The sequence below is a fragment of the Acanthochromis polyacanthus genome, chromosome 3, assembly GCF_021347895.1.
Source record: "Acanthochromis polyacanthus isolate Apoly-LR-REF ecotype Palm Island chromosome 3, KAUST_Apoly_ChrSc, whole genome shotgun sequence".
In the NCBI taxonomy this organism is placed as follows: Eukaryota; Metazoa; Chordata; class Actinopteri; family Pomacentridae; genus Acanthochromis; species Acanthochromis polyacanthus.
The window spans coordinates 44,888,191-45,032,369 of record NC_067115.1 but is presented as its reverse complement, the minus strand read 5'-3'; the positions used below and the strand labels follow the sequence as shown (position 1 = coordinate 45,032,369).

The 144,179-nt window shown below is 41.4% G+C and overlaps 4 protein-coding genes across 7 annotated transcripts in view; 3 read left to right on the top strand and 1 right to left on the bottom strand.

Moving 5' to 3' along the window:
* Positions 1-6,284, bottom strand: part of slc22a7a (solute carrier family 22 member 7a) — a 19,829-nt gene extending 13,545 nt beyond the window's left edge. Inside the window, exon 1 of the mRNA XM_051946498.1 lies at positions 5,257-6,284. The gene's annotated coding sequence lies outside the window, so the exon portion shown is untranslated. The remainder of the gene's footprint in view (positions 1-5,256) is intronic.
* Positions 6,285-35,364: 29,080 nt separating this feature from the next.
* LOC110961296 (heterogeneous nuclear ribonucleoprotein L-like) lies at positions 35,365-69,837 on the top strand (the record flags this gene model as incomplete). The annotated part of the gene is made up of 13 exons (XM_022208854.2): positions 35,365-35,616; positions 53,978-54,096; positions 56,078-56,315; positions 57,626-57,711; positions 57,992-58,088; positions 58,256-58,328; positions 59,755-59,814; positions 60,751-61,010; positions 62,661-62,782; positions 65,164-65,362; positions 65,519-65,576; positions 65,696-65,794; positions 67,010-69,837. Coding segments are annotated over 13 exons (1,719 nt in total), but the record flags the coding sequence as incomplete, so codon positions are not given.
* Positions 69,838-73,596: 3,759 nt separating this feature from the next.
* On the top strand, positions 73,597-109,751 carry LOC110961295 (atlastin-2-like). 2 transcript variants are annotated; one of them, XM_022208852.2, is made up of 14 exons: positions 73,597-73,737; positions 87,015-87,292; positions 92,472-92,603; positions 95,012-95,116; positions 95,234-95,284; positions 96,421-96,477; positions 96,781-96,873; positions 97,061-97,199; positions 97,922-98,049; positions 100,847-100,903; positions 102,051-102,122; positions 102,203-102,634; positions 102,742-102,756; positions 106,356-109,751. In XM_022208852.2, the coding sequence occupies exons 1-14, from the start codon at positions 73,677-73,679 to the stop codon at positions 106,464-106,466; spliced, it is 1,731 nt and encodes a 576-aa protein (XP_022064544.2). In that variant the 5' UTR covers positions 73,597-73,676; the 3' UTR covers positions 106,467-109,751. The 2 variants fall into 2 exon arrangements, with proteins under 2 accessions (XP_022064544.2, XP_022064545.2); XM_022208853.2 differs by lacking the exon at positions 102,742-102,756.
* A 2,808-nt stretch (positions 109,752-112,559) lies between these two features.
* On the top strand, positions 112,560-143,226 carry LOC110961294 (serine/threonine-protein kinase MARK1-like). Of its 3 annotated transcripts, XM_022208849.2 has the most exons (18): positions 112,560-113,058; positions 123,181-123,387; positions 128,121-128,174; positions 129,356-129,404; positions 129,492-129,557; positions 129,655-129,725; positions 130,799-130,855; positions 132,553-132,687; positions 133,664-133,765; positions 134,540-134,659; positions 134,873-134,972; positions 136,236-136,348; positions 137,468-137,612; positions 137,727-137,860; positions 139,255-139,340; positions 139,418-139,567; positions 141,175-141,444; positions 142,641-143,226. In XM_022208849.2, the coding sequence occupies exons 1-18, from the start codon at positions 113,014-113,016 to the stop codon at positions 142,981-142,983; spliced, it is 2,247 nt and encodes a 748-aa protein (XP_022064541.1). In that variant the 5' UTR covers positions 112,560-113,013; the 3' UTR covers positions 142,984-143,226. The 3 variants fall into 3 exon arrangements, with proteins under 3 accessions (XP_022064541.1, XP_051802405.1, XP_022064542.1); XM_051946445.1 differs by lacking the exons at positions 112,560-113,058; positions 123,181-123,387 and adding an exon at positions 124,118-124,929 and having other exon boundaries at positions 129,497-129,557; XM_022208850.2 differs by lacking the exons at positions 112,560-113,058; positions 123,181-123,387 and adding an exon at positions 124,118-124,929.
* The last annotated feature ends 953 nt before the right edge of the window (positions 143,227-144,179 follow it).

Here is a 144,179-nt window from a genome sequence, read left to right as displayed (position 1 = left end):
AGTCCTCTGGATAAGGCTGTTTTTTCTGATTCTGTGAGGGTACGTTGAGAAAGGTTTTGTACCCATTTGTTATTGAATTTTGTATGTACCTGCTTGTTTCTGTTCTTTCTTTCTCTTGTTTAATTTTTGTATATGGCGATTTTTCGTTATGATGAATTCTGCTTCATGTGTATGTTGTAAATGGGAACTTATCTGTTTTTGTATGTCTGGCTCCAAAGCGAGGATTTCTTTGAGTTTGTTTAACTCTTCCTGTATTGATGAATTAATTTTTTCCAATTTGTCCGTAGTTGTCCTTATCCTCTCTTTGATGAGGGCCTTCTTTGCTGTTTATGATATTTTCCGCGTTCTTGGTGGGGATGGGGTTCCTGATGTTGAAGCTTGTAGGTGTTATGTCCTCGTCTCTGCACCAGAGATTAAATATGAGGTGGTTTCTGTGGCGTGCTCGCTTCTTTTCCAGATTTTCCAGGTGGCGGAATATTGTGACACAGTCTTTGTTTGATCTTCCTTGTAATAGTTGTATTAAGTTCATTTTCTCGATATATACTATATGAAACTGTTAACTTCTTTAAACCGACAATTCAGAAAAGTTTGTTACCTTGCTGACATGTTTCGACAGCTCCTGCTGTCTTCCTCAGAGCGTCATCTGACGTTTGGTGACGTGTCCTTTTTTATCACGTGGTCAGTTTGACAGATCTGTCAAAATCTGTCAAACTGCTTGCTTTGTTGGTTGGTTGGTTGGTTGGTTCGTTGCTTGGTTGGTTGCTTTCTTGCTTGATGGCTTGCTTGCTTGCTTTGTTGCTTGCTTTGTTGGTTGGTTGCTTGCTTTCTTGCTTGCTTGGCTGGTTGATTTCGTTGGTTGCTTGCTTGCTTTGTTGCTTGGTTGCTTGGCTGGTTGATTGGTTGCTTGCTTGCTTTGTTGCTTGGTTGGTTGGTTCGTTGCTTGGTTGGTTGCTTTCTTGCTTGATGGCTTGCTTGCTTGCTTTGTTGCTTGCTTTGTTGGTTGGTTGCTTTGTTGCTTGCTTGCTTGGCTGGTTGATTTCGTTGGTTGGTTGGTTGCTTGCTTGGCTGGTTGATTTCGTTGGTTGCTTGCTTGCTTGCTTTGTTGCTTGGTTGCTTGGTTGCTTGGCTGGTTGATTGGTTGCTTGCTTGCTTTGTTGCTTGGTTGGTTGGTTCGTTGCTTGGTTGGTTGCTTTCTTGCTTGATGGCTTGCTTGCTTGCTTTGTTGCTTGCTTTGTTGGTTGGTTGCTTTGTTGCTTGCTTGCTTGGCTGGTTGATTTCGTTGGTTGGTTGGTTGCTTGCTTGGCTGGTTGATTTCGTTGGTTGGTTGCTTGCTTGCTTTGTTGCTTGGTTGTTTTGTTGGTTGCTTTGTTGCTTGCTTGCTTTGTTGCTTGGTTGGTAGGTAGGAAGGTCTACTTTGTCTATTTGTCCACCTTGTGACAGTAGCCTGGTTGAGATCTATGGTTTCCTTTTTTTCCTCCCACCTGTCATGTAGCAGAAAAATCAGATTTTGCTCAGAAGGCAAACATCCATCCAGCATGTAAAAGATGTTCAGATCAAAGAGGAGTTTGTAGAAGATAACTATCCCGCTGAATATTTTCCAAGCCTGTTTGCAGTAAAGCATAGGAAAGAAGGAACATTCATTACACAGTAAGGAACTGCTGTTGGTCTCTGTGAGGTTTGGTGCTTTCAAACATTGTACAAACTGTGGAGTTTGTCATTGCATCCAGATTCCATGAAAAATAACATCTATAAAATAACATTTTATTGTTGTTCAATGTCTTACTGTGTTTTACTGTTTATGTTCCATGTCTTTGTGTTTTACGCCGCCTTGCTGCGAACAGAAGAGCCTCTCATTAGGTGATAAATGTCTGATTTGAACTAAACCAGAGAAAATTACCACTATCAAACTTGTTCTGTGGCTTCTCGTTGTAAAAGAGCTTCTTTGAGGCATGGTTGTGTGTGGAAACTGATTACCGTGGAGCAGATGAACAGCTGGAGCACACTAGCCTAGCCGCGCTAGACAACCCACGGCAACTAATTTAATTCTCTGCCAGGGTGGGTCTAGTTACCCTCCATAAGGCTCGAGGTTGGATGCTCCTAAAACTGGCCGGACCAATCACCATGAAGTGTAGAGTCAGAAGGAGAGCGTAACTAAGCGACGACAGAGGCGACGATTCTGACAGAAACAACCGGAAACAACTAGCCTAGCCGTGCTAGACAACCCACGGCAACGAATTTAATTCTCTGCCAGGGTTGACAACAAAAACGACAACAGTGGTTGAGCTCCATTAGTACCGACTCTGAATAATCTTTCTGTTAACATGTCTGTAATATACTTGAGCTTCACCCATTGACTGAAAAAATAAGGCTTCACCGAACTACCGCGTCCTCTGATTTCCGGCGCTCTAGGAGCCTATTCGTTGCATTGATTGGTTGTATACCTACCCAATTGCTGCAGAGTGATTTGATAGACAACCTTTTAGCCCGCCTCCCTCCCTGTCGAGCGTGCCTTGACCCTTGTGTCTTGAGAACATGGGTCTAGTGCGGCTAGGCTAGGAACACACACTTAGTGAAAACTATCCCATTGGTGGTTCACTAAAACCTCTGGATCTGTTTCAGGAAAACTTGGTGTCACAATTAGAGATAAATCACTTCCTTTACTCTGATCTCATCGTAGGAGTGGCTTTGGCTTTCAGAAACTGATTTATCTCTGCAAATGTTTTATGTACATTGGTGTTAAAAGAATTATGTTCAGAATGCTTATAGTACTCATGTTAGAAGAAATGTACTTAGGATACTTAGAATACTTGCTTTTAGATTGTCATTAATTTATCATTGAGTGACTGTGATGACTGTGAAAAGTATGTGCCTTTTAAACCATGATTCTACGTGAACTTCATAGCAGAAACATGTAGACACAGCACATACTGAGAGGCGACCAGAACTAGGCCTTCTAGATAACAAAGAAAGCAGATGCAAATACCACATGTCTGCCTCTGAAGGTCTTTCTGTTAATATCTTACTGCTTGTGAAGAAGGTTTTTCCATTGTCATCTCATGCTGAGTCATGGTACCACCCTCTATGTTACATTCCTGTCTGAAGCAAATAAAAAGATGCAGGGGAGACACAGGCTCTTTGGAGTTGGGCGGCTGTCGCAGTAGTGTGTATAGTCTGCCTGTCTCCCCTTGCGGCAAGTAAAATACGAGAGCTCGAGTACTGTCTCTTCTCCCTTGTGCTGTCTCTGTGTTTTACAGGTTTTAAACCCAACATAAATTGGTCCTTTGAGCCGGATGCCAAAAACACCTGGAACCCGAAGGAGCAGTTCGAGGGAGACCGAACTGCAGTGTATATAAAACTTATGAGACGGACACTAATTTATTTGAATGAGAAAGTGTCTCAAAACTTTTGACAGGGGGTGTATATCTCAATATAAAATATAAATTAAGTATTGGATAAAACAAACTAAAATGGGAAATGATCAAGAGGAAAAGCCTTTAGAGGGTGATACAAAATACATAGAACAAAACCATCCAGATTCCACAAAATTTGTTCCAAATTGGGAAAAGAAATATCAATTTAACGGCAAATTAATAGTAGGAGGCTGCACAGAGCTAGTTACAAAAATAACTGTAAAACAACAAACAAATAAAAAGAAACTAGAAGAAATGGAAAAACAGCTTCATTATGCAGTACATGTATCCGCTGATGTAGTATTATATCTGCCCTTCCAGTATTTTAAAAAAAGATACACAAAGGATTTATCATTTCTTCAGGGTCTTATGAAGAAATGCTCCTCTGTGTTGCAGAGATGAAATATCAGTAGAGGTTTGACCTCCTAGATCAACTGTAAAATTTATTACAGTTTATTTATTACAACATTGTCTTCCTTTGGTTAAATTAACTCAGCTTTTATACTGAATACGAGCTGCAATAACTTGATAATGTAACTCCTATTATGTGTGGGCAGCTTTAGATTTAAAACCTAGATATCAGGTTGTCTTCCAACACAATTGCACTTAATATAAAGTCTGGTTTTAGGCACTAAAAATGTTTTTGTGTTTTGTTTTTGTTTTGTTTTTTAAAAAAAGGGGAAAAATCTTTCTTACAAAAAGCAGTAGAAACATGAACTGAATTCACCATATCTGCACCACATGTGCTTCTCTTGTTTCTTACCTGTAATTTGAGTTCAGGATGTCAGATGCAAGCAGGATCACAGAAATGACTTTATGGTCCGGTATGCTTTGTAAGAATGATTATAGGAACCTGCAATGGACTCAGTAAACCGGAATCTAACCTTCAGTTGTTCATACGTTTAGAGATTTGGGATTTTTCAATGACAAGCTTTTATGAAGTGTGTCAGGAAATTATTTCAGTAAGACAAAGACTGTATTTTTGCTGTTAGTTTGTACCACAAAATTTCCCAGCACAAGATGAGAACTCAGTGTCTCTAATGGTTTGCTTGCATCTGCTTTTACTTCAAGGTTCTTTTTATCTCTGGAATGCAGCTCAGCTTGGTACATTTCAAACACTTCACTCTTTATGCAGTGTTAAGACCACAATAACAATTACCACACAGTTCAACAGATCAAGCTAAAATAAAAGCTCATGTTGATAAAGCACAGATGTAATAAGGTATAAATGTATTATTATATAAATATATTAATATATAAATGTGCCTGCATATTTCTTAACATGCTAATTTATGCAAACAAATAATACCAACACACGGTATTCCTAAAATCATCAGAAATGGCACTCATTTTGTAAATCAGGTGATAGGCCAAATGACTCAGAACTTAGACATTTGCTCAAAGAACCACTGTGCAAAGTGCAGGATTAGTAAGAGAGGAAAAAAACAGAACAATAAAAACAGACTTAAGAAAGGCATGGAAGAAACAGGGCACACATGGCTTGATTGTCTATTATATGTTTACATTAGTGCAGTTGTATATGTGCATCACACCAAACCAAACAGGTTTAACACCATTTCAAATAATATATGGCAGACAGTTTGTGTTACTGCAGTCCCTTAAAGTACGCCGGCCCGCGGGCGGGCCGTTTTTTTTATCGGTATACGCTTTTTTTTACAATAGAAGGACAATGCAAACACGATTATACAAACACTATACACACATAGAAAGCTGAGATTCTCATGAATCCGCCGGTATAAACCACTTTCAGATGTGATTACCACAGCGGGTAATATAAACACATTTATCCAACAAACAACAAGTCATGTAAACGTGCACAGCTCACCTGTCGACGCAGTTTGGACGCTCGTTTCTGGTCATAAAAGAAGATAATCCACAAAAACCGGCCAGAACCCAAGCTTAGCCATCCAGAGGAAACAATCCAGTATAATACTTTGGCCAAAACATGTCTCGAAATAGGTAAAAAATCCAGAAAACGATCGGTTCCGTGCGCGTGCACGCGGCGCGTGGTGGCGCTGTGCGTTTCATATTCACTGCATCTTTCTATTATAACTTTATCATACACGGTCCTATTCCCTTTGTTCACGATTCAAAATGGATACTGGAGGCTTCTTTTCCGCTTCAAACCGGACTTCAACCAATCAGGTGACTCGTTTCCGCCTACTTCGGCGATATAGCCAACCATGGCCGAGTCTGACAGATATCGATTACATCACTTGATTGACTTGTTTCTCAGCAAATCACGCCGGAGGAAACGTTAGATTGACAGGCCTGGTAGCCAATGAGCTTGCTGAATGGCTTGAATATAAATCCCGCCTCTGCCAGCGGCTTTATATGATATTTCATTCGTGAGCTCCGGGCTCCACCTGCTGTTTCTCTGTATTCCTCTCAATCTGTGTGTGTGATCGACACTGAAGCCTATCTGAAGTGATTTTTTGAGTTCTTTATGAGTTTTTGGAATGAAAATGAAGTGGAAAATGAAGTGAAAATGAATTTATACCATTCTGTAGAGAGTGTGCACAGTGTATAAAGAGTGTATCCAACATTGACAGGGGCGGAGCATATCAGTACAAATACATGTGTGAAACACTCATTTCTTGTAGTATTGCTCTGAAATTTTGACCTGAACTATGTAAGACCCCAGGCTTTTGCAATATTGTGTTTTCAAGCTCTTACAGTGCTGCCACACTGATTTTCAGGTGTTTTATTAGGGAAAAAATGTAGGCGAGAAAAAAAATTCATCCTAATTCAGTGTGTGCCAACATGAAATACTCTGTGCCAGTAGCACCTAGAGTAATTCTGACTGCACTGGGTGAAAATTCAGGTTGTCAGCTTTCAAATGAGACCCCAACCATGCATGTAGTCCAAACAGTTCAAGAACAGCATTCAATTTACTTTCTGTAAATCTCAGTAGAAATTTCGGGCGGAAATTGGCCAGACCACAACTTGAAATCAATAGAGATGAGAAGTGCACGTTAGCAGACTATATGAGGGAAACATTACAAGCAAGAGAAATAAAACATGCTAATGATATGCAATGCCAGATGCACCTGTCCCTCAACAGGAAGGTGTCCCACCAGTTCAAGTGGGAGACTGAGTGTTCGTGAAATCCATTAAGAGAACACACTGGTCCTCACCATGGGGGGAAGGGCCCTACCAGGGGCTGCTGAAGACGGCCACAGCCATAAAGATAGCAGAGTGAGCTTCATGGATCCACCTGTCACACTGCAAGAAACAGAGGTTCCTGTGGGAAAACAACAACAGTGAGGGGAAGTCTGACTACAAAGGGGGTTAAACCTTCTAGTGGTTAACCGTCTCAAAGTCAGTGAAGAAACCAACAGATCTTCACTGTTTTTAGGGAGCAGAGTACTCTGGGATCCTCCTACACACATCCACACACTCGCTGGACAAAGAACAGGACAAGCTCACTGTTAGTTGTCAAATAGGAGGTGAAGTGCTGGTAACCTCTCCCTCCAGAAGATAGATCATGACTCAACGTGTCAAGACTAAACACACCAAACACACCATCACTTCAAGGACCTGAAGGCAACCCTGGAGTTCACCCACCAGCAGATAGAGGACCTGCAGAGAGACAACTTGGAACTCCGGTCCACGCTGACAGCCGTCACTTCAGAGGTGACTACACTTAAAAAAGAGAACAAAACCCTGAAGGAAACCGTCCTGGACATTCAGCCCGGTCTCACGGGGATTCGTGAAACTGTCACGTCAGTTTTTGTGTCCGGCGGCCATTGCGGCCGCCAGACATCCGGCCGCCGGACATCCGCCGTGGCGGCGGCGCAAACGCCAATGGACAGCTTAGATCGTCATGAATCCGCCGAATTTGCATAGGAATTTAAAGAATGTCCGGCGGCCGCAGCGGCGGCCGCAAACGCCGATGGACAGCTTAGATCGTCATGAATCCGCCGGTATAAACCACTTTCAGATGTGATTACCACAGCGGGTTTCGCTCGTGGTGAGCGGCACGAAAAACATGACGACATCGTGTTGGTGCGCATGAAACCGAAACAAAAACTGACAGTTTCACGAATCCCTGTGAGACCGTGTTGGGACATTCAGTCGAGGAGTATGCACAAAAACCTGATCTTCTCTGGTATCCCTGAGTCCACACCGGATAACCCAGAGTCCCTGGTTAAAAACTTCATGGTGTCAGCGCTTAAAATCCCTGCAGATACAGTTAAAAACTTGCCTAGCCGCACTAGACAACCCACGGCAACGAATTTAATTCTCTGCCAGGGTAGGTCTAGTTACCCTCCATAAGGCTCGAGGTTGGATGCTCCTAAAACTGGCCGGACCAATCACCATGAAGTGTAGAGTCAGAAGGCGGGCGTAACTAAGTGACGACAGAGGCGCGACGATTCTGAGAGAAACAACCGGAAACAACTAGCCTAGCCGCGCTAGACAACCCACGGCAACGAATTTAATTCTCTGCCAGGGTCGACAACAAAAACGACAACAGTCGTTGAGCTCCATTAGCAGCGACTCTGAATAATCTTTCTGTTAACATGTCTGTAATATACTTGAGCTTCATCCATTGACTGTATAAATAAGGCTTCACCGAACTACCGCATCCTCTGATTTCCGGCGCTCTAGGAGCCTATTCGTTGCGCTGATTGGTTGTATACCTACCCAATTGCTGCAGAGTGATTTGAAAGACAACCTTTTAGCCCGTCTCCCTCCCTGTCGGGCGTGCCTAGACCCTTGTGTCTTCAGAACATGGGTCTAGCGTGGCTAGGCTAGCGAAAAAAACATCACTTTCCACCGCGTACAACGGCTCGGACCCCGAGGAGGAAACCGTCCCCGTCCTATCATCGCAAAGTTCGAGCACTTCCAACAGAAAGTGCTCGTAAGGAGCAAAGGACGGGAGCTGAAAGGTACATCTTACGGAATGAATGACCAGTTTCCCAGAGAAATAAACGACATGCGCAAAGTTTTATACCCCATCATGAAATACCACAGGCAGAAAGGTAAACGGACTGCACTAGTTGTGGACAAACTATACATAGATGGGCAGCTATTTCGGGAATCTTCCATTACCCCAAAAACAATACTAGAAAAGAACTCGGAGAGCGCATACCTCCGCCAGGCCATCTGTCTGTCTGTCTGTCTGTCTGTTTGTCTGTTAACAGCATAACTCAAAAAGTCATGGACGGATTTTCACCAAATTTTTACAGAATGTCCGGAAGAGCAAAAGTAACGATCGATTAGATTTTGGAGGTGATCTGGACAAACAGACAAACTCCGGTGATTACATAACCTCCTGGCGGAGGTAAAATCTTAAATACTTAGTATACCACTTAGTAATTTAGTTTAGAAAACGTAATAAAAAAAAAAAATCTAAATCACACAAATGTGCAGAGATCACCACCGGCCACTAAGGGTCTCTGGTTATTTCAAGGCCAGGTTAGGTTGTATTCAGAGAATAAGAACCCACTGTTGGCGGTATTATCGTTCATTCATTGTCATTCATGCTGGAGTGGACGTACTGAGCTGTTCTGCCCCGTTACATGTAAGTGCTTCTTTATTAACCCTGTTTTGAGGAAAGTGAAGGTTTCAGCTCATGTCGCTGCCTCTGTGTCGTTTTAGGGCTTCTTCATCTTTGTCATTAAAGCATCTGTCTGACATCGAGAAGCGTGTTTCTTCATGAAGAAGCCATGGTGGTGGTACAGTGCTCCGTCCCTGGCTGCACGTGTCCGCCGATGTGTCCGAAGCTCTCGCTATCGCCCTGCTGTCGAACCACGGGCTGGCTCATCAGCCTCTGCCCGTCCCGGCCCAGGCATCAGCTCCTCTCTTTATGTTCAAGTTAAATATTGTAGCCTGGAATGTTCATTGCATACGCTCACCAACAAAAAGAGTTAAAATTATGGATTATGTCTCCAAATTAAAAGCAGATATTTTGCTCCTCCAAGAAACGCATTTACTGCATTCAGAAGAAAAATCTCTATTAGATTCGAATTATAATATCTTTTCATCTAACCCTACAGCAGACAAAGAGGGGTCTCCATTCTAATCCATAAGAGAGTACCATTCTCTTTAAATAGCACAGTAACGGACTCAGAGGGCAGATATACTATTATCCAGGCAACAATCTTTAATAAATTATATTCAATTGCAAATCTGTACGCCCCGAATAATGATGACCCAGCCTTCTTTCACGTGGTTTTCTCCCACTTAGCAGACTTATCTGCTAACTCAACAACCATTATCGGTGGCAACTTCAACATAGTATTAAACCCGTCACTAGCTCGATCTAATAGTCCAATACATGCAAAACAACCACAATCAGCTAAAGTCATGCAGGATTATATGAAAGATTTTGGACTAGAAGATGTCTGAAGACTCAAAAACCCAATAAAGAGGGACTATACTTTTTTCTCTCAGGTGCACCAAACATTTTCAAGAATTGACTTTTTCCTCTCAAATAACTCTGTCGCACACAAAGCTACTACTAAAATTCACCCAATCATTATCAGCGACCACGCACCAATATCTCTCAGCCTGCAAACAGATTCCATCCCTAAACCTCCTCTGACTTGGCGCCTAAACATCTCTCTACTCAAAGACCAGGAATTTGATCGAATAATAAGAAGTGAGTGGGCAGACTTTCTAAAAAACAATGACTCTTATGATATATCTCCATCTTTACTTTGGGAAACTGGAAAAGCCGTAATCAGAGGCAAATTAATATCGTACAAGAAAAAAAAGGATCAACAACTACAGGAAGAAACTGAGGAAAAAATTAAAGAACTTACAGAGAACTATGCAATAAATCCAAGTGACCAGTTATGGTCTGAACTACAAAATGTTAAACTAAAACTCGATAATATCTTATCAAAGAAAACAGAGTTCTTATTACAACAGCTGAGATATAATGATTTTGAACACAACAATAAATCAGGAAAATTTCTTGCGAACCAACTCCAGCGCAATAAAGAAAAATCCTTCATAACAGCAATTCAGGATCCCTCAGGAAAATACACTCAGTCACCCCAGGAAATTAATCAGACTTTCTATAACTATTACCGAAGTTTATACTCATCAACAGTCAACCCAAACGAAGAAGATATTCATAACTTTCTTGACAATCTAAAGTTGCCCGAATTAATGTCAGATTACAGAGACACACTAGATCAGTGGTTGGCAACTGGCGGCCCGCGGGCCAAAACTGGCCCATCAGGAATAATATCTGGCCCGCCAGATGATTTTGAAAATTTGATTTGGCACAGAGCCAAGCCAGTCTGTCACCGCAACACAAAACTTGCGTGGTCGGCTGCTGCCGGGCATTTCCGCGTTTGCGCTACTGGTCGTACACGGTTGTACCAGCCAGATTTCACTGAGCAACAGTGTGTGCAAAACGTGTGTGTCTCGGGAGTCATTTTTAATACATCTGTGATCAGAATTGAGAGGTGTGTCCCAAGCAGTGACGATCAGCTGTAGAAGCTCCACTGCTCGCGGTATCGCCCCGCGCCCCCACCCCCCACCCCCACTCGCGGAATCAGAGCGTACCCCCCCCCTCCCCCCCCGCCCGCAGGTTGGCCCGCTGTTCGATTGTTTACAAACATTTTGGCCTGAAGCCACATCTACTTGCCGATCCCTGCACTAGATGCTCCATTGTCTATCAAAGAACTACAGTGTGCATTAGACAGTATGCCAGCAGGCAAGGCACCTGGTCCTGATGGCTTCCCTGCTGAATTTCTTAAACATTTCTGGTCAATGTTAGCACCCCTGTTTTTCAGGACAGTGACAGAGATTAAAAATAATGGTTATTTAAGTTCACATATGAATACAGCTGCAATTAAATTATTATTGAAACCAGACAAAGACCCTACACTTCCCTCCAGCTATCGACCTCTGTTACTAATCAACACTGACATCAAAATTATCTCAAAAGCACTCGCCTCGAGGTTGGAGAAAATTATCCTGTCAATAATCTACCATGATCAAACAGGTTTCATAAATGGCCGACACTCCACCAACAATATCAGAAGACTTCTTAATCTAATCTCTTTGACGCAACACCACAACAAAGAAGCTATCGTTATGTCACTGGATGCAGAAAAATCCTTTGACAAAGTCAATTGGTCTTTTCTCTTCGCTGTGCTCCACAAATTTGGCTTCGGAGAGTCGTTTATCCAGTGGATATCAGCCCTGTACTACTCACCCAAGGCTACAGTTACCACGAATGGAATCACTTCACAAAGTTTCAGTCTGCAAAGGGGAACGAGACAAGGATGCCCACTCTCTCCTTTATTGTTTGCGATCTTTATTGAACCATTAGCAACAGCTGTACGTCAGAGCACTGATATCAAAGGTATCTGTGCTTTGGAGACTGAACACAAAATTAACCTATACGCAGACGACATTTTACTTTACCTACAAGAACCGAAAACCTCATTTAACCTCATTACAACCTTCTCACGTCTTTCAGACTACTCCATCAACTGGTCAAAATCAATCATATTACTTTGAAATATAAAAATATAAAAATAAACAGAAAACTCATGGGATCCCACAGTCCAAACCTCAAATTATTCTATTCCTACTGGCAACATCAGATATCTGGGCATAAATATTTCCTCCAAACTCTCAGAGCTAGTTCACCTGAACTACACCCCACTTTTGGACAAAGTCTGTGAAGATCTAAGGCGATGGAATAACCTCCCCATCTCCCTCTTGGGACGAACAGCTACAGTCAAAATGAAAATATTACCTAAAATCAACTATCTCTTCTCTATGATTCCATTTAAACCTAAATGAAAGTGGTTTCAATCGTTAGACTCTGCCATTGGTAAATTCTATTCAAAGAACAAAAAGGCTAAAATCAGTCTGGCCACCCTCCAAAGGAATAAATCAGAAAGGGGGACTGGGAGCCCCCAACTTCATGTATTATTACTTAGCCAACCAACTACAGTATATCACCAAATGGATTCATCCACACGTAGAATATAACTCCTGGCTGGAACTAGAACAGTTAGATTGTAACCAGATCAAAATCTCTGACCTGCCCTTTATCACTTCTGCCCTTAAACATCACTCCTGCTTCAAGAACCCAATGATCGCCTCCACCTTGTCTGCTTGGTGGAAAACGTTGGAGGTCACAGGCTCCCAATTAAAACCCAGCATACTGTCCCCAATCTGGCACTACCCTGATTTTGCAAACAATAAAATAGCTCTTTATTTCAGGACATGGGCAGAGAGAGGAGTCACCCACCTCCACCACCTTTTTGATGATAACATATTTAGGACATATACAAACTTATTCCAAACATTTGAAAGAAGAAATGGAAACTTCCTCCACTACCTACAGGTAAAGAAGACACTTACAAGTAGAATTCCATCGCTTCAGTTTACTTCACAGCCAACTGATTTACAGCCACCTGAATTTGTCAAATACATTACGAAACTGTCTCCAAGAAACAAAAAGAACCTCTCAAAAATGTATAGTTTACTCTCAAAGACAGACTCTATTTACCTACCAACTCACAAATGGGAAGAAGACTTGTCCAAATCCTTTGACTCTGATTTTTGGACCCAGATCTGTGAAAACACATTTACACACGTGGACAAAATTGTTGGTACCCCTCAGTTAAAGAAGGAAAAACCCACAATTCTCACTGAAATCACTTGAAACTCACAAAAGTAACAATAAATAAAAAAAATTGAAAATTAAATAATCAAAATCAGCCATCACTTTTGAATTGTTGATTAACATAATTATTTAAAAAAACAAACTAATGAAATAGGGCTGGACAAAAATGATGGTACCCATAACTTAATATTTTGTTGCACAACCTTTTGAGGCAATCACTGCAATTAAACGATTTCTGTATTTGTCAATGAGCGTTCTGCAGCTGTCAACAGGTATTTTGGCCCACTCCTCATGAGCAAACAGCTCCAGTTGTCTCAGGTTTGATGGGTGTCTTCTCCAAATGGCATGTTTCAGCTCCTTCCACATATGTTCAATGGGATTCAGATCTGGGCTCATAGAAGGCCACTTTAGAATAGTCCAACGCTTTTCTCTCAGCCATTCTTGGGTGTTTTTGGCTGTGTGTTTTGGATGGTTGTCCTGTTGGAAGACCCATGACCTGCGACTGAGACCAAGCTTTCTGACACTAGGCAGCACATTTCTCTCCAGAATGCCTTGATAGTCTTCAGATTTCATCGTACCTTGCACACTTTCAAGACACCCTGTGCCAGATGCAGCAAAGCAGCCCCAAAACATTACTGAGCCTCCTCCATGTTTCACCGTAGGGACAGTGTTCTTTTCTTCGTATGCTTGGTTTTTGAGTCTATGAACATAGAGTTGATGTGCCTTACCAAAAAGCTCCAGTTTGGTCTCATCTGTCCAAAGGACATTCTCCCAGAAGCTTTGTGGCTTGTCAACATGCATTTTTGCAAATTCCAGTCTGGCTTTTTTATGAGTTTTTTTCAGCAGTGGTGTCCTCCTTGGTCGTCTCCCATGAAGTCCACTTTGGCTCAAACAACGACGAATGGTGCGATCTGACACTGATGTACCTTGGCCTTGGAGTTCACCTTTAATTTCTTTGGAGGTTGCTCTGGGCTCTTTGGATACAATTCCAACGATCCGTCTCTTCAATTTGTCATCAATTTTCCTCTTGCGGCCACGTCCAGGGTGGTTGGCTACTGTCCCGTGGGTCTTGAACTTCTGAATAATATGAGCCACTGTTGTCACAGGAACTTCAAGCTGTTTAGAGATGGTCTTATAGCCTTTACCTTTAAGATGTTTGTCTATCATTTTTTTTCGGATGTCCTGGGACAATTCTCTCCTTCGCTTTCTGTTGTCCATGTTCAGTGTGGTACACACCTTTTCACCAAACAGCAGGGTGACTACTTGTCTCCCTTTAAATAGGCAGACTGACTGATTATGAGTTTGGAAACACCTGTGATGTCAATTAAATGACACACCTGAGTTAATCATGTCACTCTGGTCAAATAGTTTTCAATCTTTTATAGAGGTACCATCATTTTTGTCCAGGCCTGTTTCATTAGTTTTTTTTTTAAATATTTATGTTAATCAACAATTCAAAAGTAATGGCTGTTTTTGATTATTTAATTTTCAATAAATTTTTATTTATTGTTACTTTTGTGAGTTTCAAGTGATTTCAGTGAGAATTGTGGGTTTTTCCTTCTTTAACTGAGGGGTACCAACAATTTTGTCCACGTGTGTAAAATGACAAAAAGCACCAACTTACAACTGATCCAATTCAAGGTTCTTCATAGAATGCATATAACCCAATATAAATTGTATAAAATGGGCTTCTCACACTCAGACACATGTACTCAATGCACCCAAAACATGGCTGACACATATTTTCATGCTCTTTGGCTATGTACACCCGTCTATCAATTCTGGGCACTAATCACACAGAAACTCTCCGATATTTTGGGCTGTGGGATTCCACATTCCCCGAACATTTGCCTAATTGGTGACCTAACGCTAACAGCCTTACCGGACATCCACATCCAACCCACACTTGCAGCTATTGCCATTGCCAAAAAAAACTATTTTAGTTAACTGGAAAGATAAGAAAGCCCTCAACATCTTCCATTGGCTGAACCTCCTCACAGAACACATTTCACTGGAGGGAACATCCGCTATCCAGAAAAAACAATTGGATTCATTTAAAGAAAAATGGTCTCCATTTATTAATTCTTTAAATATTAATCTATAGCTCCTGCTTGCATGTGGGCGTATGCCACTGCCCTCATAATAAAAGATTGTGATACCTGTTCTGTCTGTGCATATGGTTTAATTTTCCTCTGCTCTATTTCAGTTTATTAACCCTCTAACTCTAAAAGATTGATAGCACCATGGACTTCAAGGCCGTATGTGTGCACTGGTGGTGTCCTTTCCCTATGGTTCCCGGGGTTGCTCTCTGGCTCTGCGGAGTCGGGGTGGCTTGTGCCCCTCTCCCTGGGGGTGGGTGTCTCCGGTGTCTCCCCCTTTGAGCTCTGGGTCTGCTGGGTCTGCACGCTCTCCCGGGGCCTCGGGGGTGTCGGCGGCTGATCTCTTCTGGGGCGCCTGGCTAGTCCTGGGGCTTGGGGTGGGTCGACCCCTCCGTTGCTCCCCTGTCCCTTCCTGCTCCGCTTCCCTCCTCCTCCTTCCTCTCCTGCCTGCCCGCTCCTCCTCACCCTTCTCCCACCCCTGGGGGGGGGCCTGGGGCCCTCCGTGGCCGGGAGGTCTGGTGTGGGGGCTGAGTGGTCTCTCTGCAGGGGTGGCTCTGGGCACAGGCCTTGATCCTGGCCTGCGTGCCACCACTGGAGTCCAGTTTCTGGTCCTGGTGGGGGCTGGGGCAGGCGGGGTTGGGGCATGGGTGGCGGGTGGGTCCTCCTGCCCCGGGCTGCCTGGGTCGGTTCTGGCGTGCTGGGGGTGTCGGTAGCTGCTCCTTCTTGTCTTCGGGGTCCATGTGGTACATGGTGGCCCCGGTTGTTCTCTGGGGGTGCTGCCCCATGGCTCCTGCGGCCTGGAGGGGGGAGGCACCCTGTCAGCCTGGCCCTACCTTGCCTTGATAGCTGTTCTGGGCTTCGGGGTCTTTCACACTTGCATGTGCATGTTTGTTCAGGTCCCACCAGCTCCTGTCGAGTCCCGCTGTTGAGAAGTGATGGTACCTGCCAGAATGTGCTGAGACTCTCTCCAGAGTCTAAACTCACACTAAACCCACTCTCCTTTTCTCTAGTATCTTCTTCTGGCCTATTCCACTCTATAGTGACATGACACCCACAACTATGGTGTTCAGTACCGTTTGGTTATTTATTCATTTGTTTATATTTTTTGTTTGTTCGGTTTTTCTGTTTTTTTTGTGTGTGTTTGTTTGTTTGTCTTATTGATGGGTATTTAATAGTCGGGAATAACACAGCACCTGTTATTCTTTAGATGCAATAGCACCGCTTGTTAGTCCCTGTCCCTGTCCGTCCTGTTTCGTCCTGTCCACCCTTTGTTTCCCTGCACGTCACTACTGAGGTGTAGCACTGCCCTCCCTGGCTCTTAACAGGGAATTGAAATCAAGAATGTCAGCTTAGCTTTCAGGGAGGGCTGGTGATGGTCACACGCATGCACTAAATAATAAGATATTTGGCTGCAAGACTAAAATATGCATTAATCTCATAAAGTGTTGACACCCCTTCTGTGGAGTTTAACAGTGAGAATAAATGCAGACAAAACAAAAAAACAAAAAACAAACACACCATCACTGTGTTTCAGGAGGAGCTGTGCTGAGGGAGATGTGGACCTAGGCGTGGCAGACTGTACGACTTACTTTCCTGTGGAAGCTGTTTCGAGCCATCCCCTGTGCAGCGGTTGTCGGTGTGAGGAAGGTTGGGCAAAACCAATCAACTTCACTGCCATGGGAATCTGTGGCAATGTGGTGGGATGGGTGTCTGAACCTGTTATGAATACATTGCTTCTACATGTGGGAGGGTTCCCCTTCCCGACTGACCACGTTTGGGTTTGTGGCCATAAGGTATACTTGAGATGGGATGATGCGTGCTACTTGGATAAACTACAGCCTGCTGCTCTTGTGATTCCCAAATCAGATGTTACCACTATTCTTAGTGCAACAACACGACAAAGGAAACGTTCTGATCCTTCCACTACTAGATCTCCACCACTAGTCTCAGATGTTAGAGGTTTCTTTATGACACGTTTTCCCATGTACCGAACAGCATCTCTAGGACACAGGATGAACGATATGCACTTTGAACTTGCCTACCATTCTACTAAAAATTTGCACACTCATTCTCATAATAATGCTGTTACGCTTCATATTCACTTGTTGCATCATTCCATTTTTCAGAGCACTCATGAGCAGGACAATAAGCAGGACTGTGTCCAAGGTCATGTTGAGCGATGAATTCAGAGCACTCATTCATTTGATGAAGGCGATTTTGTGTGAATTACTGTTGATTAAAATCCACCTCTGAGTGTAAGTTGATGAAGATGTTATAAACATGACCATGATGCAGGAAACCTCACAAGGGGGATGTAATGATGTGATTACGAGACGTTGACATTCATCAATGATAAACAGAGGGGAATGTTAGAAGAATTATGTTCAGAATGCTTATAGTACTCATGTTAGAAGAAATATACTTCGGATACTTAGAATACTTGCTTTTAGATTGTCATTAATTTATCACTGAGTGACTGTGATGACTGTGAAAAGTATGTGCCTTTTAAACCATGATTCTACGTGAACTTTATAGCAGAAACATGTAGACACAGCACATACTGAGAGGCGACCAGAACTAGACCTTCTAGATAACAAAGAAAGCAGATGCAAATACCACATGAGTCATGGTACCACCCTCTATGTTACATTCCTGTCTGAAGCAAATAAAAAGATGCAGGGGAGACTCAGGCTCTTTGGAGTTGGGTGTCTGATGCTACGGTGTGTACAGCCGGTCTCTCTCCTCTTGCAGCAAGTAAAATACAAAAGCTCGAGTACTGTCTCTTCTTCCTTGTGCTGTCTCTGTGTTTTACAGGTTTTAAACCCAACAATTGGTCTATTGTGTAAATATTCAGTGTCAAACATGCGGTCTGTGGTCCAAAAGTGGTCCTCCAGAGGGTCCAATCCGGCCCTCAAAGTGTAAAAATTACAGAGAAGACATTAACTGCAGATTGTAAATTAGTAAAACTATAAATTTAAAATCATTTCTAGACCATGACAAGTTGTTTGGATCATAAAGTAAAATACTGCATTGTTCAGTGTTCTTTTGTCGTTTTGTGTCTCATTTTTGTCATTTTGTGTCTCATTTTTGTCATTTTGTCTCATTTTTGTCATTTTGTGTCTCATTTTTGTAATATTTTGTCTTGGTTTTGTTGTTTTTTTGTCTTTTTCTGGCTGACTTTAGTCATTTTAATGATAAAGTTAATGGTTCCATTAATGGTTCTGTGGTTCAGGTCCAGGTGACTAAATGTTGTGTTCCTTTGTAGACACTCTGTGATCTGGAAGTTGTAATGTGGAAACGATAAACTGAGGATGAATGTTGTTGAAATTAAATTTATTTTTCCTCAGAAATTTCAGGTTGTTCTTGATGTTTTGTAAAAAGATAATTCCTTAAATTATCTGAACATATTTCTGAACATTTTCAGAATGTGCTTTTTTTGCACTAAAACAAAGGAACCATTAGGAGTTGTGGTTATTTACAGGTTATTATGCTGTGAGTTTACTGGTCAGGTCCACTGAAGATGAAACTGGAGTGAATGTGGAACTTGGACTGGAATGAGTTTGACACCCCAGATCTACAACAACAGACATCTGCTAAAATGAAACTACTTTATACACATTAATGCAATGACATACTTTGTCTAAATGACTTAACTGAATAGTTTCTCAGTCACTGAGTTCATCTGAAGTCAGTGTAATCTGTGCAATATATCTTTGATGTCTTCAAAACTTATTTGGTTTTGGTTCAGAAAAATGTTTTAAGTTCATGAGACTTGACTTCATGAAATCTAAGAATGCAATGTTGCTTCATTTTTGAAAATCAGGGATATAGTTCAAATGTTCCAGACAAAAACATCCAACTTCACCTCGATGGTGGTGCAAAGAACTCTGGGTGAGAAGAACTAGAAACTGTCCTCAGTCTGTCTCATTTCAAAAAGCCTTGGACTCCAGTGGTAGGAGAATAAAGATGAAGAAGATGTACAGGAGAAGGAAGGAAGATGTTGGGTCCCTGTGAAGTTTTGAAGTTTTGTTTGATTCCCGTCACTGATGCAGTTGGACAGGATTGTAGATAGAAACCACGGTTCTTTTCTAATTTTAGAATGACCGCAGATAGAAAAGACGTCCAAAATCTGCTGGTCTTTGCAAACGATCGGATCAAGGCTGCTGGTGACCGGAATGACAAACTCAAATGTCAGATGGACAGTTTGCTTGGTGTGATGCCATCAAAGTGGGGATCGCCACAGCTGAGGTCTAAAAAAGTTGAGAGCAGCCAGGGGAAGGTGAAATTGCTCCTCTCCCCCGCCGAAACAAGAAGGATACTGATTACATTCTGGTGCCCGTGGAATGACAACAAACTCCTCTGGAAGTTTGTCATGGCCAAGAGATAGCTCTCTTAAAGCCTCCCCACTTTCCCAAGCACACCTGTTGACTTCTGGACTGGTCCATCCGAGGACGTCTCCATAGCAACCTGCTGTATTATTGCGCTTCCACCCTTGCGAACTGTAACACCGGGGTCTGGGACGGAAGGAGATTAGCTACATACATGCACACACACTTGGAGTCATGAACTGAGCACACATGCCCATCCTCCCCTCCAAGCTGCCTCCACAAGCTTCCCACTCGTGATGCACAGTGGGCAGGAATCCCGTGTGCAGCGCGCCACCGTATGGCACAGCAGCTGCATAGGACTGCTGTGCTGAGCTCCCTGTCACATTACCCCCCATCCTTATCCCAACTAACCTTGTCTTATGTCATGCTTTGCTTGTTGCAGGTTTGGTTTTTTTCAGGTTCCTTCTGAAATTAAATTTCCCAACATTGGAGGTTTCATTTGGTATAACGAACCTTTTTTGTTCATTTTACCCTCTGCTATCCCAAATGTCTTTGTTTTTCCTTTCCCTCAAGACAGGCGTGCTCCTAAAGGTGCTGCAGCCTGAGCTGCCATTGGCAGGGCAGCTCAAATGAAATTTCATAGTATATGAAAGTGTGCAATGACAATAAAGGTTTGATTGATTGATTGATTGATTGATTGATTGATTGATTGATTGATTGATTGATTGATTGATTGATTTTGACAGTCTTTTTGAGAATCAACTTGACTACAGTTGATTCTCAAAAAGACTGTCTAAAACTCCAACATTTATGTTTCTGTGCAAAGACTTAAAAAACACCCCATTTGTCATCTGCTTTGTAGAAATCCTAAGAAACTAATGTGACAGATCAGCGTCTGAGAAGAAGACCTGAGATGAGAAGAGTTGGATAAACTGATGGAGTCATGGGATGTTTCTAGAACTGATGGACTGATGTTTGTTGGACAGTCTTAATGATTATCTGTGTGGACAATCTTTTTCTCCAGGATTTTAGCTCAAAGCAAAAAGGGTATTTCTAAGAAACCCATTAGGCTTGGCGAGTCTGTTCAAACTACTTTGACCGTGGATTCCTCATAACCTGAACCAGCTCTTTCATCTGCTGCTTGGAGCTGGTTGGTCACATGTTTGGATGAAGTTTATCAAACATTCAGGACAGCATGACCTGAGGATGTATGATGGAGTAAGTGAGAAGAGCAAATCAGGTGAAAGTTCAAAACGAAACACTACAACATGAAACAGCTGGAACATCACGATGCCTGATGCGGTGTTACATTATCGAGCCTCCAAGCCTCTAAGGAAGAATGAAAGTGTTTGTTTGTTTCCTCCCTAACAGAGTGCACTGTGTTTCTCGTAGGACAGTATCTGTTACCTAAATGGAATCAAAGCCTGAATATATACGAATCATACAATAAAAAGAGGCTTACATGTTTAAACAGTGTCTGTGAGAATGATGTGGAGCTGGTTTTATCTTCTTAACCTCCTTGCCTTGTGTTCTTACTCCCGTAACCACAGAAAACACTACAAATAACTAGGACTCTGTTGGAATGCTTGGAATTATTTCTCGCCCAAAAGAATCACATTTTTGACACTTACAAACATACTCAAAAATTTGCATACTCATCAGAACTGGTAAAAAGTGTTATATTTTTGGGAATTGCACATGTGGCAAAATGGCTCCATAGCGCCCCCTAATTGTAATAATTTTTAACATCTACTACGAATAGGAGATTTCGCCTACATCTATCAGATTTGGTAGCTGTATGCAGCAGGGCAGGATAAACAAAAAACCTTATGCTAAACCTAACAGGAAGTTTGCTATTTTGAATTAACTGTGAGATTTTTGGACATTTTTTGATCCTTTTCAAGAGCAAACTCCTCATGGGGGTGACACCAAGAGAGCCCAAATTTGCCAGTATATGCAGCTGGATTAATAATGAAAAGTTATCAAAATCTTCCTGAACAGTCTAAGGGCGTGGACATGGCGGCCCTGCGGAAATGTAATGCTTTACCATGGAAATGAAGCGCTGTCTGATGAGCCTGAACATGCTCCAATCTGCCTCAAACCTTACATGTTTGATCAGAGTCCTGTTCTGATGGCGTCCATGTGTCAGCATCCATTCACAGTCATAGCGCTACCTGCTGGCAACATGAAAGGTTTTACACTTTGATGTACTGTTGGTAGCCGGTTGAACACATTGACCTCAAATGTGGTGAGATAAGCCTGAAGACGCTGATGATGATTCATGGATTAAACTGTGAGTCTTCATCAAATATTGTGTCTGCGGTGGTGCAGCGAATCATGATGTTTCACAATGACTGCTAAACTGTTTTTATCTCCGCTGCACATGATCTAATCTGGACCAAATTTAATGTGCTGGACAAGAGTCCAGGGGCCTCATTTATAAAGCTTGCATACGCACAAAATGACTACAAAGTGCTGTACGCCACTTTCTACACAAAGGTTGTGATTTCTAAAAACAAACTTGGCGTGAGAATGTGCACACCGGTTCGCCAACCTTGATTCTTGATGCTTGCCTACGCACAAAACAGGGCTAGAAAGTGGCTTAAATCACAACCTTTGCGTAGAAAGTGGCGTACGCTGTGTACGTTGTGATTTCTAAACACAAACTTGGCGTGAGAATGTGCGCACCGGTGCGCCAACTTTGATGCTTGCTTAAGCACATTTTGGAGACAGAGGGAACGGCAGAGCCGGAGGGTGAAGTGGTGAATTGAAACCAGGTTGATCTCAAACCTTTATTGTCATCACATGTTAGACTTGTAGAGCCGGATAATCATAAACCCTCATTGTTGTAGATGTTCATATAGTGCGTCATTCGGCCGACGACTGTATTTGCAGAACTATGTTCATATATCAAACTTCCATCTTCAAATGATATAGAGCGGTGAGTGACACTGATTGATTACTAATTTGGAAAAGGCCTGTGACAATCAGTCCAATCGCTGATCAAGCGGATAAATAGCGGGTGACAGCCATGCGTCATGTGGCACAATGGATGCGCTGGCATTGCTGGAAGATCACATTAAGAATGGAGAGAGTTTTTAGGGATCACGGGGATTTCCTGGGCCCATGACGACGACTGGCTAACAAGCCGATTTAGATTCTCTAGAGCAGTGCTCTTGGATCTATGTGCTGAACTGGGCCGTCTTAGACCGACCCACCCGCCGAAACTTCGTCATCCCGGTACAGACACAGGAGCTGATGACTCGGGGGTTTCTGGTGACACCGGCTCCTTCCAGTAGGAATTGGCCGACAGGTATGTGTTTTATATGAAGAATATATGAGGTTACATTTGTTGTCTAAATCCTATCTGGGTCTGATATACAGTTAAATGATGTCCTTTAGGTCTGGGATATCACAACCATCCCTCAGCGCAATAATGCCAGCTGTTTGAATGACATTATAAACATGACCAGTCAATACATCAGGTTTCCTTTCACTGTGGGTGAACAGGCCAATTTGCAGCGATGTCCGGTTTCCCAAATGTAATCGCCGTAACTGACTGCACTCATGTTGCTGTAAGGGCTCCGAGTGAAAATGAATTTGTCCATGTGAACCGAAAAAATGTACATTCAATCAGTGTACAAATTATTTGTACATCGGACATGATCATAACAAATTTAGTGGCAGGGTGGCCTGAGTCAACACGATTCATTCATCCTGACGCACAGCAGTGAACAGACTGCAGGGGGCGCTGCGTAAAATGCCGTGGATCAGCAGCTTATTTATATACAGATACATTCATGAGTTACTTTGCTTTGACCATTCATGGTAAAATGTGGGTGTGTTGTGGGCGGAATGTGAGGTGGATCCACCTGTGCAATCTTCCAGCTGGTGTGTGATTACAAAGGGGAAATTTTGTGCAGCCGTGCGTATGCACAGTTTTATAAATCAGGGGCGAAGGGCATACGCCCATTTCAGATTTTTGGCGTACGCAAACTTTTAGTATGGATCCTACGCAATGTTTTATAAATGAGGCCCCTGTTCTGAGGACATCCACTGTGACTGTGGAGGCTCAATCACAACTTAATCAAGTCCTTATGACGTGTTTCTTTATCTGTCGAACAGATGATGTCCACAGTGTTCTTCAAGACCTGCTCTATCCCTGCCAAATCATCTTTCAGTACTTTACTGAAAATGTGAGGACTATGTTTGAACCTTTGTGGCAATCTCTTCTGTTCATAGGACTGTCCTTTATATGTAAACCCAAATAAATCTCGACTTCTACGCTAAGTGGAACACTGAAAAATGCTCCACACAGATTTAATGCTGTAAAATATGTAGCATTTGGGGGAATTTGAGCTAACAAAAAAGGAGCTTTTCTACCAGCACCTACTCGGCTTGACTCTACAGGGTTTGTAAGGTTTCCCATCAGGACGTAGTTCCTGGTACCAGCTACTATTTTAGTTCCTACTGGGCCGGGGTTCCCAGAGAGCTGATTGGAGCCGATAATGTGACGTCTACAGAGTGCAGGCCTCTGATTGGACAGGGAGTGATGACACACCAGAGTGACTCCTTCACCAAAACCAAACCCAGCATTTTTTTAAAAAATGGCAACAACAACGGTGCTCATTGATCTTCATGGAACTTGGCAAAATAAAACAGCCACAGGCAGAGCAGCAGGTGTACCATCGCCTCCACGTCCTCCATTGTCGTGTTGCGTTTGTGTCGCACACAAATGACGTTAAAGGACTTCTGGGCCGCCGTGCTATGACGACTCCACCCACGATGAGGTGGTACTCAATGGAATGGAAAACAACCTAAACTTAATCGAGTCGAGTATTTGCTAGTGGAAAAGCATCAAAAGTATACAGATCCAGCACATCAGCTACCACTTCATTCACCGCTCTTAAATCATGTACCATGCCACAGGAATCATCTGGCTTCTTCAGTCAATAGAGGTGTGTTTGTCTGAGGATTCAGACTTATCCCTGATACATCTGCTCGAAACAGACCTTCAGTTTGAGGTCCAATCATTAATAATAATATAATAATCATTCCGGAACCTGCGGCTGTGAAAGTGGCTGCAAAGTTTGGTGTCTCTTAACTGTTTTCAGTTTTTGCTGTAGTTTTGCTATATTTTTTTAAATATTTTGTCGTGTTTTATCGACTGCTGTTGGAGGTTTCTGCTGGGAGAAGAATCTATTCAAGAGAGGAGCTTTTTCATTGAGACAGAACAAACCTGGACTGCAACATCCAGTTCCAGTGGACATCTTGAGGTGTTTTTGTGGTTGCCGTGCTGGTGCAAAGGTGAAGGCTAGGAAATGGAGATACAAGCCCTTTCTTCCATCAGTCATCATGGGAAACGTGAACTCTTTGCCAAACAAAAGTGACGAGCTGGAGACATTGGTGAAGACGGACAAAACACACCGTGAATGTGTCACCCGCCGAGTGGGTTTCTTTTGGGTTTAACAGGGAAAATGACCAGATTATTAATATTGTTAAGGTTTTGCACTAGGTTCTTAACGATCGGGTGGAGCACCTTGTCAGCAACAGTAATATACAGAGGGCGAGAAAACCAGATGCCGGTGGCAAACGATCATTTAATTACAAGATGAATTTCTTCTCATACAATACAGGTTAAACTCCTACGTTACACTCCTCGGGCCTGCAGCCAGCAGGGGAAACAATCCAACGTCACCTCAGTCCTTCGTTAAAATCCGCTTAAAAGGTAAAATCCCTCATTAAAATTCACCGTCTGAGTCGTCTCGGGGGCCGTGGGACGCGGGGCACTCAATTCGGCCGTCACGGGATCCATCCAACTTCCTCCTAAGCCTGGCTCGTGTCCGGGGGGAAACCACCTAGAAGACACAGATCCACTGCCAGTACGGAAGTCTCTTTCTCAAAGCCACAATCACGATAACGTGCAAACACCAAAACGCTACTACAGAGTCCCCGAGGGATACTGACCCGCCAGGCAGAGCTTAATTGCCCTGCCGCTGCGAGTATGTCACGTCGTAGCGCTATGGTTTCCTCTCCGGCTTTCTCTCTCGGAGTCACCGTCTGCCTCTGTCCTCCGCGTCGTCCCTCTCCGCTGGGCCACCCTTTGCAGTGCTTATCCCGAAAACGCTCTGTTGTTGTCCTCCATTGACTCCTAAATAGTTCTCTCCACCAGCCGCCGGCGCCTCCAGCCCCGCTACCATTGGCTCCTGTGGAAGGAAGGGAGAACCCAAACAGGTGCAGCCTATTGCCTCATCAGAGGCGTTTACGGGTAGTGGGAAACTCAAAACTAAATAGAAAATTCTTATAACAATAAAGAAAACATGCAATATAATCAAAACACCAACAATATAAATCCCAAACCATGCAATGAATACAGAAAAGAAAAATATCAAAACAGACAATAAACTCAGTCCCCACTACCCCCGTAACAAATGCAGTCTCCTGTGTTTTACTGAGACCTGGTTGAATCAGAACATCTCAGGGGCCGTTTATACGAGGACCATCCTAACAGAAAACGCAAAAGTGGCGTCTTGTCATTTCACGTTTGGACGAGCGGTTTTGAAGGAAATCTGCGTATATACGGTGACTCTATAGTGTGTGGAATTCGATTGGATATGCATGCCAGGCAGCTAGGTGGCGCTGTGATAAAACTCTGCCATGTCTACGCGCATGCGTACTATCTCCCTTTTCAGATCTCCGCCGTGGTAAATGTTCATGAATGGAATCTGTACAGATTCTGTACGTTTGTTGGTACGACTCCTGTAGTGTACATAGAGCTGCCGGAGTTGCTTGAAGGTAGGAAGGATGGAAATAATCACACATCTTTGTTTACGTCCTTGTACCGGCCGGCAAACCAAAGCACGTATGTGACGTAATCGCGTACGCGACGTGGTCAGATCTCGGCAAAGTTTTGCGTTTTGCTGTTTAGACGGAAACGTAACGGCGGAGCGTTTTCTACTTTTCCACTCTGGAGGCCGGTTTCAAATTTTTGCGTTTTCAAGCCCCCAAAACGCCGTCCTCGTATAAACGGTAGGGTGTTTTGTTGAAATATTTTGCCGTTTTCACCTGCAAGCGTCCTCGTGTAAACGGCCCCTCAGACTCAACTGTGGATCTACCTGGCTTCACCCTCATAAGGTCAGACAGAGATGCTAAAGCTAGTGGCAAAAAGAAAGGAGGAGGTCTGACTTTATTTGTTAACCAGAGATGGTGTAACTCCTCACACATAACGGTTAAGGAGAAGTTGTGTTGTCCAGATATTGAACTGTTGGCAGTTGGACTTCGGCCATATTATGTCCCAAGGGAGTTCAGTCACATCATAACAATACTTGTATACATTCCACCCAAAGCAACTGACTTTGTTCCATGTGATGTGTTGCATGATACTGTTGCTAGGATACAGACTCAACATCCTGAGGCACTTGTAATAATATCAGGAGATTTCAGTCATGTCAGCCTCTCCTCTCATCTGACTGGATTTACACAGTTTGTTAACTGCCCTACCAGAGAGAATAAAACCCTAGACCTGCTGTATGCCAATGTCAAAGAAGCTTACAGAGCTACTGCCTTACCACCACTGGGCAGGTCAGATCATAACCTGGTTTATCTGCAGACCTGTTACAAACCTTGGTTGCTGAGACAGCCTGCAACTAAAGTCCAAATCAGAAGATGGACTCCTCAAGCTAGTGAAGCTCTAAGGGACTGCTTTGAATCAACAGACTGGAATGTGCTCCTGGAAACGGATGAGGACAGCATGAACACTGACAGACAGGTTGATTGTTTTACTGAATACATCAACTTCTGTAGAGACACAGTCATACCTGCAAAGACTGTTCACTGTTTCCCCAAAAACAAACCATGGATCACAAGCGACATAAAGGCAATCCTCAACCAGAAAAAACAAGCTTTTAGAGATGGTGACAAAGAACGGCTCAAAGAAGTGCAACATGAGTTGAAGAGGAGACTGAAAGTGGCAAAGATGGAATACAAAAAGAAGATAGAGAGGAATTTTCAACACAGTAACATCCGTGATGTGTGGAGAGGAATCAATACCATCTCTGGACACAACAATAAAAAGAGGAGGGAGCCAATGGTGGGTGATGTAGAAAGAGCTGACGAACTCAACTTGTTCTTCAACAGATTTGACACTGTGGACACACCTACTTCCACTGCTGCTCCTCCTTCTTCTCTTCAACATGTAGAAATACCCACTATAGCTCCTCCTCCTTCTCCTCCGTCTCCTACACATGTCTCCACAGCTGCAGCCACTTCTGTTCCAGCACCTGTATCCGTCTCTGTCACAGAGACAGGGGTGATGCTGGAGCTTCAGAGACTTTGCTCTGGGAAGGCAGCTGGCCCAGATGGTGTATGTCCAAGACTGCTTAAAGACTGTGCTGCACAACTGTGTCAACCTCTCCACAGGATCTTCAACCTGAGTCTACAGCTGGGGCGGGTGCCTGCTCTGTGGAAAACATCCAGTATTGTACCGGTACCAAAAATCAATTGTCCGGCTGAACTAAATGACTACAGACCTATTGGCCTGACCCAGGGCTCCAGACTAACTTTTTTTCCTAGGAGCACAGTGGCCCCTAACTTAAATTTTTAGGAGCGCAGGCAGAAAATTTAGGGGCGCATACCAAAATCGACTTGCAATATAAATATTCACATTTCCTCTCATTTTCACTGTATTACTGATAAATACTTGCACAATAAATGCAGAAACTATGTTTTCAATTCACATTTTATGTCAGGGCCCTCTCCTCACCCCTTCCTACCTGGCATCCCAAATACCCCATCCTATCTGTCTCCCCCCTTTTTACTCTCCCCTTTTACTCTTCTCTCCCTCTCCCTCTTCCTCTCCCTCTCTTGCTCTCCTCTCCCTCGGCTCTCTCCTCAGCGCTGCACCTGAGTGGAGTGTGGCTTCACAGCTGCCTCCACTCAGGTAATTAGCCTCTCCCTGAGACCCGGATGGCTGCACCTCATCACCGTGATTACACAACTGCAATAAAGACCAGCTGAACCTTCCACACCCTGCCAGATTGTTGAACCCGACTTACCAGTCAGTGCTCTCTAGCCATTCCAGAGTACCTTGAAAATTTTGACATTTCTAACATTCTGTGTCTTCTGTCCTGCCTAGGATCCAAAAAATGCGACCATTTAGTCGCAGTCTGGAGCCCTGCCCTGACCTCACACATCATGAAAACTCTGGAGCGGCTGGTTTTACGTCTCCTGAGGCTTGAGGTCAAAGACAAACTCGATTCCTTGAAGTTTGCATACAAAGAACACAATGGAGTGGATGATGCCATCCTCTTCATGCTTCACCGTGCCCTGTCTCATCTGGAGGAACCTGGAGTTTATGTGAGAATCATGTTCTTTGATTTATCAATGGATTCAACTCCATCCAACCCACCATCCTCAAAGACAAGCTCACAGAGATGGGAGTGGATCCTTCCTGTGTTTCATGGATCACAGATTACCTGACAGGAAGGCCGCAGTTTGTCAGGCTGGGGAACTGTGTTTCTGGGACATTAATGAGTAGTACTGGAGCTCCACAAGGAACAGTCCTGGCTCCATTCCTGTTCACTCTGTATACATCTGACTTCAAATACAGCACTGAGTCCTGCCACATTCAGAAATACTCTGATGACACTGCTATCGTAGCATGTATCAGAAATGGACATGAAGCTGAATACAGAGATCTGATAAGTGCCGTCAGTGACTGGAGTCACAAAAACTGCTGCTACTCAACGCCTCAAAGACAAAGGAAATGATCATAGATTTCCGCAGATCCAAACCCCCTCTTCAGCCAGTGAACACTTGTGGACATCGAGATGGTGACATCATATAAATATTTAGGTGTCCACCTTGATAATAAGTTGGTCTACAAACGTAGACTTCATCTACAAAAAGGACCAGAGCCGACTTTATTGCCTCAGAAGACTTCGATCGCTAGACATGTGCAGTAAGATGCTGCAGATGTTTTATCAGTCTGTGGTAGCAAGTGTCCTGTTTTATGCTGCAGTCTGCTGGGGAGACAGCATAAAACAGAAGGATGCAAGACGTCTGAACAGACTGATTAAAAAGCTGCTCTGTGGATGGAATCAGATTGAACTCATTGGAGGATGAGGTGGAGAGACGGGCAGTGAGCAAGATGGAGGCCATTCTGACCAACATGGATCATCCACTTCATATCTGCCTCAATGAACAACATAAAATCAGTGGACGGCTCCTATCCCTGCGCTGCAAGACCGAAAGATTTAGGAAATCTTTCTTGCCATCAGCAATCAGACTGTTTAATTCAAAAGCAAAAAGATGAGACCAGACAACTGAATTTCTCTTCAGGGATCAATAAAGTAATTCTATTCTATTCTATTCTATTCTATTCTATTCTATTCTATTTTCTGATGATCTCCTGGGTGTTAAAGGAGAATTTCAGCTGACTGTCAAAGATGGTGTCCAGACATTTGTTCTTCTCAAAAGACATTCCATGGATTGGTGGTAACAGTTGGAGTCAGCACCATCTGCTGGTTGGAAAAGGTCACCACCATCTCCTTGGTTGTACATCAATGACTATAACATGGCAACGGGGCCATCCGAAGGTTGTCCTGGCCGATGCATACTCTTCCATTCCTTCTTTATATGTCACCACCACCAGTTTCACTATTTTGAGCACTATTTTATTTCATCATCATGCTTATTTATCAGTAGCTGCTTCTGCTGGAGGAGGACAAACACAAACAATGGTGATAACAAGAAGGAAAAGTTAATATATATGACCTTATATCAGTGTGTCTGCAATGAGAAAAGAGTGTTTGACTTTCAATTAGAGAGAAGCAGGAGGTAGGAGTGAAACCAAAGATTGTTTATTGACAGGATGCATAACTTTGGAAGAAAAAAACTTCATAGATGCAACTGTGATCCTGGTAAGATAAAATACTGTCTGATAGGTGAAGCTCACACTCAGTCGTACATCATTAATATCCAATTACTTTCATTATTTTAACTACAGTTTGTCGTATTAATTGGAAGGCATGGAAGCAGATGAAGTCAGTCCTGTGGCATAGAAAACCACATCAACAAACCCTGAAGTTATTAAATGTAAATAATGTTACTTATGTGTTGTTTAAATGCTTGAGGAATCAGTCGATTATCTATTCACTGAGATACAACCTTAAAAAACACCAATGGTAATGTGTTCTTAGCACTGGTGTGAAATTCAAACCAAGTCAGTGACAATATTTCCTGAGACATGATGAATTTAGGGCACCTTTCCAGACACTGTGGTGCAGTTTAGCAGGTGTGCAGTTTCCGTGGTAGATTGACCTCCATGCACAGGAAACAGCTGGGGAGACAACTGAGTGGAAAAAACAGTTACTGCTGCCACTCTTGTTTAAAAGATACTACAGATAAGGAATGTATCGCTGTTTATACTGGTTTTTAAAAGATATTCAATAGAGTTTATCGTGCTTTGCTGTAAAAGTGCTTCACAGAATTGGTTTAAATAAAAATGTTTGGTCTTTCTACCTTCACTCTGTGGTCCATCTCATCCCAAACCATCTGCATTGGGTTTTGGTCAGGTGACTGTGGAGGCCAGATCATCTCCATCATCTCCTTCTTGGTCAGATAGTCCTTCACAGCCTGGAGGTTTGTTTGGGCTCATTGTCCTGTTGGAGAAAAAATGATGGTCCAACTAAACCAAGGGCGTCAGTTTGTTTTTAAAAGTGGGGGGGATGGAGACCACAGCCAATGTCAGATGGAAATGCACACCCTGGGTTGGCCAGAGGCGTGCAGGGGCAAAATTTCGGCCCGGGAGAATTAGTACTATACCGGCCTACAGACCTCTTTACCTGTATGTACCGATAGCTCAACAGGATGAGCCTCTGCCTTTGGTCTGGTGGTTGTGAGTTTGAGCCCAGCTTGTGGCATTTTGCCGCCGTTCTTCGACATTTTCTCAAAGTGCTGTCTTACCAACGACATGGAAGCATATGAGAAAAGCAGGCGTCCCTCACCAATGCGGGGATATCCGCGGTGTTCCCGATTACCCAGCACGCCATTGAGCTTCCACTTGGCACGGGCGCAAATTTAGCATCTGCACATTTTTTTAACCTCACGAAGGTGTGCTAACTCTCGGCCGAGTGCGGATGGTGCGTTCAGGAGCGTCGGAATTTTCTATACTTCTGAAAATAACTGGGTTTACAACGGCTTACATGTGAAGAATTTGAATGTGTTGGAGACAAAATGACCCCTGACAAAAAGTGTGTGGAGGGGGGGGGACCCTAAACTGACGCCTATGAACTAAACCAAACCTAATGGGATGTCATGTGGCTGTAGGATGCTGTGGTAGCCATGCTGATTCAGGGTTCTTTCAGTTTGGAATAAATCCCCAACAGACACCATCACACCTCCTCCATGCTTCATGGTGGAACCATGCATGTAGAGACCATCATACCTCCTCCTCCATGCGTCATGGATGGAACTATGCATGTAGAGACCATCTGTTCACCTTTTCTGGTTTCACAAAGACACGGCGGGTGGAACCACAGATCTCAAATTTGGATTTACCAGACCAAAGTCCAGATTTCCACTGCTCTGATGTCTAAAATGTCTCAATATTTCTACAAAATGGCTCAAAATTTGTCCAAAATAACTAAAAATTTCTATAAAATGGCTCAATATTGGTCCAAAATGACTAAATAATGTCCAAAATTACTCAAAATTTCTATACAATGGTAAAAACTTTCACAAAATGTCCAAAAAATTTCCAACGCAGCTTAAAATTTCTATAAAATGATGTAAAAATTGTCTTGAATCGCTCAAAATGTGTCCAAAATGGCTCAAAATTTCCATGAATTTGAGCAAAATGACTCTAAATTTGTTCAAAATGACTCAAAATTCCCCAAAAAAAATTAGTCCAAGAGGAAACTCTTGGTCTTCCTTTCCTGGGGCAGTCCTCATGTGAGCCAGTTTGTTCCTAGATGGTTCCTTGAGGATTCATTCAAAGATCTTGAAATTTTCCTAATGGATTGACCTTCATGTTTTCAAGTAGTGATGGACTTCTTTGTAGGTCCCTCCTAGATGGTTCCTGGGCAGTTCCTAGCTGGTTCCTGGTAGGTTCCAGGGTAGTTCCTTGATGTTTCTTAGTAGGTTCCAGGGTAGTTCCCAGATGGTTCTTTGAGGATTAATTCAAAATTTTTACAGTTTTTCAGACTGACTGGTCTTCAGCTCTAAAAGCACTGATGGAATGACAAAAAATAAAAACATGTTTACAGTTATTTCACAATTGTCTGTTTGCAACATAATTCCATACGTCTTGCTTCATAGTTTTGATGCCTTCAGTCTGTATCTACAATGTCAAAAGTAGTAAAAAATAAAGAAATAACATTGAATGAGAAGGTGTGTCCAAACCTTTGACTGGTAGTGTACATCCTTATGCAGATAATACTGTTTTAGCTGCAGATCTTTGAATGTCCACTTGGGGTGCTCTTTCCTAACAGCAGAAATCAACATGTTTACAAGCCAGACACCAAACACTTTTTGGTTTCTTTAGCTAATTTGACAGCTGGAAGGAGGTGGATGTGTTGAAAAGCATGCAGCAGGATGTAGTACTTCTGCTACTGCAAGCTCTGCATCAGGGCGTACTGAATCTCTTCCTGCTAAGCCACAGGATACAACATGGTAATATGAGTCACTGAATGCACCATGAACCTCTGGGTGCCTGTTGATCTTCATAGCAGTACAAAGTATAAAAGCATGAACACTACTCTGATTCAGTCTGACTGCTGATCTGCAAATGGAGTAGAATCTGAAATATGTCTTCCTTATTGTCAAAGCTTAAAGCTGCTGTCCGGAGTTTCCGTTTGTTTTCAATTTATGTATCATTGTTTAACAAAGCTTAAATGTGTTAGTCTCGTTCGATACTATAATATAAAGTTAGTATAACGCGATATGAAAATTTATTCCTGAGCTCCGCCTTCCTCTCATAGACCCCCATGTTATTCCAAAAAGCGCCGGTCGCTGCCGACCAATCAAGTTCGAGCTTCAGCTTTGTCATGCTGTCAATCAACGGTTACGCGCACAGCAAGCAAGCCCATGCAGAGGTGGGCGAGCTACGCACTACGCAACCGCGCACACATTTGTTTTGCTTGTGGAGGAGAGAGCATCAGGGCTCAGCAACTTCCAGAAAAGTTACCAATCCCACGGCTTGTCAGGCCAAGAGACTGCAGGACGTTTTTTGGCTCGGGGTGCTCGCCTCGCTCCCCGACCACGGCCTCCATAGCCCGCCTGACGGCTTCGTTTAGATGCCCGACCTCTGGAGGAAGATGTTGGGGCGTCTGGGACATACTCTTCATCAGAGGAGTCATGCAATTCTGAACTCTAGATAGAAATAAATAAACAATCTAACACATATACACGCGTAAATGCACTAAGTTTGATAAACAACGTCATCCAGAGGGATACACGAGTGTAATCACATATTGAAACTTTACTCGTTCGTCCTAGCAGATTCATGTTATTTTGGTATTAGGACAAGTTAGACTCAATACAGCATTCTAACGTAATTCCTTTATTATTTACTAAATGTACTAAATGTAGAAGAGGGGAAAACAGCAAAACAGACGAGATGCTGCAGCACTCCGGGCACTTCTCTCATGTACTGCACATGCACAAATAAAGGGGCGAAATCAGAGGGAGGGACCAACAGTGTTTTGGGAGACGCTGCGATTCAAACTCCGGACAGCAGCTTTAATGTGTATTAAATGTTTCAGAGATCTCACACTTCTGATTATTTCCAGGTTTACACACAAGTCTGGCAGATTTGTTAAGTAGTCTTAATAATAGTTGGGTCAATCTATCACTGAGAGACTTTTGAAGTCCATAATATATCTGTCATACATTTTTATTAAAAGTAAAAAATAATAACAATAATGATAATAATGTTTTTATGTTCATTATGATCATGTCTTTACAAATTCCATAATTATTTATTATGGAAGCAATCACTTATTAATAAAAAAATGACTGGCTATCACTAAAATGTCAACTATGATACAAAAAGTCCCGCAATTCTATACTGACCCGACCAGAATGACTTGAAAATGATCCATAATTACAGAAAATTAGTCCAGAATTTTATGCAATTTGTCCTAAATGACTCTAAAATGATCCAAAAGACTCAAAAAAGATCCAAAATGATGAAAAAAGAGCCAAACTGACATACAACCTGTTGAAATTGACTCAAACAAATGTCCAAAATAACTCAAAAATTGTCCAGAATGACATGAAATTTGTCCTAAATAACTCGAAAATTATATGTTATATAAAATCATTATAGGGCTTCATAGTGCAGTAGTGGTTAGCACTGTCGCCTTCCAGCAAGAAGATCCCCGGTTCAAATCCCGTTGTGGGCCTGGGATCTTTCTGCATGGAGTTTGCATGTTCTCCCTGTGCATGCGTGGGTTTTCTCCGGGTACTCCGGCTTCCTCCCACAGTCCAAAAACATGCTGAGGTTAATTGGTTACTCTAAATTGTCCGTAGGTGTGAATGTGAGTGTGATTGTGTGTCTGTATATGTAGCCCTGTGACAGACTGGTGACCTGTCCAGGGTGTCCCCTGCCTTCACCTGAGTCAGCTGGGATAGACTCCAGCACCCCCCATGACCCTTGTGCGGATAAAGCAGTGTATAGAGAATGGATGGATAAAATTATTATATTAACCCGCAAAGAAAATGCGGTTTAGTCTGTCTTTAACACGTAATTGGAACTAAACTGGTCCTACTTGGAAATCGTAGCAGAGTGAGACCTCTCTGGTGATGGCCTTTCTTTGGAGAGAGAGAGAGAGAGAGAGAGAGAGAGAGAGAGAGAGAGAGAGAGAGAGAGGGAGGGAGGGAGAGAGAGAGAGAGAGAGAGAGAGGGAGGGAGGGAGGGTTCAGGTCTAGCAGGTGTCATCTTCTCTCCATCCTGTTTAGATCAGAGCTCAGTCTGTAATGGAGGAAACCGACAGAGGAAACCGAGCACCGGGAGGAAACCACCGGGCGGCCAAGCGGCTCCGCACCGAGCAGGAGACCGGCGTGAGGGAGCTGGAGGACGGGGGGAGGAGGAGGACCCGGCGGGGAACGGAGGAGACACAGAGAGCAGGAGACGGAGGAGTGGAGGAAAGGTGGGTTCATATCTGCTCAGAGATATTTAGAGTTCATGTGTGGATGAAGAGACGGCTGTAAATGTGGGTTTAGTTTTTCTCTCTTTAGTCAGATAAATGACTTCACTGAGGAGCAAATGGCTGTAAGGATGTTCTAGTGAGTCATGATCACACTGACAGCATGCATGAGGAACATGTGAGCAGTCAGGAAGCTTCTGCTGCTCTTTGCTTTGTTCTACTGAGAGATTTGACAGTTCAAAGTACAGTTTAATGTGAAATGGTTCAGAACTGGACTGACGTTTAAACCAGCAGTGTCCAACTCATTCTAGTTCAGTTTGATCTCCAGTGGACCAGTTTTACTATATGATCAAAACGACACAAGTCAGATAAAAAAAGACAACAAAAACAAAAGTATTACGAAAATGAGACACAAAGCGACAAAAAATGAGATGAACAACACGAAATTAAAAAAAGAGACAGAAATTAGACAAAGAAGTTATAAAGCAACAACAAAATGAACAAATAAAAAAAACAAGGCAAAAAAACACAAAAGGGCAGATAACTGTCTCTGTCGTTAGTTCATCTCAGAATGTACTGTGGGTGTGTGCGGCTGCTTAGGTTAGACGGTCACAGTTGTCTTGTCTGGAGTCTAGCTAGCATTGTTCTGGTACAGATGTTATAGTGTCACTTGTTAGCCAAGTGGAGTTCCTTCTGGTAGACACTGAGAACATTATCCAGACACAGACAATTACATTCATCCCTCCAATTGGTATAAAATCATATGGACAGCTGGCATCATCAGTTCATCATGTTTCAGTCTTTAGCCTTTGCTTGTTAGCACCTCTTCATTTTGTTGCTGTTGTGTAGGATCAGAAAAGTAACACAGTTTTGCATTCTTGATTGGGATGGCGTCTTCTCAAATCCATTTTTATGATCTTAATGAATCCGATGTTAGAGTGGACAGCAGGAACATCCGTGACCACAGAGACTACAGCAGGACACGTCCTTGTAATGACTATTATGCTCATCAGCAGTGGCAGAGCAGGGTGGTCATCGGCCCCGAGGCTACGCTATGTGGTGTGGAAACGTGTGCTTAAAATATCACACAACACGCGTATTAGAAACATGCTGGCAACGCACACACCGAGACACTTTTACTATAAATAACAATGTTATAAAAAATCAGGTAACAGCCGTTAGCTTTCTAAACCAACAGACACAATCATACATACGTATTCCTTCCTCTTTTTTTAGGTTTTTCTTCCTTTTGCTGACATAGAAGCTCCTAATAAGGCCAGGGAATTCCAATCTGCCTGAAATATTATTTCTAATATACAGAGACTCCTCACTAGTCTTACTTTTGAAAATAAATGATCCTTTGTAGTGTTAGTTACAGGAAAAAGAGGAGGAATGAAACATACTGTGTCAGAATCAATTACCTTTGGTGGATGTGAACTTTATTACACCATGTTGACCCCATTACATCAAATAATGAGTCAGATGTCATTCAAATCCCACCCTCCCCCACGTATCCCCGCATATATTGGATACTAGTTTATGTACTGTACCGTTCAAAAGTCTGGGGTCCCCCAGAAATGTCCTTATTTCAGGAAGAAAATCTTTTTTTTTTAAAGAAGGTAACAATAAATGAATGATAAATCCAGTATAGACATAGTTAATGTGGTAAATGACTATTGTAGCTGGAAACAGCTGACTTCTAATGGAATATCTCCATAGGGGTACAGAGGAACATTTCCAGCAACCATCACTCCTATGTTCTAATGCTACATTGTGTTAGCTAATGCTCTTGAATAACCTGGCAATAGCCAGATTAATAATTGTGTAGTACTTGATAGTACTCCACAATATCAATCTGGGACCGCTCCATGTAAATCCGTTCGGAGGAAAGAGGCACGGATTGGACAATGCAACAGTATGTCCCGCCTCTGACAGGTTTGTTTTTAGCCAATCGCGGGATCTTCACAACGAGTGGAGCCAATTGGTAGATTAAACTCTGACCAAAACCCGTAGGTAAAAAAGCACAAACATCTTTACCATCCAGAAATGCGCAAAGAGCCTCTCGTTGTTCTTCCTTCAAAGAAGCGATACGAGATTCAGCTAAAACTGACTTAATAGCAGCATCTACACGATCGTTGTCCTCCATTGCCGTGTTTGTTTTGATCTACTGGCGCTTGGTGTCGTCTTCACACCCGGATATCCCGCCCATTATCCCGCCCCACACATGAATACTGCTGCGTGATTGGCCCGAACCAACTTGGCTCTGTACGAACAGTGAAGGCGGGAGCGGGGCAAGATGGTTTCTTGAGAGATTTGTGAACTCACAAATATCGCGAGAAATCAACTTGCTGACAAGGTTAGGTGTTGAAAGGCTCATTGATGATTAGAAAACCCTTGTGCAGTTATGTTAGCACATGGATAAAAGTGGGAGTTTTCATGGAGAACATAAAATTGTTTTTCTCGCTTTGTGGCTTATTTTTTTCATTTTGTGCCTGATTTTTGTCTTTTCTTTGTCATTTTGTGGTTAATTTTTGTGATGTTTTGCTTTTTTTTGTCATTTTTTGACTCTTTTTTGTCATTTTTGGGGTCTTTTTTGTCATTTTATGATTCATTTTTAGCATTTTTTTTGTCATTTTGTGGCAGATTTTTGTTCTTTTTTGTCTGATTTTTGTCATTTTTTGGGTCTTTTTTTGTCATTTTATGATTCATTTTTAGCATTTTTTGTTATTTTGTGACAGATTTTTGTTCTTTTTTGTCAGATTTTTGTCATTTTTTTTCTTTTTTGTCATTTTGTGGCAGATTTAGATTTATTTCTTTTTTGTAAGTTTGTGGCTGATTTTTGTCATTATTTGTTGTTTTGTAGCGGATTTTTATAATTTTTGGTCCTTTTTTGTCATTTTATTGCAGATTTTTATCATTTTTGGTCCTTTTTTGTCATTTTATTGCAGATTTTTTATCATTTTTGGTTATTTATTGTCATTTTGAGGCAGATTTCTGACATTTTTATTTAATTTTTTAATGTAATTTTTTTAGCTTATTTCTGTTATTTTTATCATATTTTCTGTCATTTTGTGCTTCATTTTTGAGCTTTTTTGTCATTTTGTGTCTGTTTTTTGTCATTTCTTGTCAATTTGTGGCGGATTTTTGTCATTTTGTGTCCTTTATTGATGTATGCCTCATTTTTGTAATTTTTTGGCTTTTTTGTCATTTTGTGGCTGATTATTGTCATGTTTTGTCCATTTTCTGTTGTTTTGTGCATTTTTTGTAATTTTTCTTAGCTTTTTAAAAATTCTGTGGCAGATTTTTGTCATTTTTTGTCTTTTTGTTGCTTTGTGCTGATTTTTGTCATTTTTTGCTAATTTTTTTGTCCTTTTTCTGTCGTTTTGTGCGTTATTTTTGTCATTTTTCTTGGCTTTTTAAAAATTTTGTGGCTGATTTTTGTAACGTTTTTTTGTTGTGGGAGTTTTCATAGTAAACATGGAACTGTTTGGGTGACCCCAAAGCTTTGAATAGTAGTGTATATGTATATAAATTAGTAATTTAATAGAAATGCAGTTATTACAGCAAGCTAGTTAGACATATCTCCTGATTGTTTAAATTATCTGGTTCTAGCTCTAAGAAATGTCAAATTCTGGGACGATAATGAAGCCAAAATTCTCTGCTTTCAGTTCATATCGGCATGTCACATCAGGCACACAGCACTCAGAAAGTCGGACTGCTCTAAGTACTGATTATGGTTTTCAGGAGATCAGTTTAGAGAATGCTTAGTGAGGTTCACAGTGCGTTATCTGAGGTGTTTCACAGGGCAGATGGTTGCCCTTTCTGTAGGTTGTTGCAGGACTTTTGTCTTCCATGTTGGTGCTTGAAAGTTTAATTAGCGTGTGTGATTTCTGTGGAAATGCTCATCTCTGCGCTGAGCCTGTGCTCAGTAAGACAATATGGCATCTCAGTGAGGTTGTGTCAGTGACACTAAGTGCCTGGACTCAGCAGGAAGTCAGGCCATCTGTCTAGCTGGTGAACAGAGCAGCATCAGTCTGTGGGACTCTGATCTTTTTAGTGTCCAAGCTGGTTTACCATGAGTCTGAGAGGCTAAAAGTGATCAATGCAGACCTTATACATCAAACAGCATCATCCCAGAAACTAACTCAGAGGTAAATTAAAATCATATACTCATGGAGCAACATCAGCTTTACCTGGAAACGTTTTCCACCGTTTAATATGGACAAAAAACATTGCTGTGGACACTGCTTACAGTTCATTTTGTGTTTTTAGAGCCTGTGTGACTATGAATGGAAGTGTCAGTTTGATATTTAGTCCACCTCTTAGGGAGATATCTTCTTTGTTTTGTGCTTCTGACCTACATCATCTTCAGTTGAGCTCACAGCTTATAACCACAACAATAGATCACAGGAAAGACCGACTTATGTGAGGAACCAATTGTTTGCCATTTACACTGTTGGTGCTTCATTTCTGGAATGAGCTGCAACATAGTTTGAGGCTAAAGAAATTTATTCTTCTGAGAAACTTCAAAGCTTTAGTACTTGGAGCAGTTTCATTCATGTGATTCTCTGTGATGGTTGTGGCAGTACCTCGAGTTTGCCAATTTCAAAGAATGTGAACTCCCAGCAAGCCACGTGGGATTTATTTTTTGGTCAGTTCAGCTTTTCCTTGGCTCTAGGGACATCATGCCTGACACCCTGTCCTGGCAGTTCTCCGCAGAAGAGTCTCTTAAAGAGCCTGAGCTCATCCTACCGTCCACCCAATTTGTAGCTCTCACCTGGGAGATTGAATCCAAGGTCCAACAAGCCCAAGCACTTCAACTGGACCCTGGCAACGGCCCCACTAACACCTTGTTTGTGCCTGACTCCGTCTGATCCCTCTGCAGTGGGCTCGCTACAGCCGGCTAACCTGCCAAACTCAGTCTTCAGTCAGTCTTCTGCCAGTGGTTTTGGTGGCCGACCCTTGACAAAGACACCCATGAATTCATCTGTGCCCAAAACAAACCCTCCAACCAACCCAGTGCAGACCTCCTTCATCCGCTGCCCATCCCCAGACGACCGTGGTCCCACATACTGCACGACTTTGTTAAAGGTCTTCCCCCCCTCAAACGGTAACATCGTCATAGCCATGCCCAAAATTCCATCTGCCAAGGAGACAGCAGACTAGCAACTCATGTGTTCCGCCTGCATGGACTGACTGCTGATATCATGTCTAACTGAGGAGCATAGTTCACTTTGCAGGTGTGGAAAGTCTTCTGTTGAGCCCAGGGTGCCATGGTCAGTCTCTCATCTGGTTACCATCCCCAGTCCAACTGCCAGACGGAGCAGGCCAACCAAGAGCTGGAAACTATGTCCACTGCATCACGTCAGACATCCCATCCTCCAGGAGCTCCTAGATCCCCTGGGACAAAAATGCCCATTGTACCCCGCTAAACGCTCCCCTCGGCTAACCACCAGGCTAACCGACACCACACTGCTGCTCCAGCCTATGCCTTTGACTGAATAGTATGGCTCTAAGGATCTGCCCCTTAGAGTGGAGTCCAAGAAACTGACCCCTTGTTTCGTGGGACCCTTTGTGATTGAGGCGGTTGTCATCCCCTGTGCTGAATCCATGAAGATTCACCACCTTTCATGTCTCCCAGGTAAAACCCATCACAGTACCAACTCCTCCACTACTCTGGGTATTGGATGAGCAGGCCATCTACACGGTGCTCAGGCTGTTTGATGTGATGCATTAGGGTCCTCCAGTACCTCGTTGGCTGGGAGGGGGATGGACCAGAGGAGCGATGATGGATTACCTGCCAGCAGATCTTGGATCAAAGCCTCATCAGGGACAAGGGGGTACTGTTGGTACCCCCGACTGCTCTGGCTCGTCTCACTGGACCCCGATTCCCCTGAGCCTGCTTTCCCCTTTAGTTTAGTTTCCTGTTTTGTGAGTATCCCTGTTTTCCTTAACTTTTCTCTCTGTTGTTAATTAAGAGTTTTCCTTTGGTTTTTGTAGTTTCTCCCACTTTTTTAATTAAGTTTGGTTACTCCCAGTTCAGTTTTTGCTTGAGTCTAGTTCCCTCATTCAGAATTAGTTTGAATTTGTTCCTTTGTTTAATATCCTTTGCTTATTAACTTTATTGGTCTCTGCCTGCTCCTGTGTCCACACTTGGGTTCAAGCCTCCTCTGTGACAGGCTGTTTTAATGAATTTCTTTCCTGTAATCTTTTGTAGATATAATTTGCTCTCAGGAGATCTTGATCAAAGTAAAATTTCAAGCTAGCTTTAGTTTAAAATAGGGGTGCAACAAATAATCGATGTCGCCAGCAACAATCAGTGACAAAATTAGTTTCTAACAAATTGTTTAAGTTTTTTGTGATGACTCAGAATGCGCTTTCTTTTAAATGTTTCAGACATCTTTGATGATGTTTTTGTTGTTAAGTCACCATGGATGCTGTTTTGGTGTGAGAATTTTATAGGTCCTTCAGTAGGTTTGGGTTCTGACAACAGAACCCAAACCTACAAACAACATACCTACCCTATCTATCTATCTATCTATCTAGTCCTGGTACAAAAAATCCAGACTTATGAAGTCCCGACAGTAGTTAATTATTAAATCTCTTTTTTTTCCAGAATTCATTTAAAACATGCAGGTCCCTTTAGCAGCTTATAGTCTGCACTAGGTGTTACTTTCGTTACTTAAAATAGTCAGTGTATTTAGTCATTACTTTAAGCTGTTGCTTCACAATGGAAAAAAATCCCCAATAAGCAAAGAGATCACACATGCAGATGATACACCATACGGTAAAATTAAATGTATACAAGCAACAGTCTTCTGAAGAGGCTTCATCTAGCCAGAACATGCATTCTCACACTGGTATAGACTGAAATGTCAGATAGCATATGCAATGCTTTTCCTGTTGGTCTGACAGAGAGGTGGTCTGACATCACATTGAAGCTGTTTGTGAACAGACCACTTCCTGGCAACTCACACAGAACTCTCGTCCACATTTCAACTGTCTTGCAACTCCTCTTAAAAAAAAATCAGTCTGCTCTCTGATGATGCTAAGTGTTCTTAGAGAGAACAATCAGCACAAGATTGATTTAAATACTGTAAACACTTTCAAGTCCAGTTCCATAAACCAGACAGTCCATTTGAATCAAACTCAGGTCAGTGTTATTTTACCTCCTCCACATGATTTGTTCTATAAGCAGTGACTTTAGAGTGGCGGTGTAGTTCTCTCCACACTTCAGCTGACTTCAAAGCGCCTTTGATCTTATGGTTTTTATCATTATATCAGATACTGAAGATCAAACCGTCAAGGTGTAAAACCGGCTTGTGTATAGAGTCCTTCAGTAAATGCAATGACTGAGTTCCAAATGAATCATTGATATTGTCAGCAGCATAGAATGAAAAACCAGAAATCAGTTTATCTCATTTATTCAGGCTTGTTTCAACATAGCTCTGACAGATCCATCTATCTGTCCATTCAGTACCTTCATCCAGCTGTCATTCATGTATCATCCAAGACATTTATTCATCCATTCAGCCTTAAATCCATCAGTCCGTGCAGTCATTGATTTTCCTTTGAAATGTTCATGATACAACTGCAACTCAAAAAATTTAAATATTGTGGCAAAAGTAATGTACTTCATGAGGTAAACTTTCAAAAAGCTGAGGAAATTTGGCATTTTCAGTTGGATATCAACGTCCTAGAGTGTGGAGGTAGAATGGATCGACAGAATCCAAGGTGTTTGAAGTTTCTGCACTCTGTGATGATTTGTGGTGTTGGTCCACCGTGTTCTATCAAATCCAAAGGAGATTTTAGAGTAGTTCATGCTTCTGTCTGCTGAGAAGCTTCATAGAGATGCTGATTACCTTTTCAAGCAGGACGTAGCACCTGCCCACAGAGCCAAAAGTAGGACTAAATGGTTTATTGCTGTGTTTGATTGTCCAGGTGCATTTATGTATCTGTCAGTGTGCCATCTATCCAGTCCTGAATGGATCAGAGCGCCAAATAGATCTGTTTCTCCATGTTTTCTTCTATTTACACTCAAAATGTAGATGTCCTCCATTTAGCAACCATCATAATAGGCACCCATTTATCTTTATATCTGTTCATCCACTTTCTGTCTGTTCAGTAATTTATTGATAGGTGCACCTTCCAACCAGTAAGCCACGTGTTCATCCTTTACTATGAATACCTTAGATGTTCAACAGTTAAAACACATCTACAGGCATATGTTCAGAGGCTTTCATGCTGTTATGATCTGTTGTTCTATGCTGAATGTTTTCTACAGTGTGTATGTGATGTAGGAGGGAAGGTGTGGCCGATGCATCCGTCTGCTGGTGATTTGGAAACATCCAGTCATTCTAACTGCCATAAAAGTGATAACGCTGTGAAATATTCCATAACTACTGGCTTTTTATTGAGCTTGTAGTACCTGTTCCTGGGGTTTTTTAGTGATTTTGGTCACCTGCAGACCTTTCCTTCAGTGCTAATACGTGCCCAAAATGTTTACCTCGTATACAAGAAGAGTCAAAATTGAGCATATTGACTTACTGTTGGCAAACACCCCAATACAATTCCTGCTCCTAAGTAGAGGAACCCTTCCATCAGAGATATTTCTATTGATGGAAGCTCTACGGGGACGAACTGTCAAATCTATTAGTAGACTAACTGTAGACCTATTAGCCTGCTGCCATTGCTTAGCAAAGTAATGGAAAAAATTGCATTCGAACAAGTTCATAAATTTTTTTTCGAACAATTTAATCACAAAGTACCAGCATGCATATCGAGAAGGTCACTCCACAAGTACTGCTTTAACTCACATGACTGACAACTGGTTGGAGGAAATAAATGCAAGCAGATTAGTTGGTGCAGTGATGTTGGATTTTAGTGCAGCATTTGACCTGATTGATCACACAATATTACTTAAAAAACTAGAATGTTATGGTTTTTCTCCATCATCTCTGTCATGGATGAAAAGCTATCCGTCTGACAGAAAGCAGTGTGTGTTCTTTAATGGCAGATATTCCTGTATTAGAGCAGTACACTGTGGAGTGCCCCAGGGCAGCTGCCTTGGGCCTTTGCTCTACTCAATTTTTACAAACGATCTACCTTTAGTTGTGGAGAACTCAAATGTAGTCATGTACGCAGATGATTCTACGCTGTACTGTTCAGCAGAAACTCCTAACTCGGTGTCAGACATGTTAAATCATGATTTACAAAATATTAGCAAGTGGGTGAAAGATAACAAACTGGCTTTAAATGTAGGTAAATCCACATCCATAATCTTTGGTAGTAGATCAAAATTAACGAATGACACTCATTTGAACTTATCAGTTAATGGGCTTCAGTTAAAGCAGGTGAAGCAAACAAAGTTATTGGGCGTCACCTTAGATTGTTACTTGTCTTGGTCTGCTCATATCGACGACATAACATCAAAATAGTGCAAAGGCATTGCAATGTGCAGAAAATGTATGGCATTTATTCCTATGTCTATTGCTAAACAGGTTGTTCAGTCTCTTGTTCTGTGTCATTTAGAATACTGTCCAGTCATATGGTCATCTGCATCACAAACAGAAATACACAAACTTCAAGTGGCACAAAACAGAGCAGCAGGACTGTACTCCAGTGCTCCTACAGAACCAATGATGCAGTTCTGCATTCACGCCTTTCTTGGCTCACAGTTGAGAACAAAAATTAAAGTACGACTATCTTTATTGATTTGGAATGCAATTTTTAGAAATCATCCACAGTTTCTCTCTGAGCGACTAGTTTTTGTCAGAAGCATTCACAAATATCCCACAAGACAGGCACTAGGTGGAGATTTAAAACTCCCACACAAAGGTAAAAAATCTCTAAAGCATACAGTGTTTTACAGAGCTGTATTTAACTGGAATAGACTTTCATCTTCTTTGTGAAAAATTAAAAACAAAAATAAATTTAAGAAGGCATTAGTGCAAGAACTTCTGCAGATGACAATGTGAAAACTTAAGACCTTGGCATGTCTTAAATGTAATTTATAATATGTTTCATTGTATATATTAATGTGCGTGTAAAATGTTTTGTATAAATTGTAAATTATATATTTTTCTTTTTTCTTTTTTTTAAAGGACCCCAGGAAGACTAGCAGCCATTCAAAGGGCAGCTAATGGGGATCCTAATTAAACAATAAACAACAACAATAAAACTGTCAGATCACCTCTCTGTTTACACAAATAATCCTGTTTACAGGACTTCTGAGCACATTGCATTGACTTTCATTTATTTCCTGGCCTAAACCTGATAGTACCCTGTCCTCAAACCACATATTCACCTTAAAACATAATGAATTTTAATGGAGACTTGATTTTTGTCCTCACAAGGACGTCCCAACAGTGTGATTATATAAACAGGTTAATGTCCTCAAAGCATCAGTAATACGTGTACACACACACACACACACTTCAATCACACTATGCTAGGCTGGCTTTATAAATGATGTATCATCCTGCCTCGTTAAAAACGCCTTAGCTCAGTGACCCCGCTAATGTTTACAGTGAAATGTCTGGGAGAAGAAGACGAAGAGGAATGAGGAAGATGAAGGCAGCTGGGGCGATGAAGAGGAAGGAGGAGGAGGAAGAGAGGATTAGCTGAGGCCTCAGAACGTCAGACAGGATGGTAATGATAAAGATGCTCGACAGGAAGGAAGCGACATGCCACCGAACTCGCCCTCAGACACACACATGCGTTTACTCACACACTAAATACAGACACACATGCATTTACCAAAAAAGCTGGGGTGTGGTTGCCTTGGCAACACAGCCTTGTGTGTGTGCGCGTGTGTGTGCATGTTTAGTGAACGTCCTCTGTAATCCTACACAGCAGAAACTAGAGGAGGAGAACTTCTCAGCTTAATATTGTCAGAAAAGTGACTGTGAGGTAACCATGGTAACCACATACCATCACTCCTACAGCACATACTAAGACTTCCAAGAACTGTACGTTAGATCATTGTCATTCATGCTTCAGCCACCTGTCTCACACTTTCCGTTGCTATAGTTACTGGGCCATCGCCAAGCCAAGTCTTTAAAAATATTTCTGACATCACCTGAAGGCACAGGCAGCCGGGAAACAGTCACATAGGTAAAAACAACTTGGCTGGTGGAGCCGGTGGATCTTTATTAGCTTTGGCACTCTTACAGAAGGTCCTCGATTTCCGGTGGAGTTCCATTCCTAGGGATCTACACAGGCCGATTTTTAAGTTGGACCTCTGGCAAAAATGTAACCAAATCCGTTCCGTGCATCATATCGATCAGTTCGTCATAAAGTCATGAATACCAACAGCTTTCATCATGTATGAACCATTTTACTAGAAGATAACAGAATATTGTAACAGACTGATGTTGTTGTTCATGATGAGGTTTCAGTGTTTGTTAAGTTCCAGATTTACCTAATGTCAGTGAACGTGCCATATTTAGTTAGCTCACCTCTGATTGGCTGAGAGTCAGCAGTAGAGAGAGCTGGGAACAGCGGCTAATTCTGGAGCTAAGTTATGGGGGTTTTCTAGTTATTCCAGAGCTAAGTTATGGGGTTTTTCTAGTTATTCTGGAGCTATGTTATGGGGTTTTTCTAGTTATTCTGGCGTTGGCTACGGCCCACAGTATCCTGTGTGAAGGTTCCATAAACCAGCAGAGAACCAGTTAAAGTCTCACTCATTCATCACAGAGGGTCACTACAATATGTTGACCTGTTTCTACAACCTGACCCATGTTGGTCGGTGTTTCTGTTCCCAGCGTTTTATTCTGTCTAATTTCACTTCCATGGAGACGGCTTTCCTTTTCTTCCAAGCATCAGAAGAGTCTGGCTTACGCTGGGAGCCATGATGAAGGACAAAAAGTTAGTGAACGCAGCACAATCCAAGGTGGAGTAAAACTGGAGAATGAAAACAAAGCCATCTTATGGCGCCGCGTGACGACGTATTCATCCACTCTGCTCATCAACTAGTTCAATTCAATTCAATTTTATTTATATAGCGTCAATTACAGTCAACTCGTCTCAAGACGCTTTACAGAACCCAAATGCCTGACCCCCAGAGCAAGCCCAAAGGAGACAGTGGCAAGGAAAAACACCCTTTTAACAGGGAAGAAACCTCGAGCAGAACCCAGCTCTATATAGGGGGGACCCATCTGCCTGCTGGCCGGGCGGGTTGAGAAGGACAGAAGAGGGCAAAGGGGAGGGATGGGAGAAGAGGGAGGGGTGGGAAAGCAAGGAAGACAACACACATTTGGATACATGCATGACAGGATATGTGACACAGACAAAGTATAAGCTAACATTGAAAACTGACTCATAGTTTACTCTGATGATGTACGGCTCTGACATTAAACATACTCCATATATAGCTAGCAGTAAAATTCAAACAGTATGTAAGTTAGCATAACAGTATAGTGAAGGTGATGCAGAGTTGACTGGTGGAAAAAGGGAGTTGGAAGCAGAGGGCTGGAGGAAGGTCAGCAGCAGCATCCCACAGTGGACATGATGGAGACTGGACCAGCTGGTGGAACATCGACCACAGATCTGAAGCATCCAGCTCTGGGACCAGGGACACTCGGAGAAATAGCACAGGGGGAAACAGAGTGAATGTACTGCAATAACGGTATACATATTAAATGTAAAGGTAGATAGAGAAGGGCTCAGTGCGTCAAGAGAAGTCCCCCAGCAGCCTAGGCCTATAGCAGCATGACTAGAGGCAGAACGAAGGGACGTCCAAGAGGGAGTCAGCTGTGCAATGAAGACACAAGCCGAACCCCTGTGGGTCACCCAGTCAGCCCCAACTATAAGATTTGTCAAAAAGGAACGTTTTAAGCCTGGTCTTAAAAATAGAGAGGGTGTCTGCCTCCAGAACCCAAACTGGGAGCAGGTTCCACAGGAGAGGCGCCTGATAACTGAAGGCTCTGCCTCCCATTCTACTTTTAGAAATTCTAGGAACAACAAGTAAGCCTGCAGCTTGAGAGCGAAGAGTTCTACTAGGATAATAAGGTACTATCAGATCTTTAAGATATGATGGAGATTGGTTATTAAGAGCTTTATATGTCAGAAGAAGGATTTTAAATTCTATTCTGGATTTAACAGGAAGCCAGTTCAACGTAACCAGTTTGTCAAAAGACTGGGAGTGTGAACCCAAGCAGCAGGCGTAGACAGGAGGGTGAAGTTAAATATGATTTAATTAACGAAAACCAGAATATTAACTGAACAGAAACACTGAGTGAGGGAAGCCGGAGGGAAACAACGGAGAGGAAAAACTAAACTAATTAACAAAGGACGGACCAGTAGGCCGAGAAGAACTAAACCAAAAACTAAACTAAATAGTGGGGAAGATAACTCACAGCAGTCCAGGGTGTCCAGTGTCTGACGGGCAGAAAGGAGGGGCAGAGCAGACTGAGTTGCAGGAGGGGGTGAGAGGCAGGCAGGGAAACAGGCAGAGTAATCCGAAGGAGTAGCAGAGTCCAAGAAACTACGTGTGGGGGACGATGAACGGAGTGCAGGATTCCAACGGAGTGAGTTATGGCATGGACGGAGGAGCGTGGCTGAGTCTTGGCAGGTGGAGAATGGAGCATGGAACATTGAGCCGGCAGTGAACTCTGTAGAAAGGCTGGCTTATATACTGCAGTGATTGTTGATTCTTGCCAGCTGTGCTCTCTGCACAGTCGTTCCTCATTTGGCTGATTGAGCCAGAGCACCGGAGCAGGAGGATCATGACACAGTTACAATTTACACTGTACGTCGTAAACCGAGGACTCCCTGTATATATGTTTTCAAACGTCTGAATGAAGCGATGAAACACATTCAGTCAGAACTTCATGGAACCCCTCATGGCTGATCAGGTGGAAGTCAATCCAGAAAGAAAGGTTCAGCTGCTCAACAACAGCCTGTGAAATCCATCTAGTCCACCTTAACCCTTAAGGCCCAACGTTCACATCTCTGCACATCAGACTGCACATGTTGCATTTTTTGATTTTGCATCTTGAAGGACCGTCAATGCTCCTGGCCGTTCTCAGAGCTCAGTGTCTCACATGGTACCTGTAGTTTCCTCTAAAATACCCTGAAAATTGTGCAATTAAAATATAAAAATCTAAAGATTACCTTAGGATTAGCTAAGCCCCAATGATTCAAGGTTGTAGCAGCTGAGAGAAAGACTCTATTTAAAAAAAGAATTACTTCATGTCCCATGCATTTTTCTTACAAATTACATGAATCAGTTTTTATTAATAGAAAAGACAAGATATTAGGGTTTAACATCAGTCCCTGATAACAAAGTAAAAGCTGTTGTTCTTTGTAATCAGTTATTAAGTTTAAAGTCTATTGTTGAATTTTTAAATTAGAACTGAGATTTCTTTTGTTAGAAATGTTTAATACAACACTGGGACAACATGTGAAAAAATGTTTCATGTTTTAGGGTTAATAGCCTATCTACACGTATTTATGGTGTACCAACGTTACCATGGAAACCACGAGTCATGCACGGACACTAAACCTGCACCGTGGTTTCCGTTCATCTTCCACTAAATATTTCCTCCAAAAGACAAAAACTCCTGTCGGTAAAAACAGACTAGCTAAAAACCTTCACACTCAAATGAACATTAAGGCTACAAGCTATCCATAATGTTTTTAAGAAGAGAAATGTCCTGTCTTTGAATACATGTTGTATGACCACTTTCTGTCTAAACCCCCCCCCCAAAGAATCCACCAGTGATCTAAAAATGACTGTCTCCAGATGCCGTCACCCTGCTCGCTGACGGACACCTTTCAGCCGGTTAAATCGGAGCTGGCTTCCTGCGGTATGCTCGTGGAAAGCAACTAAACCTGCTGCAGAACAACAGCCAGGCTGCAGAAAATGTCATGCTTGCTCAACCTCTTCCTGAGAGTGACAGTAAACATGTTTTTTATTTGTCGTTTCTGTGACTGTGAGAAGATTTTCTGACAGCAACCGTTTTTTTTCTCACCCACACTCGACTCACTGATGTTCTCTAAATCTCAGCTCCCTGCACAAAGCAGCTCAAAGATGTTTCTTCTTTACCTTATCTGATAAGAGAACAGCCTTATAAGTGTTAGTGCAAATGTGTTCACGCTTCAGCAGCATTTGTTTCCTGTTTCTAAAGTTTTCTTTCTTCATCTTTTGATAATAATCATTGAAATTAAGCTACAACTGTTTAAACCGTCTAAATGGGAGTGTTTATGTTATTTGTTGTCCCTGAAACCGACATTACTTTGAACATCTCGGCTTAACGTTTTGCACATTTTCTATGTTTTGTCAGGCAGAAACATTTCACCTGTTGTGACTTAGGGTGTTTCTGTGGTAATTTTGGCTGTTTTTGCAGTTATTTTGCATGTTTTTTGCACCAAATGTAAGTGTTGTCTCAATTTCACCTGTTTTGTGGTGATTTTGAGTGTTTTTGCTGGCATGTTTGAACTTTTCAAGGTAGTTTTGTCTGCGCTGTGACAGACCTGACCTATGAAGAATGAGGTTTTGTTTCTTGCTGCTTCTTGGCTTGCTGCGTTTGTGGACTGTCAACAGCAACAAGATGGTTTGATGATAACTGCTGACACAGCGGAGGCAGCTCTTGGTCTGTCTTTTTCATGGCCTTTGATGACTATCTGGCTTCCTGTCCTGATGCCTTTGTGTGTGTGTGTGTGTGTGTGTGTGTGTGTGTGTGTGTGTGTGTGTGTGTGTGTGTGTGTGTGTGTGTGTGTGTGTGTGTGTTTATGCACTCTATCAGATAAATATGCTCTGATCAGCCACGTTATTTTTGCGAGTTTTCAAATTGGCATTCCTGAGAAATGTAAGACTGCTTTTGGGTGTGGTCTCCTAGTTCCTTCCTCCTGGATACGTCTCTACGCTGATGACACCATCATATATGTTACTGGTCCATCACTTCACTCTGCTGCATCTACCCTTCAACTCAGCCTTACTTCAATCCAAGAAAACAAAACGTCTGCTATTCAACAGGACAAACAGTGTTGCCAGCCCTCCAAAGATCACCTGTGCAGATGGCTCAGATCTGGAGTTCGTCAACTCTGGCTGGACTCTTCACTCTCTTTCATTCCTCACATCAACATCCTACAGACTAAAATCAAATCCAGAGTGGGGTTCCTTCACCGTGATAAGGCCTTCTTTACATACTCTCTTGTAACGATGACCATCCACCCCACGTTCGACTATGGTGGTGTCATCTATAAAATGGCCCCTAAGTGGCCCCTAACTGGGAGTGCTAGAGCCGGGGATCGGTGGCCGCCGCTGGTTCCGGGGAGGAAACAGAGTGTGCCGGCGGATGTTGGAGGGATCCCTGGCGGCCGGGGGAAAAGGAGGAGGACGAGGAACCAGAGAGGAGGAGGACGCTGGAGAGAGTGGAGAGCCAGACGCTGACGATCCGGGATGGCGTGGGCTACGAACCGGGCCGGGAGGGGGCAGGTGGATCCGGGGAGCACCAGGAGGGGGGAAGCAAGGAGGGGTTCCGGAGGGGACACGGTGTCAGATGGGTCCAGAGAGGGGGTCCGGTGAGGCACGGCAGACGGAGGTCCGGACAGCTGGTTCTGGCAAGGCAGAGAGGAGAGACAACGTTAGGTGCTGTACAGGCACAAAGAGAAACATACAGGGCTAGAGAGCGACTGACAGGGACATCGAGTACAACAATCTGGCGGAGAGTGGAGGGATGAACCGGTCTTTTTATTGCCGTGGGTGTAATCACTGGGATGAGTTCCAGCTGTCCAGACTCCGGGGAAGCGGCTGATTACCCGAGTGGAGGCAGTCGTGTGGCTGCACTCCACTCAGTGCATCACTGGAGAGAGAGAGAGAGAGAGAGGGAGAGAGACCACGAGAGGGAGAAAAAGGGGGGAGACAGATGGGGAACGGGTTTTGGGATGCCAGGTGGGGAGGACTGGGGTGAGGAGGGAGCAGTGGCGGTTTTTCACGGAGGCCAAGGGAAGCCTGGCTTCCCCAAAAAATATGCAAGAAAGAAAAAATAGAAATAATCTTCACCACTATGTATTTTATGTTTTATATTTTGGTCATTCCTTGTTGTCAAAACACTACATCAGGCATTTCTGCTTTGTGAGGAGCAAAACAGCACCCCTCCTGTCAAGCTCTTTTTGTGCATTACACTACGTCTGTCATGCCCTCTGCGCTGTCTGTCTGTTCAGAGGCCAGCTTCGCCTTGCCTCCCTTAGAGAAAAAAACAGCCCGTATTAGCCAATCAGACTGAAGCAAGGCTCATCGCTTAATGGTCAATGCATCATTAAAAAAACATAAGGGAGGCCAGATCAAATCTGGCTTCCAACCAATCACAAACTGTGATGAACAATACCCACACTAATGCAGCTGTCCCACCAGGCGCCAGCAAGCCCACACAGCAAGTATAGCCATCAAGCTAGCCAGAGAACGGATGGTGACAGGGACCTTGAGTTTCTTGTAAAAAATGACTTCACCAAACTTCCTTTTGAAGTTCAACTACAAGTCAAAAGTGACGGTAGGCCAACTCCAAAGCTCAATCTAACTAAGTGTAGAGCTAATGGAAAAGCTCGCTCTTTTTGTGAAGCTAACTATGCCAGAAACGAGTGGCTAACGGGAAGTACCAAGCTTAACCGGCTTTTCTGCTGGCCATGTCTCCTATTTGACCGGTCTACCGGCTCCCTGAACAACCCCTGGAGCACTTAACCTCTTCTTTTTTTTTTCACTGAAATGAATGAGAAGTCGGTAGAATAAAGGTACTGTAACAGTAGGCTGATTTGTTTACATGAAAATAACAGTTAAAACACCGAATCTAATTTGTTGTTCACACTGGCTTCCTCGGTAATTTTGGTCACGGGCCACTGGGAGGGAGCCCTGACAGGTCCTCCCTTTACACCAGGAGACTCCAGCTCTGGCTTCTCCTCATCTACCAGACCCTATCAGGAAAGCCCTCAGTACCTCTCCAACCTCCTCTACCCCTCCATAACAGCTACCACCTGAGGTCCAGTGATCTCATAACTCTGTCTATCTCCAAGGCTCACACTGTCTTTGGCAGTCGATTGGAATTCCCTCCAAAAATCTCTGAAACTGTCATCTCTTCCTTCTCTTTAGATGTTTAATGAGAAGCCGCAGCAGACCCTAGCCGACTGTTGGCATACTGACCATTTCCACTGAACCACTAGCGCTATTTTAGGCGGTTTTTAATCTCTGTTTAAACACTTGTGTGTCTATTCACATTCCTCTCATTGCTTGTTTTGTGTTGTATGTCTTATTTTTGTGTTCTTAGTTGGTAGACGTTGTTAATCGTAGTTAGTTGTTGTTATTGTGTTTGTTGGTAGTTAATAAATGTCTAGTCCTGTATCTGATTCCTTTGTTTTCTGTCTGTAGGATGACGTGGAGGACAGTCACCGCATCCCTCCGTCTCCGGTGGTCCACGTCCGAGGACTGTGTGACGCCGTGGTGGAGGCCGACCTGGTGGAAGCACTCGACAAGTTCGGCAACATCTGGTAGCATTTTAAATACGTCCACCTCCATTTTCGTCTTTAAATGTGTTCGTACGTTTTTCATTCACACACATGCTGCTGTACTTCAGAAACACCATCACTAAACGTTCTGTCTCACAACTGATGAAGAAGATGAAGAAGAAAACACAGCTGCATTGATTACTCATTTGCTGTGGTGCTAGGTTTAATACTTCATGCTTCTATTTATGTGCACCTCACACGGCATGGTCTGACGTGTTTCTGCCGTCCATCTCAACATGATTTAGACACATTTTAACACGTTTCACCACCACTTCCTATCCTGCACTGTCAGTTCTCACGGATATTTATAACCACTCTGTAGTTCAGAAGCTTTTTTTCTTTCAGTTCACTTGTAAGTTGACTAAATAAGCAAAGATTTTTTATTAATCAGCAGGTTATTTGTTAATCACTTAGTGGAGGAATTCTGTACCCCCAAACTGTGCAGTTCTTGGCTGCTTGCCTGCTTTATATCACCAACCAGTACTCAGGCTTACATGGATGCTTCTGAAAGTCTTTGAATTCACACCTTTTTTTTTACAGTTGCTGGTTTTTCCTGAAATGTACCAAGAACACTGAGTGGACATAGCATCAGATTTATAGCAAATTTAGAACTTCCCACTGTATCTGGGTTCAAAGCACCCCAAAGTCCGGCCGCAACTCTTTCAATTCCAACTCTTTCAGTGATGAATTCTAAAGACGTGGAGGACCAAAAGCCTTCTCCTACAGTCTGTCCTGATTACACGTGTTTCTTCTGAGCATCATTTGGTGTTCTGCTACTCTGTTCCTTGGCGATGTAGATAATAAACAGAAGAAAAGCCTGGTCTTCAGGCCGGTAAGGACCAGTGTTTTCTGTGGAAGACAATATCTCCAGTTGGTTTGGACTTTGGGTTTTCCAAGTTTTCCGACTCTCTTAAGCCCTGTTCGCACAATATTAATATTACATGGGGAGCTCTGGTCATTTGTAATAATTGCAGAGGAGGTCGGTGATCTTAATCCCGTGCGAATGCGACATGTCGTTAATTGGTAAAGTAATAATTCCCCTGCAAATTACCTACCATATTTCACCGAACACCAACGTGCAGAGAGTACTAGTCCCATGCAAATCTGCATCTCAGTGACTGGGGGTATTTTAGCTGTTGTTTTTTATTGCGCGTCTTTTTCTACATCTTTCTCGGTTGAATTATGGAGGCTGTGGTGGAAATTACTGACAATATTTTAGGAGCAAATGCAAGAGTAGGTCTATACACAACAGGCCTATGGAGCATTCACAGAAACGGCAAATTAGATCCACCAGAAGAGGGACATTTGGGAGGATACTGAGATGGATGACGTGTAGCAGCATGCTTTAAGCATATCTTTCAACAGGCGAAATACAAACACCCTGATGGCCCATTATCCCGACAACGCTGCCCGCTGTTCTCAAGTCACGTTGTTGCTTTGACATGTTTACTGTTGCCATGACGACAGCATACCACCGCACATACCACATACCACATACCACAAGCTTTCCATGAACCTAACCTAGTGGTTTTTGTGCCTAAACCTAACGAAACAATAACAATAGCGCTGTTACAACATAGGTTGTATATATACAGTATGTACTAAATATATATCTTTATATGCAGTCTATTCTTTACACATGCACGTGAAAACAGTGGATGTTGTGACCTGCACAGATTTGACATCATATCCGGGCTGTAATGTTAGTAAATTCGAGTAAAATACAGACTTCGCTTATCCTGTGCGAATGTGCTTAAAGAAACAGACGTCCTGAGGTAACTTACAAACTACCAGAGGTCCCCAGGTAGTACTAATCCCGTACAAATAGTACATTAGTTTTCTTCTGAAGTCATTATCGGTTTGCTAAAGAAACAGCAGCTTTGACCTGAAGCCTGATATCATAAAAGTCTCCTTCCAGCTGAGGTTCCTCTGGTTCCTCTAACACTCGTTCCTCTGCCCTCAGCTACGTGATGATGATGCCGTTTAAGCACCAGGCTCTGGTAGAGTTCGACAGCGTGCAGAGCGCTGAACGTTGCGTGGCGTGTGGAACCCGGGAAGCCGTCTACATCGCCGAACAACAGGCCTTCTTCAACTTCTCCACCAGCCAGAGGATCACCAGGCCAACCAATGCAGACGATCCCAGCAGCGGAAACAAGGTCCTGCTGCTGTCTGTCCAGAACCCGCTGTACCCCATCACCACCGTGAGTTCAGGAGACTCCTTCCATGTTTTAGCTTTGCCTTTTACATTTGTTGAAACCTAAGATAAACTTCCCAAACAAAATTGTCTTTATGATACATGAAGAATTCTTGAATGTAAATAGAGCCGTTCCGTGAATCACAATATGAATCAGTTTATATACTTGTACAACTACAGTAACGAAAACAGTCATTAGCTCACACTGAAACACAACTCAGTAGGAAAATACCAGCGAAAATGTAAACTGTAAGTCTGACTTATGCTTGGGGGTCTTAATGAAGTTAGCGAATGTAGCGGCAAATGTAATCAAAGCCGTGTTATTACACCGTGTGACCATGAATTCATGGCTCCATTCACCGACTAGTTCCACGGAAGCAGTTCCAACATAACGACGAAACAGAGGACGGCCCGTAATCAGTTCCGATGTAATGGCAAAAGACGTATGTCGAGGACGTTTTACACCGAAGACCTCCTGTATTGGCATTCTTATTTCCACCTAATCAAAATTGTAAATTAGGGAATCAAGCTCTTTTCAGAGTTGACATGCACAGATAACAGCTAGGGTGAGTTACATGTTGGTACAACTCCAGTAACAAAAACAGTCATCAGCTCACACTGAAACACAAGTCGATAGGAAACTACTGGTGAAAATGTAAGCTGTAAGTCTGACTTACGCTGGGAGCCATAATGAAGTTAGAATGTAGCGGCAAATGTAAACAAAGTCGTCTTATAGCATCACGTGACGATGAAGTCCTCCACTCCTCTCACCACATAGTTCAACTGAACCAGTTTCGACGTAGTGACAAAAAGTCGAGGATGCCGTAAACTGAGGACTTCCTGTATTTTGCCTTAACTTGGACCATAATTTACTAAATGAACATCATGCTGTATTAAAATTCTTTGGAACTAGCCACTGAGACATTAACTGATATTTACTGATGCAACAGATCAGAGGAGAAGCAGGATCGTTTTACTTTTACAACTAAAGCCGTCGCCTCTGCAGGTTCTTTGAAAGAATGACCCAGAGACAGTCTGTCTTTTCTGTGCAGTCCATGCTCTCTTCCAGATCACCTCATATAACCCGTCTGCTCTGTGTTTAGCTAACATCCCACCCAGCTAACCTGTCTCCATAGACCAACACACAACTGACATTCAGTCAAAGTAACTCGTTGTTTTACGTTCTGACAGTGAATTTCTTAATGGGGTATGTTTGATTTGATGGCACAGTTTCATATTAACGGCTATCAAAGTTATCGCTTATGCTACAGAATATAGAGTGGATTGCAGGTTTTGTCTGTCTCCTCTGTCTCTCAGGATGTGCTGTACACCGTCTGTAATCCCATCGGCAACGTCCTGCGCATCGTCATCTTCAAACGCAACGGCATCCAGGCCATGGTGGAATATCCTGACATATGTTTAAAGTATTTCATAGCTCAGAAGAGACACAATAACATTCAGTTCAGTTCCACTAACCTGCTCTTTGGAGCTTGATAGACTTTACCTTTTCCAGCTGTACGTAGAACATGAGGAAGGCTGATTTGACCCATCCTGTTGAATCCTGCACCCAGTCTGATTTACTGAAGCTGATAGTAGGGCCTCAGGGCCGTGCTGGTCGTGGTTGTCTTCTGATTGGCTGGTTGCTTGGTGTCCTGGTGAGTCATCCTTAACCAGCTGGTGAACGTTCGAGTCGGTGGAAGACGCTCAGAAGGCCAAACTGGCTCTGAATGGAGCCGACATCTACGCAGGCTGCTGCACGCTCAAGATCGAATACGCACGGGTAAGCACACACACACACACACACACACACACACACACACACACACACACACACACACACACACACACACTTACAGTGCTCTGGACAAACATACACTCAGGTGCACGCACACATACGCCCACGCACACACACCCACCAGAGGTGCTGTGCTCTGTCGCCCCCTGCAGCCCAACAGACTGAACGTCATCCGCAACGACAACACCAGCCGGGATTACAGCAAACCCTTCCTCCTGCACCGAGGTAGGACGCCTCACACACACACGCGCATGCACACGCACACGCACACGCACACGCACACACACACACACTCTGACTGTACTTTCCAGTAGAGCAAAATACTGTCATGGTAAGTGAACAGTGCATACTGGGAGGTATATGTAATAAAGTAAATAACTTCTCTTGATGAGTTAAATCAACAGACTTTTGACTGTTTGGTCAAATAAATTCTTTTTTTTTAGTTCTGAAGTTAACAGTCCACGAGGCTGACATGAAACAGGTAAACCAGTGACTGAATCTTCTAAACTGATCTCAGATCTTGCAGTTGTGTAGATGTGATGGACTCACGCTGAGATCTTTAGCAGAAACACAGCAGCGACAGATTTTATCAGATCCAGGCAGCTAAAATGAGCTTCCTGTGTTTGTTGTTTTCCTCATGACTGCTGCAGACCTTAAAAGGGAATGCATACTTAAAGAAGTTACACAGACGGTCACATTGCTCCTCATGTCAAACGCTGAAAACAAACGAAGCTTCTGTGGATTTTTCTCACAGTCTGGGACAGGAAAAAACAGGTGGTTCCAGATTTAACTGTAGCATCATGTTGACCCTGTAAAACCCATTGTTGCAGAAATACAGCATCAGTTCTATTTTTTAAATTTTATTTTCTATTATATATATATATATGTATAATTATTGCTATTTTTATATATTTGTTATATGTGGATAGATGGATAGATAGATAGATAGATAGATAGATAGATAGATAGATAGATAGATAGATAGATAGATAGATAGATAGATAGATATGGCCTGCACTCTGTAGACGTCACATTATCGGCTCCAATCAGCTCTCTGGGAACCCCGGCCCAGTTGGAACTAAAACAGTAGCTGGTACCAGGAACTACGTCCTGATGGAAAACCTCACAAACCCTGTAGAGTAGAGTAGATGTTGGTGGAAAAGCACCTTTTGACTCGTTGGATCTGACAAGGAAGTCCCTGGGTTCAAAGTGGCATAGGATGGAGCTCAGTGGACTCTAAGGCTTGATGGCAGCATTGAGGTGATGAAGGTGATGAAGCTGTGGTCGAGGCTGAAAGATTTTCTTGCTGAGGAAGATTAACAAAGAGACTACTCACTTCCACCTCCAATTGATCTGCCCTTATGTGGGTCAGACTCAACATAACGTTACACAAAAAGCAAAAACCAAGCGCTCATATTTGACATCATTACGTTTTGGGGTGAGGACCTGTTATAAGATCGGGTTAGGTAGGGTTTCTGTGCAGTCAAGCAGTGATCAGGGATCTGGTCGGGTCTTTTTATGTTAGCAGTCACTCCAAACATCCACACTGTGCAGGATTCTGTGTGGGTGAGAGACAAAAACAGCACCACTGGTTTCAACCATCCTGTCAGCTCATCATTATCTAATAATTCTGTGTAAATGTGTGTTGTAGAGCGGGGGAAGGGACGGCAACGTCAGGCCATCCTGGGAGAACATCCGTCCAACGGCTACGGTACCGTTTCCTCTCTGTTCCAGCTGTTTCTCTGTGTCCAACTTATTCTAGTCCAGGTTCCACATTCAGCCCAGTGTGATCTCCAGTGGACCAGTTTTACTATAAGATCAAAACGACAAGAGTCAGATAAAAAAAGACAAAAAAAACCCCAAGAAAAACAAAACAAAATAATGCAAAAATGAGACACAAAATGTCAAAAAGAGACAAACGACATGAAAAAAAACCAAAAAAGAGACAAAAAACAGACAAGTTGCATGCGACAAAAAAATAAACAACAAAAACAAGACAAAAAACATAAAACAGCACGCAAAACAATGAATAAAGCAAAACAAAAAAACGATAAAAGTCAGACAAAAACAACAGATCGAGACAAAATATTACAAAAATGAGACACAAAATGAGAAAAAATTGACAAACGACATGAAACAAAACAAAAAGAGACAAAAAAGTTACAGAGCACCAAAAAAGTAGACAAACAATGAAAACAGCGCGCAAAACAACGAATAAAGCAAAACACAAAATGACAAAAATAAGACAAAAAACTCAAGTGAGACAAAAAGGAAACACAAAACGAGAAAAACATGAGCCAAAAGTCAGATAAAAAAAGACAAAAAGCCACAAAAACAGACAAAATGTTACATAAATAAGTTTCAAAGCGACAAAAAAATGGACAAACGACAAAAATGAGACACAAAATTAGAAAAATGAGATAAATGGCAAAAATTTGGATCATAAGGATCAAAACAGCTTGTCATGGTCTATTTTAAATTTATAGTTTTACTAATTTACAACCTGCAGTTAATGTCTTCTCTCTACTTTTTACTCTTTGAGGGCCGGATTGGACCCTCTGGAGGATCACTTTTGGACCACGGGCCTCATGTTGGACACCCCTGGTTTAGTCCTATAGACTTTCAAACCTTCTCTGTGTCTCTGCAGGCCCACACTGCCCCCTGCTGCCTCTACCTGGGAACAGCAGGTACAGGAGGAGCTGTGAGGAGGTGAAGGACTTGATTTCTTACCCGCTGCTCCTCCATAAGACCTCCTCTTCCTCCTGCTCCTCCGCCTCTTCATCCTCCTCCTCCTTCCTGAGTCGCTCCGTCTCCAGCTCGGTCGCCATGGTGAGCGGCCTCCATCCCACCAAGATGAACTGCAGTCGCATATTCAACCTCTTCTGTCTCTACGGCAACGTGGAGAAGGTGTGTGTGGTGTCCTCTACCTGTCGGAGGAGATGGGGTCAGGCCATCATTTCTCATCAAGCTTGACTTTAGTATCTTAGTACACAATTGTGACATCAGTAAACAATGTAAGTCTGGACAGCACGACAACAGAAACTGTATATTCAGATTCTACCTTCAGCAGTTTACTCATGTTGGTGACTTTCCCTCAGAACTCAACTTTCAGATGCAGTTAACTCATCTTCACTGACTTGTCTTTTAACGGGAACATGTGCAAGATTTAGGGGCATCTTGCAGTTTTGAACCAGCTGCAATTCACTCTCATCCAAGTGTGTATTAGAACCTACCTTGACTCTTACTTCAGTGTGAAAGCTCCTCTCTGAGCCAGGGTTTGGTTTGTCTGCTCTGGGCTTCTGTAGAAACATGGCGGCACAACAAGCTGGACTCTAAGTAGACGTGAAGAATCCTTTCTGTGCTAACAAACATATGAATTGACGCTAATTAAACACTAATGAATCCTTTAACTCAGCAGTAGAGAGCACATTTAGGCTTACATGGTGTCAGATTCAGACTGGTGACCTGTCCAGGGTGTCCCCTGCCTTCACCCGAGTCAGCTGGGATAGACTCCATCACCCCCCATGACCCTAGTGAGGATAAAGCGGTAAATAGAGGATGGATGGATGGATGGATGGATGGATGGATGGATGGATGGACGGTGTCAGGTTGTGGTTTATAACAAGAACAAAAAATGCTCAAATGTAGCAACAATTAGGCAGTTAGCTGTATTTAAATCTAAAGAAAGAACACCAAAAAGCACCACCAAATTCAGTCACAAACACCTCAACAGCTATAAGAACAGAATGGAGGAGGAGGTCCTCCACTTATGTCAGAGCTCCGTTCCTATGGTGTGACGGAAGTCAATTTTAGCCTCAAATCGGAACCCCGGTGAAAATGCACAGAAAGTCGTTAGGTGCATCACGATATCGATCAGTTTACATATTAGTACAACTACAGTAACGACAAACAGTCATTAGCTCACACTGGAACACAACTCGGTAGGAAAATACTGATGAAAATGTAAACCGTAAGTCTGACTTATGCTTGGAGCCATAATGAAGGTGGAATGTAGCATAATCCCCTGTAAACAAAGCGTCTTATACGCCACGTGATGACTGATCATACAGTATTCATTCTAGTCGTCATGTAACGTAACAATGAAGCGCCATAAGTCGAGGACTTCGTACACCAAGAACCTCCTGTATTGGCATTCTTATTTCCACCTCATCAAAACTGTAAATTCAGGAATCATGGCCTTTACAGAGATGACTTGTACAGGAAACATCTAAGTTTAGTTTCGTGGCTCACTTCCAGTTCCCTCTATAAGCTCCACAGTTTAACATGCATCTCCATCCAGGATCTCCCTGTATTGTGAATTTTCCAGGACAAATCACCCTGCATATAAACAGTACAATCATCTGTTGCTACTTCTAGTCATTGCTGTCCAGTCATCCACAGTATTATATTCTGAATTTACTCAGTCATGAGGTGTTTGAGGTTTAGGTATCAGGCATACGGGTTCTGTGAAGCGTCTTCAGACAGTCTGACCTGTGATTGGCGCTATGTGAATAAAGTTGAACTGAACTGTGCTGTGGGTTGTCGGTTGTGTCGCAGGTGAAGTTCATGAAGAGCGTTCCTGGGACGGCATTGGTGGAGATGGGGGATGAATATGCTGTGGACCGAGCCGTGACTCACCTCAACAGCGTTAAGGTGTTCGGCAAGAAAGTCAACGTCTGGTGAGTGCTGACGTCCTCTGGCTTCAGGACGACGTTTAGAGGTTGAGGACGGGACTAGATGGAGTCTGGTACTTTGGTCTAAGACAAGATTTCCTGCTGTATTAAAACTTGAAACCCTCTTAGTGATGCTCAAACGATATGGGTCATCCCATTATGGAATAAATTTCCTATCATAATTCAAGAGCGTTTTAAATTGATTTGAGGGCAGCATTTATCGATTTCATTCTCAGATTTTGTGATATTGTCTCTCAGAACTCTGCTCTCGCGCTCAAATTTGCTCTGCGTGCTCAAACTGTGTCCTTTCACTCGGCTACGATGCTGCTCGCACAGATTTCCTGTGCTCAAACTCAAACTCTTCCTCTTGCTCTCACGGAGCTTCTGCTCACGGATCTCTGCTCTGCTCTCAGATTTTTTGTGTATCAACGCTGTCAACCAATAGAAGGCCGGCGAGCTTTGACCGATCACATTATCCCTGTTTGTATACGGGTGCGTTCGCTGTTTTTCTGAGGAGCGTCGCATACGGGCGGGCACTCTTTCAACAGGTTTTATCCACTCCCTACCTCCGGGGCTGTAATAAATGTGATTTCTTTTATTTTTTTGACCACTGTTGGAATAAAATATCATTCAATACATACAACAGCGTCCGAGCTTCTCATTAAAATGGCTATATTGTATAATAATAGCGGCAGAGAACACTGCTCTTTGAGGTGTGCTGGTGGATTTTTTTGATGATTTTTACTCATTTTTGTAAACATATACAAGATTTCTCTTGCCAAATTTGGGGATTTTTTTTAAATAATTTTTTAAGGGAAACTTTTAAGGAATTATTTGAATTTTCTTCTTGAAGGTTTTACAAATTTTCAGAAATTTGGGGAATTTTTTTGCAGAATTTTTGGATTTTTTTCAGACAAGGAAACTACATTTTCTTGTGTCTGTGAATGAGGACAACAGGAGGGTTAAATGCTGATGCTTCAGCCAGGATCAGGAAACCATTAAGTATCCTATTAAAATCTGAATTTGTGCAGTAAATAAAATACTCTCGGGGACTTTATCTATTTAAAGAATCAGTTGTTGGAGGAACAGATGACTGATTGTGTAGCTGCAGTGTACAGTGCACAGCTCTGACCTCCCTGTTTAAGCCATATGCTGTGACCATACACCCCACTGCTCCCACCACAGTCCTCCTCCTGAACTGTTTACTCCATCTGTCGCTGTAAGAATGAGGAACAAACAAACAATATATACTAAACAGAACCTTTTCAGTGGAATGGTATGTAAACATTAACAATATATAAATGTAGAAGTGACGTAAATGAGTAATATCTGTTCTGTATTCAGGAAATGGATGCAGCTAAAGTCAGTTCACCTTTCATCGTTGAGATATTTTTGGTTATTCAGTCTTTCGTGACATGGAGAACACCACATTTCTGCAGATTATTGTTTTCCAGCTGCTCTTTGCTGGAAGTTTTGTTACTCTAACTTTTCTTTAAAAATACCCCAAAGTTGTTCTTTTGGATTTAAGCCAGGTCATGGTTTCACTCTTTTCTTTGAATCATTTTCCCGCGGTTAACAGGGTTGTGGCCACCAGGGGGCATCAGTTAGACTCAGAATGTTCCCTTCTGCTCTTTATTTGGAACAGAGGTTACACACAAACATACAGTGAACAGTCTTAACTTTCTTCTGTAATTTAAATGAACATGGAAAGAGCAGCAGAGCATCGTGGCCTCTGATTGGTTGTAAATCTGAGCTGCCACCACTGTGATAAGTCTGAAGTAAGTCTGTCAGAGCTCGGTTCAGAAAGTAGCACACTCGTGGTCCATGGTGTTGGTTTAGACCAGGACTGTCCACCATGAGGCCCGTGGTCCAAAAGTGGTTCTCCAGAGGGTCCAATCCGGTCCTCAAAGTGTAAAAATTACAGAGAAGACATTAACTGCAGATTGTAAATTAGTAAAACTATAAATTTAGAATCATTTCTAGACCATGAAAAGTTGTTTGGATCAGAAAGTAAAATACTGGATTGTTCTTTGTTCTTTTGTGTCTCATTTTTGTAACATTTTCTCTTGATTTTGTTGTTTTTTTAAATCTTTCTCCTGTATTATATTTAATCTTTATGAACTGTCTTTGATATTTTTATATATACCTTTCAAGGTTAACTAATTTTTGTAATCGCCCAGAATAATTTGCTCACCTGTCGGCACAATCCCTGGATATTTCCTCTTGTTTACTAGATTATTCCTCAGCAGAGATGCTCCCTGAGTAATGCAGTTTATTTGTGGTCATTATGAACCACAGAGAATCAAAAAGTAGAATTTAGAAGTGCTGGTTTTGCCTGCTGTACAAACACGAGCATCACGTTTGTTTTCCTGCCATTCGTCCCTCAGTGTGTCCAAGCAGCAGGCGGTGATTCCCAGCCAGATGTTTGAGCTGGCCGACGGCAGCAGCAGCTACCAGGACTTCAGCCTGACCAGAAACAACCGCTTCAGCAGCGCCCAGAACAGCAGGAACATCATCCAGCCTCCTGCTGCCGTCCTGCACTTCTACAACGCCCCCCCCAGCCTCAGCCAGCAGCAGCTGCACACGGTGAGGTTCATTTATTAACGGACACATATTAGACTCCACGTGTGCTTTAGAGAGAGGTATAACTGGAGAAGGAGATGGGGCCAGGTGTAGAACCCTGTGGTACACCTGGACTGACTAGAACGTAGTTTAATTTTGTCTTCTCTTTCTCATCTACAGCTCTGTACCGAGCACAACGTTCCCGTCTTCACCAAGTTCAAGGTTTTCGATGCCAAACGTGAGTTCAGACAATCACACAGCAGACCAGAAGCTGGTTTTCATGGTTAGCATACATCTTCGAATTCAGTTCTTTTGTCTTCTTCTTCATCATATCCTTCCTTCTTCTGCTCATGTCAGCCAACTCAAAGACTCTGTCTGGTCTGCTGGAGTTTGACAGTAAAACTGAAGCTATAGAGGCTCTGACGGTCCTCAACCACCACCAGATCAGGATACCCAGTAAGTCCTCTCTGATCAAACAGAGCTTTTTACAGGCCAGAATCTTCACATCTTTACAAACAAACACATGAAAATCTAAAAAATAAGATAGAAAACATTCAATCATGCAATCAAAATCAACAGTTAATACAAGATTCCCGTTAAAATGAAGCAAAAAGATTAGAAACAACACGATAAGGTCGAGGTTTAGGCTGCTGTTCAGTTAGCATGAGCAAAAAAAATGTCAGAAATTGCTTCAAACTGAATCATCACACAATATCAGGCTGTTTCTAGACTGCTCAAGCTTTAAGAAATCATCAGAAGACTGAATGAAAATGGTTTAAACAAGCCTGATAACCAGAAGGATGATTCATCACCCAAAGTTAGCATACAGGAACTTGTTGAATTTCCTTGTTTTGACAGTGTTCTGTCTCAGGTGAGAGCAGCCAAAAGCAGACAGACAGCAGCTGTGATCACCTTTAGATGTCAGGTTTCACAAAGAATAAGGAAAAAGACAGAAAAAAAGAACATAAATAATAATAATTCCTTGCATTCCAAGACGTGGTGGTGTTCGGACCCTAATTAAAGCAGCTAGCAGCGTTGGTCGGGTCCTTGCATCCTCGCGGCTCGGCTGTCCCACGCATGTCCACCTGGTGGCGCTGCAACTGAGAGTGTATATTGACCTATGGATGTGATTAGGGCCAGACTCTGATCACAAATGTAAAGTTTGAGACAGATTGGAGCATGTACAGGATAGTTATACATCACTTCCTGTTTCCTGGTCTCCATTTCCACTCCCTTGGACTTTTGCGGAGCATTTTGATAATTATTGATCACCCATGCCTTGTGTACGTCCTGACCAAATATGAGCTCTCTCATATAGCCTGTTTGAGTTTATAGCTTTGAAAAAATGGCCAGAAATGACACAAAATTGTCCAAAATATGAATTAGAATTCAAAATGGCCGACTTCCTGTTGACTATTGGGTATTGGTGCAAGAGGCTTATTTGTGCGTCCTGATGAGTTACATATGCGTAGAAAGTATAATAATGATTCCTTGCATTCTAATAGGTTCTAAAGCAACAGAAACAGGAACTTTTCAAACTGAGAGGAAGCTCCAGATTGGAGTTAACGGACAAAGTTGTATGTTTGCTGTTTGACAGACCGTCTTCACTCTGCCTCTCAGGACTGTTTTATCTCAGTATGTGAAGGTAAAGCTCTTCTCTCTGACCTGCAGACATCTCCAACCCCTTCACTCTGAAACTCTGCTTCTCCACCTCCTCCCATCTGTGACACCAGCGGCTCCTCCAGGACAAGAGTTTGTTCATGACGGAAAGAGGACTAGATGCACAGAAGATTTCCGTTTTTCCTATGAGGAGAACGAATCTGAACGGATGATTTGTACATTCACACAATGAGGCAGTTTGAAGAAGAACAGCACAAACTACTGACCCTACACTAGATAAAATACAAACTAATCAGCCCTGGTGCTTCAATGTGGAGAACAGGAATAGTTACATACATGAATATTTAAAAATACTGAAAAAAGAAGATAACAACCATGGTTTTATTCTGTCATTTAAGAGGAAATGTGACATAATCTGTGGTCTTTGCCATCGACTACTTATGCTGATAAGTTGAAAGTTTTTAGTATGTTAGTTTTTTTTCTTCACAAACTCAGTGGACAGCAGTTCATCCATTCATTCATTCATTCATTCATTCATTCATCCATCCATCCATTCATCAATTAATTAATTAATTAATTAATTCATCCATCCATCCATCCATCCATCCATCCATCCATCCATTCATTCATTCATTCATTCATTCATTCATTCATTCATTCATCCATTCATTCATCCATTCATCCATTCATTCATTCAATCATTCATTCACTCCAGTAAAATCCACTCATGGCTGTAAGCTCTGAAGACGTCTGAATGAAACACATATTTACATTAGGATAATAGTCTGAATCCACAAATCAGCTGTGGGTTTGAAATCTTTAAAAAAAATCCCCATTTATCAGAGCAATAAACTGCAAAACAGAACAAATTCCTAGTTGTCATTAAATGAATTATGTATTATTTAACCCTCTTGTTGTCCTCATTCACTGGAACCAAAAAATATTGTTTCCTTGTCTGAAAAAAAATCCAAAAATTCAGCAAACATTTCCCCTTTTTTTGAAAATTTGCAAAACCTTCAGGAAGAAAATTTTTAAAAATCCTTAAAAGTTTCCCTTGGAAGTTTTTTTTTTTTTAAATCCCCCAAATTTGGCAAGAAAATTCTTGTAAATGTTTTCAATAAAAGGAATAAAAATCTTCCAAAAAAATCTAAAAATATCTGGAGTGATTACATAAATATCAGTAAAACTTCTGATATTTTCTTTAGGAACATTCTCATAAAAATCCGCCAAAATCCAGTGAATTTTGCTGGTTTTTGTGGATTTTTTGTGAATGTTCTTAAGAAATATTTTTTACGTTTCTTTTTTCCACCAAAAAATGTTCAGAGATCTTCAAACTTTAAAACGGGTCAGTTTTGACGTGCAGGACGACACGGGGGTTGAAGTTCACCCAGACACAGAGGGTTGACTAAGAGGCTGGTTTGTAACGTGGACTAGCAGTTCTACTAACTTCTTGTTTGATGTTTCACAGTGGACTGATGGCTTCTAGTGCCTGACAAACATGACTGGAACAAATGTACATAAATGTAGACCCATTTATTGCATTTTCCTCATTTCAAGTGATGACGTGAAGCCGGACGCCTCGTATTAAATCTCTGTGGTTTGGATGGATCTTTCTGCCATATTAGATTTTCTCCTTAGTGTTTGCTAATAGCTGAATATTCACCATGAAATTCTGAGGCTGTGTGTCTACTAGGTGTGTTTTTACCGCATGTAAACACGTCACGTCTGAAAATCGTCCGTATTGTGGTCGGTCGCTAACGGACCACTAGAGGTCACATGACCGCGCGTTCAGCTCCAGTCTGGCGGCAAACTTTCGCTTTTATTTCGAAAATAGTTCAGCGAAGTTTTTTTCTGAAAGCATCTGAGGTGAGAAATAATCAGCTGAATCTGTCCTGGTTTTAGTTCACCAACGGCTTGTTTACACAAAGGTTTCGCGATGCGTGGGATCTCAGCCATCGCATCGGATTAGCGTAAAGTAGAAGTCCAGTCTACTTTATGGCTGGGTCCAGTGGACATGTGCTTGTTTTCCTCTTTTGACCCTTTAATTACACAATATGAGCTCGGCTGTTAACACCATTTGTTTTCCTATAATTTCCTGTAAAATGTAGTCGTTACTCCTCTGTTTCCTGTTGGTCTTCTTCATGGAAGTAACCTTACAGTTAGCCTCTGTCTTCTCTACGCTGTCGACTAGTTTTATTCCAAAGAAACAGCTTCATTAAATCAAATAAATGGAGTAGCTCTGTCCTCCATCTTTCACAGCTGAAGATAAACAACAATAAGTCAACTGTGACTACAGAAATAGCCAGAATGAAACAGAGACTGAGGTGTATTTGCTGTAGAACAAAACTCAGGGAGGGAGAATTACAAACTAAAAGACAGGAAGAAACATTTCTATAATGCTTTAATCGATTTTTTAGTGTTTTATTTGTTTAGGTTCTTTTGGTTTTATTTAATGTATTTTTTTAAATGTACTACCCTGGATTCCTGTGATTTATTGATTTTAACTTCATTTTTTAATATTTTAAAGTCATTATTAAAAGACAAAGGGAAAGAAAAAGAAAAGAGACAAAAAACACGTTTATTCAGGTCAGTGTTTGTTGCTTGAAACTTCATTTTGGTGTCTTTTTTCTGAGTGTCTTTTAAAGAAAATGGGGTTAAATGCTGGATAATTGAGAAAACATCATTAAAGTTTCTATGGACATAAAGCACAGAATTATTAAAAGCCATATTTGCATTTTGAGGATAAATGTTTTTTCATCAGTGGTTGTTTGAGCTGTGACTTATTCAAACTACTGATATTTATTTGGTATTAGGAATGATTGTTTTGTACAGAAATGTTAGATTATTGATCATCATAAAGTTCTGCTGTATTACCGTCATGATTTTCTGTCATTCTTTGACCACTTTCACCACAACATGGACAATTAAACTTCACTGTGTTCTGCTGCAGGAGTCACATGTTTGACAGCTTTGAGGGCCGTGTAAATGCCAATAATAGTAAAAAAATAAAATTAAAAATTAAAACAAAAATTTTAAAAATTGTCATACTCTTACATCTTAAAAATAATAAAAAGCCCCACTCTCATCTTTTTTTTCCAAAATGAGGCAACTATGAGGCTTCTGATAAAAAACATTGAATACAAAATTGTTTATCAAGAGACAAATCATTTATATTTACCAGGTTAGGCTAAAAAAATTAGGCTAAAACTAATGCCGACAGAGCCGAACTTAGACAGACAAGTTACAAAACAGGAAAAAAGTGGATAAACAACAATACAAGACAAAAAAAAACACAAAATGGCATGCAACACAATAAATAAAGCCAAACAAAAAATGACAAAAATGAGACAAACATGACAAGTGAGATGAAAGGAAACACAAAACGACAAAAACATGAGAAGAAAGTCAGACAAAAAGACAAAAAACAATAAAAACAAGATAAAATATTCCAAAAATGAGACACAAAACTGCCAAAAAAATTAGACAAATGACACGAAACAAAACAAAGAGACAAAAAAATAGACAAAAAGGTACAAAGCAACAAAAACTGGACAAATGACAAAAATGAGACAAAAACCACAAGAGAGACGAAAAGGAAACACAAAACGACAAAAACATGAGACGAAGGTCAGACAAAAAAGAGCAAAATAAAAACCCAAAATATTACAAAATGAGACACAAAACAATCAAAAATTTGACAAATGACAGGAAACAGGAAAGAAAAAAATTGGGCAAAAAAGTTACAAAGCGACAAAAAAAATGGACAAACGACAAAAACGAGACAAAAAGAAAACACAAAACGACAAAACCAGAAACAAAATGACAAAACATGAGATGAAAGTCAGACAAAAATAACACAAAAAACAACAAAAACAAGACAAAATGTTGCGAGAACGAGACACAAAACGATAAAAAATGAGACAAATGAAATAAACAAAGAGACAAAAAGTTAGACAAATAAGTTACAAAGCGACAAAAAGATGGACAAGCGACAAAAATGAGACAAAAACGACAAAAGAACAAAGAACAATCCAGTATTTTACTTTCTGATCCAAACAACTTGTCATGGTCTAGAAATAATTTTAAATTTATAGTTTCACTAATTTACAATCTGCAGTTAATGTCTTCTCTGTAATTTTTACACTTTGAGGGCCGGATTGGACCCTCTGGAGGACCACTTTTGGACCACGGGCCTCATGTTGGACACCTCTGGTTTGGATACTTAAACCTTCATCTGTCCTAACGCTGTTGCCCGGCTGATTAGTTCATAAGTTGTCACCTTTTCTGATCTGTTAGAACTAAATGTAATGTGTGACCTCCAGCTGGTTCAGTTCCATCAATAATTCAGACTAAATGATTCCAGATCTGCTGATTGGCTGGTGAATGAGCTCATGTCGTCTGCTCTGTTCTACTAAAAGCAGGATGAAAACAGCGATGAGCCAGTCTGACCGCACCGTCTTCAGGTAACATCCAGACACTTCCAGGTGTGAAGACAGACTGTAATCAGAACAACCAGTGAAACAGTCTTCAGTCTCACCCACAGCCTTTCTGAGACAACAGTTTCTTCTTGTGGTTCAAGAAAACAGGATAAAATCTGAATGAGGACGGATTCATTCACAGAAACAGGACATTTATTCCTGATGTTTAGACAGAGTCAGGAGGCGATCAGCTGATGCTCGAATCCATTTTCTATGGAAGTCAGAAGGTTTCAAACACAACGTCGGATATTCAGATTGAATTAGTTCTGGTTTGGATTTTACAGCCTCAAGTCTGAAAGAACTGCAGAACTTTTAACAACACTTAATCCTCTGAACCAGGGGTGTCCACCATGAGGCCCGTGGTCCAAAAGTGGTCCTCCAGAGGGTCCAATCCGGCCCCCAAAGTGTAAAAATTACAGAGAAGACATTAACTGCAGATTGTAAATTAGTAAAACTATAAATTTAAAATCATTTCTAGACCATGACAGGTTGTTTGGATCAGAAAGTAAAATACTAGATTGTTCTTTGTTCTTTTGTTGTTTTGTGTCTCATTTTTGTAACGTTTTGTCTCGTTTTTGTTGCTTTTTGTCTAACTTTTGTCACTCATCTCATGTTTTTGTTGTTTTGTGTTTCCTTTTGTCTCACTTGGGGTTTTGTTTTATTTCTGTCATTTTGTGTTTCACTTTATTTGTTGTTTTGCGTGCCGTTTGTGTTTTTTTTGTCTCATTTTGTCATTTGTACATTTTTTGTTGCTCTGTAACTTTGTTCTCAAATTTTTTTGTTTTATTTCGTGTCGTCTGTCTCATTTTTTGTCATTTTTGTGTCCTATTTTGGAATATTTTGTCTTGCTTTGTCGTCTTTTGTCATTTTTTGTCAGATTTTTGTCGTTTTGTTCATAAAGGAAAACACTATATTGTTCAGTCACAAGAACCTGGAACTAAATGTTTTGTGTCGTTGTAGAAACACCGTGATCTGGAAGTTCTAATGTGGAAATGAAACTGAACTTATTTTTCTTCATCAGTTTCAGGTTGTTTGTGATGTTTTGTAAAGAGATAATTCCTTAACTGTGTTGCACTAAAACAAAGGAACCATTAGGAGCTGTGGTTATTTATAAGTTATCATGCTGTGGATTTACTGGTCCAGTCCTCCGGAGATCATACTGGACTGAATGTGGAACCTGGACTAAGCTTGAAGAAGATGAATATTGTGGCGTCACGATGATCCAAAGCACACACGTGTTTTTGAAGAAGTAAAACTATGACCTGGTTCAGTATGTTGCCTGACTTCAAACCAGGAGAAAACCTTCAGGCTAAAGAACACCTGACGAATGACGTTTAGTATCTACTGTACGGCGGGTTGTAAACGCTCACAGGATTTAACAATCAGATTAATTCCTGAGTAGATTTTCTGTGAGAAAGAATCTGGGGTGCCTATATGAGGGAAAACCTCCTTAAACAGTATTTAGTCGATATTTGTGCAACACTTCTGTCACTGGAACAGGATAAACCCTTTTAAGACACATCTTTATATTGAATTTTTGAGAAAAAGTTTATTTTTTAATGTTGAATGTAATCTTTTTAATTTTCCGTGTATGCTTTACTACTGCACTAATCAGTTGACTGTTAGCAGCACAGAGGCTAAACCAGGGGTTTCCATCTCATTCTAGTTCAGGTTCCACATTCAGCCCAGTTTGATCTCCAGTGGACCAGACCAGTTTTATTATATGATCAAAACAACAAAAGTCAGGTTAAATAATACAAAAAACAACAAAAACATGACAAAATATTACAAAAATGAAACATAAAACAACAAAAACTTGACAAACGACACAGAACAAAACAAAAATAAATAAATTTGACAAAAAACTTACAAAGCGGCAAAAGAATGGACAAACAAAAACAAGACAAAATTTTACAAAAATGAGACACAAAACGACAAAAGAACAATGAACAATGAACAATCCAGTATTTTACTTTATGATCCAAACAACTTGTCATGGTCTAGAAATGATTTTAAATTTCTAGTTTTACTAATTTACAATCTGCAGTTAATGTCTTCTCTGGAATTTTTGCACTTTGAGGACCTGGATTGGACCCTCTGGAGGACCACTTTTGGCCCTTTTTGGCCCAAGGGCCGCATGTTGGACACGCCAGTGGCTAGGCTAGTTTAGCCGGGGGGACGGGGTTACGCGGCCCCCAGAGCTCTGTGACGTCAGAGTCGCCATCAGCAGGTCGGGAAAGATGGCGGCGGAGGAGAGCAGGTTGAAGCAGCGGAATCACAACAGCAGCATCTTCACGGAAGGTAACTTTACGAGCTTCACGCGCTGCTACCGGGGCGGCGGATGACAGCGGGATGTTGTCGGTATTCGTGGCTTCCACCGTCGTGTGTTTGTGTGCGTCTTATGGGCTGTAAACGTTATGAAATGACACCACTTCGTCGAATACCCGCCGTCCGTCGTTTGGCATCTTGCTCCGACCCGCTGTGTCCGAGCGCTGAAATATCACCGAAAACACGGCACTTTAACCGCCCTGACACCCGGGCTGGGCTGGGTTTGAACCCACGTCGACTTCCACTCGTCCTGTGTGGTGTTATTGTCCTGAAACGGACCGTGTGGAGCGTTTTGTTGAGCCGCCCAGCTGTCCTGTGTGTTTGTTATTAGCCATCTGAATAGCCACTAGCCGCTTCCAGCTAATTCCCCACTGTAGCTCTGCTACAGTGTTTTAGCAGCTAAACGGCTCTGTCCGCTAACTAACCGGCTGTTATTTAGCAGCAAGATGACTCAAATAGGTGTTTATGCTAACATAGTGGATAACGGGATGCTTTACTAATGCAGATACCGGGGTTTAATATGACAAATGTCAGGCAGCAAGTACTCCAGGTTAGCACTAAATTCAATTTAAATAGCTGACTAGTCCCGCAGTAATACACTAGCCCGTTCACAATGACTTGAAAATATCCAGAATGACATGCAATTTGTCCTAAATGACTGAAAAATTATCCCAAAGACACAGAAATGATTGAAAAAGATTAGAAAAGACCCAAGCTGACATAAAACTTGGTGAAAATGACTAAAAATGGTCCAAAATGGCTCAAAAATTGTTCAGAATGACTCGAAAATTGACCAAAATGACTGAAAAATTGTCGTAAATGACTCAAATTATTTAAAATGACTAGAAAATGATCAACAATTACAGAAACTTAGCCCAGAATGACATGAAATTTGTCCTAAAAGACTCGAAAATTACCCTAAAGACAAAAAAATTATCCAAAATGATGAGGAAACGATCCAATCTGACATAAAACTTTTTGAAAATGACTCAAACTTGTCCAAAATGACTCAAAAATTGTTCAAAATGACATGAAATTTGTTCGAAATGACTGAAAAATTACCCCGAAGACACAAAAATGATCCAAAGTGACTCATAGATTGCACATAATGACTTGAAAATGATCCATAATTATGAAGAATTAGTCCAGAATGACATGAAATTTGACTAAAAATTGTCCAAAATGACTGAAAAATTATCCCAAAAACAGTAAAATTGTCCAAAACGACTCAAAAATTGTCCGGGTCAATCTATAACTGAGAGACTTTGAAGTCCATGCAATATATCTGCATAAATTTTTATTAAAAGTCATAAAAATGTTTTTGTTCATTATCATCATGTCTTTACAAATTCATAATTATTTATTATGGAAACAATAACTTATTAATAAAAAATGACTGTATATCGCTGAAATGTCACCTATGATACAGAAAGTCCCACATTTATATATTGACCATCCAGAATGACTTGAAAATGATCCATAATTTCGGAAAATTAGTCCAGAATGACAAGAAAACTGTCCAAAGAGACTCAAAATTGTTCAGAATGACATGGAATTTGTCCGAAGTGACTCAGAAATTACCCTAAAGACACAGAAATTATCCAAAATGACGAGAAAAGACCCAACGTGACATTAAACTTGGTGAAAATGACTCAAAATTTGTCCAAAATGATTCAAAAGTTGTTCAGAATGACTTGAAAATTGTCCTGAATGATTCAAAAATAATGGTTTGTGTTTTGTTTTGTAATATTTTCCGTGTACACAACCGTGTTTGGCACAGGTAGGTTGCTGCTAACAGTCCAGCGAACTCAACTTTATTTCAGTATTGTATTTCTCCACACTACCTGCAGCTGTCTGTTGATTGACTGAGGCTGGGTTATCGTTAACAGGTGGTCATTGATCCTCTGTGAGACGCCGGCTTTTATTCACAAACACCTTCAGCTTGTTGTTGTTTGATGATTGCTTCGTCAGCGCCTGGAAACATTGTCATCTCGCTCAGTTTGGGTGTAATTCCAGTCAGCGTTGGGCTGTCATTGACGAGGTTTGACCCAGTGCTGTTGATCCATCAAAGATGAGGTTTATTCCCAGCTGTTTGTAGAGTTTTTACTCGGTGTTTTTAAGTAAATGCGGTGTCGGACAGCATCATGATCTGTACGAGCATCTCCAAATTAAGAGAGTTGTGTGTATTTATGTGTGTCACACAATAGTTTTAACTTGTACAATTACTGAGTCCTTACCTTCATCACAGCTGTTGGGATATTTATTGTTTTCAGGGGTAAAGTAGTGGTTAGATTATCACCACATAGATGGGGACAAAGTTTTTTCTTTGGTGTTGAGGAAATCATAAATACACTCAGCAAATGTTAGTTATTTATACAGCTACTGTTAGTTTAGGGTTTGGCTTTTATGTACTGGTTCATTATTCAGTCCCTCCAGGATTTCATGGGCTTTTTTCCAGATTATTGCGTCCCTAAAATGCCTGAATTTGCAGCAACTTTTGTAAAAAATTGCGATGTAAGTTGCGATGTTTTAGGCGTATTTGTTGACAATGACAGTTGCTAAAAAGTTGCATTTCTTTCAGCTTTTAGAACATGTTTCAACATTATAATTGACAATATTCATTCCTAAACTAATTCTTTAATGCTCCAAACCATTTCCACAAACTGGCATACCACGGTGGGAAATTAGCAGCAGCCAGATACTGGTTTAACAGGAAGTGGTTGGTAGATTTAAGGCACTAAATGATCATTTACTATTGAATGAATCACATTTGGACAGATCTGTCAGTGGCTTAAAAAGTTTAATATCCTGATATTCACACACACACGTTCACGGCTCGTCACGTCCGTTAATGAATCCAACTTCCCTTCATTCTGTCAGAGCTCCAACAGATCTGGATCAACAGCTTCCATCTGTCTGGTCTGTAGTCCTGCTCCTTTCAGACGTTCTCCTGGAAAAGTGTTTGTCAGTCGATGGTTTTCGTTTGTATTCCACCACAATATTCTGCGGGTATAAAACAGTTTAGCTCCGCTTTGGTGAAGAACATCAGGGAATTGTTTTTCATGTCTTTAGCAGTAATTTTTGTTGGTAAATGAGAGACATTAGAATGGGACATGTCTGCATCTTCACACTTATAAACGAAGAGTGAATTCAGTGACGTATGTGCTTTACGTTTGGACTGCTATGATTGGTGGAACTCATGAGAGGCGGGACAGAATAGCAGGAATTCAAGGAGATTTGTTGAATTTGCGTTAATTGTTGAATTCCTGGAGGGACTGATTATTATTCATTTTATTACTTGATGCGGTGTCCAGTTTCACATGTTTGATGCTGTATGCTTCTCACCATGGTGGATATGTCTAGTTGATTCACAGCCACTCGTGCTTTTGCTTACTGTATTTGAAATAGCAAAGTTTGGCCAGAGCTGTTATTTATATATTTGTACTACGAAGCAAGATTAACGTGTTAGCAGGTACAGTGCTAAACAAATTTATTAGATCAGCTGTCATAAAAATGAGAAAACACAAATATTTTACAAATCTGTAAAAAGTATGTTTCAAACTTAAAGTTGTATTTTTATTTATTAGGCATATAACAAACAGGAACAACTAAACAGTCCGTACTCACTAGGGCTGCAGCTAACGAAGCCTTGAGTAATCGCCTGAGCACGATACGTCATCAAAAGTGGAAGTGATCGCGAAATGCAACAGAAATCACCGTCCGACCGGAGCGCGGAACATGGACGGACATCGGCGCTATATTATGTATGCACGATGCAGCGCGGATGTCAGCGTTTAGATACAGCTGTATAGTAAACGCTGACATCCGCGCTTAAGATAGATCGCGGATGTCCGCGCTGCATCGTGCATACATAATATATGCACGATGCAGCGCCGATGTCCGTCCGTGTTCCGCGCTCCGGTCGGACGGTGATTTCTGTTGCATTTCGCGCTCACTTCCACTTTTGATGACGTATCGTGCTGAGACGATTACTCGAGGCTTCGTTAGCTACAGCCCTAGTACTCACATGTATTAACCAACAATCCTAATATTTTCTATGACCTCCTTTGGTCCTTATAATAGCTGTATTCTTGCTGCCGTTGTTTTTATGGACTTTTCAACAGTCTCTTTTGTTATTTAATTCCAAATAGTTCCTAGCTCTTCCTAGAGATTTGCTTTGGATGAACCTTGATTGATCTGATTGATTCCAGTCTGGACTTTGACTTGGAAAGTCCATCAGTTCCAGAATTCCAGATTCCTTTTTCTTGGTCCATTAGTCTCTTCTCAACTTTGAAGTCTGCTTGGGGTCATTGTCTTCTTGGTGTATGAGCCCACAACCATCAGGTTCCATGATGCACCAAGATATTGTGGTCGACCTTCTAGTTCATGATACCATTGATTTTAACTAATTTGTCCATACTGTTTCCACAAATGGAACCTCATACTATAATGGAGTTTCCACCGTGTTTCACTGTGGATGTAATGCATCTAGTATCAAATCATTCTCCAGCTTTTCTGCAGACATAAACACAACGATGCTGACAGAAGAGTTCAAACTTGGACTCATCCGTCCAGAGAACCTTCTTTCAGTCATCTACAATCTAGTGTTTGTGCTTCATGGTAAATGTTAGGTGTTTTTGGATGTTTGCAGGCCTCAATAATGTCTTCTCAGCAGCTCTTCTTCCTTTAAAACCTCGTTCCTTCAGTCGTCTACTTCTGGTCATTCTGGAGACTTTCTCAAATTCTGATCTAGAAGCATTAATCTCTGCCTGAAAATCAGTAGTGGTCTGAATGTAATACATCGTGTCCCAAGAAATTTGTTCTCCCCAGAAAAACAAAGTCCAAAGAGTGAATATGCAATATAATCAATTTATTCAATCACCAGTATTCCTCCTTTCACTTTGATCACAGCTTTCAGTCTTTCAGGCATGGAATGTACGAGGTTCTTGAGGTGGATGGTTCTATCTTCCCCCACTCCTGCACAGTTTTGGGACACGTGTACTTCAAACCTTAAGGTTCCTGACATCTGCTTCAGTTAGCTTTAGGTTTTCGACTTCTTCCTCGGTGCATTTTGTAAGTACCAGAATTCCTGTCTTGCATCATTTCTGGTCATAGCTCTTTTTATTGTCATACGTTTTTATATTTATCCATTCTAACAACTTGTTGACTGAAGAAGATGCACACGATCGTTTAATTCTGTGTGGAAGAAGACTCACGTGACATGTTAAATGCCCCCTTTCAGTTAACAAAGAAAGTTGATAACCACCTTTTTAATACCCGTTAACTCTGACCGGGATTTTAGTTTTCGTCAAGTTGACTTCCACAAATAAAGCCTGGCTATGTGAAGCCGGCTTCATAGTTCACACCTCAGTGTCTGTGGTCCAAAACTGTGGCGTTGAAGACGGGACAAGCAGATCTGAGGACTACGAAGGAAGTTCATCATAGTCAGACATTATGGCGTTCAGCTGCTTCAGTCAACAAGTTATTTTAATGGAGAACAGTGAGGAACATGAAAATTCATCACAATAAAAAGCTGCACCTGGAAATGATGTACGACAGGAATGCTAGTAGAAAACTGTTAAACGTACGTTAATGTATTTATTTTACCGATCAATGCAGCTGATTGTTGATACCAGACAGCTGCACAATTCATATATTAAACATGGTTTTGTATTGAAGGTCATGTAGGTCTGACACTGTCTCAAAATGAAGGAAAACACTTAAATTTGAACCAAATCAAAGTGCAACTAAAATGACTGATTGAATATTCTCTGTAATCAATACTAATAAACTGATCAGTTTTCTTATTTGTGTTCTATCAGCTGCAGTAGCAGCAGTTTAAACTACAGACCGAACATAGAAAGAGATTTATTTTATTTGTACGTCACCACAAAATACACGTGGGGCTCCCATGGCTTTAGTTTTAGTAGAATAGCGCTGTACTACACTATATAGGTACTATACTCCTTTATTATACTATTTATGTACAATACCACCTATACGATACTATGTATGTGCTATACAGCTGTACTGTGCTGTATATGTACATCACAGATGTCTGCCCGTGTTCCACCAGGACAGTTATTCTGTTGCACAGCGCTCTTACTTCCTCTTTTGATGCTGCAATGCGCTAGCCTAGCCGCGCTAGACAACCCACAGCAACGAATTTAATTCTCTGCCAGGGTGGGTCTAGTTACCCTCCATAAGGCTCGAGGCTGGATTCTCCTAAAACTGGCCGGACCAATCACCATGAAGTGTAGAGTCAGAAGGCGGGCGTAACGAAGTGACGACAGAGGCGCGACGATTCTGACAGAAACAACCGGCGCACAATAAACAGTTATCTTTGGACTCGGCTTTGGCCACAGCCCTTAAAGATTTGAAGCTAAAATTCAACTTGAAAGATAAACAAAGGACGGCATTTAAGTGTTTCATTGAGAAGAAAGACGTATTTGGACTTATGCCGACGGGATATGGCAAATCTTTAATATACCAGTTTGCTCCGCGGCTCCGCTGGTTGGGAAGCTAATGGGACTTAGCCACAATCCGCCGGTGCTCTCGGAACTATGTCAGCCTATTCGTTGCGTTGATTGGTTGTATACCTACCCAATTGCTGCAGAGGGATTTGATAGACAACCTTTTAGCCCGCCTCCCTCCCTGTCGAGCTTCCCTAGACCCTTGTGCCGTCAGAAACATGGGTGTAGCATGGCTAGGCTAGCAATGCGCATACCAATCGTGGAATTCGATTAGTCAATTAATTGCCAGAATAATTGAAAGAACACTGGATTACTAAAACAATCGATAGCTGCAGCACTACTTCCACTTTCAGAATTTAAACTCGCACATTGAGGTCATTGATTGAACTGTACTTTGCTGCTCTGTCGTTGCTTAAGGATCTTTTACAGCTAACCAACTGAAAAAGGGAATTCTTCAGGACTGATCGCTGTTTTTAAATTTCTGATTAGGCAGGTGCTTTTTCACAGAACATCGACTACAAGACTATTGGATCGGTTTAGTTTCTGGGTCTTCTTCCATGTGGACAGGATGCTGTCAGATACAGTGTTTGTGGGCTTTTTCACAGTAAGAGCAGTCATAAATCATTCTGCAATTACTAGCAAACATGTCCCCAGGCTAGTAGGCTAGCAATGCTGGGAAAGTATGCTTCTCTGTTTTGAATGCAGCCAGACCAGACTGTTGAAGTGTCTGAGAACTAGAAAGGACTTTCAGCAGCATATACAAACATTGGAGAAGAACTGAGACTAGATCCATGGTCTCTGCCTATGAATGTGATGACACAGTGGCTAGTGGAAGAGGATGACTAGACCGCAGAGGATAGAGGAAGTCACGCAGTTTAAAATGAGCATGCAGGAATTCAGCGACCGTCTCAACTCCTTTGATAAGCATCAGAAAATGCCGATTCACAGCTCATGTACCGGTTAACTGATAAGGCAAGTAACTCAGAGGCATCGCTGCTGCAGGCAAGAAAACCAGAACACAAGCATGATCAGATAATCCACTCGTTTTTTTCCAGTTTATTTTCAGCTGCTGCTTAACGGGCAGGGGGCTTTTAGGCTTATCCTGGCTCAATATTTCCGTCCACACTGAATGCCTGAACACCAGGAGAATGGCTGAATTAGTCCCCCTTGTCCTTTTTCAGCTATCAGAGTTTTCTCCACTGTTGACCAGTGTTCTCTGCCGTCCTGGTCTTATTAATGAATGGAAAGGGTAAATTTCCAGTTTGTTTGTAGCTCTTCTAGGTCACCTGTGAACCAGGCAGAAAATGACATCATCACTTTTTTATGAAAAATCATTAGCTGCATTTCATTACCCTTAGATATGCGCAAAATGTAAATAGTGCCATAAAAAACTGGTAATGGAAACACCTGAATTTCGAAAAGGACTAAAATATTGCTAAAAAGTTTTTACGCTCTCATGAGGTGGTTTTTCAGACGTTTCGATATTGAAAAATATCGCAAAAGCGCAATGGAAACACTTTTTCCGCAATTATACGTCACTGGACGTGACGTACCTGGTCACATGACCAGTTCTCTCGGAGTAAACATGGCGCGGTGCGTGTGGACAGAAGAGGAGACCGAGACTTTTCTTGCCATAATTCTTGAGAAAAACATCACTGCCATACTAGACGGCAAACAGCAGAGGAATGCAGAGTGTTAGAAGGAGATAGAAACAGGTTTTGGGCGTCCATCTTCCTGCAGTGAAATATCGCGCGATGATATTTTATGAGAGTTACGATGCTTCTGCCCAGAACAACCTTCAATGGAAACACGTTCAAAGCGCAAATATACTTTGTCGAAAATTTAGAAATATCGCTTTTATTTTGTGAAAAACTGTAATGGAAACCCAGCTACTGACAACATAAAAAATACTGCTGTAGGATTGTCCGATCAATTGTGTTGTCATTGGAACTCTGAAAGTTATGGATTTCATTGTTGAAATGAGCATTTCTACTGAATTTCTCCTCAGGACAAATTTTGCCACTTTTACCATTTATTTATATGGGGCATCTCATTGCAGATCTGTACAATTCATGGGACATATCTGCAGTCTGAACGGTGGATATCTGTAGCTGATTTATAACTTGTATTAAGAGTTATACGTATATGTAGATCTGTTGTGTAGGACTACGTGTTGATATCCCTTCTTGCACACATGAGACACCTCAGACTCTGTTGATGGTCCAGTGGATGAGGACATCCTCTGGGTTATCAAGTGGGCGTCTTCCTTCATCAGTGTTTCACTGATTGACCCATGACACCTCCGGAGGGTTCAGCAGGTTCACCCCCTAGATGCCATTTACTCACCTGAAGGCCCAGGTGGAGTCCTTTCTCTTCATCCACAGCCACTGACTTCCCTGGAGAGGTTCTTGATCGCCTGCCGGTGGTCTTCCTGCATACTCCCATCTCCTGAAGAAACCTGGATGTCCAGGTGGCTATGAACCCTCTGCAGTCTACTTTGACTGGTTGGACCCTCACCTTCCAGCCTTGCTGTTTGGCATCGGCAAAAAGCTCCGTATACCTCAGCTTCTTGCACTTATAGGCCTCCTCTACTGAGCTCTCCCAGGGCACTGTGAACTCCATGATGTAGACATGACTAAGTGAAGCCGACCATAGCACCAGGTGTGGTCGCAGGTTAGCCTTTTACCTCTACCTTTTAGACTTAGTCGTTGATTTGGAAAAGAACCGTCTACATTAGGCCAATGTTTGTGGTGATGTTGAAAATATTTTTGTTCTAAATGGAAAGAAACACAACTTTTTGCCTCCTGCTATACAACAGTTCCCTATGTTGAAAAGAGACCCATAATTAGAGTTAAAGGATACATTGCCACAATATTTAAGTAGACACTGGCCAAAATAGCAGCCTTTCAAAAACTATTAAGATCATCCATTTTGCACCGTTTTCACTCTTCCGTTTCTCCAGATGAAATGAACTACACGTCTGTTCACCAAAGTTTGTTGTTCAAAGAAAAGCAACAAAAGAAATTTTTTATACGAATATGTTGTGAAATGAAAAAGCACAGGGATTTTCATCAGATTTGTAGATTAGGCCATTACTGCTCTCTGAATATTTTGCACTATGATTGTTGATACTGAAACGATAACCGTACTGACTAATAGTTTCAGCTGTACCCTGCATTACGGCTTTGCACTGGAGACATTTCGTTTCCTTGGGCTGTTCGTGTGCTTTCCAGAGAACATTGGGACACTGAATTAACCGGATCACTGGTCTTTTCTAAAGCCTTATCTGAAATACATATCATGGTCCTACAGGAATCCCAAAACAGTTTTTGTGTCGCTCTGTACATTTAGCATTTTGACCAGGGAGCTGTTTGCTGGACGTGGAGACAGGATGTCAGATTGTTGTGTTGCTGCCTGCAGAGCGCTCACATGGAACAGCCAGCTTCGACCTGAATGAAGACGCTGTGTTCCTTCCCATGAGGCCTCAGGCTGCTCAGGCTGCTCCGTTAGCTGAGTAATCACATGATGGCAGAGTCTGAATGGGCACTACCGCGTAACCACTAGTTTATAGGTTCAGTCGCTGAAACAGACACTTCAGTAATGTCATCGCTCTGAGAACCAAAATGTTAAAGGATTTGCACAAATCTTAACTAAACCCCACTCTGCCCACTCTGACTAAGCACTGAGTGACATTCTCTAAAGGTGGTATGATAGTTGTCTTATTTATCTCCTTGACTTATGCTCAGAATCATGCAGATGCTTGGTACTAAAAAAATACATTCTGAATATGAGCACATTCAATGAACTATCTTTTTAAAAAAATATTATGAACAACCTGAAATTTAAGAAAAATAAATTCCCTTTCAACAAACTTATGCCTCAGTTTATAATTTACACATGTGCATTACAGCTGACAGATCAGTTTATCTGCAAAGGCACAAAACATTCAGTCACAGCTGTCTGGAACTGAACAATCCAATATTTTACTTCATGATGAAACAACTCATCGATGTCTACAAATTATTTAAAATTTACAGTTTTATAAATTTACAATTTACAGTTAATGTCTTCTCTGTAATTTTTACACTTTGTGAAGTCATCTCGCAGGCCGAAATGGACCATCTGGAGGGCCGGTTTTGGCCCACAGGCCGTATGTTTGACACCCCTGGTAAAAATAATCAGAGTAGATGAGCTGAGGTGGTAACGTCATAAGTACCCTGGTTTTCCAACTGCACATTAACGATGCGTTCTCAGGAGTCCATATTTCCAAGTACGGACTTGCATCCATACTTGCCAAGTACGGCCTTGGAAAGTATTGACTTGGCAAGTACAGACATGCCAAGTACACAAGTCCGTACTTTCCGAGTTCGTACTTGGCAAGTATGGACTCGGAAAGTATGGACTTGTGTACGTGGTGAGTCCATACTTTTCAAGTATGGACGCAATTATGGACTCGGCAAGTACGGCCAGCGCCGTTTGGGTATTGTTATGCACCGCGAAAAACAGGCCGACGTTAAGACAGTAGTTCAGGTAATAAATTCCACGTAGACGGACCTTTTCCTCCCAGTCGCTCGCGCCCCCTCCGTCATGCCTCCGCACCCTCCCAGGAGACATGCCCCAAAGTTTGAGAAACACTGGATTAAACCAAGATTTTAAGTAATAACACAGGCCGGGAGCTGAGTGTCTGTCAGCAGAGAACAACTGTAGCTAACTTTGCTAACATCCAAATGCAGGGGGACTGTAATTACATGTTTCCATCAACATCCAAACTAAAATGACAAGATATCAAAGGGAATTCCTACAGAATTCCTGGACTGATAAACTTAATACAGTTTTTGCATTTGCAGCAGCTTTACTAACGTTAACTAGCGTGAACTCCATCATGTACATCAGCTATGAGGATTTTTTTTCTGTTTTCTGTATTTTTCAATGTTTCTCTCTTTCTGTAAAGTGATTAATAATGTGCAGTAATGCGGTTTTAAGCCTACGTAATTCAGTAGAAGCAGGTTCATTAGCATCTGAAAAACATCCACTGTAGTTCATCCTTTTCAACAATGAATTGATTGTTTATAAGGCCGAGGATGGGTTATGGAAAGTGTTTAATATCCCTATTTGTAATATTTGACCAAGATGGGCAGACTGACTGCATGTGGGAAAGAATTAATTTATAGAACAATGTCAGTTGATTATTTGCCTGTCCCTACTCTTATGATGAAGACAAAAACACCCAAAAAAGACTCGGTTAAGTCTGTCTGAAATATCTGGATGTAACCAGAGCTGTAGGTCAGTGAAGAAGAACCGCTGCCGTATAAGGACAGCTACAAGCTTCACTAGTCTACAAGTTAATACTGACTCCTGACTGACAGCTCTGTCTGTTTACTGTAAACATACAACCAGCTCTGCCATCCCATAATAGCAATGACTCCCCTTTGATTTCCTCTTGGCTGAGCTATGGTGAAACTTCACAGGAAACTTTTTTCTATCCAGCCCTTACCGTCACTTCTAACCATCAGAGTTTATTGATCCACGTGGATTAACTCGTCCATGGCCACACTGTGAAGGGAGCCTTTAAATATGAATTTGAAAATCCTGGTGTTGAATTTGTCTGAAAATGTTTTCATTGACATGATCGAATACTTTGGTGTGCTGCAAGACAGGATTCTTTCTTCTCTGACTGCCCGTTTTTTTAGTAGAGCTAATCACACAATCCAAGGATCAAAGACACATCATTAAGTTTCCACTGACATGACAAACTAAACAAACTAATTCAACATTGTTGGGCAGATGATGTGGGTCAGTCTAAAAACTACATAAAAATCATAGGTTTGTACCTCTCATTGTGTGGCAGCAGTATCCATGCAAGTATTAGGCTTTCACATGCAGCCGTGGCTTTAATTTTCTGTTCTTCAGTTATCACACTGTTCAGGTCATTTTTATCTGTCCACTAAAACTAGCTACAGTCTAGAGGGGCAAAAGAACTACGATACTGGCATCTTTTAGTCTGAGGGCTACCGAGCGTATGAGTGTAAAGTCGTCCTCCAGGAATATGAAGCGTAAAAATACTCTGCTTTGAATGATGATTTGTGTCCGATGGGTCGTCAACCCAGTGAGGGATCCAGTTATCTGTAAAAAGTGTTCTTATGAGGCCATGTTCCACTGCAGAACCTCATGGATAGTCTTAGGGTCTACCATACCTTACCACATGCCCCTGTAGGACTTGTTCAGGGCAAATAAACGAGAACTACCTCAGAGTAGGTACTTCTGAGGGGACATGAGAAACTGCTAGGTGGAGCTTGATGCTGATTGGTTAAACTTGGAGAAGACAATCACAGTAAAAAACAGCATCTATAGATGTCTTCTGAAACGTCCCCAACAAATTTATGATAAAATTTATTATAATTTTTTATAAATTTATTATAAAACAGATAATACCAGCCCATGATTGGCTGAAAGCTGTTGTAAATACTCTAGGACTAGTAAACAAACTATATGGTCCATACGCTGACCTCTGGAATGAAAACTTTATAGCACACTTGAAATTGATTGTTGTGGTTGAAGCTGTTTAGTGAGTGCCGTTGATCCTACACTGTGGTGAGAAACGAGAGGCTGAATTATTAGGCTTCTTCTGTAAATGTTCACAGCTGTCCATAGCTCCTGAAGTGGAAAACAATCCGTTAATGTCTGAATATAAACAGTCCATGTTCATTTGTTGCTTCTTTGTGTTCTGAACCTTCTGGGGAACCTAAAGTCTAATTCTAATCGTGTTTTTCTTCTAAGGTAGTTACGGTTTTAAATCAGAGAAATCCCAGATGAGGCGTGAAGAGGAGGATGACAACCTGCTGGAGGAGGAGGAGGAGGGCGTGGCCCGGCCGGTGCAGATTGTGGTGTCGGACGAGGAGGAACACTCGTTCTGGCTGCAGGAGGACGTGCTAGAGCGGCTGCTGCTGCAGGAGGAGGTGCAGGACCTCCATGTGGTGGTCGTCTCCGTGGCCGGAGCTTTCCGCAAGGGCAAGTCCTTCCTGCTGGACTTCATGCTGCGCTACATGTACAAACAGGTACAACTGATGGGCTGTTCGTTCAGCTCGTTGTCATTCATGAAACCAAAGAATATTGTCTGTACATAAACGTGGACATTCATTAGGCCAACACAAAAAAACTAATTAACTTTAATTTGCAAAAATCTGACAATATATTAATAAATCTCAATTAAAAATGGGGCACAAAGAATATAATTTTTTTTTGCCCCACAATAATAATCAGAAAATTCATTGCTTTCAGTGATGATTTGGACCAACCAGTGTAGCCTAAAGTAAAAAGGGATGGAGTCTATCCTAGCTGACTTAAGGCCTCTACACACTGTGATTTTTGGCCATTCCACACCAAAGATAACAATGGTGAGAATATGGTAGTGATATCTTTGATCTTGGCTCTAAATCGGTGGTCCTACGTCACACTGTGAGACAGGTTCAAAGACGGCCGTTGTCATGATGACCAAAGACAAGCTACCATAAAATTCTGGGTGATCATCTTACAGTGTGATGCTGCTGGGCCTACGACAACTAACTAACCAATAGGAATGCAGGATGAAATGACGTACTGATCAATAAACACTGAAGCTAAACCCAGATAGATGATTTGGCAAATTGCATCAAAACAAATATGTGTGATAAACAAAGAGGAAGTGTGTTTTGTTGGAAAAGGACAGACCATAACAGTAAATGCTCACGTAAAATGCTAGTAGCTGCTAACAAGTACTTTCTTCAAGCTCCCGTTGCAAAGTTGGCATCCCAAATTGGCCTCACTTTCCGAGCATATTCTCCATATTGTTCTCCTTTTCTTTTTTGGGGGGATTTCTCTCCAAACACAAATGCCAGCAGAGCGAAGGCTCCGTTCATGTTTGGCTAGTTTCCCTGTGATTGTAGGGTTCATGTTTGGATAGTTTCCCTGTAATTGTAGGGCTCATGTTTGCCTAGTTTTCCTCTGATTGTAGGGTTCATGTTTGGCTCGTTTCCCTGTGATTGTAGGGTTCATGTTTGGCTAGTTTCCCTGTGATTGTAGGGTTCATGTTTGGATAGTTTCCCTGTAATTGTAGGGCTCATGTTTGCCTAGTTTTCCTCTGATTGTAGGGTTCATGTTTGGCTCGTTTCCCTGTGATTGTAGGGTTCATGTTTGGCTAGTTTCCCTGTGATTGTAGGGCTCATGTTTGCCTAGTTTTCCTCTGATTGTAGGGTTCATGTTTGGCTCGTTTAATATGATTGTAGGGTTCATGTTTGCCTAGTTTCCCTGTGATTATAGGCTTCGTGTTTGGCTAGTTTTCCTCTGATTGTAGGGTTCATGTTTGGCTAGTTTCCCTGTGATTGTAGGCTTCCTGTTTGGCTAGTTTCCCTGTGATTGTAGGGCTCATGTTTTCCTAGTTTCCCTGTGATTGTAGGGTTCATGTTTGGCTAGTTTCCCTGTGATTGTAGGGTTCATGTTTGGCTAGTTTCCCTGTGATTGTAGGGTTCATGTTTGGCTAGTTTCCCTGTGATTGTAGGCTTCCTGTTTGGATAGTTTCCCTGTGATTGTAGGGTTCATGTTTGCCTAGTTTCCCTGTGATTGTAGGGTTCTTGTTTGGCTAGTTTCCCTGTGATTGTAGGGTTCTTGTTTGGCTAGTTTCCCTGTGATTGTAGGGTTCATGTTTGGCTAGTTTCCCTGTGATTGTAGGGCTCATGTTTGGCTAGTTTTCCTGTGATTGTAGGAGCTCCGTTTATGCTTCGGTTGTTTGTCATGGATGGATGGCACACACTAGAGCTGGGCGATATATCGAATTAATTCGATTAATTCGATTTTATTTTTCAATCGATGTGTAAAAAAAATTAAATCTCAACATCAAGTTTAATGTTAATGTCCCGCTATTTTTACCCGACGCGTGTAATACACACAGTCACCATACCAGGAGGACTGGTGCTGTAGCACAGTCTACAGATAACATTCTCTTACAATTGAGCAATAGACAAAGAACACCCAAACAGATACGACAGGGATACGCATGAGAGATGGAGGTGGAGAAAGGAGAAGAAAATGAGGACGATATTGTGCAAAAAAAAAAGGGTACCGTGACTTCAGTAGTATGGCCTTGGTTTGGATATGTGAGGTCGGACACAGAACAGACCGAGGTGTTGTGCAGAGTTTGTAAAAACTGTACATTTGTATCCGCCTCATATACTCCCTACCCTCACCGGTCATAGACATGTCACCGGCTAACCTGCTCAAGCCGGGACAAGCCGAGACAACAATGCTAATCAGCATGCATGCACTATCCGGGCCTTATAATTATTTTTGTTCCGAATGTACGGCCGGTTGTAGCCTAAAATATTTAGCATAATTGTGCGCAACCGGCTACCAACTTACCTAGCGCAGAAGCAGCCAGCAACAGCACAGAGGGGAGTGGCGATGACTGGCAGTGGAGCAAGGTCAAACCGACCCATAGGAACTCTTGTCTCTACCACCAGCGTTGGCCCCGCCCATTTGGTTCAGTCAGATTCGCAACCAAAACTTTTGCACTTGCAAGCAAAACTTTTGAACTTGCAAGCAAAAAATATTAGTTTTGATTGAGTCAAGTCAATATGGATGACTGGATAAGTCAATATGTTCTCAAATTATATTTTCATTTGCAACCTGTTCTGTTTTGATCTCAAAAATTTTTTGGGGGGGTTGCCACTTAAATTTTTTTGGTCTCAGATCTATTCTATTTGATTGATCTTTTATTTTTTGAGTGCAGCTTTATGTTTTTTGGTCTCAACTCTCTTTTTTGGTTGAAAAACCTTTTTTGATTGATTGAATAATAAAGAAACAAAATTCTCTCCATAAGCTTGGTGTTTGTTGTCAGCTTGGCCATAACAGTTTTCGGTTAGAAATCATGCTTTGTGTGAGTGAACTGTGAACCAACCTTTGACCGTGTTAATCTACGGTAAGCGCTGAGGGACATTCTAGAGGGTTTCATCGTCCTGTAAAGAGGATTTTAGGCCGGTACAATGCTGGCTGTGTGGCTGGGCCTCCCCACTGCTCACTGCTGCTTATTCCACACATAAAAGACACCTTTATGCATGGAATAAGCCCTGTCTCCACAGGTCAGCTCACGGTTAGGTAGGTCAGCTCCGACACAGGTTTGAGAAAACAAGTTGAGAAAATGACATTTGATTGTTTCAGCTCATTAAATATATCAAAGATTATACTTGAAAATTTCAACTCATATGCTATATTTTACCAGGGCTGGGTGTCATCCTGGAAACTATACATTTCACTTTTCTGGGTGTATTTAAGTCAGTCAGGAGTGATTTTATTATAATACTGGAGATTTTATTTTGAATCTGCTTCCATCTGATGAAATTCCTTTATTTTGGATACTGTACCTATTCCAGATATTCTTGCTACAGGAGGTCCTCGACCTACATAAGAGTTCCGTTCCGACAGTGTGACGTTAGTTGGAACTCCGGTGAAAATGTAAACAAAGCCGTGAACATGCATCACAATATCAATCAGTTTACATATTTATCCAACTACAGCAATGGAAAGCAGTCATCAGCTCACATTAAAACACAACTTAATAGGAAAGTACCAGCGAAAATGCAAGCTATAAGTCTGACTTATGCTTTTGAGCCATAATGAAGTTAGAATATAGCATAATCCAATATGGTAGCAAATGTAAACAAAGCCGTCTTATAGCACCGTGAGACTACTAGGGCTGGACCCGAATATCCGAATATTTGGTTTTTGTGGTGGTGTCCGAATATTAATTTTGAGTTTTGAATTCTCTGACCCCCACCCCCAATTTTTCTCCCAACTGTCTATTTTTTAGACTATACTCACACGCAAAAGAAACGCAAGTTTCTTTAACCCGATGAAAAATTAAATTTGGTTTCCCAAAACAAAAATGCATTTGGTACTTTGTGGTGCATGGTGTGTTCTTAACATTTTCTGTTGTGTTTTGTAAGGTTGGTGTGAAAATGGAGAACGAATCGTCGCAATACACCAATGCATTGATGATGTGGACGTGATTCACACTTTGCACGTGCAATTGAATATGCACGATTTATCGACACCTTCAGTGGGTATAAATTTCATTCAAGATCATAGGCATTTCACTTGCTTTTTAACTATGCCACGCTTACACCAAATTAAGAGGAACCAAGCCATCGGACGTCTGCAAGCTGGAGAGTCTGTCCGAGACATTGCCCGTCACTTTAATGTCAACATCACCACCATTTACCGTCTCCAGCGTCGATACAACACCACACAGAGCACCGATGACCTTCCCCGAAGCGGACAGACTCTCCAGCTTGCAGACGTCCGATGGCTTGGTTCCTCTCAATTTGGTTTAAGCGTGGCATAGTTAAACAGCAAGTGAAATGCCTATGATCTTGAATGAAATTTATACCCACTGAAGGTGTCGATAAATCGTGCATATTCAATTGCACGTGCAAAGTGTGAATCACGTCCACATCATCAATGCATTGGTGTATTGCGACGATTTGTTTTCCGTTCTCCGTTTTCACACCAACCTCACAAAATGCAACAGAAAATGTTAAGAACACACCATGCACCACAAAGTACCAAATGCATTTTTGTTTTGGGAAACCAAATTAAATTTTTCATCGGGTTAAAGAAACTTGCGTTTCTTTTGCGTGTGAGTATATAATAATGATGATAAAAACTACAGTGTCAGTAAAAGCAGAAAATACAGTTAAATGCCATAAAATAGCAAATGGTTTTGCTGACAGTGTTGCTTGAAAAATTAGCAAAAACAACAAATTGGTTTTGATTAATCAGATAACTGCTGTAGCTCCTTATCTCCCGCTCAATTTCATTGTAGCCTGCTGTTTGTAACGCCATTAGATCTTACGTGTTTATGTAATTTTAAAGAATCTTTTGAAGCATCCCATTGACCTCAGACCTCTTCAACCTTAACAGGATTAGTTCTACTTTTGTTTAATCTACCTGGGAATCCATTCATTCATCATCTGTCTACACAGTTTGGGTTTAACAAATAATCTGTGATATTTTCTTATTTGAAACCCCTAAATGTTTGACATATTGTCTTGAACAGTAAATAATTGATTAGTCAAACGGTGACAGAATTTGTATTACAGTTTCACTTGGAGAACCCTGCAGAAGTCCTGTTCCGTTCCTTCTGGAGTCATGATGTTATATTGAAACAGGAACAGTGTTGAAAGCTTTCATCTGGTCTTCTTCCAGTCTGATTCATGGATTGGCGGTGAGGAGGAACCTCTGACCGGCTTCACCTGGCGAGGCGGCTGTGAGAGGGAGACCACAGGCATCCTGGCCTGGAGCGAGGTGTTTGTGGTGAATAAACCCGACGGAAGCAAGGTCAGTTCTAAACTGAGACTGCAACATAACATCTTGTGAACCGTTTCACTTCTTTAACCTCCTTAACCCCACATACAGTTGCATGTAAAATGATCCAACCCCTCTGACATTCTGGCAAAATGAACAACATTCCAGTTGCAGGTGACTAAATCTGATCAAAGGGGAACAGTTAGTTAATTGAAATATAATACCAAAGCAAAAATCAAGATATAATTCAAAATCCATCCAAAATATCAAGTTTTTCCACAAAAATCAGGTTGCAAAATGATCCTCCCCCTATAAACATGTTGGTAAATCCAGATACCTGCAGTCCAACTCTAATCCATCCACCTGAATGTAGACATCTGGAGGAGAATCCAACGGTGAAACATTAATACTCGTGTATAAAATGAGGACACTTTGTCCTCTAGCAGCACCATGATTCAGACCAGAGAGATGTCCTGAAGTTTAGAGAGGAGTTGCTTTGCACCAGAAAGGAAATGGGTCCAAGAAGATCTCCAAGTTCTAGAATGTTCCCAGAGACTCTGTTGGAAGCATCGTTGGTAAATTCAAAGCCACCTGTACTGTGGCTACGCTACATGGTGGAAAAAAGAAGCTGTTGGTGAGAACATCAAGGTTCCTGGAAACAGATGGACCAGAACCCTCGGCTTACTGCCAAGGACATGCAGGGAGATCTGGCTGGAAGAGGAACTGATGTTTCTGTGGACACATTCCATGCTGAAAGAACAATGGTCTCCAGTCTGCTAGAACCAACCTATCAAAGCCACAGAAGTTGTGGGAGTCGATTCTATGGACTGATGAGACCAAACTAGAGCTCTTTGGTCCTATGGATCAGAGAAATGTCTGGGAGGAAGAACAAGGCCTATGAGGAGAAGAACACCCTGCCTGCTGTGAAGCATGGTGGTGGATCTGGGATGCTGTGGGGGTGTTCTGCTTCTAATGGAACCAGGAATCTCCAACGTATTGAAGGCTCCATGGATTCAGGAAGTACCAGGATATTCTGGACAAGAACGTCCCTCAGTCCATGAAGAAGTTGAAGCTTGGGCTTAATTGGACGTTCCAGGAAGACAACGACCGCAAACACGCATCAGAACCAACAAAGGCTGGTTAGAGAAGAAAGCCTGGAAGGTTCTAGAGTGGACATCACAGAATCCAGACTTAAACCCAATGGAGAAACTGTGGTGGATCTGAAGAAAGCTGCTGCAGTATGTAGACCTGAGAAAATTGCTGAGATGGAGACCATGGACCACGAGGAATGGACTAAAATTCCCTCGGAGCTGCAAGAAGCTTGTTGGAGACAATACTTCCCGTCTACAGCAGGTCATTGGAGCTAAATGCTGCTGAAGATACAGCCTGATAGGACCTGAAGATACGGCCTGATAGGACCTGAAGATACGGCCTGATAGGACCTGAAGATATGGCCTGATGGGACCTGAAGATATGGCCTGATAGGACCTGAAGATATAGCTTGATAGGACCTGAAGATATAGCTTGATAGGACCTGAAGATATAGCTTGATAGGACCTGAAGATATAGCTTGATAGGACCTGAAGATATAGCTTGATAGGACCTGAAGATATAGCTTGATAGGACCTGAAGATACGGTCTGATAGGACCTGAAGATACAAACTCGTAGGACCTGAAGATACGGCCTCATATTACCTGATGATACGGCCTGATAGGACCTGAAGATACAGCCTCATAGGACCTGAAGATACAAACTCGTAGGACCTGAAGATACAAACTCGTAGGACCTGAACATACAAACTCGTAGGACCTGAACATACAAACTCGTAGGACCTGATGACACGGCCTCGTAGGACCTGAAGATACAAACTTGTGGGACCTGAAGATACGGCCTCATATTACCTGATGATACGGCCTGATAGAACCTGAAGATACAGCCTCATAGGACCTGAAGACACAGCCACATAGGACCTGAAGATACAAACTCGTAGGACCTGAAGATACAAACTCGTAGGACCTGAAGATACAAACTCGTAGGACCTGAAGATACAAACTCGTAGGACCTGAAGATACAAACTCGTAGGACCTGAACATACAAACTCGTAGGACCTGAACATACAAACTCGTAGGACCTGATGACACGGCCTCATAGGACCTGAAGATACAAACTCGTGGGACCTGAAGATACGGCCTCATGGGACCTGAAGATACAGCGTCATACCACAAGTTTAAACAGTGGTATTTTGGCAGTTTTTTGTTTAAGACAACAGGCCTTTCAAATCTGCTGCTGGGTTTTAGGGGTCAGTGTATTAAATCATGTTTCAGTTCTTTTTATAGGCTGTGTAGCATGCGTTCAGCGTAATCCCACCTAATTACACAGAATAACCTAGTTTTAGTAAGAGCTTTTGGACAAAAATTAATGTTTGTTGTTTTTTTCTTAGGTTGCAGTTCTTCTAATCGACACACAGGGGGCGTTTGACAGCCAGTCCACCATCAAAGACTGTGCCACGCTGTTTGCCCTGAGCACCATGACCAGCTCTGTCCAGGTCAGCTAATTCTTGAATTGTTATTAATGAGGACGTATTTAAAAGTCAGTAACTCATTATTATTTGAATGGTAGGTGATTTACGGGTAGAGTGTGTGGTTTGTTGTGTGTGTTTCAGGTGTACAATCTGTCCCAGAACGTCCAGGAAGATGATCTCCAGCACCTCCAGGTTGGTATCACCCATGTTTCTCTCGTTTATGTATATTTCTGTTTGTATGTTCCACATTTCTTTATTGTTAACAGGTTTATTAAGACAAAATCTAATACCGGCATAGTCTTTGTGGTTATTAGGTGTCGAATGGTTAGTTTCATTTTGTAAATGTATAAAAACTGAACTACATTTGTCGAGTTTTGGTCACTTTGTTAAATTATTTATGTTCTTGATAATCAGAACCTTTGACTCCTGACTGCTTTTAATTTCTGACCTGGTGGGACAGTTTCATGTTGAGTTTTAATCAGATGGGTTACACCAGCGTTTGTTGAACATTATCTGTTGAAGATGTGAGTGAAGAGCTCCATATCTGGAATGTGCGGTGTTCAGGTTGGGATTAAACGCTGAGCTAAACCCAGCATGCAGCCATATGAGGCAGAAAGCAGTTTGGACTGAAAGCCTGACAGAAGTCTCTAAAAGTAGAATTTCATTTCCATCTTTGGTCCCGACTTGTCATTACCTGTTCTCAAACCGTGAAGGGGAGAGGCGGGATCCCTACTGATTTAACAGGAAGTTGTTTTATTCCGAGAGTGCGATAATGCCCACACATTTCTGCACATCAGAGTCGGTTGAGTAAAACCTAAAAGATTTTGGGATACTTAATGTAAAACAGGACAAAGTAACCGCTCAAACGTGGCAATAAAGACGCTTTTTTCTCCTATAGTGCAGCAGCTTCTAGACCAGAGGTGTCAAACTCATCTTACTTCAGGTTCCACATTTAGCTCAATTTGATCTGAAGAACAACAAAAACAAGAGAAAATATTACGAAAATGAGACACAATCGACAAAAACAACACAAGAAATGACAAAATCGAGAGACAAAACGACAAAAACATGAGACAAATGTCAAAAGTCAGAAAAAAGAATTTAAAAAAGGACAAAATATTACAAAAGTGAGACGAAAAATGAGACAAACAAAACAGGTCTAGACAGAACATCGAGCTGCTAATGGAAAAGCTTCCACAGGCCGGATAAGACTGTCTCACTAGGCTAACGATCAGATATGGACATACTGGTTCCTGTGTTGTTGGAGCTTCCAGAACTGTGTTGCAGCGTTTGATTACATTTTAAGCAGCGATTGTTTCCTCTCTCAGCTCTTCACTGAGTACGGACGCCTTGCCATGGAGGAAGTCTATGAGAAACCCTTCCAGGTCTGCTGTGTCATGTTTTCAACATTTTACCATAGATTTTTGAGATAACCTTCTGCATATGATTTGAAGTTTGAAGAACCTGAAAAGTCAGAATAAGGGCTAGGGTTACGCCATGTCCTTCTTGTGGGGTCATTCTATGTTAATTATTTAAAAGTTAGTGTAATTTTCTGTATTACAAACCAATCTGAAGCTGTTCAAAGTGGATGTTTTGCCTCCATGTCTGATCCTGGTGCAGCAACACTTTTTGTCAGAATTGTCAAAGTTGATTGTGGATCAGTAATGTGAATTTGTCCTTATTTTTAGACTCTGATGTTTCTGATCAGAGACTGGAGTTACCCCTATGAACATTCATACGGTCTGGAGGGGGGGCAGAGCTTCTTGGAAAAACGACTACAAGTGAGTTTCATCTGTCAAAGAAAGAAAATCCATCTCCCAAAAACTATTGACTATTCTGTTTAATGAAGTGTGTATTGCTTCATTGGCTGGACCTTTATGAGTTACACATCATGTATGTTGCCTATATGCTAACTTGTGCACCAGGTCTGACATGAACTAGTCTTAATTCATTCACGTCTGCATTCAGGTAAAGCAGAACCAGCATGAGGAGCTGCAGAACGTCAGGAAACACATTCACTCCTGCTTCTCCAACATCAGCTGCTTTCTGCTGCCGCACCCCGGTCTCAAGGTGGCCACAAACCCTCACTTTGACGGCCGGCTCAGAGGTACCACAGTAACGCTCATCTATTCAGCAGCGCTTCAATCATTAAAACAGCAACTCGTCACTGAAGCATTTTCACTTTACAACAGGCACAAATCTTTTAGCTTCATGGTTAAGGTCATTGTTTTTCAAGCCTTTTTTGCTGTTGATTCCTGTCATTTGTTGTGAAACATTACAAACCTTAAAGCTCGTAGAAACTACCCTCTCTGCTGCAACTTCTTGCTCGGTTGAAATACAGTCCTACAGGGAAACTAACCCTTCTGTCAGATCAGAAGTGAGCTGTAAATTTAGTTGGCTAAGTTCTAATAATCATTTTAGAGACTATATGTGATTATTCTGCCATTTAAGGCCTTGTTGTCCATACCAAGACATTTGAAAAGCAACAATGGGGCTGCTGGTTCTGTTATTGTTTTTGCCAATCGGAATAAATTTAAAACAGGCTGATCGTCTTAGTTTCAAACCCCAGAAAGTATTATTTGACTTGTGGTTTAGTTTTATGTGTTTTTGCTGTTGTCAGGTCTTTTTAGTCTGCCTCTTCCCAGTGTTTATCTGACATGCCTTTCCATCTTTGGTCACTTCATTTAATTATTTCTGTTTTCTACACAAACCATCCAATAGCAAAGCGTCAGACTACTTTCTCTTTCACTCGTGAACCCGGCGGAGCAGCTTTTTCACACCAGCATTTGAAACGGAGGAGTTTTATGAAGTGTGTTTGGTGTGTGTCAGATATCGATGAGGAGTTTAAGACGGAGCTGGTGAACCTCGTCCCGACACTGCTCTCTCCAGAAAACCTGGTGGAAAAAGAGATCGGAGGAGTGAAGATCACCTGCAGAGACCTGCTGCACTACTTCAAAGTGAGTTCACATTTTTAATGCACTTGGTCAGTGAGAATTATACCTTTTGACATGTAACAACTTGGCAATATTCATTCAAACTAAAATGCGAGCAAAAGAATCATTTAAATATGAAACCTGCAAGCAGCGTTGGTCGGGTCCTTGCATCATTGCAGCTCGGATATTCCACGCATCTCCACCAGGTGGCGCTACAAATGAGAGTGTATATTGGCCTATGGGTGTGATTTTGGCTGGACTCTGATCACACATGTAAAGTTTGAAGCAGATTGCAGCATGTACAGGCTAGTTAGACAGCACTTCCTGTTTGGTGACGAGACATCCAAAATGGCCGCATTCTGCTGGTTGCCATTTCCACGCCCTCAGAATTTCGCGGAGCGTTTTGCTAACTTTGAATCACCTATGTCTGGTGTACATCCTATGCTCTTTGTGGTTAGCCTGTTTGAGTTTATAGCTTTTAGAAAATGACACAAAACTGTCCAAAATATGAATTTTAATTAAAAATGGCCAACTTCCTTTTGGGTTATGGGTATTGGTGCTAGAGGCTTTTTTGTGCGCCCTGTAGAGTTACATATGCATACTGAATTTAGTAGCTGTAGGTGAAATGTGGTTCGGGGGATGAATTTTCTCCAAGGGGGCGCTGTTGAGGAAAAGTACATATTGAACACATTTTTCTCAGTAAATATATTTCTGATGGGCCTATTGACGGTCAGTCACAACCCAAGTAATCCACACATCCAAAGAAATCAAAACTCAGATGTCCATAAATTAGGTTATGTGTGATAAGTGGAATTAAACAGGGAAAAGTATTGAATGCACTGAAATTTATTTAACACTTAGAAAAGCCTTTGTTGGTAATGAAAGCTTCAAAAAACTAGTCGCATGCATTGCTCAGGTGTCATTTTTACCCATTCTTCCCCACAAATCTTGAGAGTTGAATTCTGATCTTCAGTTCTTTCCTTAGGTTTTCAATTGGTTTCAAGTTGGGTGATTGACTGGACCATTTAGCAGCCTTATTTTTTGGAGAGATTGCTTGTCTGTGTCTTTAGGGTCATCGTCTTGCTGAAATATCCACCCTGGTTTTATCTTCAGCATCCTGGTAGACAGCAGGAGACTCTTAGCAAGAATGTCTCGGTACATTTCTCCATTCATCCTTTTAATTATGGAGCTTTTCCACCAGCACCTACTCGGCTCGACTCCATTTAGGTGGTTTTCCATTACATTGAGTACAATCTCATCATGAGTGGAGTCGTCATAGCACGGCGGCCCAGAAGTCCTTTAATGTCGTTTGTGTGCGACAAACACAACACAACAATGGAAGACATGGAGACGATGGTACACCTGCTGCTCCGTCTGTGGCTTTTTGTCAGATTCAGTGTCAAAGAAGTTCCATGAAGAGCAGTGCGCACCGTCGCGTTTGCCATTTAAAAAAAAAAAAAAAAGATCCTGTGGAGGTGGTGGGAGACGGGAGGATGATGACAAAGCTGTTGTCTACGAAACTGTTACTTATTTAAATCGACAATTCAGAAAACCTTGCTGACATGTTTCGACAGCTTCTGCTGTCTTCCTCAGAGCGTCATCTGACGTTTGGTGACGTGTCCTTTTTATCACGTGGTCGGTTTGACAGATCTGTTAGAATCTGTCAAACCGACCACGCCTACCGCCGTCCGGTGGTCTCCGGAGGATGGTGTCCCAGGTGTGTGAGAGGATGTAGGCCCCCTTGTCCCGGTTCATGGTGTGGCCCGCCCGCTGTTGTCTATCGTGGAGGACACCTCCCACCCCCTGCAGGAAACAGTAAGATCAGTGGGCAGCTCCTTCAGTGACAGACTGCTTCACCCGCGGTGTCTAAAGCAGAGATACCGCAGCTCCTTCCTTCCTGCTGCAGTCACACTTTACAATCAAGCTCCCAGTAGTTTCTGTTCACCCACTTACAAACTGTGCAATAGGAAATGTATTTGTGTGTTTTTTTCTTCTCGAAGAAGGAAATATTTATACATATGCATGGTGTGCTGCTCTTTTTTATTTAAACTGTTCTATTTGCTGCTGTACACTGTAAATTTCCCCGCTGTGGGATCAATAAAGGTTTATCTATCAGTTAGGACTAAACCGACTGAATTGCTTCCTAAATACTGACAGATTTCAGCTGTTTTTGTCATTTCCCATGCCTTTTTGCACCTCCTTTTCTTTGTGTTCTATATGTATTCCCCATGTTACTTAATTTATGGACATATATGTCTTGATTTCTTTGGATGTGTGGATTTCTTGGGTTGTGACCGACATCTAGTGAAAGTTTCATGTCAATAACCCCATCAGAAATATATTTAATGAGAAAAATGTTGATATGTTCAATACTTGATTGCTCTGCTTAAGTGGAGATAATGGGGGAGGCAGTCTTAGGGGTGTTTTTTAGGCCAGGAAGCCCACCTTTTAAGGTCTCCACCAGTTTCCACCAAGCATTCATGGGGCAAGAAGCCCATGAGACCTCTGAGGAAGCTGTCTCTTCAGGAAGGAAACTCTCTCTGTCCGTGATCGACAGTTGGGAGGAGAATTACTTATGAGGAATGTCTTCATATCTGAAAACAACATTTATGTTACACCTCTGAGTTTATAACAACCAAAAACTCAGAAAAAATGGATTTTCACCATGTGGAACTTTGTTTTTCTGGTGGTTAAACTGGTCTCACGTTCAGATCTTTGCTTTTTGTCATGACTTTTCACGTCAGAAGCGCTGCTGTTGTCTTGTGAATTGCTGTTGTGTTGCAGTTTTCCTTCACCTTCAGTTGTCTGTCTGTGTGTTCAGGCCTACATGAAGATCTACCAGGGAGAGGAGCTTCCTCACCCCAAGTCCATGCTTCAGGTCAGTTCAGCTCGCTCTGGATCTCTTTGTTAAACAGCTCCACCTGCTGGCCAGTTCGCATCATAGCCTGACAGTCAGTCAAGAAACAAACATCTGTCGTGAAACACAGCTGAACAAGCAGCGTTTAACAATGAAAATGAATGTTCCACATCTTTGTTGCACTGGGGAAAAATGCCCCTCTCAAAACAAGAAAAAAAACTTATTTCAAGAAAGTTTTGCCTTGAAATAAGTGAAAAAATCTGCCAGTAGAACAAGTGAAAAATGTCTTGGTAAGATTTCTGGAAATAAGATTTGATATTTAGAATATTGAGATGTTAAAATTAGCTCGGAAAACTTATTTTAAGCTCTATTTTACCAGGATTGTCAAGCTTAGGTTTCTTTTAAAAAACTGTTTTTCACTTTCATGTAACCTCCTAATTTAAGATGTATTAATCCTCCTGTTGTCTTTATTGACGGGCACCAAAAAATGTTAAGTTCTTGTCTGAAAAAATCAGCAAAAAAATTCCCCAATTTTCTGAAAATTTGAAAAAATTCAGGAAGAAAATTCCAACAATTCCTTAAAAGTTTCCTTAAAAGCTTGACTTTTTTTTTTAAATCCCCCAGACTTGGCAAGAAAATTCTTGTAAATATTTTTGAAAAATGAGTAAAAATCTTTTAAAAATATTTAAAGTGATTAGATGTATATCAGTAAAACTTTTAATATTTTCTTTAAGAAGATTCACATAAAAATTTTTAACATTTCTTTTTGTCCAACAAAAAATGTTCATAGATTTCCCAAAATGTTGAAAATGTGGACATCAGAAGATTCGCTGTGAAAAAATATTATTTTTTCCACATTTTCAAACTTTACAAGGGGTCAGGTTGACCAGCAGGACCACACGAGAGTTAAACTTGTTTTGAGTTTTCTTGTAAAATTCAACTCAAAACAAGATCATTTCCAGATTGTTTGACTTAATTAGATATTTAAGATGCGTTGTCTTAAAACAAGGCCCTCCATCTGCTGAAATGTCTCTTGTTAAATGATTTTACCTTAAATCAAGTGGGATGAGACATTTAGACTAAAAATAAGACAAACAGACTTTGGTAAGATTTAGTGTTTTTGCAGTGTGAGAATAATCATCCGTCCTCATCTCGTTCTGTTACCTAGGCAACGGCTGAAGCAAACAACCTTGCAGCTGTAGCAGGAGCCAAAGAGGCGTACAACAAGAGCATGGAGCAGGTACGACACGGCTGGACGTCAGAGGTGATGAAGTGAATCTGTTTTACGTCGCGGTAACTCGTCCTGTGTGCTGGTCTCAGGTCTGCGGAGGAGACAAACCGTACATTTCCCCGGCGGAGCTGGAGCATCGCCACGCCGAGCTGCGGCAGGCGTCGGTGCGACACTTCCGCTCCGTCAAGAAGATGGGAGGCGAGGATTTCTGCCGGCGCTACCAGGAGCAGCTGGAGGCGGAGCTGGACGAGGCCTACGTCAACTTCAGCAAGCACAACGACGGCAAGAACATCTTCTACGCCGCGAGGACGCCCGCCACGCTCTTCGCCGTCATGTTCGTCATGTACGTGGTGTCGCTGGTCACCGGCTTCGTGGGCATCAGTTCCGTGGCCACGCTGTGTAACCTGGTGATGGGGGCGGCGCTGACGGCGCTCTGCGTCTGGGCTTACGTCAAATACTCCGGGGAGTTCCGTGAGGTGGGAGGCTTCATAGACCAGGTGGCCGAGACCCTCTGGGAACAGGTGAGCAGATGAGACTCTCCGGTTGTTTGTAGTTTCATCTTTCACGTTCCTCTTGTTCTCCTTTTCTTCTAAACCTTCCCTCTTACTGTGTCCCTTAATGCTTCCAGAGGACCCCACGAAAGGTGAGCGCCTTGCAGGACTGATGGCGTCATTTATGAACATTTCATTATGTTGACTGAAAGAAGTTTGCCTGGTTTGTTTCTTCACAGCACATGGTTTAAAGCAGCAAGTCATTTTAGTTCAGGTTCCACATTCAGACCAGTAGAACCACAGCGTAGTACCAGATAAATAACCACAACTCCTAATGGTTCCTTTGTTCTAGTGCAAAAAAGTCCATTCTGAAAATGTTCACAGTTAAGGAATTATCTGTTCACAGAACACTGTAAACAACCTGAAAAATAAGTTCAGTTTCGTCAACATTCATCCTCAGTTTATCATTTCCTCATCACAACTTCCAGATCAGAGTGTCTACAAAGGACTCAAACTTTATTTATTTGTATAGCACTTTTCATGTACACACGTGGACAAAATTGTTGGTACCCCTCAGTTAAAGAAGGAAAAACCCACAATTCTCACTGAAATCACTTGAAACTCACAAAAGTAACAATAAATAAAAAATTATTGAAAATTAAATAATCAAAAACAGCCATTACTTTTGAATTGTTGATTAACATAATTATTAAAAAAAAACAAACTAATGAAACAGGCCTGGACAAAAATGATGGTACCTCTATAAAAGATTGAAAACTATTTGACCAGAGTGACATGATTAACTCAGGTGTGTCATTTAATTGACATCACAGGTGTTTCCAAACTCATAATCAGTCAGTCTGCCTATTTAAAGGGAGACAAGTAGTCACCCTGCTGTTTGGTGAAAAGGTGTGTACCACACTGAACATGGACAACAGAAAGCGAAGGAGAGAATTGTCCCAGGACATCCGAAAAAAAATGATAGACAAACATCTTAAAGGTAAAGGCTATAAGACCATCTCTAAACAGCTTGAAGTTCCTGTGACAACAGTGGCTCATATTATTCAGAAGTTCAAGACCCATGGGACAGTAGCCAACCTCCCTGGACGTGGCCGCAAGAGGAAAATTGATGACAAATTGAAGAGACGGATCGTTGGAATTGTATCCAAAGAGCCCAGAGCAACCTCCAAAGAAATTAAAGGTGAACTCCAAGGCCAAGGTACATCAGTGTCAGATCGCACCATTCGTCGTTGTTTGAGCCAAAGTGGACTTCATGGGAGACGACCAAGGAGGACACCACTGCTGAAAAAAACTCATAAAAAAGCCAGACTGGAATTTGCAAAAATGCATGTTGACAAGCCACAAAGCTTCTGGGAGAATGTCCTTTGGACAGATGAGACCAAACTGGAGCTTTTTGGTAAGGCACATCAACTCTATGTTCATAGACTCAAAAACCAAGCATACGAAGAAAAGAACACTGTCCCTACGGTGAAACATGGAGGAGGCTCAGTAATGTTTTGGGGCTGCTTTGCTGCATCTGGCACAGGGTGTCTTGAAAGTGTGCAAGGTACGATGAAATCTGAAGACTATCAAGGCATTCTGGAGAGAAATGTGCTGCCTAGTGTCAGAAAGCTTGGTCTCAGTCGCAGGTCATGGGTCTTCCAACAGGACAACGATCCAAAACACACAGCCAAAAACACCCAAGAATGGCTGAGAGAAAAGCGTTGGACTATTCTAAAGTGGCCTTCTATGAGCCCAGATCTGAATCCCATTGAACATATGTGGAAGGAGCTGAAACATGCCATTTGGAGAAGACACCCATCAAACCTGAGACAACTGGAGCTGTTTGCTCATGAGGAGTGGGCCAAAATACCTGTTGACAGCTGCAGAACGCTCATTGACAAATACAGAAATCGTTTAATTGCAGTGATTGCCTCAAAAGGTTGTGCAACAAAATATTAAGTTATGGGTACCATCATTTTTGTCCAGCCCTATTTCATTAGTTTGTTTTTTTAAATAATTATGTTAATCAACAATTCAAAAGTGATGGCTGATTTTGATTATTTAATTTTCAATAAATTTTTATTTATTGTTACTTTTGTGAGTTTCAAGTGATTTCAGTGAGAATTGTGGGTTTTTCCTTCTTTAACTGAGGGGTACCAACAATTTTGTCCACGTGTGTAAGAACAACACAAAGTGCTAAGAAACACAACATTTAGTCCCAGCTATCTGGAAATGAACTATATAATGCTTTACTTGATGATCAAAACAACAAAATGAGACAAAAATCAACAAAAGCAACACAAAATATTACAAAAATGAGACAAACGATACAAAACAAAACAGACAAAAAATGAGCCCAAAAAAGTTAGGTGACAAAAAATGGACCAACAACAAAAAATGACAAAAGTGAGAAACAGAAGGACAAAAAATGAGACATGAGACAAAAATTAGACCAAAAAAATGTCAGTGACAAAAAGATGCAGACAAGACAAAAAATGACAAAAGCCATACACAAAACAATGAATACAGCAAAACGACAAAAAGAAGACAAAATATGAAACAAATGAGAAAAAATGACGAAAAATGAGGCAAATGACACAAAATAAAACGACAAAAAACTTGACCAAAAAATTACAACAAAAACACCAGAAAGGCAACAAAACTTTAGAAAAATGAGACACAAAACAACAAAAGAACAAAAGAACAATCCAGTATTTTACTTTCTGATCCAAACAACTTGTCATGATCTAGAAATGATTTTAAATTTATAGTTTTACTAATTTACAATCTGCAGTTAATGTCTTCTCTGTAATTTTTACACTTTGAGGACCGGATTGGACCCTCTGGAGGACCACTTTTGGACCACGGGCCTCATGGTGGACACCCCTGTTTTAAAGCCTCTATTCCACTAAATGAAAAAGAAGAATTTTGGAGCATGACTTGTATATAGAAATGGAAACAGACATGAATTAACTGGGAATGAAAACCCATCAGCATCATTTAAGGACTCGTTATGCTTTAAAATTCACCATAATTTCCCTGTTCATCAGAGTAAAAAACTGTAAAAACAGAAGGATTTGTTGGTTTTCCAAAGTTCCATGACATGCTATCCAGTCAGATAAATTAAACACATCTAAGCTCACAATTGTGGTATTTCCTTAAAATTCCTTTTATTTTAAATGTCTCATTTAAGAGGAGCAATTTTTCACTGTCGTGGGATTTTGCTCTATGTCTGTGTTTTATACATTAATTATTGTGACGAGCAGCGTGGAAGGAAGACGCTGGACAAAGGATATCTGCCTTTTATACACTCTGCAACTGGTAGATGCTTTTATTTTGACACACAGAGAGCAGCAGGAAGTCATGAAACACACTTCATGCTTACGGTCCTGACAACGTACCACTGAACCAAACTAGCTAGGCTGACTAAACCACAAACACTGGAGCTCTACCATAAACCACAATGATGACATTTAAACCCCCCAAACTCCCATGGTGCATTGCAGCACGACAGTTCATCACAGCTACTGGCTCTGCCATCGCTACATTATTTTAATTATTTTTACGGAAAAATACGCCTGAAACAATTGAAAACAATATAAAAAATAACAATTAAGCGTTTATATTTATAAAGCCTCAAAACATGTATAAATAATAAAATGAATATGGTGCTACTTCACAGAGCTGGAACATAACCCCTGTATGTATATTTTCTCATCTTTGCTGATCTCCTCTTCCTCCTCCTCAGGTTTTCTCCAAACTCTTCGAGGTGGCCCGGAGTCGAGTCCCTTTGGGAAGCCTCATCCCGGTACCACGGCCCCGACTCGCCTCCAACAACAACGTGAAGAAGAAAAACTAGCGGCACTCCCGTCACATTTCCTCCCCCTCACCTCCACCTTCTTTTCCAACAACAGTTTATGACGCATACATGAGTTTTTTCCGACTGTAGACGACGGTTCCTCGCCATGCCGGCTCTAGGTTTAAGGACTCGCTGTAGATCTGGATGAAGCAGTTATTTTAATAAGTGTCACTGGGTGGGGTTTTGGTATTTATTGGTGGGCGGGGCCATTGTTCACAACGTGTCATCCAGGTGTTTGTTTTCACTGGTCGGATGAGAACTCCACGCTAATGATTCCCGTTTATGTGAATGTATGAAGAGCATGACCACAGACCCTTCTCACCCTCCTCATGGTTCCCCTTCCTCTCCTTCTTCCTCTCGTCTTCATCAGGCTTGTTTCTGTCGCTGGGCGGCATCGTGAGGAGGAGGCGCAACCAAAGTTTACAGCTTTACACGTAGAGGCTCAAACAGCGTCAGGAAGGCTTTTTAGGACGCCACCGAAAGTTTGCAGTTCTTTCTGCTTACCCAGAGTCAGAAAAAGTGGATAAAAACTACTTAAATGTCCTTTTAATTGACCTGGAATCTGTCACAGATAGACTAACAGTCAACCACTGAGCTCCTCATGGAGCTTTGGACGGTTTCTTAGGACTTGGTCAGGAAAAGGACTTGGGTTAGTTGTCAGAACAGGACTTAGTTAATGTGGGAAACATTCAGAACTCTGGTAGGTGTTCCACTGATCTTGTGAGAATCAAACTTTACTGGAAAAAGGCTTCATAGCAAAGATCAGAGATCCCCAAGAGTCACTGTGTTACCTTCCAGTCTGCTTTAGTTCTATCTGATACAAACAGGTAAGATGCTTTTCCACCAGCGCAGACTCGACTCGGTTTAGGTGCTTTTCCATTCCACTGAGTTCCACCTCATGGTGGGTGGAGTCGTCATAGCACGGCGGCCCAGAAGTCCTTTAACATCGTTTGTGTGCGACACAAACGCAACACAACAATGGAGGACATGGAGGACATGGTACACCTGCTGCTCCGTCTGTGGCTTTCTGTCAGATTCAGGTGAAAGAAGATCAGTTCGCACCGTCACTGTTGCCAGTTTTTTTTTTTAAATGTCGGGTTTGGTTTTGGTGAAGGAGTCGCTCTGGTGTGTCATCACTCCCTGTCCAATCAGAGGCCTGCACTCTGTAGACGTCACATTATCGGCTCCAATCAGCTCTCTGGGAACCCCGGCCCAGTAGGAACTAAAACAGTAGCTGGTACCAGGAACTACGTCCTGATGGAAAACCTCACAAACCCTGTAGAGTCCAGTAGCTGCTGGTGGAAAAGCTCCATTAGTGAGTTGGTCCATTGCAGATACTACAGATTCTGAAGCTCATGGTTTCACATCAGGGCTGCAGCAAGTGATTATTTTCACTCTGTGGTGTTTATTTTTATTAATCTTTCCTGCAAAATGTCAAAAAAAATTGTAAGAAAACCTAGTAGTCTCCTGGCTAAAGGCACAGACCAAACTGATGCGTTTTTAGCACCAAATCATCTGATTTAAGAAGGTCAAAAGAGACTCTGCTTGGTCATTTTATGACAGAAATGATCCATTTATTATCAGAATCATGTGATCACTACAAGCCTCTATGAGTTCATGTGACTCTGGGAAAGTAGAAGAAGCTGAGCGTCCCTAAAGCCAGCTGACGGATGAAGAACGTCTGCTGTTGGTCGTTCTTTTAGAGCACTTTGATTGTTTTCTTGTTTTGAAATGATCATGATTCACTCTGAACACCAGATGTTCAGACGCACTCAGAAATCATGGTTTTCATACAGAGCTGTGATCAGAAGTCCTGATGAGCTAAAGTTTATCTCCAGCTCTGTTCTCGACTGACTGCTGATGTTTAGCAGAATGGTCGTGAAGTCTTACGGTTATTCGAAGCATTTCTGTAGACGTTGGTCCTCCTGAACCAACTTCCATTGTTTTTTTGAGAGCAAAGCTTTTTAACCCTCGTGTCGTCGAAAATTGACCCGTTTTAAAGTCTGAAAATGTGGAAAAAATAACTTCTGATGTCCACATTTTCAACACTTTTGGGAAATTTTTCAACGATTTTTGGTGGAAAAAAGAAACATGGAAGAAAAATGTTTCTTTAACCCTCCTGTTGTCCTCATTTACAGGCACCAAAAAGTATAGTTTCCTTGTCTGAAAAGAAATCCAAAAACACAGCAAAAAAATTCCCAAAATTTCTAAAAATTTGCAAAACCTTCAGGAAGAAAACTCCAATAATTCCTTAAATGTTTCCCTTATAAGTTTTATTTTGAAAAATCAACCAAATTTGGCAAGAAAACTCTTGTAAATATTCTCAAAAAATTAGTAAAAATCTTCCAAAAATCCTAAAAAATATCTAAAGTGATTCCATATATATTTATCAGTAAAACTTCTAATATTTTCTTTAAAAACATTCCCCCAAAAAATCAACCAAAATCCAGCAAAATTCAATTTTTGAGAATATATAAGAATTTTCTTGCCAAATTTGGAGGATTTTTTTTTTAAATAAAACTTTTAAGGAATTATTGTATTTTTCATCCTGAAGGTTTTGCAAATTCTCAGAAATTTGGGGAATTTTTTTTTGCAGAATTTTTGGATTTTTGTTTGGACACGGAAACCTTTTTTGGTGCCGGAAATAAGGACAACAGGAGGGTTAACTTTCCTCCTCCGGTTCAGTTGATCGTTTTAATTCCGTCTTTTAACTCCAGTTTCATTCCCTCTCTGTCGTTCCTCCCGTTTTTAAAGCACTACAAGCCGTTTAGTCGAACACTAAGAACACGTTTTCGGGGTCGGTGTTTCCGTTGTCGAATCGGACGACAGATGAGTTCATTCCAAACCTGAATCCGATCGAACAGCGTTTTCCTGAATCGTTTTAATCATCATTCCATCCACAGCATCACCAACGTGTGCTTTTCTGTTTTGTACAGTTCCGTTTTTTTACATCCACACATAGGGCATGTGTATGAAATCTATACATATATAAATATAAATTTTCTAGACCTTTTTGTAGCTGGAGGACAACAGTTTGGGCGGTAGACCAGATTCAGCTCACTGGATGTAAAGGAATGCTTTCGTGATTTGTGGATATGTCGAATAAATTCCTTTTTTATATATATATTTGTAAATTTAATCTTACATGAGCACTGCGATTCCACCCCCCTGCTGGCAAAGAATGTTTATAATCTGGATTTTTTTTGTCTTCTGTTGCATTTTAAACTTATTTTCGTTAATTTATTTTTCAATACAATATTAAACCAAACTCCTACAACACACAAAGATGGCTGTCGTCATTTTCTTCAGGGTTTTGGGGTGGAGGGGTTGTTTGCACGGAGTCTACACTGGGTTAGCGTCAGAAACAAGTGAGTGACGCCTATTTTGTGTCTTGCTTTTGTTGTTTTGTGTCTTGTTTTTGTCGTTGTGCGTCTCATTTCTATCGTTTTGAGTCTCATTTCTGTTGTTTTGTGTCTTGCTTTTGTTGTTTTGTCTCGTTTTTGTCATTTACAGGGATGAGAATTTTCCGCGGATCCGCGGAATTCCACGGATTTTATCATTGCCAGGGTCATTCTTGTGAATCGTCTAAATTCGAGGAGAAAATTTTTTTGGGGGGTGAGGTATGTTTATGGTCGGCGAGTCGTAATATCGAACGGCTGCTAATATCCACCGCGCTGAATGCTAGCCGCCACTCAGTGAGAGCAGTCATGTACAGTACTGTAATCGAATCACCGTGAAGTGTAGAGTGCAGGGATGAGAATTTTCCGCCGATTTAATTTCAAGTTTGACCACTTTATTGTCGCTGATACTCCTGCGAGATGGTAACGACGTTAACGATAGCCCCCCCCCCCCCCCCCCCCCCCCGGTCAACAACTTTCCGCTGGAATCAGAACTTGCTGATCCCATCCCTGCATTTAGTGTCTTGTTTTTGTCGTTTGAGTGTTGTTCTTTTTGTCTTGCTTTTGTTTTGTGTCTCGTTTTTGTCGTTTTGTGTGTTCTTTTTGCGTCTTGTTTTTGTTGTTTTGTTTCTGTCGTTTTGTATCTCACGTCTGTCATTTTGAGTTTCGTTTCTGTAGTTTGTCTTGTTTTTGTCGTTTTGTGTGTTCTTTTTGCGTCTTGTTTTTGTTGTTTTGTTTCTGTCGTTTTGTATCTCACGTTTGTCATTTTGAGTTTCGTTTCTGTAGTTTGTCTTGTTTTTGTCGTTTTGCATCTTGTTTTGGTCGTTTTGTGTCATTTTTGTAGATTTGTGTCTTGTTTTTGTCATTTTGTTTTTGTTTTGTGTCTTATTCCCTTGCTGCCTGATACATCCGACCCACTACCAGGAGCCATGATGAAGACATAACCAGTGGTCATGATGTTATCTCTGATGGGATTACGGAGTCATAATCGACTTAAAGTTGCAATAATAAAGGAAAGGGAATGTTAGGATGGCAGCAGGATGAAACCCAACAGACTGCAATGGAGCAAATATACCACAAGATGGCAGCAAAACTACAGGAAAGAAGTCATCTACTGAACAGGATGAGGATTGTTGAGTTGCAGAGGCAGAGAACAGTAACCCAGGAAGTGAAGTGTTCTTACTGGACCACAGAAGGATCTCTGAAGGAGGACAGGAAACCGTTGGGGCTGAGCTAGCATTCCTCATTGACCTGGACATGGTGACTGAGGGTCAACAGACATCTTGTTGGAAGGTCAAACAACAACTAAAACCAGCCAAACAAACAGAGAGGCACAAAAATGTAGATGAAGTAGTAAAATGAACCCCAAAGACGAAGACAGACGGTTCCAGAGGTCTCCTGGTCCCTCCATGGCTGAAGGTCCAGCTTCTAGAACAGTCTGAAAGGTTGGAACGCCTTCATTCATTCCAAAACAGGAGTTACCGGATGCTCTACAAGACTTTCATTCATTAGGAAAAGGGCATCAACACAGTTTTAAAAGCTTTTTGCTTCTTTTTTAGCTTGGTTTTATTACTTTGTACAGACGTGTTCTTATTTCTATAAGATAAATGTCCTAATGCTGCAGCCTGATGGTCACGTTGCTGATGAATGTCTTGGTTGTTGGGTTAGGAGATGTGATGGAACGTAACACCAACCCACAGCCCAGAAACACAGTCATTCTGGACTAATTGTAATTACGGATCATTGTCAAGTCATTCTGGACTGGCCAATATAGAGCTGTAGGACTTTTTGTATCATAGTTGACATTTAGTGATATGCAGTCATTTTTATTAATAAGTGATTGTTGAGTCATTTTCTGTAATTATAGATCATTTTCTGGTCATTTTGGACAATTTTCTTGTCAATTTCAACCAGTTTAATGTCAGCTTGAATCTTTTCTCATCGTTCTGGATCATTTTTGTGTCTGGGATAATTTTCGAGTTATTTAGGACAAATTTCATGTCATTCTGGACCAATTTTGCGTAATTTTGGATCATTTTCAAGTCATTTTGGACAATTTTCTTGTCTTTTACAACAAGTTTTATGTCAGTTTGGATTGTTTCTTGTCAATTGGATAATTTTCAAGTCATTCTGGACAATTTTGCGTTATGGATCATTTGCAAATGATTTTGGATAAGTTTTGAGTCACTTTGGACAACTTTCTTGTAATTTTCAGAATTTTTATGTCAGCTTGGATTATTTTCAAGTCATTTAGGACAACTTTCATGTCACTGTGGACCAATTTTCCATAATTATGGACAATTTTCAAGTCATTTTGGACATTTTTGAGTCATTTTCAACAAGTTTTATGTGAGCGTGGATCTTGTCATTTTGGATCATTTTTGTGTCTTTGGGATAATTTTCAAGTCATTTAGAACAAATTTCATGTCATTCTGGACTAATTTTCCATAATTATATATCATTTTCAAGTCATTCTGGACGGGTCAATATAGAATTGCGTGATTTTTTTTTTACCATAGTTGACATTTTAGTGAAATCCAGTCTTTTTTTTTATTAATAAGTGACTGCTTCCATAGTAAATAATTAAGGAATTTGCAAAGACATGATCATAACGACCACAAAAGCATTAGTTTTTTTATTTTTAATAAAAATATAGACTTCAACAGTTACAGATTGACTTCCTGGTGCTTCACCTTTAAATGAAACCTTCCAGAGAGGAGAAGTTTGTGAGGAGGAGCAGCTGAGGATGCTGGGATATTTTTAGGATGACGATGATGAAGATGAGGGTGACGGAGAGGCGGGGCTGTGACGTCATGCCCCCGTCAGCTCCGCAGTGCTGCTGTTTGACCTGATGGACGGTGGAAGCTGCTGGACGGCCTTCACTCCTCAGCGCTCCTCTTCCTCTTCCTCCTCCTCCTCCCTCTCCTCCGGGGCTCTCCGTGTCTTTGTCTCTCTCTTCCGCTCCGACATAAACACCGGGCCTTTCCGTAGCCGCCGCCCCGGCCTCCGGTCTCTCCGGCCGGCGGAGCCTCCCAGCTGAGCCCCGCCGAGGCGCGCGTGTTCCCGGGCAGAGATGCTGTAGAGCAGCCGGAAGAGGAGATGCTGGTCCCGGACTGAAGAGAGCAGAGAGCCGCGGAGGGAAGCAGGAAATGTCGGGCAGGATGCCGCTGACCCCGGTGAGCGAGTCCGAGCAGGTGAGTCAGCTCCAGCCCCGCCTCTGGGCCCCTTATTGGTTATTGATTAGGACTGGAATTATTGATTAATGCATTCTGTGCATTATTCATGGATTGTTTGTATATTGGTTTGTTAGTTCATTAAAGATGTCATAAAGTGATTTTACATTTTATAATTGTATTCATATGTCTTGAATCTTTAACATAGAAGCAGGTAAATTATGTTTTATGAAGTTTAGGTTTATTAAGGGGCTGTAATTATTTGTTTTATGGACTGCATTGTTTATTTAAGCTTAATTCAATAGAGTGCGTTTTGTGGTCATGTTGTGTCTTTGTGTGGTTGTTTTGTTTGTCTTTGTGCTCATTCTGTGTCTTTTTTGGTCATTTTCAGACTGTTTTATGGTTATTTTAGGCCTTTTTGTGGTCATGCTGTGTCCTTTTGTGGTCATTTTGTGCACTTCTGTGGATATTTTCAGCGTGTTTGTTGTAAGTTTACATGTTTTTGTTGACATTTTGTATCTTTTTGAGCTTTTTTTTTTTACTGAAAACAGAAATTGTCCAAAATGACTTGAAAATTGTCCAAAATGATCCATAATTACAGAAAATTTGTCCAGAATGAATCGATTTGTTTCTTTTACTGGTCATTTTGTACATTTTTGTGGACATTTTCAGCCTGTTTGTGGTAATTTTGCGTGTTTTTGTGGTCATTTTGTGTCTTTTTGAGGCTTTTTTTGTGAAAACAGAAATAGTCCAAAATGACTCCAAAAAGAGCGATAATTACACAGGATTTGTCCAGAATGACTCATTTGGTTTCCTTTTTGGTCATTTTCAGACTGTTTTGTGGCCATTTTAAATCTTTTTGTGGTAATTTTACGTGTTTTTGTGGTAATTTTGTGTCTTTTTGAGCAATTTTTGGGCTGAAAACAGAAATTGTCCAAAATGATTTCCATATTGTCCAAAGTGACTCAAAAATTGTCCAAAATTACCTGAAAATTGTCCAAAATGACTTGAAAGTTGTCCAAAATGACTCCAGAATCGTCCAGAATAACTCCAAAAATTGTCCAGAATTACTTGAAAATTTCCCAAAATGACTCAAAAATGATTCATAATTGCAGAATGACTTATTTTGTTCCTTTTCTGATCATTTTCAGTCTGTTTTGTGGTCATTTTAGGTCATTCTAAAGTTGTTTTATGATTACTATTGATGGAGCTGGAGATTAACATCCAACTTTATTTACCGCTGACATGTTAGATCTGAAACTGGAACCCAAAGGCCTCCAGACCTGGTGTTGCTTGGACCGTGTTGGGTTTTCGATGCTCCTGGCGTTACAGTTCTGGAACCATATCGTAGTCGTGACTCAGTTTTAATATAGAATCAGAATGTCACCCATCAGTGCAGCCACAGACTGTGTATCGTTGTTGCCTTTTCCTATTTGAGCGATAGGAGGACGGCTTTGACTTCCATCTTGCGCTACATTCCTGCTAATGTTCAAATCTGCATCGAGATAATCTTTACCTGAACTCAGAGCATCTCTGAGAAGCAAAATCTGAATAAAGCTGTACCCAAAAAGCCATTTTACAGATTGGCTAGTCTCCATTTATGGCACTTTTCCACTAAAACCTACTCGACTCGGTTTAGGTGGTTTTCCATTACATTGAGTACCACCTCATCGCGGGTGGAGTTGTCGTAGCACGGTGGCCCAGAAGTCCCTTAACGTCATTTGTGTGCGACGCAAACGCAACACAACAATGGAGGACGTGGAGGCTGAGGCTGTTTGACATCTGAGTGAAATAAATGGTAAATGGTTGTATTTATATAGCACTTTTATCCAAAGCGCTTTACATGATACGTCACATTCACCCATTCACACACTGATGGTGGAAGCTGCCATGCAAGACGCTAACCACGACCCATCAGGAGCAATTAGGGGTTAGGTGTCTTGCTCAGGGACACCTCGACATGAGCACAACGGGCCAAAGATCAAACCGGCAACCTTCCAGTTACAAGACGGCCACTCTACCCACTGAGCCATGCCGCCCCCAAATATGTAAAATATGTTAAAAAAAAAAAAAAAATTGGATATTTCCATTGAACGAAGACGCTTTTCTAGAGATTCTTGTTGTGTCTCTTCTTGTATTTGTGCCTGATAAATCCTGCTGTGAACAGGTTCTCTGGATGTTGTGGAGGCTGCTGGACCTGGAAGGAATGCTGGGTAAATGCAGCTTCCTCATTGTCATGATGCAGGAATGCTAGCAGCGTGCCGTTCTCAGGCTCCTCATCACTCATCTTCACTCTAGTCCCCGAAGATCTTTATAATCTGCTTCATGAAGTCGTGTCCTGATGCGACTTCTTCTAGAATGTTTCAGCTCTAAAGAGAAGATCTCCAGTAAAGCAGCGCTGAGGGTTCGATGTAAAGCATGGTGCTGTCCGGTCGTGTCCTTGTCTCCTGAGTCTTTCCTTCTGGACATCCAGCAGCTGCAGCTGGCTCCTGCTGTCTGTTTACTATTGATTTTTCCCAGAATACACTGCTGGATGTGACATTAGGAGCACAGTGATCTTTATTAATCTTCTGGAAGTCACATTCAGAATCCTCAGATATTATACATCATGACAGTTTCTAAAGACGACCACAGCAGTTGTTGTTCTTCTGTCCGTCCTTGGATCACTGAGCCAGAAGCTCCGTCTGAACTGTAACTGGAAAATTAATCTAATTTGGACATAAAGCAGAGTCATTCCATCTCATTTCAACAAATCTGAGGAAATTTTGTTGCATGACCTCCTCTGATCATCTCCAAACTTTTTTTTAACTATCCCAACATAAGAATAGATTACTTGCAAAGTTTTAACATCATATGATTGCTATTTGCTAAGTTATAAAATATTTAAATCCCTATTTTTCCACTCGGAAATTGATATGTTAGGTAGAAAGGCTTGATTTAGGAAGATAATACTGGGAACTGACTGATGATATAGACTTACAAGTGATCTGAAGGGTTCAAACACCTTAACAATAGAGCAGGAAAAAAAATTTGGAATGAATATACCCATTTCTCTGTGGTACAGGGCAATTTAAAAATTTGGCGAAAATGGCATTTTTCAAGAATTTAGGCATTTTTTTCACAAATTTTAATAAGTAACAAGGTTCATATGTTATAAAAATCTCAAAGTACCTTAAAAGTTCTCTCTAACCTAAAAATATCCAAGAGCTAGCTAGTCTCCTTAGACCTCAAAACGATGCCTATTTATGAAACAGACTGAAAAACACCATACATATATTGGCACAGAAACCAATGTGGGACATGGAGTAGAAACATGAAACTTTGTCTGTATAACAATAAACATCCGAATAATTGATATCTGAAGTATCAACATTGTTTCTTGAATCCTTCATGGCCAATTTAACCAAGAAATGCACTATGTTTTATAGGCGTTTTTTTAGGAATTCTAACTAATATATTGCAGTTAAAATGAGTTATATTGCCTTAGGTCCCATGTAAAACATGTAATTTGTCCCCAACTTATCACACCACTATTTCTGTCCTTTGAACTGCTTGAATTTCTCTGAAATCAGGCCATCATCTGCACCAGATATGTGGTACTGTCCACCACGGCGTGTTGAAGGAGCAGTGATTGGACAGAGGATGTGGGCTGTAGGCACCCACACTACGTCATCCTTTCTAGGCCATGTGAACTTCTTGCTGGGACCTTTTGGGTGCATGAATTTCACTTGCAAATCTTCAAATTCAGCTGATAAGTCAAATACGATACCGAGGCTGTCCTGAGAATGCAGTCTGGGAGTGATGCCATTTCTTCTTATTCAGTTACTGTATGAAAGAAAAAACAATGTCTATATAATAATTAACTTCAGATATGCCCTTTGTAACTTATACTACGATGCTGATGCTTCAGATTCATCTTTCATCTTTAGTTGGTCATGTAAATGGTTCCTAAAAACAAAAACGAGGATCAAAATGTATAGTAAATTGATTCAGCAGTTGCTCATCTTTGGCACAAGAAACAAATATGAAAGTAAGTTCACACATACTTCACACATACTAGTTCCTCCAAAAAAAATTTGAACCGCGTACCATGTATCCCACATGCACTTTTTAATGCCTAAAGTTAGGCTATTTTGGGTCTACACCTGAGTTCAACAGCCTATAAATCAATAAATAAGCTTTATTTTAATGTTTTAAAACTTTTACCTTATGCAACTTTCATTAGTAAAGAAGAAAATTCATTCTTTCAATGTCTTTTCACAAGAATAAGTCCTAAAATAGAGGCATGAAAAACCCAAAATAAAGTCGCCCATGAAATAATAAGGATATTTTGGGAAATTCCACAGTCCAGTATTTTTTTATTTTCATTCATTTCTATACTTTTCTCACCAGAAGGGTAAAAGTTTTGGAAGGGGAAAAAATTCTGACCATGTAAAAGGAGTATAAATTGCTTTTTTTAGTAGTTTAAAACCCTAAAATCATAGGCGAGGATTAAGTTTGGACTGACTATGGGTATTAGATTAGATCATTACTGCTTATACTGTATGTTTATAACCATAATACTTTGCATTTGTTCATAAAATTACCCAAATAAAGCCCCAAAAAAATTTTGGGAGGATCTGAGAAAGTGGTGCAACAAGCATTTGTTGAATTGACATGGAATGACTCAGCAGCAACCATAAACAGATGTTAGATGGTAACAAAGATGTACAGAATGACCACAAAGAAACACAAAATAACTAAAATGACTATAAAGAGACGCAATGTGACGACAAAGACTCACAAACTGACTCTATGTCCACCAGCACCTACTCGGCTCGGCTCGGCTCAGTTTCGTTTTTTTTCCATTACACTGAGTATCACTTCGTCGTGGGTGGAGTCGTCTTTCTTCTTCACCTGTAGTGCTGGAGATATTTTCCAAGTTTGGTTGAAGTCTGACAGCTGGACGGTCCTCAGATAACGTGAAAACAACCAGAAGTCTTTCTACTAGTCTTGTGGCTGGTCGTCCTCTCTGTGGGGCCACCAGGGGCCTCTATCTGTCCTCAGGGGCCCGTTGTCTCCTGATCACCGTCCATCACAGCCGGAGTCTGAAGCTCTGCTCCCTGCAGGCGCCGACACTCATTCTCCTCAGTGATGAATCAGCTGTTGGATGCTTTCTCTGTCACCATGGCAACATGTGGGTTTACTATGGGGTTGACCAACCGGGAGTAGACACCTCTCTGCCTCCTCCGCCCACTCGCTCCGGTAACAAGACATGAGACCCACCTCCCAACCAGACCCTGACCTCTGACCTCTGACCTCCTCACATCTTCAGGATGATCCAGACCAGCTTTAATCATGGAGAGTTTGATGTTCTTCTAAAACCTGCTGCAGTAGATGACAGAATCCATAGTCTCACAGCTAAAAATGAGGTTTTAGAGATACATGGTTGTCACAGGTCCTCATTAGTAGCCTGTTTCTTCTATTTTTTGTCTGAAAAGGTCAAACTTTATTTAAAGTCCATGTTTGTCTCGGACCTTCATACTAGAACCATTTATAGAATTGAACTTGCATCAGTTTGTTGTTCCATGTGAGGTACTGCAGTGCTAAAGCCCTCCATTCCTTTACCTAATTGCCCCTCAGGGGTAAATGAAGTTGTTTCTGATTCTGATTCTGCGTATTGTTGGTGTGACGGCTGCCTGCAGGCTCCCAGATCTTCTGACAGATGATGTCCTCACACAAATCACTTCCACTACTCAATGTTTCATGTTCTTATTGTAGGATAGAGTTCTTCTAATACAGACCGACTGAAACCGACCTTAAAATCTGTCACATGTAGCTCCTCCAGGCACAACTTTTATTGTCAAATTCAGACAGAATAGAAGTATTACTCAGTCTTTAAAAACACCTGCTGAATGTCTGTCTTTCAACCATCACCTTCAAACCACACACAGAAAGCAAAAGGCACTCTCTGTGGCAAGCTAGCGATTGTTTTATGGAAAACCATCCTTCCATGCAGTAGCTTCACCTGCTTCATCCTCTAGAAGCTCCCAGGGGGCTGGAGTTTGGCGAGAGGTCAGCCGTCACCATTTTAGAATCACCAGGTAACCGGTCCCTGCTGCAGACCAACAGCAGGTTTAAACCAGAATCTTCTAGCTGTGAGGTGATGGTCTTCTTCCATTTTCACTTCCAACCAGAACAGGAGGAGCTTTTTATTAAGATCAGCTCGATAGAAATTCACATCTCTCCACGTTCAGACGTCACTCTGCTGCCTTTCAATCCTTGCAGAGATCAGTGCAGCAGATTTTCAGTGCACATTTTAATCATCAACTTTTTTTATCTGCACGCTTGTAAAGATCCGGATGTTTCTGCAGCTTGAAGTAGAATGAGTGTAAGTTAGCTAACGGAACTGTTGGTGGTAGAGCAGGTGGTCTAATCATCACCAGGTCTGCTGGTTCAGTCCCTTTGTCCTCCATATGCCCTCGTCCAACTTTCTGGATCTCCTCCTCATTCGTCCTCTGATCTCAGGTTGTTGAGCTTTAAGGCAGGATGGTGTTTTTCCACATTCTGAATGAATAAAAGCTGCTGTTGTGGACCGAGAAGACAGAATAATCTGTCTGCACAAAATCTGAACAGGATTTTGTAACTTTAAGCAAAAAAATCTCACAAAGTTACACATTTTCTGAAAAATCTTCTGAATCTAAGATTTCAGAACTCAAGAAGAACTTGATGTCAGCTTCTGTAGCATCATATAAACAATAAAGGGTCAGAAATGAAAGTGAAAGATGCTTTAAACTCTATTCTTACACTCTGAGTAAGGTTCACCTTAAAACAAGCCTAATGAGGATTTCATCACTGTAAAATAAGATATAAGTTCAGATTTCCTTTTTTTGCGGCGTGGACAACAGAGAAGACTGCAGTGCTGACGTAAAACCACCTACTAACCTCTACAGACCTGATTATAACCTCAGGGAAGTGACCATGAATGTGAGATGGCTGTCAGTAATTTGTGCTGCTTATTAGTCCGTGTGATTTTGAATGAAGGTTTGTGACGACTGGAAGTTCTGGTTTTCACTTCAGCTCTCTGTGGTTCCCCTTTGTAGTCACAGCCAAGAAAGAAGAACCAACCAATGAAAGCCGGCTACATCTCCTGCAGCTCTGATCTGTAAACAGACTCATAAATTAAACCAAGTTCCTGTTTTAAACTGCTGCTCTGTTCTTCTCCAGCAGGAACTTATCGTATTTAGATGGCGGTTGGTTCATGAACAAAGACAAGACAAGACAAAACAGTCTGTGGTTAAAGTCTGCAGAGATGGAGCATTTCTAGTGGCACAATCAATATTTAGAATTATAAGTCTTATTTACAGAATTAGGTTGAACTAGTCTACAACAAGTGCTAATCCAGTCTGTTAATACGTAGAAGATGGCAGGCTTTTTTCCAGATTGTTACATCCCTAAGATAACTGAATTCGCAGCAGCTTTTCTAAAGAGTTGCGATTAAATTGTGGCAGAAAGTGACTATTGCTAAAAAGTTGCATTTCTTTCAGCTTTTTGAGCCTGTTTCAACATTTAAATCAACAGTATTTCTTCCTAAATTAATTCTTTAACGCTCCAACCCATTTCTTCACAAGCTGGAACACCACGGTGGGAAATTAGCAGCAGCCAGATACTGGTTTAACAGGAAGTGGTTGGTAGATTTAAGCCATTAAATGATCGTCATCTTCTTCATTTTTGTCTCCTTCTTCGTCTTCTTGATCTTTGTCTTCTGCTTTGTCTTCTTCACCTCCTCTTTTCTTCGTCTTTTTAATCTACTTCTTCATCTTTGTCTTCTTCTTCGTCTTCTTTTTCGTCTTCTTCTTTGTCTTCTTCATCTTTGTCTTCATTTTCATCTTCTTTGTCTTCTTCTTCCTCTTCTTGTTCTTCCACTTCTGCTCCTTCGTCTTCTTTTTTCTTCATCTCCTTTATCTTCTTCTTCATCATCTTCATCTTCTTTGTCTTCTTCCACTTCTTTGTCTTCTTCTTCCACTACTTCGTCTCCTTCTTTGTCTTCTTCTTCTTCTTTTACATCTTCTTCTTCATCGTCTTCTTCGTCTTCATCTTCTTCTTTGTCTTCTTCTTCTTCGCCTTCTTCTTCTTCCTCTTCGTCTTCTTCATCTTCCTCTTCTTCTTCGTCTCCTTCTTCATCATCTTCATCTTCTTCCACTTCTTCTTTTTTGTCTTCTTCTTCGTCTCCTTCTTTGTCTTCTTCTTCTTCTTCTTTACATCTTCTTCTTTGTCGTCTTCTTCGTCTTCTTCTTTGTCGTCTTCTTCTTCCTCTTCTTCTTCCTTTTCTTCGTCTTCTTTGTCTTCTTCTTCATCTTCTTCTTCGTCTTCTTCTTTGTCTTCTTCCACTTCTTTGTCTTCTTCTTCATCTTCTTCTTCGTCTTCTTCTTTGTCTTCTTCCACTTCTTTGTCTTCTTTCTTCTTCGTCCTTGACTTGTTTGTCGTCTTGTTCTTCTTTGTCTTCTTCTTGTTCTTCTCTCACAAAACAACCCAAACACACTGTTGTTGTTTTTTTAGCCTTCAGCACCAGATCTGTTTGTTCAAGATCTAAATCCTCTCGGTGAACGTGGCTGTAGCTGTCGGTGTTGGGTGTCGGTGCTGCTGTAGTGTAACAGTAGCGGTGTTTGTCTCCTCCAGCTGGTTTAGATGCTGTCAGACTGGTTTCCATCAGCTCCAGTTCCTCTGACAGCCCTCGGCAAGCAGCAGATAACGCTGTGTTATTATCCTGTAAGAGCCGGAACACTTCTGAGGGGACTTTCTGAACCTGGAGCTGTGGAGGAGACTAACTGTACAACACGTGAATCACTGTAGGAGGAGTTGGTTTTTTAATCTTGTCTTTTGTAGAAGTTTCTGTGAGTGTATGAGCACACAGCAAACTTTACTTTACCAACCAGTGCTGCCTGATTCAGGTTTTTATGTGCCCAATAATCAGTAAAACGACTTTATTTTGAAAAAGGCACCATGTGAGGACAGTGTGCATTAGAATAATACATTCCCAGATTTTAGAAGACGTGTAAAAGTCGAGTTTTGTTTGGCAGCGAACTGTGGAATCACAGGAGTGCCATAGCAAAAGATAAATCTGTTAAAAAATTAAGAAATGTGTTAATATAAAGAGGAATAAATAAAGACAAATATGGAAATTTAAAGATAAATTTTCATTTTGCTTTTCCCTTTTCCTTTTGTTTTTTCATTTTGTCATTGTTTTTTTTCCATTGTGATTTGTCAATACCTGATGACTGGATTCATGCTGGCAAAAAATTTACCTTATATTTTCATATTTTTTTTATTTATTCCTCTTTCTATTCAAACATTTATTTCCTTATTTTGAACAAATTTATTTATTTTATTTATTCCTCTTTATATTTATACATTTGTTTCCTTTTTAATATCTTTATTTTTTATGTTATTTATTCCTCTTTATATTTATACACTTATTTCCTTATTATTTTAACAGATTTATTTATTTTATTTTTTCCTCTTTATATTCACACATTTATTCTTTATGTTTTAGCAGATTTATTTATTTTATTTTTTCCTCTTTATTTTCACACAATTATTTCCTTTTTTTTTGACAGATTCAATTATTTATAATTTTATTTAATGGTCTTTATATTTACACATTTATTTCCTATTTTCAACAGATGTATTTTTTTATTTATTCCTCTTTATATTCACACGTTCCTTTCCTTATTTTTTAACAGATTTAATTTTTTTATTTTATTTATTCCTCTTTATATTTACACATTTCCTTATTTTTAAGATTTATTTATTTCATTTATTACTCTTTATATTTAGACATATATTTAGTTATTTTTTATTTATTCCTCTTTATATTAACACATTTACTTCCTTATTTTTAACAGATTTATTTATTTAATTTATTACTCTTTATTTACACATTTATTTCCTTATTTTTAACAGGTTTATTTATTATTTCTTTATTTTTTATTTATCTTTATATTCACACATTTATTTCCTTATTTTTTTTTAACATATTTATTATTAAAACAGCCCAGGCAGCTCTGAGCTGTTTTAAGTTCATCAGTTTTGAAGGTTCCAACAGGTTCGTATCGTATCGTTTACCACTTTCCAATAGATCTGTTTTACTTCTGCCTCTTTCAGAGTTCTAAATCTACAGATGGCCTCCCCGAGCCGCCGGCCCCGCCCACCAAATCCTCGAGTCGTCACAGCCTCCCGCCATGTCGCGGCTCGGTAGCGGCCATCACAGACGACCAGCCGCACGTCGGCAACTACCGCCTCCTGAAGACCATCGGCAAGGGCAACTTTGCCAAAGTGAAGCTGGCCAGACACACACTGACCGGCCGAGAGGTGAGAACACCCAGCAGAGGGCAGCTTCACCTGTAGATAACACGGTACAAACAGTACTCAGTGTTTCAGACTGGGAGGAACCTCCTCAGGTGAAGGAGGGTCAACAGAGGAGATGTTAGGGAAAGGGACAGGTCATACAGGTGTGTCTAAAACAAGAGGAAGTTCGCTATTACAGTTTGTGAGACAGAACTCTTGTACTTATTTTTAGATGTAATGCAGTGTACATGAAAACATCATGGATCTAAGGAGTGGGAGGGAAGTTGCATCTTTTTTCCTATGGACGATGTGGGCTGACTTCCGGTTGGAGCATTTGTGCTGCTTCAAGTAATTAACAACAACTGTATTACAAAATATTTGGCTCCTCCATAAAATGTCAGAGATACAAGTTTGTGTAGATGACATCTTCTGCTTCCAAGGTGCATATTGAAAAGAAACATTGAATTATTTCCAGTTCAGGTGAACTGATATCTGCAGGTGACAGTTAGAGATTCCACCTAAAACACAAATTATTTGTGCGTGATTAGTATTACCTGGAGATCTCTGGTAGTTTGTGAATTAGTCCCACGTCTGAAACACTTTGGGATAAGCAAAGTCTGTACAGACATTACAGCCCGGATATGATGTCCAATCTGTGCAGGTCGCAGCATCTGCTGATGTTAGGTTTATGATAGCTTGTGGTTTGGGGTAAAATGAGGACTTTTTGTAGTCGTCATGGCAACAGTAAATAATGGAGTTTTCCCACCAGCACCTACTCGGCTCGACTCTACTGGGTTTGTGAGGTTTTCCATCAGGACGTAGTTCCTGGTACCAGCTACTGTTTTAGTTCCTACTGGGCCGGGGTTCCCAGAGAGCTGATTGGAGCCGATAATGTGACGTCTACAGAGTGCAGGCCTCTGATTGGACAGGGAGTGATGACACACCAGAGCAACTCCTTCACCAAAACCAAACCGTCATTTAAAAAAAAACACTGGCAACAGCGACGGTGCTCATTGATCTTCACAGAACTTGGCAAAATAAGAAATCCACAGACGGAGCAGCAGGTGTACCATCATCTCCATGTCCTCCATTGTTGTGTTGCGTTTGTGTCGCACACAAACGATTAAGGGCCTTTTGGGCCGCCGTGCTGTGACGACTCCCCCCACGATGAGGAGGTACTCAGGTGTAATGGAAAACCACCTAAACCGAGTCGAGTAGGTGCTGGTGGAAAAGCAATTTTAGTATCTTGTGGAAGTTTGGTAGAAGAGGAATATTGCAGCAAAATAATGATCCAAAGGACACTGCCAAAATCATACCAGAGTGTCTAAAGAGGAGAAAAGTGAATACTATGACCTGACCAAGTGTGTCGCATGACTTAAAGAACACTTTTGGAGCATTTCAGAGAGAAGACCACAGCAGAGCAATGGAAACTCACCAACAAAGACCTGCTAGAAAGAAATTCTCTCCAGAAGTTTGTGCAACACGGGAATCCTTCAAGCCAAGGAGGATCGAGTCCGCAGTCAAATATAAAGGTGGACTTGCAAAAACAACCTTCAGCTCGTGGTGGTGAGCCATCGTTCGTTGAGGTTTCCGTCTCCATAATGACCTGAACAGAGTTGAGTAGAGCCGAGTAGGTGCTAGTGGAAAAGCAGCAGCATGACTTGAGAACAGTGGGCAGCGTGGTCGGGATAACGGGCTGTCAGGGCGTTTATATTAAACCTGTTGAAAGATATCCTTACCGCATGCTGCTATGCATGTCGTCCATCTCAATGTCCTCCCAAACTTCCCTCTTCTTGTTGATGTGATTTTGCCGTTTCAGCAGCCTGTTGTGTAACGGCCTACTCCTGCATTTTCACCTAGAATGTTGTCAGTAATTTCCGCCGCAGCCTCCAGAATTCAACCGGGAAAGAGGTAGAAAATAAAAAAAACAACACGGCAAATAAAATACCCCCCAGTCACTGAGATGCAGATTCACACGGGACTAGAGTTATCACTGGACATCAGCGTTTGGTGAAATATGGTCGATAATTTGTGGTGGAATTTTTACTTTACAAATTACAGACATGCCGCATTCACACAGGATTAAGATCAGACATTCTCCACAGTTATTACAAACCACCGTTGGTCCCGAGGTAACACTAATTCCGTACAAATAGGGTTTTGAGTTCAGCAGCTGTGTTTGCAACCACAACAACAAAGTGTTTTTAATTCACTTTCAGATGTTCACAGCGTTCAGGAAATAACTGGAAATCTGAGCCAATATTGGTTCAAAAGTTTTTCAATTAGCTGGTCGTAGAGCTCCTTCTCCATCTGTTCCAAACTGGACCTAAATAATGAGACTTTATCACAACTAAAGGAGCCATTTGTTGCTTCATTTCTTCATCTTCTCACCGAGTGTCAGCGGGGTTATATTGGTTTGTAGCTGTGATCAGCTGGATTCAGCAGCTTCAGCGTGAATTATTGATGCTACAGACGTCAGCAGCTCCAAGCCGGTTGGTCAGGAGATCATATGGAGAGCATGTGTGACGTTCTCAGTCCCTGCACTTATTTTAAGATCCTTTCTCCAAGAGCAGACATTGGAGGTGCCCAATCGGCCGCTGAGTTTATGTCTGGAGACGTGTTGTTGGTCTGAAACAGGAGAAGAAGAAGAAGAAGAAGGAAAGAGAGAAAGATAAAGAGGGAACAAATGAATATGAAGAGGAGGTGGGAAAAGGAAGAGAAGCTGAAGGAGGGAAGTAAAAGAGAAAGTAGAAGAAGTCAGTGTGGACTTCTTTTCGTCTTAAATGGTGGACATAATGGACGGACAGATGGATGTTTTTAGACAATCGTATCTTTGATCCTTGATCAACCAACATGAACAACTCAGCCTCTGAAGATGTTCATCCAGGACCCATCTGGAATCATAACATGATATCAGTGAAGCAAGAAAGAAGAAGAAGATAAAGAAGAAGAAGAATAACAAGAAGACGAAGAAGAAGAAGACAAAGGCAAAAAAGAAGACGAAGAAGAAGACTGTAGAAAGAGAGAGAAAGAACAATAACAGAAAGAAGATGAAGAAGAAAAGCAGGAACAACCAGCAGTGAAGAAGCTCAAAGCTGAGCCGAGGTTTCCTCTGGACTGATGGTTCCTTTGGACCAGCTGAGCTCCTGTACTTAACGTCTCTCTGCTGCAGTCCATTTTAATCTCATTGATCAGCTTTAAAGTGGTTTTGGGGCCTAAGCCTGAGTAAAACTTGAGTTTTCATCCTGCTTAAGCCTTCTGCTGACTCAGTTCTCTGTAAAACTGTCTTCCTTTGGTCTGCAGTCACTTATTGGTAGGAAGTGCTCTGCATGTTTCTCTCACTTTGGTTGTTTTCCCAGTCTGCTCAGTGTCCTGATACTTAATGCTTCAAGTAAAGATCAATATAAGAAGGCAACACACCTGGATATCAAGAGAAATGTGTCAGATAAAAGCAGTAAAATGTTTCCCAACAGCACTTTAATCTTTTTAAGGAAATGCAGCTTTCCACCTTTCTGTCCCCTGATGACTGAACATCTTGCAGTCATGAACCACATCAAAGAGCGCTTGAAGAGAAAGTGAAGTCAACTGCTCGAAAGTTCAGGTTGAAACTGAAGCAGACTGTTTAGCAGGACAATGATGACACCAACAGCAGAATCATAGGGTCCTGGAACGGGTTAGTCAAAGCCCACGTCTGAGTCCTCCTCAAACAACTTGTACCTGAAGGAACAGCAGGAGTAGAGGTCAAACATTTGGTGTACGATTATACAAAACACCCCCAAGAAGTTATCTCCGCTGAAACAGGCCATGCTAATTCCTCCTGACACCAGTGATGGATTTACTTTTCCACAGAGAAATATTTTACTTGAATAAATGATGGACAAAGCATATTTACTTTGTGATGTTGTATATTAACTTCATTTATAGGCGCTGTGTCAGAAAGGGTCGAGTATTTGCTTCTGTTTTCCATATTATTTGGCCCATTTCAGAATTGGAGCTGGGCTTCAAAATGTTTGAAAAATCAACCTTCTCTTTTACAGTTTTTAGCTACATATTTATCAATAATGGGTATTGATTGGCTCAGCTTCCACATCAATGGTAGCATTTTTATTCCATGTTTTCTGTGCTGTTTGCTTACCCTACTCTAATCATAGTAACAGGGTTGCTAATCCATGCTAATGTGATCTTTTTCTCAGCAGTAGAAGCTAGATATTTAGCTAGCTGTTACTGCTGACCAAGAGGACAAACTGACTGATGGAAAACAGTCCAAAGAATGAGTCTGATCCTGATCATATGAGGTAAAGAGAGACATTCAATCAAGAAAGATGAAAAATAGAAGAAAGGACATAGCTTTGCTCTACCCATTCTTTAGGACAACTGTTGGATGGAAACAACAAAAACAAGACACAAAACGACAAAAACAAGAAAGAAATGACAAAAATGAGAGGCAAAATGACAAGAATAAGACATAAAACAACAAAAACGTCATTAACAGGTTATGCTAACATATTGTGGGACACACGTTCCATGAATAAAAATAATTCTTTCAGATATTATGTTGATTAAAAAAACTCTTCCCACATTTACAAGAGACATCAGCGTGGTACGTAAAATGTCCTCCAGTGGAATGACCCATATATTTATTCTATTTTTGACCGTATTACAGTGAGAAGCAGGAGTTATGGTGAAGCTAAAGAAGCTAGCTAAGTGTTAGCTCCACAGATGAGCTCATAGATCTTCTGTTTTGTCTCTTCTTGTAGGTCGCCATCAAGATCATTGATAAAACTCAGCTGAACCCCACCAGCCTGCAGAAGGTAGGATCTCACCTCAGTCCAGTATCTGGTTAGAGATTTAGGGGCTGCATCGATGGGGGGGATCCTGTCCTTTGTTTGATGTTTCTCCATCCACCAATGCAATGTCTAGGATTAGAAGAAATCCTAAGCATTGGAGGCACCCTGTTGTGTTTGGCAGAGGCAGATGAGTTGGTGTATCATTTAAAATAGTTATCACATCACATCTTTGCTGTCTTCATCAGACGTCTGAGACAGATACTGGTGTTCAGATCGTACTTTGGGGACGACAAACTGCAGAGCATCCATAGACTGGAGATTATGACTTCCATGTTTCCTTGTTAAAAGACAAATAGGAATGAACAATACCCAGAATGATTCTGTAAATATACACCAATTACTGAGATGTCAGTACTTACAGATGTCCAGTTTACTTTAGAATAGAGCACAGTGGTGAGTAAGAGGATCACATTAGATAATGAATCTGAGCTCCCCATGGTACACACTATGCAGCATGCTAAGACGGTTAGCAGAAGCCTTCATATACAACACATCTCCATAGTCAATAACAGGAAAAAAAAGTTGTTTCTGTTTCACACAAAAAGAAAAGCAAGAATTGTTTCTTGAATAAAATCCTAATACGAGTTTCACCTTCATTTACCATCGACTGAATGTGCTCCTTAAAAGACAAATCAATTAAAAATCTGATATATTTTCTTCTTTTGAAGTAGTAAAGAACATAGATTTAGTTTAGTGTGCATTTAAAACAAGCTCCAGATGACAAGTTGCTCCTGGACTCTGTCAAACAGAAGCTGTAAATCCTGGAAGGTCTCAGCAGGACTGGGATCTGCTCAGTAGAGGACGGTGTCATCAGCGTAGAAACGGACAGTAGAGTTTGGATCCTGTTAGCTTGGTTCAGTCCAAACTCTGATCTGAGCTAAACTGTCATTCAACATGTTAAAGGTTCAGCTTCACTGACGATAGCATTGCTTATTTTAACCGACAATTCATTAAAGTTGTATTACCTTTGCTGACATGTTTCTACAGCTTCTGCTGTCTTCTTCAGAGCGTCATCTGACGTTTGGTGACGTGTCCTTTTATCACGTGGCCGGTTTGTCAGAGTCTGTCAAACCGGCCACGACAAATGAACGACAAAATGAACCTAATCCAACTATCAGCTTCACTGACTCCAGTTGTCTCCTCAGCTCTTCAGAGAAGTCAGTGTGATGAAGATCCTCAAACATCCAAACATCGGTGAGTCTCCTCCTCCTCATCTGGTCTCCTTCATCCATAACTTTCCTCAGAAACCGTCCCCTCAGTGTCTCTGCTGTGTGTTTTCAGTGAAGCTGTTTGAGGTGATTGAAACGGAGAAGACTCTCTACCTGGTGATGGAGTACGCCAGCGGAGGTAAGAGGGGGAGGAGCTTCTGAGTGACATCACACAGAGGTTTAGCTTTCCAGCCAGAGGTGTGTGAGATGAGCTCACCTGACTGTCTGTGTCTCAGGTGAAGTCTTCGACTACCTGGTGGCTCACGGACGAATGAAGGAGAAGGAGGCCCGAGCTAAGTTCCGCCAGGTGAGTCCAGTATGCAGTCCTCAGTCTCATCATCCACTCTTAAGGGCGGATTAAAGAAGTTTCTGTCATCTAATAAAGTCTGCCAATGACATTTGTGACCCAGAGTCTCCCATAAGAACATCTGTCCTCTGGCACCACCCTCAGGACACACTGGAACACTAGAAAAAGTGTCCCTCTCAAAACAAGGAAAAAAAATTATTTAAAGGAAATTTTACCTTGAAATAAGTGAAAAAATCTGCCAATAAAACAAGTGAAAATGGCTTGGTAAGATTTCTTGAAAAAGGATATGATATTTAGAATATTGAGATCTCAAAATTAGCTGGGAAAACTTATTTTAAGCTGTATTTTACCAGGATTGTCAAGCTTAGGTGTCTTAACCCTCCTGTTGTCCTCATTTATGGCACCAAAAACATTTTTGCCTTGTCTGGAAAAAATCCAAAAATTCAGCAAAAAAATTCCCCAAATTTATTTAAAAAAATATGCATAATCTTCATTAAGAAAATTCCGTAAAAATTTCCCTTAAAAGTTTTTTTTAAATTCCCAAATTTGGCAAGAAATAAAAATTTAACTAATAAAAAAATATATAAAAATTGTAACTATTTTCAAAAAATGAATACAAATTTTCCAAAAAAATATCTTAAAAATATCTAAAGTGATTACAAATATATCAGTAAAAGTTCTAATATTTTTTAGAGCGTTTTCACTGTGAATTTTTTTCCCACATTCTCAAACGTCAATTTGACCCGCAGAACGACAAGAGTGTTAAACTTATTTTGTTTTCTTGTAAAATTCAACTCAAAACAAGATAATTTCCAGATTGTTTGACTTAACAAGATATTTGTCTTAAAACAAGTCCCTCCATCTGCTGAAATGTCTCTTGCTAAGGGAATTTATCTTAAATCAAGTGGGATGAGACATTTTGACTGAAAATAAGACAAACAGACTTGGCAAGATTTAGAGTTTTTGCAGTGAAATGATCTTTTTCTGTATTTTAGAGCCTCAGATGGTGTGTTACCCTACAGCTGCTTTCTAACACTTCACCTCTTTCTTTTCTACATGTGTGTTTGTGTCAGATTGTATCAGCCGTGGAGTACTGTCACCAGAAGAGGATCGTTCACAGAGACCTCAAGGTAAAACACAAACGTCACCCTGTCTGCCTCTCTCTGTCTTTGTGTCTCACCTCAACACTGAGTGCACAGATGACAGATTATGACAGTGAGAACAGGGACTTGTGTCATTCCAGACACTACATTCAGTCCTTGGAGTCCAGAATGCTCACAGTGCTGTTGCTGTTGGTCCATCCATTCTGCTCATCCATCCTTAATCTTCATCCTCCTACATGTCTATAAACCGGCAGTAGACTCAGTAAATCAAAGTTTAAGGGGATTGACGACATTAAAATGTTCTCCTCTATGTTCCAGATTCTTAATAGTAGAAGAAAAACAGAGAATGTATTCCTGTTTTCTTACATCGTCTCTTTTTATTCTGTTTTGTGTTTCATTAGTGTGATTTGTGGGTCAGTCCCTCCAGGAGTTCGTGGCTTTTTTCCAGATTGTTGCGTCCCTAAAACGTCTGAATTCGCGACAGCTTTTTAAAAACATTGCGATGTAAGTTGCGATGTTTTAAGCGTATTTGTTGATGACATTGCGGCAGACAGTGACAGTTACTAAAAAGCTGCATTTTTTTCTGCTTTTAGAACACGTTTCAACATTTTAAATGACAACATTTATTCCTAAATTAATTCTTCAACCCATCTCCACCAGCTGGCACACAGCCAGGTCCTGGTTGGTAGATTAAAGGCACTAAATGATCATTTACTGCTGAATGAATCATATTTGGACATATCTGTCAGTGGCGTAAAAATGCAACAGTTTCCATCACAGTGATATTTATTATTCTATAATATTTCACTCACTTTTCAACATTGCTCGGGTATAAAACAGTTTAGCTCCGCTTTGGTGAAGAACATCAGGGAATTGTTTTTCACGTCTTTAGCAGTAATTTTTGTTGGTAAATGAGAGACATTAGAATGGGACATGTCTGCATCTTCAGACCATAAACAGGAAGTGAATTCAGTGACGTACGTGCTTTACGTTTGGACTGCTGTGATTGGTGGAACTGAAGGGAGGCGGGACAAAATTGCTGAAAAGTTGCAGTGATTGGACAAAACTGCAAGGTCACGCAGAATTCATGCAGATTGGTTGAATTTGCGTTAATTGTTGGGATCGCGAATTCCTGGAGGGACTGGTCAGTGTACGGAGGATTGGTTTTGTTGTTGTGAAGCATTTATTGGGCGTGTTTAGTTGTGTTATTGTCAGTGCGTCTTTTGGTTTTGTCCTCTAAAAAGTAATTCAGGATACCTGCTACCACAGCTTCAGTGATCGCAAGATAAAAAAATGAAAGGAACTGATTTATATAGACGTTTTGATGAGTTGTGTTCTCATAAAATGTTGGCAGTTATACCAACTTTATATTATGTGTCATTTAAAGCAAAAAAAATCGGGTTTGTTTGATTAAAACTGAATTCAAATTGTAGTAAATTGATAAAATCATGTTTTTTCTCCAATTTGACTTCTTTAAAAACTTAAACTGGTTGTTTTAAATATCATTGATGGTACAGAACAGACTAATTACCAAACTTTATGTAGTTTGTTAGTTGCAGATAATTTTATTTTCCTCTTTTGTGAATGCTATACACTTCTGTAGATATAAATCATCTATGAAGCACAATGAATTCACTGTACTTGGTTTGTTAGCTTCAGTGCTAAACATCCGGTGTTATTTTTATCGCTGCTCCTAAGGAGGTAGATTTGTGTTTGTCTCTCAGGCGGAGAACCTCCTGCTGGACGCCGACATGAACATTAAAATAGCAGACTTTGGTTTCAGCAACGAGTTCACGTTGGGCAAGAAGCTGGACACTTTCTGTGGGTCTCCACCGTACGCTGCTCCTGAACTCTTCCAGGTGAACGAAGCTCCTCCCACCACACCTGCACGACATCACCTGCTAAGGATGCATCACCTCAGTTCACATATTTAGTATCTTTAGGAAGAAGGGGGGTAGGAGAGAATAAATAATGGAAACTGTTTGTGAAAGACGCACGAGAAGAAAACTCTAAAATGAAGAAATTAGAGAAGGAAATATGTTTGATCTTATCATGAGCTAATTATTTGGTTTCTTAACCCTCGTGTCGTCCTGCAGGGCAGACTGACCCGTTTAAAGTTTGAAAATGTGGAAAAAATATAGATTTTCACAGTGAAACTTCTGATGTCTACATTGTCAACATTTTTGGGAAATCTTTGAATATTTTTGGTGGAAAAAAAAGAAATGTTAAAAATGTTTCTTAAAGAAGAGTCACAGAAATATCAATATCATAAATATACCAGCGAGTTTGGCTGGATTTTGGTTTATAATTTTTTTTTATTAAGATTTGTACTCATTTTTTGAAAATATTTACGAGAATTTTCTTGCTAAATTTGGGGAATTTTTTTTAAAATAAAACTTTTAAGGGAAACTTTTAAGGAATTATTGGAATTTTCTTCCTGAAGATTTTGCAAATTTTCAGGAATTTGGGGAATTTCTTAGGTGTATTTTTTGGTGTCTGTCAATGAGAACAACAGGAGGGTTAGTTAACATGGAAGAAGGTAACTTCCTGTCACTTTTGTTGTCTGAGAAGACGAAAGCCTTAATGAAGACTCAAATGTGATCTGTCTTCAGGAGAAAATAGCCCAAAATAAACAGTACATCCACTCTTTAGATCAAACAGCACGGAAATGTTTCAGAAAGACGAGTGAAATGAAAGACGTGAAAATGTCATATGTAGTCGATATAGACAACAAAACCCGGGAATTTTCCTTCATAAAATGTAGTGAAGATCAGGCTGAAGTTTGACCTTGTGGGACAGTGGGCTGCTGGGTAATGTAGTTCTGTAATCCTGCAGGGAAAGAAGTACGACGGGCCGGAGGTGGACGTCTGGAGTCTGGGAGTGATTCTGTACACGCTGGTCAGCGGCTCGCTGCCCTTCGACGGACAAAACCTCAAGGTTGGACCATCAGGGCCGAATTAACAGAAACACCTCTCTGTAAATTAAACAGCACCAAAAACTACAGTTTCAGGAGACTTAAGGTTCCACTGAAGAGTTCACAGGAACTCAGACGGCGAGGACAACACAGACCCTGACACAAATGTAAGATCTGTGGACTTCTGAGGGACTTTGTGGACAACTTGATCCATCAGCTAGTCCTCTGTCAGGAAAGGTCTTCTCCAAATTCACACTCAGAGTCGTCATAGTTGGATTATGTTCATTCTGACGTTTCTTGATTAAGAATTTTGTTACTTTTAAAGCAACAACTGAATAAGGAACGTATGGTAGCAATGAAGGTAAAAGATCAGTAGAGACCATACTGTCCTTATTTAGCTGTTGGTTTAAAAGTAGTGTAATTTGTCTCTCAAGTCAAAACAAAGTTCTGCTTGCAGCAAAGAGTCAACATGAACAGAACCCATGATAAAGGCGAGAAGCAGCGTAGCTTTTATACAGAAACATCAGCAGGAGTTCTACGTGTTGGTATGTGTTATCTGTAGTTCACTGCCGCTTAGGCCGTGGTTTCTTTTTACAGCGCTTCATGGAAAATGATTACACACCACACAGGAGTATGGTATTCCAAGGAATAAGAACATTTAATCATAAAATACGATCATTTTTATGACATTCTTTGTCCTAAACCTAGATAAGGCCTTATCGGGGTTTCTTCAATCAGGATGTTTACGTGTGAAAACTGCGTCCTTCTGTAAACACTGTGACTGTGTGCGTGATCAGGAGCTGAGGGAGCGTGTTCTCAGAGGGAAGTACCGGATTCCCTTCTACATGTCCACCGACTGTGAGAACCTGCTGAAGAAGCTGCTGGTCCTCAACCCGGGGAAACGAGGAAGCCTGCAGGTAAACAGCATGTCAGCCAGCGTACGACTGGTCTCACCCAAAAATATAGATTCTGTTGTTTTATATCGTAGAGAATCCAGAGGTGAGCATATGTAAGGTCTTCCCCCTCTGTGAGGTGCTATGAGATGACATCTGTTGGATCTGTTGTCAGGACTATGGAAATCACCGTGAATTGAACTGAAACAGCTTCACTCGTTCCTCTTTGTTTCTCAGCAAATCATGAAGGATCGATGGATGAACGTCGGCTACGAGCAAGAGGAGCTGAAACCGTTCACCGAACCAGAACAAGACCTCAATGACCTCAAACGCATCGGTCAGACACAGACCGGACATTCACACCATTCATTTGGCAAAGGCTGAAAAATCTGTTGAATTCTTTTGGATATTTATTTACAAAAGTTTAATCAACATGTTTTCAAAGTGTCTGGAGGTGTTATGAAATGTCATATATAGTAAATACAGCTCCATGTGCTGTAGACCAGCGGTGTCCAACTCATTCTAGTCCAGGTTCCACATTCAGCCCACTTTGATCTGCAGTGGACCAGATTTACTGTACGATCAGAACGACAAGAGTTAGATTAAAAGAAAGACAAAAAACAACACAAAATAGTACAAAAATGAGACACAAAATGGCAAACGGCACAAAACAAAACAAAAAGACAAAAATTAGACAAGCAAGTTACAAAGCGATAAGAAAAATGAACAAACGACAAAAATGAGACAAATAAACACAAACGACGCAAAAAGGAAACACAAAACGACAAAAACGAGAAAGAAAGCGACAAAACCATGAGATGAAAGTCAGACAAAAAAATGCAACAAAAACCAGACAAAATATTACAAAATGAGACACAAAACGACAAAAGAACAAAGAACAATCTAGTATTTTACTTTCTGATCCAAACAACTTGTCATGGGCTAGAAATGATTTTAAATTTATACTTTTACTAATTTACAATCTGCAGTTAATGTCTTCTCTGTAATTTTTACACTTTGAGGACTGGATTGGACCCTCTGGAGGACCACTTTTGGACCACGGGCCTCATGGTGGACACCCCTGCTATAGATTTTTAACTTTATGCATTTTTCCCACTTCTACAGACTCTTTATCTCTAAGGTTTATTTTGTTTATTTCCTGTTCAGCCAAATACTACAAACTTTTTTTGTCGTCTGTTGGTCCCAGTCGACTCAGTCATGATGGCAGTGAAAGTTATTTCTTTTTGTATTTGTAGTTTATTTTTGGTAAGTTTCTAAATGAGATCAAGTGTAAATAAAGGGAATTGCAACAAATCTCTCTGGTTTCACACCTGCTGGCTGATAAATGGTGCAGTTTGACACACATAATTCCTGAAATACTGAAAACCTTCCAGTAGTCATGTGGCAGCACAGACTCAGGACCATTGTTAGGTTGGAGGACCTTCATCCAGGACCGTCCTATAAGCAGCCAGACTTTTTCATTCATGTCTGGGCTCCATAGATCTGAGAAGTTACTCAATATGTCGTGTAAATGTGTGATGACCACTACAGTAAACTAAAAGGCATGTCTTTGTCTACTCTGTTCTTTCTGATTCATCAGAGCTGATGGGCACGATGGGCTTTCCTCAGGAGGAAGTGAGGAAGGCGCTGGACGGTCAGAAGTACAACGAGGTGACTGCAACCTACCTGCTGCTGGGGAGGAAAGCTGCTGAGGTTGGTTCTGGCTCTTTGGACTTTTGCTGTTACTTTAAGCAGTACCACACACCGAAACATTACTACAGACATCAGACAGAAGCAATGAGATTGGTTAATGCCAGCGACCGCCCTCACTGCCACCACTATACTGCTCAAGAAGACCTGAAGAACATGACTAGAGGTCCAAGCTGCTGTCCGGCCTCCACTCCCCCACATCCCAGTCTGATCTCATATCCACCACATGCAAAGACCTCACCTCATAACCCACAGAACCCAAAGATCTTAGTGCCAGACCCCACGAGACACAATTATGGTTCTTTTCCACCAGCATCTACTGGACTCTACTGGGTTTGTGAGGTTTTCCATCAGGACGTAGTTCCTGGTACCAGCTACTGTTTTAGTTCCTACTGGGCCGGGGTTCCCAGAGAGCTGATTGGAGCTGATAATGTGACGTCTACAGAGTGCAGGCCTCTGATTGGACAGGGAGTGATGACACACCTGACCTGTGGACAAATGAAGAGACTTTTCTGTCTTTGGTGGTGGACCAAAGAATCCAGAGGGATCTCTGAGTGGATGTCTGTCCATGGATACAGCAGGACAATGAAACAGTGTCTGGAGAAGATGAAGAAACTCCAAAGTGACTATCACTCCATCAAAGACCACAACGGTTGGACTGGGTCAAACCAGAGGTGGTGGAAGTGGTTTATCCAAATAGACGCCATTTACGGCACCGACCGGTGATCAACGGGAGGAAGAGTGACCTCGACTCTACCACTGGAGTATTGGAGACCATGTTGGAGGACGGAGAGTGTTTTATGACTCCACCCACGATGAGGTGGTGCTCAGCTATGATGGAAAACCACCTAAACCGAGCCGAGTCGAGTAGGTGCTGGTGGAAAAGCATCTTTAGAGGCTCTGAGCTGCTGAGGGCCATGAGGAGAACCTGCAGGATTTTAGGCAGCTGGTTTAATGTCGTAGCAGGTCGTTGTGTAAATAAGTGTGGATTTAGCTTAACTTAGCACATTGAGTGAGTAAAAAATCCAACTTTAAGGCTCCACAACAGTCTAATTTCTCAAAATGTCAGCATCTACACAGTCAGTAGATGAGCTGATCAGCTGCTGTCTCTCTGTCCATCAGTTTGAAGTCTCCACTGAGTCCTTCTCCAGCGGGAACCTGGTTCAAAGACCACGACCTGTTAGCGACATCAACGGGTCCAGCCAGTCCCCCGCCCACTCTCGCAGCACAGCGACCAATCAGAAGCAGCGGCGGTTCAGTGACCACGGTGAGTTCATGTCCAATCAGAAACATGAAGACTGTTCAGTTCACAAGCTGGTAATTACTGTAAAATATGCTCTTCCTGGATCCGTCTTTAGGCTCTCTGTGTTTTGTGTCTCAGTGGCGCCCTCTGTCCCCCCGCCTGTGTCCCACACCAAGCGTTGCCATGCCAACAGCGTAGAGAGCGACAGGAAGGACGACCCGGCCTCGCCCATGGGAGCTCCAGACCGCAGGAAGTCAGCCACCGCCTCAGGGGTGAGAGGATCAGGGTTTACCCCAGACCAGGTCCTGGATTAGAGTTCAGGGTTGAACAGTGTACTGGACCTTTAGAACCACGATTCACAGCAGCATGTCAAACCCTTCAGCAGCAGCTTAACCTTCCTGATACACTCATTTACAGGCACCAGAAAATACTGTTTCCTGGCCTCAGAAAATATCCAAAAATTCACCAAAAATATTCACCAGTTTTCTGGAAATTTGAAAAATCTTCAGGAAGAAAATTCCAATAATTCCTAAAAGTTTCCCTTAAAAGTTTTATTTTTAAAAAAAAAAATCCCCAAATTTGGCAAGAACATTCTCGTAAATATTTTCAAAAAATGAGCAAAAATCTTCCAAAAAAATCCTAAAAATATCTCAAGTGTTTCCATGTGTATCAGTAAAACTTTAATATTTTCTTTGAGAAGATTCACATAAAAATCAACCAAAATCCAGTGAATTTCACTGGATTTTGGTTGATTTTTATGTGAATGTTCTTAAAGAAACATTTTTTAACATTTCTTTTTATTTTCCACCCAAAAAATGTTCAAAAATTTCCCAAAAAATATTGAAAATGTGGAAGTTTTCACTGTGAAAATGTATATTTTTTCCACATTTTCAGACTTTAAAACGGGTAAATTTTGACTGGTGGGACGACAGGAGGTTTAAATCGACTGTCATGAGTTTTTCTGCTGCACTGTCGTGTGGATTCTGTTTATTCACCCAGAACAGAGTGTAGCAGCTGGACAAACGTCAGCAGTAAGCCCGCTAGCAGCAGCTACACAGGTTGTGTTCAGCTCAAAGTCAGGAGCTGCAGAGATTCATCAGTGTTTTTTCTGACTTCCCTCCAGTAGAACTCTTATGAAGCAGATCTATGAAGCCTCATGTTGAATCCTTTCAAACCCTGACTGATTGTGTCAGACTCCTCATGATCCTGCAGTCTCATTGCTGCTCTCAGTGGTTCCCTTCACTCTGTTGCTCTAGCGCCACCCTCAGGACAAACTTTTAGCTCGACACAGCTTCTCAATGCTTCGTGACAGTGGTCTTTAATGGTCATTCCTCGTTCCCTGATCCTCACTTGACACTGAAGTTGCTCCAGTTTGGCACCGTAAAGTTTTCATCAGTGTACGACTTTCAGGAGGCAGTTTGAAGATGAAATTAAATTCCATTTGATGTATCTGAGGACAGTTGTTTAGCATGGCCGACCTGTGTGTCAGTCATGAGCCCTGATGATCGTGTTCTTCCATTAAGACCAAACAGTTGAAGTTTTATGGCAGCTGTGAGATCGTGTGGACTCAGGGTTTGTTGAGCTGTATTGAACCCTGCAGCCTGTAGGGGGCGCTAGCAGCACTTTGTACCGTCACTGTTGGTTAAACCGACTGTGTGTGTTCCAGAGCATGACTCGGAGGAACACGTATGTTTATGAGAAGAGCAGCACCGAGCGCTATTCGCCTGCCATACCCAACGGGAAGGACAGCAGGTGAGATGCATTCTGGGAGTTTCCGTTATCAGTTGCTGTGGTCCTCCAGATCAATAGCTAATCGATCTGTGTTTCAGTCTACCTGAGGTACCTGCTGCCTCCCCCTCCCCGTCACCTGGGGCGACCGTCTCCTCCACACGTCCTCGTCACGTCAAGTCCATGTCAGCCTCAGGACATCCCATGAAGTCCTGCCTGCCCCCCATCGACGACAACGCCGAGTACCAGAGGTCAGACGTCTGCACTGCAAAAAACACCCTCTCAGAACAAGAAAATAAAACTTAGTTTTTACTTTTACCTTGAAATAAGTGAAAAAATCTGACAATAGAACAAGTGAAAATGGCTCGGTAAGATTTCTGTAAATAAGAGATATTTAGAATACTGAGATCTTACAATTAGCTGGAAAACTTATTTGAAGCTCTATTTTACCAGGATTGTCAGTCCAGGTGTCTTAACCCCTGTTGTCCTCATTTACGGCTCCAAAGAATGTTGTTGCCTTGCCTGAAAAAAATCCAAAAATTCAGCAATAAATTCTCCAAATTTATTTAAAAAAAATGCAAAATCTACTTTTCCCTGAAAAGTTTTATTTAAAAAAAATCCCCAAATTTGGAAATAAATAAAGATTTTTAAAAAATCTAAAAAATATTAAATGTTTTCAAAAATGTATAAAACTCTGTCAAAAAAAATCCTAAAAATATCTAAAGTGATTACATATATACGAGCAAAAATTCTAGTATGTTCTTGAAGAACATTCAGAAAAAAAATCAACCAAAATCCAGCGAAATTTGCTGGATTTTGGTTGATTTTTTTCTGAATGTTCTTAAAGAAGCATCTTTTTCAACATTTCTTTTTTTCCACCAAAAAATGTTCAAAAATTTCCCCGAAAATTTTGGAAATGTGGACATCAGAAGTTTCACTGTGAAAATATTTATATTTTTCCCAAATTTTTAAACTTTAAAACGGGTCAATTTGACCCACAGGACGACAGTCTGTTTGTCTTATTTTTAGTCTAAATGTCTCATCCCACTTGATTTAAGATAAATTCACTAACAAGAGACATTTGATCAGATGGAGGGACTTGTTTTAAGACAACGCATCTTAAATATCTTGTTAAGTCAAACAGTGTTGAAATTATCTTGTTTTGAGTTGAATTTTACAAGAAAACTCACCATTGTGTCGTCCTGTGGGTCAAATTGACCCGTTTTAAAGTTTAAAATGTGGACAAAATATATATTTTCACAGGGAAAATTTCCACATTTTCAACATTTTTTGGTGGAAAAAATGAAATGTTAAAAAATGGTTTCTTTAAGAACATTCGGAAAAATTCGCTGGATATTGGTTGATTTTTTTTAATGTTCTTTAAGAAAATATTAGGACTTTTGCTGATATATATATGGAATCACTTTAGATATTTTCCCAAATTTGAGAATTTTTAAAAAAATACAACTTTTAAGGGAAATCTTTTAAGGAATTTTCTTCCTGAAGATTTAGCAAATTTGTATAAATTTGGGGATTTTTTTCACTGAATTTTTGGATTTTTTTCAGACAAGGGAACAATATTTTTGGTGCCGAAAATGAGGACAACAGGAGGATTAAGACACCTAAGGTTGACAATCCTGGTAAAATAGAGCTTAAAATAAGTTTCTCTAGCTAATTGTAAGATCTCAATATTGTAAATATCATACCTTATTTCAAGAAATCTTACCAAGACATTTTTCACTTGTTCTATTGGCAGATTTTTTCACTTATTTCAAGGTAAAAGTTCTTTGAAAAGATTTTTTTTTCCTGTTTTGAGAGGGACATTTTTCTAGTGTATCAGAGTCTTCTCCTTCCTCAGCTCCTCCCAGAAGCCTCCATCGTCGCCTTCAGCCTTCAGCGTCACCAGCAGCGGCAGCACCGCCACACCGGACCGAACCCGCTTCCCCCGAGGCTCCTCCAGCCGCTCCACCTTCCACGGCGCTCAGCTCCGAGACCGACGTCCCGCCACCTACAACGGCCCGCCGGCCTCGCCCAGCCTGTCGCAGCACACGGCGGGGGCGCTGGCCACGCCTCACCGGGGAACCTCCACCTCCCTCATCGGAAAGATCACCTCCAAGTTCGTACGCAGGTCAGTCACAGCTGTGGAACATCTGGCCTCCTGTGCAGACGTTACTTTCCCCCACAGAGTCCTGATCTCAGCGTCATGTCAGGAATCACTAGAAGAGACACTGAGACAAACTGAACCACAGAACTCAGCAAAATTCTCCAGAGGTGCTTGGAAAAGGTGTTCACATCACACTTTTCCACTAGCAGCTACTCAGCTCGACTCAGTTTAGGTTGTTTTCCATTCCACTGAGTTCCACCTCATGGTGGGTGGAGTCGTCATAGCACGGCGACCCGGAAGTCCTTTAACATCATTTGTGTGCGACACAAACGCAACACAAAAATGGAGGACATGGAGGCGATGGTACACCTGCTGCTCCGTCTGTGGCTTTCTGTCAGATTCAGGTGAAAGAAGATCAGTGAGCACCGTCGCTGTTGCCAGTTTTTTTTTTTTAAATGTCGGGTTTGGTTTTGGTGAAGGAGTCGCTCTGGTGTGTCATCACTCCCTGTCCAATCAGAGGCCTGCACTCTGTAGACGTCACATTATCAGCTCCAATCAGCTCTCTGGGAACCCCGGCCCAGTAGGAACTAAAACAGTAGCTGGTACCAGGAACTACGTCCTGATGGAAAACCTCACAAACCCAGTAGAGTCGAGTAGCTGCTGGTGGAAAAACACCAATGTTGATTTGATTTAGTCGCTTTACAATAAGAACTTTATTGAGAAATCACATTTACAGCATTATTTTTGAAAGTGTCTTTTACTTTTATCCAAATATATACAAAATACGCCTCTGCTTGGGATTCTGACATGATGCTCTTTATAGAAAACTATTTCAAACCCTAGTTAGAAAGTGTTTGACAAGGCAGCGAAATCAAACCAGATAAAAGGCTATTTGGTGTATAGAAACCAATACAGTGTTGAAAGCTCAAAGTACAATAAAACTGAGGTAAAGTCTGGAAATGCCATCTGATAAAAGCATGTTTTCAGACTTAAGAGGTCATTGACTGCAGATCCTTGTGAAAGAGTGCAACCAGTGAATACAGCATGAAAAGGTCAGTGAGAGAGACTAAAGACCTAAAGATCCATCTACAGCAGACTGGTAGCAGTGTAAAGAGACTGAAACATCATTGATGGGTCTGGCTAAAGCCTGGCAGCAAATGTTTTGGTGTCATTTGGCAGACAGTTCCATGTGATGGTGTAAACGCTGTCCTTCCCCACAGGAGTTTATCCGGCGAACCCAAAGAGGACGGTCGGGAGTCCAAGCCCCGTTCGCTGCGTTTCACCTGGAGCATGAAGACCACGTCCTCCATGGAGCCGGGGGACATGATGAAGGAGATCCGCAGGATTCTGGACGCCAACAACTGTGACTACGAGCAGCGCGAGCGCTACTTGCTGTTCTGCGTGCACGGAGACGCCCGGCAGGACAGCCTCGTCCAATGGGAGATGGAGGTGTGCAAACTTCCCCGCCTCTCGCTCAACGGGGTGCGCTTTAAAAGGATCTCCGGCACGTCCATAGCCTTCAAAAACATCGCCTCCAAGGTGGCCAACGAGCTCAGGCTATGAAGCCCTTATTATCTACAGTAACTGTCCTTAAACACTGAGAAACTTTGCTCCTCTACACAGAGCGACGCCCCACCAAGTGACGGCGGCCATCTTGTGTTCGGCACTATTCCAGGCTAACTGCTGTATGACTCAGAGAAACCTCACCTTATTATCCCCAACACAGTTACTATTTAATGTCATCACTAAATGTTGATGCAAGTGAAACCAAATATTAAAGCAGCTTAACGGCGCAGATACCCAGCAGGTTGTGGTTCGTCCCTCAGTGCTGCTTCCATCCACTCCAGTGAACTGATGAGAACAAACACAAAACAACATGGGAGCTGTAGCGCAGTTCGTTTGCTAGCATTAAAATCCACCTATCGAGGCTTTATGTGGGTTGGTCACTGTTTATGTGCACTTAAGAAATCAAACGTTGGAAACAGAGTCTGAAACATCGTGTACAGTAGAGAATTGACAAGCATCATCAGATCAGGGGGACTGAAACAGGTTTAAACAGTTAGATTTTCAATTTGTATGACCAAAGTGCATGTAAATTTGGATTCCAGTGCATGCCAACACGTTACCTCGTCTATCCGGACTGCAAACAGTAAACTGGTTTCTGGAGTGCAGGTAAACAGTGGAACATTTCTGCTGCTCTGCAACCGTCCAGCATGTGGGAGGAACTGATTAGAACATTCAGTTTTCATCAGTTTCACTCTGTGCTTGTTGTCTTTGCCCTCTGTGGCCACAGAGCTAGCAGGTAGAAAGATGTAGCTAATTGTAGCTAGCTTATCTCAGCTGAGAAAATACCAGAATCAAAGACGCAGCACAATTCCATAAAAAGCGTAGAACAAGAGAAGTCTGTCTAAACATCATTTATTCTGACTGAATAGTTCTGGGATGCACAGAGTTTTGTTTTTTTGTCCGTGAACATTCCAGTTCAACAGCAAAATGAACGAGGCCCAGGACAGAAACACTAAAAGGAAAGATTTGGTTGCAGCATCAGCTGTATGTTAATATTTTGGTTGCAGAAAGGCTGGTGTTGACCCAAAGCAGCACCATTAAGATCTGTGTGATGAGTGCAAATTCAGATCTGACAGTCAGCTTTTTCTGTGCAGATGCTCGACCCACAAAGTCTCCCCAGTCACTGTAGAATGATTCGTTCTTTGCAAATATAGGTGCTTAATTCATCTGGTGAAAAGTCCTGCATGTTTTTA

Coding starts and splice junctions, on each gene's coding strand:
- LOC110961295 (XM_022208852.2), top strand. CDS start 73,677: ATGGCGGCGGAGGAGAGCAGGTTGAAGCAGCGGAATCACAACAGCAGC. Junction 96,874..97,060: donor TCTTGGAAAAACGACTACAA/GTGAGTTTCATC, acceptor GTCTGCATTCAG/GTAAAGCAGAACCAGCATGA. Junction 102,123..102,202: donor ACAACAAGAGCATGGAGCAG/GTACGACACGGC, acceptor TGCTGGTCTCAG/GTCTGCGGAGGAGACAAACC.
- LOC110961294 (XM_022208849.2), top strand. CDS start 113,014: ATGTCGGGCAGGATGCCGCTGACCCCGGTGAGCGAGTCCGAGCAG. Junction 133,766..134,539: donor TCGACGGACAAAACCTCAAG/GTTGGACCATCA, acceptor GTGCGTGATCAG/GAGCTGAGGGAGCGTGTTCT. Junction 139,568..141,174: donor GACAACGCCGAGTACCAGAG/GTCAGACGTCTG, acceptor CTCCTTCCTCAG/CTCCTCCCAGAAGCCTCCAT.